This window comes from Ptiloglossa arizonensis, chromosome 5 (genome assembly GCF_051014685.1).
Source record: "Ptiloglossa arizonensis isolate GNS036 chromosome 5, iyPtiAriz1_principal, whole genome shotgun sequence".
In the NCBI taxonomy this organism is placed as follows: domain Eukaryota; kingdom Metazoa; phylum Arthropoda; class Insecta; order Hymenoptera; family Colletidae; genus Ptiloglossa; species Ptiloglossa arizonensis.
The window spans coordinates 8710283-8854461 of record NC_135052.1 but is presented as its reverse complement, the minus strand read 5'-3'; the positions used below and the strand labels follow the sequence as shown (position 1 = coordinate 8854461).

Sequence of the window (144179 nt, the reverse complement as noted above, 5' to 3'; positions counted from 1 at the left end):
ACTTGTGCTAAAATTTTTATTTTATAATATCACTACTCGAGTGTTACGTTCCATCCATAAATCATTCTAATCGATACACAAACCCGAAGTCAGCCATAATCATTGTAAAACAGAGATCCATTTTTTACAAACGCGGAACAAAACGGTGACGGCTGCTGCGATAAAAAAATAATCTACAAGTGGTTTTAACCTCAACCACTGTGCTCGAGAGGTTTGCAGCATTCAGAGTACTTCATTCTCGGTCAACGTTCGCCACGAACCACCTGTCAACGTGACTTCGTGCCTCGCTTTCGCGGAATCGTAAAGTCAGCAAACGAATTTTACTCTTACGATTAGAGCGAAATACTGGACACCGTGAAAGGTGTCTTGGCTTCGTAGATACAAACGAAAGCAGATTTTCTTTTCCCTCCAGCCTCGGTACTCGAAACATTTTTCCTGCGAACATTGAAAACTAGACGATATTTTCCCTTACTTTTAATTTCGAACGCGACTCTTTTATCGAAATATTTTGTGTATCTTCACGTTTTATCGTTGTTCGTTTTAAAGTCACTCTAAATTAGGTGGCAACCGAGAAGCGTCTCTGGAGTGTAAAATGTTGAACACGTAAACGTACAGAACGCCGATCTCGCGTTATTCATCTTACGATCTTTTCTTCGCTATTATCCGATGCATTAATAATGGTAAACAGATCTCTTTAAGTCGTTTGGAAAACCTCGTGCCTAAAATTACTTTCCTGTTTCTATAACTACTTTCCTTTTGAAAAGATCCTTTCACAGTAAATGTCGGTCTAGATTCTTTTGAACGGAAGACGGATGTTTCGCCTTTGGACGGAATAATTAACAAACATTTGCATGTTCACATTCTAAGGTGCCTGCTTACCGGATTCGAACACACTTTTTCTTTTTTTTTCGCGAAGCGACAGAACGAAATACGAATAACGACAAATATTAAATTAAGAATAAAGAAATTAATTAACTCATTTTACTTATTCGAATACAAGCAATGATATTTCATTATTTCTTTAATTTTTAAAAATTTGTAATTCCCTTTTTATCGCTATAAAGCGTCGCTTTTAACATCGTGTTAAAATAAGATGAAATTAACCGACACTATTACCTTTAATCGTACAACGAAATATCGTTAACGACAGAAATTTTAGAATTTTGCGAATTATGTAAAGCGCGAACAACTTTTTTCCCCCGTAAGGTCGTCAATGCTATTCAAATAGAAATATTTGTAATTTTGTAAATAAGATCGGTAACTTTTTAAAATAAGAAATGTAACGGTTACTCGTGAATACGAATACAAAATACTGGTGTTGAGTTTCATTTCTTGAACAGCTTGCGTTACTTTAGGTCTTCAGGTGCTCAATTCCATTGTTTCCTTACGAAATAAAGTTTCACGAGCTACGGTAACGGTATCAAAGAAATGCCAGGTGGAAGAAATAGATGAAAAGAAGCGGCACTTTATCGATAACAAACTTACAGTAATACATATGTGATCTTTTGGAACATGCTCGATGTCTCATTTTTTGTCAAAGAAATATACAAGACCAATTCGAAGGAAACGAACTCGCACAGAACTAATGAAATCGTTTTAAGAAGAAGGGATAACGATACGATTACGTAAAGCGGAAGTGTTACGATGCTTGAATTAATTAAATTATATATAAAGGTAGAAATTGATACGTGAAAATATTGAATAAATTCGAGGAAAACAGTTGGCAATGAATTGCTATATTCTTCGTACACCGTTTGAATTCTCGTTATTTAAAAATTTCAATCTTCGACACGCAACGTCGTATTTCTATTATTAACACATCAAGCGATCCAACCATTTCTAAAGTATAATCGATAAGAATTCATCGATCCAGAAACGTTCCACGAGGTAGACAAATAGACAGACTCGGGAGGATCGTCAACCCAGCCGCGAACCGTTTTAATAAATTCCATTAGAGAGTATTACCCTAAACGTTATAATTCGTAATACCGTCGACTCCTGGTACTTCGATACGGCAGCCACGGCTCGCGTAATCCACCGTGATAGTCGGAAGCCCCGCAACATCGTCGATGAATCTAAAGTTTCGATCTCGACGATTGTTTCGAATCATATTTATTTCGCGGGTGGTCTGTTCCCGATGTTCCGGTTAATTCTAACCAATTCCGTTAAACGCGTTAACAGCGCGAACGGTGAAAAGAACACGCGACGAGTTTCTTCGCGTACAACGACAATATCGAAAGGTTTCGCTACGAAATAAAGATCCGAGTTCAAAGCTCCGCGAAAAACTCCGACGAGCGAGCGATCCTCAACGGCGCCACCCACCGAGCAGGAAAGAGTCCTCGAGTCGGCGTCTTCGATCGAACGTGTCGAGAAATTTGGAATCGTTAGGTTGCACGTGACACGTACGATCGCGAATTCTCGTCCAGCCCTGAACGTAGTCCGATTGACGAACACCGGAATATACTACGTAGCGAAGTGGCGGCGCGGTCGAATTCTAGGTCGACTCCTCTATCCGTGACGTCACGTAGAGATTTGCACGTGTAGGTGGCACGTACACGTCTGCGTTTCGTACGTTCCAGCGTGAGCGCGCACGCTTGTAGTTACGAGCGAATTCAATGTAGAACAGTGTTTGTCAACCGGGCTACGCTTTGCACGAAAACGGGTACAGAGGAACGGGTGGTTCGCGTGACCCGAAGACACAGGGGCACCGGAGGATTATAATAATAGGTCGCGGCGCAACGCACAGAATGATGAGTAACACGACGACAACGACGAGTTCTAATAATATGCGGGGGTGTGTTGCTGGATACGCGGGTACATAAATGTAAACAGAGCGTGCACGTTATAACCGAGCCACGGCCAACCGGAAGTATCGCACTTCGGGGAATTGTACTTTGGATATTTCGCCCGAACACGTTGCCCGCATTCGGACATTTGTGTCCAATTTATGGCGCGTTGATGGTCGTCCCGTTCCAAGAATGCAGTTTTCGGCGAACGCCGCACCGACGTCGTTGGAATTATGGCCGCCGGTGGTGTTTGTTTGTTTGTTCTCGGCCCGTACAACGCGATTCGAAGAATTTCGGGAGACGAGATCCTTGCTGGTTAATGAGGTACAACCGTGTCGATCGTGGATACGTATCGTACCGAGGTATACACTGTGTATTACGAGGACAAGGACGAATACGGAACTGACGAGGATTTCGAATATTTTCGAATGTCACGGTTAGAGTTAGAAGTATCGTCGCTTCCCCTCTGTCGTCGATGCAGCCCGATGCTTTAAAAAGGTCTCATAGTATCCTACCAACGTAGAAAGGAATTCAAGATCTTATCCTTAATGGTCAGATTGGACCCACGATCTTTTAATGGTGACAATAGGGACCTATTATCCCCTGCCGATCTAACTACGTAGGCTGTAAGCTTTTAGAGGTCCGAATAGGGTGACACGATCCCCTAATGTTTCACGCGGGATTCTCGGTACAATTCTTAGAGAAAAAATCTAATCTGGAAATTTTTTACGCCGGATATCGGACTTTCCTTCCACTACACGAATTCTCAATTTTGTCTACGCAGAACGAATAGACGGATAGGAAAGTACATCGCTTTCGTTACGCTTTAACGAACAAACTAATCGAAACGAGATAATGAAATTATTCTTCGGAATGGTTGAAAGAGGGCTTCTTAATCTTTCAGAGGGCACTGGAGAGAGAAGTGAAACACTATCGGCAGAAAGAGATACCTCTGTCGTGAAAAGCACGCAACAAAAGATCGCAACAATGAATGCGCATTGAAATGCAAAAAGAAAAAAAAAAAAAAAAAGAAAAAAACACGCGCGTCTGTGTAATTAGCGCAATGAATGGGTCTAAAAGTGATAATGTATGGCCTGTGATATTCGCGTGGCATCGCGCCAAGGGTAGCAACATTATGTCGCAACGCGTAGATAAATTAACAAAAAAGGAACGCTTAGCACTGGAAAGACCGATGCGGTTACGTCTGACCGCTGAATAATTTTTCTCGCCGTAAAAATTCGTAAAAATTTTATTACACGCTAACGGGCAAGAAATTCAACGGCACGGGAATGCATGAATAATTGCCGCCCGACTCTTCTCGGCTTAAACAAAACGGAGGAGCGACACGGTGTAAATAGTAATACAAAAGGTGTAACCAAGAACGATGATTTTAACGTGCAACATTATATCGGTAGATTTTTCTTCTGGAATGGAAATGTTCCCATCTGTGTAACATTAAATCCGAAATAACGCTAACATTGCGGAGAAACACACGCAGAGAAGGATGGTAATTCAATGTCATCTATATTACGCGTTTGAGAAATTTGGTTTTTATTACAGCGTAACGTAGACAGTTTTATTAGCGAACGAATGAAATTTAAATCACAGAAAATATACAGAGTGGACGAGGACGAATTGAAAATGTAGAACAGCTCTTTTTATACGAGGTTCGGATTTCAAAAAAATTAATTTCGAAAATTCACAGGGTACGTACACGACCGGTACAATTTTGTTAACATATTTCCTCGTTACTCGTTATTTCTACTTATGTCGGTAGTTACGAACATTGTCAACGATATTACTTACTTTTCGTCGATTTTACGATCGTTTGCTCGGTTAAAACCGATCGAAACAATTAACATCACCCCGTAGTATCTACAAACGCAAACACAAGTAGAAATATCGAGTAATGGTCAGACGGATGAGTCGTACTCGATCGTACGTGTGCTCTGCGAGCAAAGTTTTCAAAATGATTTTTCTCGAAAACGATACACCGTGTGAAACAATATTATTCGACACGTTCGATTCATTTATACACAAGGAATTGCTTTATTTCCAACTGTACGAGCCATCGTCGCCCATCCAATATGTACACGACGAAATACGATCGTGGAAAATCATTTCTACGCGTGTTCGTTTCCGTGTAGCTGATCGAGTAAATGCGAGAACGAAAGACAGGAAATTGACCAAAGATGACGAGAGAAGCTCAGCAGTAATCCGGTAATTGACTTAGCCGACTAATGTATTTTTCTTGTTATTTCTATTTCGTTTCGTTCGACGTTTCGTCCTTGATAATTCGAATACTCTTGGTCACGTCCTTTTCAACATTCGAGGATTCAGCGGAGTCAGTGACGTCTGAAGGAATATTCGAATAAAGAGAGATAAGTGCACAAAAGGAGTGACCGATTTTACGCCAAGAATGAATCACTGCTACTCGAAGGACAAGCGATTATCAAAATGAAGCCATTGGACGGTAAAAAGGGGTCGGTGGATAGGAAAGCGATGTTAAAGCGAAGGACAGAGTTAATGCAGAAGGTAAGGGAATAATTTATGCAATATCGGGTACCGAATTCTTAGGATTTATAATCCGGGCACACATTTATCGTAGCGTCGGACGCAGATGTAAGATCGTATACGACTTTGACTATTGTAATTGTTCAATCGTCGGCGAAAATAAGAAAGAAGGTACGAGAGAAACGAAAGCGATTGGACAAACGAGGACGCCATCAAGGAAAGTAGACGACGTGGAACGTGATTCCGAAAATGAAAATAACCGAATTACGACGCCGACTGGAAGAATTGGGCTTGGAAAAAACCGGGACGAGAGAGCTGAGCTGGCAGACAGGTAATGAAGATATTTGAAAGACCTTGATAATGAAACGATGCTGAAAGGGATAACGAAGATTCGAACGAAGAAAGTAACGAATACGAACAAATATTCGAGTACCCTGCATCCAGAATTATCGAGCGAAAATTTAATCGAAATCGATTGAATTAAAAATGGAGCCTACTACGAAAAATTCTTATTCTATATTTTTGACCAATCTTTTCCTACTGGATTACTATTTTTCCAGCCCTATCGTTTGATACGAAACATTGTATATTTCGGTTGACACGATACTCGTTTTGTCTCTTTATAGAAAATTACTGTCATTTTCGTGGAAATTATATTCGTGAACATTAATCATTATACGTTTAATTAATACGTGTACTTATTGTTATTCGGTGGAAATGTAAATTAGGAAATTATTATAATTAATGTAAATCACATTTGCTCGGTAACTAAGTTAATAAATTTCATTCGGTATTACTTTTAATACGTTGTTGTGCTCTAGACGCATTCGTTGATGAATTTTAACGAACGTGAGAAACAATCTTGCGACAGATTTTATTTGCATCTACACCTTTCCAGACGGAATATATCGTCAAATACAATATATTTCAATAACGGTTAAACTGCCGGTACTTGGGGATTCAAAGCTCTTTGAAGCTCTTCGAGGAAAGCAATCGAGTGTACGAAAATAAGTATTTACACGTACGTATTTGTTTGTCAACGCCAACGAGTACCGAGATGAAAGTAAGCAAGGAAATCCTTTGAGAACACCAATTATATTAATTTCATCCATTCCTTTTATAAGTGGAAAGTAACGTCTACTCTATTAGAACTATATTAATTATGAAAGTGCCTGCTTTCATACAAAATTCCTGCCCTACTTAAAAGGGACAACTTAAAATTACTTCAAAAGGTTCAACGTTAATATCAGAATAATTATATATCGCATATTAACAAATTGTTCAAAATTAATCTCTTCACTGCTCAAACCAATTTGGTTAATCGAGAACGGAAACATACACGAAACGTGTTCTTTAAATTGTTATTCGAGTAAATCGGGTCTATTTTTTCAAGCGAAATCTTTGCACGAATTTACAGAACGTTTCTCGAATTACGAAACTATTGTAAAGATTTAAGAATGTTCTGTAGAACATTACGGAACATTCCTATTGTAAACTTTTAATCTCGTTCGGTCCATTTTTCGTTCAATGATAAAAGCATCGACAAAATCGATATAAATTATTGGATCGTTCGGAAAGTCATTTCGTTTTTTCTTTTGGTGAAAATGAAACACGATTTTTTCAGAGTATATAAACATTTTATTAAATTATATATTCTCCATTTCGAAAAACGAAACGACTTTCCGAACGACCCAATAATTTTCTTTTCGATACAGGAATTCGTCACGCAACGTACCGTTGTAATTTAGTATATTTTTGTACATTGTTGGAATTTCGATCACCGTTTCAATATTAAATTTCCCAAATGTTCTTTTAATTATAATGGAACTATAATTAAATGCTTGTACACCGAGTACATCGTAACACGTGGGACACTTCAGCGTTGGGAACGCAAACACAATAGGAAATATAATAGACGTGTAATCGTGTGTCCTACCTGACCTTGTTCCCGAGTTATAGCCGTTTTCGTATTCGGCTAATGTACAGCGGCATACGTTTATAGAAAGTGCTCGAATGGCCATCTTCGACCAGAATGCGAGCTTACATTCGTCGTTGAGTTTCTCGATCTTTCGAATATATTCGTCCAATTTGCGTAATTGTCGTTTCGACGCTGAGAACGCGCGCCGAAGAAACAATGTTTACTCGAACGCATCCGGTAATAAAAATCGAGAAGCTTTGAAATTCGAAAAACGAGAAAGGATCGGAGAACAGATCCTGCGCGAGCTTAATATTAATTAGGAAATCGTTTGTCGAAGAACTGTCGGCTACTCGATTAAAATACGACGCTGTGTCGTCGTGAATAAACTACACGCGACGCACAGCATCCAGCGGGACGTCTTCCCATAAATTACTCGAGAAATTGAAATAACCTTTCTCGGTTAATTGATCGACCCGTTAACCTTTCACCGGGTGAAAAACAAAAATGTATCGCGCGTTCCTTACGAAACAATTGTCATAGAATCGGTTAACCCGAACTATACCGTAACCGGTAAACAAAGTCGAACAGGATTCACGTTTACACGAATTTCTATCATTGTTCCAGTATTCCCCGTGTCGAGTGGATACCAACCGCGATCCACCGTCCATAAAAGAAAACCAACGTCGTTTCTTCGTTCGAATCGATCCCATTCACCTCTGCAAGGTTTCGTATTGTTATTGTAAACACGATCGTTGCAACATCGTTCGCGTCGCGACACCTCTTCCCCGTGTTCGCGAAACTTTTACGAGTCCTTGTTACGCGATCGTTTCTCGTCGAATTGAACTCGGTTCGAATTAGTAATCGAGAGCGCCGGTTCGAACGTTAATAACCGCGTTTCTCTCTTTCTCTCGAACGCGAGGGTTCCGCGGTGGTAAAATTACTCGATTCCGGCCGTTAAATTCGCGAAGTTTGGAAAGTACCGGGCCGCGCTCACGGCCGACGAGAAAACCCGAAAGCGTCGAAACTGCCTAACATCGATTATCAAAATCACGACGTACTCGCGAAATCGTGTTGCTCGTGCCAACCGTTCCTTCGAGCGATCCCCTCTCACCCCTCTCGGTTCGGTGAAAGCAACTTCCTTGGCCCCGGCAACCCGAGGGGAAGGTTGACATCATTCGAGAAGGTTGTTGACCACCATGACAGTGTGCGCGTATGCGAAGACAGGGCGCGTGTTATCGCGAGCCTCAAGGAGCAACGGTTCTAGCAAACTCGCGCGAGTTGGTTTACAAGTAAGCCTGAGCGGCGGCAGTAGCAGTCGACCCCTTGTCGCGGGAATCGATAGTCTGTGTGCACGAAACCTCGATAAGCAGTCGGTACGCCCAGCGACATTCCGACCGTGATTCCGTCTCCGCGCGAAAGGCGAGGACGAGGAGGGAAAGAGGAGAAAGAAACGAGAGAAGAACAAGAAGAAGAAGAAGAATAAAAAAAAAAAAAAGAAGAACCCGAAGAAACGAAGGATCGAGCGAAGCGAACCGATAGGAGGAAGCGTAGGCGAGACCGGACTCGTCGAAGCGGCAACGAAATCGAACCAACAAGCCTCGCGGGAGGCGGGTCGTCGAGCACGGGAGCAGGGGAGGCGACGGCAATTGAGCGAGAAAGCGAGAAACCGGTGAATCCGATAAATCAATGAACGAAAATACTTTACGCGAACGACGGAAGTAAAGAAGAGGGTACGTACGGTCGACGTTGAGGAAAAACGAGCGTGGAAGCCGTGACGACCCTCGCCGCGTCGCACCGTACCGCACCGCACCGCACCGCACCGCACCGCACCGTACCGCACCGCACCGCACCGCACCGCAACCGACCGAACCAGGTGCATCGAACCGATACTTCGCGCGTAAGATTGATAGGGGTGCGGGCCAATGATCGACTCCGCGTCATTCGGTTATTTCCGTGGTGTCTCGAAGCCGTTCCGCGGCTAAGTATCCGTTAGACGGGACGGGAAAGTAATGGCGAAGTGGTGGATATTTAAAAATAGTTCATCCGTCCCTTACCCCCTTGGCAAGAGACTTCCGGATTGGCGTGCAGGGAAGCGAAGTTCCGAAGTGGCAACGATCCACGAGGAACCGAGACGGAACACGAGACGAGCGGTAGTCGTGGAAAATCGGCGCGCGACCAGGAATCGGTAAACCGCACCGTTAAACCGAGAACTACACCGTGACGATGGTGCGCGTAATCAACGCGTAATCGCGGATCGGGTGAACGCTAACGGAGAACGCAAAACTTCCCCACCCCTTCGACCGATTCGCACGGAAACCCTTCGAAAGATCGTTTGCGAAGCAATTACTCGAAAACACTGGGAAAACAGGGAAATGGGAACTCTGGCTCGCGAAGGAGAACACCGTACGAAGGGGCCGAGGATTCCCTCGGGGACAGTGGATCCACTCGGAACGACCGTAGCGATACCGTAAGAAGGGACGGTAAAATCTACTTACCCTCGGTCGCGCTCTCTTCATGTCTCGGGACTCCTTCGCGGCATCTCAACGACACTATTCCGCTTCCCCATCCTCCATGTCGATGCTGGCGGTGACGATGGCGCTGGTCGAAGTGCACCGCTGACTGGCACAATGGACACTAGTTTCCGCTTCGACGATGTCCTCGACGATGCCGGCTACGGTCTACACCGTACGGATCACCGAACCGTGCCGCCCACAAGACCGTGTTTGCGTTCGTTATCTCCGATACCGTGGAAACTCGGTTACCGGTCGACTCTGATCATCGTGCCATCAACCGACACGAGCATAAGGTCATCGTTGCCCGTTCGTGTCGCGACTCCGATGTCGTCCCGTGATCTCAGGACGAAGGCTCGGGCTGTCTCGACTCGTGCGCGGACTGAACTGACCTCGAACGAAGTCGCCGTTTTTGTCGGAAGACGGTGACTGCGAAGGGGTGGTGTGTGGGGGGTGGGGGTGGTGGGGGGTGGGGTGGGGGAAACACCGCGAGGGTGGGGAGAAGTGGCGCGCGCAGAGCCTCGAGTGCGTATGCGTAAGGGCAGTCTCTACGACGACAACGGTGTTGCACGCCGCCGGGGCCTCGAAAGGGGACGTGGTTTTTCGGGTTACGCGAGAGAGCACCGATTTTTTTTTCCGAGCTTCCTTTACCGATTATCTCTTTATTTCTGTTTCTTCGGCGGTGGATACGAGCCGCGCGAGACGTAACCGCGCCGCGCCAAGCCGAGCCGAGCCGAGCCGAGCCGCAAGGCATCCGTTTCGCCTTTTTTTTCTTCTTTCGCCGCGAAGCTTCCTCGGGATTTCTGGGAACGAGAAACGGCCGCGACGAACTTGGGCGTCTTGCTTCCGTAGCGCTAACCGTAGTTGTTTTGCTCGTACCGTGGGAATTACGAAGGATGAGGGTTTTTGCGACGTTGGTAGACCTTTGCGAAGGTCCGTCGGATACGCGAACATTTTTCTCTCGACGCGAGCAGTGGATTTTCGTCTTCCGCTGAATAACCACGACGGAGAACGTAACATTGATTTTTCGCGACACATCGTTTTCGCGTTGATCGTCGCGTTAATTCGAAAGTTAAACGAATCGAACGGTTCCACTTCGGGTAAGAATTAAAAGTAAATTATGAATCGACGATTTTACAAACGTAACGTAGTCGTGTATCGCGATATCGTTCGGATTCGGGTCATGGATTATGATAAATAATATTTTCAACGACAACAATTATAACGGGACACTCCAACGAAAGTTATTATGCTATTGTAAATTGAATATTGTCACGTTCCTAATAGGAACTGGTTTTTCCTTAAACCGTGGACCCGAGAATACATAAACGGTTTATAAACAAGTTTGTTCGATTCATTTACAAGACAAAGGGTTCCAGCATCTTAATTGCGCCTTTTGTGCCGTTATCATGGCATCTGTCTACCTCAGAAAGCAGATAATGGCATTACCGTCTGAAATTAAAAACAACCATAAAAAAGGAAGCGAATCGAGTTATTTGCTTGAAATCCTTCGGGACTTTCAAATGCTTCGAACTTACGGCTTTTGTTTTAAAACATGGAATTTTTAATCGTTTACGGAGCAACAATGACAAGAATGGTCCTTCCGAAAGAATCTCTTAATATCTACACCGTCATCTTCGCATATTCGGAATACCGAATATTAAAAAACATTTCGACTATGCTTAGTGAAAATTTCATTTCCTCGAATTCTAGACAATTTTCAATCGTCAGCGATTGTATTTATTCCCGGAAACATTTCTCGTCTACCAATTCTCTGATTCTTTACGAAATCAAATTCTCGGTACAGTTATCGTTCGAACGAATATTTTTTTACCAGCACGTGAACAAGATACCAATTAATACACATATTACAAATATTACAACCGGAACTCGTAATTTCGTATTAACGTCTTTCGAAATGTTTTCCGAACGAACTCTCAAGTATTCGCTGCGCGATCTACTGTAATATTTCGATCGAAGATGAACGTACGGGCAAATGGCACCGAAGCAAGTGGTCAATTAATCGTACATTCTTGTTGGTAGTTTCTGGTTGGATATCGCATCGTTTTTCGTTTTCTGAAATAAAATGATGCCGGGGACGGAACACGGTGGTAGAATAATATCTTGTTTACACGGAGTAGGGGCGGTTGAAATAAAGGATATCGCAAATGACCCCGGTTATTTACAATCAACTCTACAAAGAGAATTGTGGATAAGTAAATTAGACGGCGGGCTACCGTACCGTGAACAGTAATCTTCTGATGTTGATTACGCGAGGGACTAGTTATATTCGCTCGGATGCACGCTGAATTTGGGGTTACAATTTTAAAATTAAATAATATATATATTTGAGACGAATTCGGCGAGAGATTGCTTGTAAAATACATACGTGGTAGGTGAAATGGATTGTACCTCTTCAGTTGTAGCTTATGGGGTCTGACACGCTCGAGGGGGTAGGATTCTGTTGATTTGAGAGGCGTGTACGATGGCGCTTGCTATATCTTACAATTGCATCCTTGACTGCGGGCACCCTTCCGTGACATCGTTCGTAACTCAATGCAAATGAGTCTCGGAGATCTGAATCAAAATTGTTGTAGCATTTCGGTACTTGAATCGTTACAGTCGAACCATCGCTTACGTCCGTATTGGTCGTTCAATAGTTTAATATATCCGTAGAAACGGTTTGCGTTTTCCAAGAAGCCATATTGGTTACGGAGTAATTGTATACAAAAACAGTTTTCGTTCTCCAAGAAACCGATATCGGAGCCCTATTAGTATAGCTCAATTTCTAAAGGAAGCTTTACGGTTTTTTTTTTTTTATAGTTTAATTCGTTTTTGACACGCTAAATTATTAAATAGTGTGTTTCGAGCAATTCGTTCTTTTCGATATAAACGTTCCATATTTTTCGTATCCATCGGGACGTAGTAGACCCAATTCCGTGATTCTTTAACGGATTATAAACATTTGTATATTTCGTTCGGGTATAATGTTTGCCAACTCGTCGAATCGTTTATTACATTGGGCGTGTTTATGCGCATAAATTGTTCGACGATCGTTTCATTTACATAGCATCTCGTCCAATAATAACTCGGTAATTACCGAATGAATAATTATCGAAGGTCGCTTAAATTAATGTCTTTCTCGTTTATCTTCCTAAGGAAAAAATCTGACAGTGTTGAAGTTTCTTAGATGTTGAAGGTAACATGTGTACTGTCATCCCTTTTCTCCTGTTATTTGAGTCGTTATTTCACCTCTTTTCGACCTTTCTCACCTCCTCGATCTCTCTCCCTCTTTGTTTTCTCTCTTTCGACGAGGCGCCAACGTCTTAAAGGGGAGTGCTGCGAATAAGGCTTGCTCGATGACGAGAGCGACAACGATCGATTCTCCAGGCTTTCTTCGTATCAGGTCCAGAAAGACGGGAATCACGCTTGCGAAATAAAGCTTCCGTACTTATTCTTCGTCACCTTTCTACCATTTAGGGGGTTTTCCATCTCCTTTTTGGAAGGGAGAGAGGACGATTGAAATAATGGAATCCCACGGCTGCATTCGATTGGTCCTTTTGTTATCCGATTCCAGTGATTGCCAGACGCTTGTATTTTGTGCTTCGACTTTCTATTTGAATTTCATATTTTTCACGTTCGATGCTTAACGCTGTCTCGTACGCTTCGGAGATTTGCGTAACGTGATCTTAAAATTCCCTCCGATTCGTTTATTCGGCCTTTGAAGAAGTTTTACGGGAATATTTATTTTATTAAATTGAAAGTGTACAGTAACGATGATTACATTTTCCTTCGGTGTTTAATTAAAGTTCGTTAAGTTTCGTGTCGAATTGAAGAAAAGTTTCTGCTCGTCGAAAAGAAGTAATTTCGTGTACCGTACGAAGACTTTTTTCGATAAAAATGTAACTGGAGTGTTATAAGAACACGTACGAACAATTTGCAGTCTGTAAAACTTATTAACCCGAAAAAAGAAATAATTCTCCACGTTCAAAGTTAAAAGTAAATAAATCGATGAAACTAAACGATACTTTGCGAGAACAAGTAGTGCCTATTCGTGTTGAACTAAAAGGTGTAACACCGCTGATGAAGAAGCAGAATCCTCTATACTAAATAGAAACAGTTCCGAACAAGTTGCAAATGAGTTGTTGGCAAATTGAGCGGCATTATAAAATCGCGAAGTCATCCTCGTGGCGGATATTAAAGTGTCGTAAATTTCACTTGTACTTCGTTATAGTTTGTTTCGCGGTGCCGGCTTCTGAAATGTTAGTTTCCGTGAATTTAAGTCGGTACGAATTGCGGATAAATTAAAAGTCGATTCACGGTGTTTTGCGATTACCCCGCTTTCATAAATCACGGATAATTATCGATCGATCGAGAAGTCCTCGGTATCTTCGCAAAGTTCTACGTAAATGTCCTTGTTACGATATCGGTACTCCGTTAGGTAGAATTAGGAAACAATTTCTTATCGATGGGGTTTCGAAATGACGAAAATATGTCCGCTCGTTTGAAAATTACCCGCATCGTTAGGTTCCATTGCAACGACGATCCCTGATGCGATATCGACACGACGGTTGTCAGGCTCACAACCCTCGCAACGTATGCAACGTATTAATGTTCTCCAATCGTTGGGTCGAACACGGTGCAAACATTACGTGGTTGACTCGTTTAACTGATTTATTATCGCTGCATTGCGCTCAGCGAGGAACTTTCAAATCAAGAATGTAGAGCTTCGTAATGTTAATTGGAGAACTATCGTGTCGTAGAATCATTCGTGTCTAAGTAAAAGCGTATTTGTGCAAATAGTCGGCACGATAGACGTTTAAACGTCTATAATGATAAAAAAAATCGATTTGTTTACTGTTTTGTGTCCTCACTTGCTTCAATGTCCGCTGCAACGCCACGTGATTAAAGATACACGATATTGCGCGCGAATATGTTAGTTACCTTTAAACGACCTTGAAAGTGACATTGAAGACCATTTCTTTCGCTATCTTTACATTCGCGCTTTTGAGCCCTGTAATATCGCCCTGGTCATTTTTCATGTCGTTAATAGCAGCAAAGATATTGAAGGTGCTCGTGATAAATGGGACATCCTGTATATTAAGAAAGTGACGCGGGTAAATTCGATAAAATTTATTGTGTTCTTTAGAATCGATCGGTGATAAAATAGGCATCCTGTGTCTTATGGCCCGAGGCCAGTAAGGGTTTGGAGCCCAAGGAGCTTCAAATTGAATTTGGGGCATTCGAAAAGTGATTTTGTGTAAGGCTCGGGGCGGATTCCTAATTTGAGTAAGTTAATAATATTCTCTACTGTAAAAATCCAATGAGAATAATATAAATCGGTTCAGCGGTTAAAAATCGCGCAATTGTTAAGTGTCTGATCACTGTAGCTATTTTAGACAGAAAGACAGCATCGTTGAAACGAACTTTCTTTAATGCTATCGTGAATATTCGATACGAATTAAATTACGTTGAACTGTAAACTGTTTTTTCACTCTTATACTCTAAACTGTAATTAAAATTCTACCGTTCGTATTCTTCGCTATGACTCCAACTCCAATTCCAATCGCGACTCCAACTTCAATTGTGATTCACCTTTTAATTTTAACCCTTTGTCCAACTCCAACTTTAACTCTCTAACTTTAACTTTTTAACTCTAATTCTCTAACTCTTTTGCTTCGACTCTTCAACTGCAACTCTAAGTATAAACTTGACTGTAACTATAGCTCCAGAACTTTAACCCAAACTCAGTTTTTACTTCGGCTTTCTACAAACTTGTACTCTGGATTTAATTCATAATCAATCTCTTTATAAATTGTTTCTCTGGCTCTAAATCTTACTCTATTTTTCTCTAAACTGTCTGGTCCTGACTCTGTACTCTTGATCGGACAGAGTCTAATCGACTGCCTCAACGATAAATGTTCAAAACAACCGATTATCCGCTTCTCATTAAATACTGGCTTCTGTGGAATTAAAATCATATTGGGTTCAATAACGAGTTAAGTAACATTTCTTTCGTACGCGCAACGTGTAATTTAAAATGTTCCGAAATAGTGGAGCAAATAGTCAGCCGATTGACCAGTTTGTGTACAAAGACTAGATGTGTAAGGTTCTTCGCAGCTCGAGCGATAAACGTTGGGTTTAACAACCCCATAACTCAAGGGTTAACAACCCGAGGTGAAAGTATTGACTCGTATTCATGGCACTCGGTAGACATCGTATGGGTATATCGGTGTGCTAAGAGACTCGTCTAAGAAATTTCTGTTCCATTCTCTCAATCAAGGCTACGAGTGTTGTAAGATCAAATAATTGTCCCATATTCTAACCGTAATCGTACCAAAGACCGATAGTCAGTACAATATAGAAATGACGACTTCCTTCAAATTCAAAATCACGTGCAACTTTATTTCAGACTTGTTTTGTACACAATTAGGTCAAACGGTGAAAACATTTTTCAATTATCACTACGAATAAAAAATGTCGTGTTTCTTTCTCGTAACTCATCGTCTCAACGCAGCTTTTATTGTAGATGAAATTATACTATTCTGAGCAGAAAAAGAGGATTGACAAGGTTTAATTAATCGTACGTTACGACTACATATTGTTATGAAGTTTGTGAAATATTTAACCGTAAAATACACGAGACCGTAACAGCTGCAGCGTGAGCTTTGGTGATGTTCGTAAAAGAAAAATTGTACTTTAACATTGTGGTTTTGAATAAATCTGTCGGGTTGTAATTATGTTCATATTTTAGATCTCCCTGTGTCGACCTGGTATTGTTAAATTATTGGTAACATTTATTTAAATTAGTTATATAATAATTATTATATACTGTATACTATGTGTACTGTAAAGTAGTTCTTATAATAATTATTATACACTTGACGAATGTTTCGTGCTTTCTTGTATTAAAATGTCTTTTGATGTCTCCTGTCGTTTCTTAAGGTTACCGGAACAATTTAGTTTGATCGTATATTGTTGAACATGAAAGCCGAGCGTAGCTTTTGACACAAAATGCGATTTAGTCTGCCGTCTTATCACACCTATGTCGTGTTACTTTCCTTAATTTGATGCTGCAGTTCGAATTCTGAGAGGTATGTTTCTGGTACTATTAAATCATTTCAAATTGGAATGCTTTCGCGGAAATGCAAGAGCTACGGTTTATCTATGCTTCGTAAACTCTTTGACAATTGCACATTTCACGTCAATTAGTTTATTGCTTCGCGTTAAATTGAAATGTAAAATATTTACGCTATTGTATTGACAGTGTAATTACAGGTAACTTTAATCGTTAATTTAAAAGGGGAAGTGGTTAATAGTTTGTATCGATTTTGAACGAGAAATATTTACCGATTTTCAGAAACTCATTACGAAGAGTGAAATGAAAAATCAATCACGAAAGATCAGTTTGTTTGGAAATTTTAAAACATTGAAGGATGTAGCAATCGGACCAGGAATGATTTTAATTGGCCCATTAGCGAGCTAGTTGTCTTTCTAATGTCGACGAAGCGGTAATTTTCGTGATCTCTGATCACCAACCGTGCGTTAAAATTCAGTCGACTCGCGTTTCTTGTCCAGTCATCTTCCCATTTTGCGTAAATTAACATACACAGTTTTTCTGTCGAGACAGAGGTTTGTAATTAATCTTGCTGCATTGTCCCCGAGTGGTCAATTTTACTTAAACCACGCAATCGAGGCTTTAATTTAATGCAACCTTTATCGCGACCATAAATATTTAAAAGAAGTAGTTCTTCTTCGCGCTAACGTGAATTTCGTTTTTATGTCACCGTGAGAATAGTGTGTTCGAAGTTAAAATTCACAGCTGACGAACTCTCAACTTATAAACGTAATCTGCGTACACTTTGCGTCGGACCTATTACAGGTATATTCCACTTATAACGATCGACATACTAACATTATTGCTTTCGTTCAAACACCGATTTACATTTATTACACATTTTCTACGACATTTGTCACGTAAGCTGATCGTAAGGTTTGCATTCGATAGAATGCAAATTTAATTTTGACCGATAGCTAAACATCACAACTGTAGAACAAATTTTGGCCGTCTTGTTAGCGTAGAAACACCATTTTTGGTTTCAGATATGGCGCCAACTTGTACTATTATTTCGAAGGAATATGTATGTACGTCTGACAAGCAATATGGCTCCGTTCTATTTCTACGACAATATTGTACGTGCCCGATTTGCTTTCGTTAGATAACATCAGTTGCGATGAACAATTATACTCGGAGCAACATACGTGTTTACGTAACGTTGCTGCAAGGAAAACTCAGTCAATTATATTTCGTTAATTGATATTTGAATCTCGTTTGCCGAATCGTTCCTATAAGAATCACGCGTTATTCGTTTTCGCGATTAATTTCGCAAGAAAATTAAAAGGATATCTAAATACAATGTTCGGTTACGTAACATCTTGCAACGAACTCAATGCTTATTTCAATTTCCTTAATTAAATTATGCAATTTCTTGCTCCCTCTTTATCACTATAGATCGCTGAAGTACAAACGAAAATGTCTGAATTAAACATAATACGGTATTTGCAATCAACGGAAAATGTGAAATATTTAAACCTTTATAAATTATCTATTTTCACACAGTCGCGCATCAAGCACTCGAACACAAAACAAGCTCCGTAGTATAATCATATTTTTGTAATGTAATACGTACGCGCACGCACATATATATATATATATTATTTCGTTTATTTATTCGGGTCGTTACAACTCGCTTGCAGCATATTATTATAACACGCCGGTACACCTAATTCTGTTGCAACCGTATTTGGAAGAAATTAAATATTAACTGCTCGTACTTTCGTAACGTAACAATCGCGTTTACCTGTTCTTGTTTCGCCGGGTTGTTACAATTCACGGTACGGTATATTATTGTAACACGGCAGCGCGCCTGATTCGGTTTCAACTTGGAATCGGAAGAAACTAAATTGGTCGCTCGAGGCCAATTCCTCGACCGTGAATCGCCTCGGCAACGAATCCTTTTACGCCATGTTAGATTTCCTCTTCGAAAGACAGAGATCGTGTGTCAGCAGGTTTGCGCGAAGAAACGTGAGGCTGATTGGTGGGGATATCCCCACAGTGGCCATCAACGGCCAATTGATTTCGTCCGACTGTCTACGCAAACGACTCAACCTGGGTGCACTATTTTTCGATACTCTTCCTATCGCTACGTGGAATGTTTCCCTGATATCGGTGCCAAACGATTGGCGCGATTCTCTTTTTAACGGACAAACCGCCAAATCTCATTACACTCTTCGAAATATAATAAAGTTTACATCGAAGTAAACCGAAAATAGTGTTTTAATTAAAGTTTTACAGGTCGAGTCACTATTCCTTCCGATTTACGAAATCGTTATTATCAACGAAGTATCATTATTAATAGATGCATTAGAATCAGCTCAGATGGATCTGGCAAATTTCCATTTCATTCTTCCAGTTTTCGTCTTGGTCCACGAAGATTGCAAACAATAAGATATTGGCAATAATTCATTCCTACGACAGGAAGGAGCGAACCGAACAGTTCAACCGACCTTCGGGTTGTTTTAGTTCGTAGAAAGTATCTTTTGATGAAGCTACGTTTAATCGAATAAACTTACATTTATTGGACAAATGGAACGAAATCGAGAAAATTGTTAGACCGTAATACGTAAGTTGGATTACTTTTTCTCAACATCGTGTGTTAGTTCTAACTTAACAGCTTGTAATTTACTTCGAAGAGGTCGTCTTTGGACCATTACGTGGTCGTATTTAGAAAATTATTTTTATAAAAAAAAACCAGCCCGTATTTTCTCAACTTTTCAATCGTTCGAAACACCGAGCGAAGCTTGATCGCTTTTACGAAGAATTCTATTCGAGATATAAAAATAATACGTCGAGCAATAATAAATACGTCGAGCGCAAATTATTTCTCGCGTGTTACGTATTCTTGGCTATCAAATAAGTGTTGTAATCGTAAGTTGTCATCTTGAAACGGATATTAAATGTCGCTTTCAACGCAGGTATAGGCTGCTATCACAGGATCGGTCTCATTATATTAATAAGTCACGTAGTCTTCAACTTTCCTCGACTAATGTACTTCCACCACCGAACAGTCTCCGTGCGTTTCATCGAGTAAAATTTGTTTAATGTTTAATAAAAATATCACTCGACTTAACGATCCGGCTCGATACTCCGTTTAATGTATTGTAATCCTATTCAATCCTATTGCATGATTCAACGTACTATTTAATTCGGTGCGAAAGCGGTGTTCGTTCGAGGCAACGTTCGAACCTAAAAAGTTCAATTCCTTGTTGTTCCTCTCTTGATCATCGGGAACAACATCGACTTCGGGCATAATAAATTTCTTCTTCGCTTAAACTGTTGCATTATAAGTGACACCGGATTCGCAACACCTGCGGCTGGTCGATGCATTAGCGATTCATGCAAACTCGCCCGGGATGTCTATGGAAATCGCCTGAACTCGTCGATAAGTCAACCGGCGGATCTGTGCCGCAGTTATAGACGGAACGGATGCCGTTTACGAGTAGCAGTCTATGCTACGGCTTACTATGTGACAGCTTACGACACGGAACGCTGCGTTTAATCGATTACAACTCGACACGAAACGTTAGTTAACTCTCGTTTCTCGTTCGGCGAAAAATTTCGCGAAACACGCTGAAATACAATCCACAGCAATTGCGAAACGAACTCAAGGTGTCCGCAACTGGTCGTCGATAGATTTATCGGAAATACTCGATTCGATTTGTCATCGGTTACACCCGATTGTGTAATCGTTGTCGTAAATCTCTGATCATTGTTACAACGTAAAAACCATTCGTAAAGTATCGATTGTTTCAACAATGGCAACTGTGTACCGTTACTCAACATCGAGACGCGTTGAACATCGTTCGTCTCGATGAAGAACAGAGTTACGGTACACTATCGTTTGCGATTCGATATATCAATTGTTCCACTTGTAAAAACTTGCATACCGGCTCCAAATCATCTACACCATATTTGAAATATTCGTAAGGTACACGTCGTTGAGCGAGGCAACTTACGTAATCTTGTCCGATACGTTGCGTTATCATTATACAGAACTTTGGACAGGGTATTTTACATTTTCCATATCGATGGACCGGATTCAATATCTTCTTCCTTCCAAGATTTTCCCTTCGTAAATGGCGATCGAAATTTTACCATTTCGTCAAACAGGGAACCCTTCCCTTTACATGCTCCATCTATTTACACAGGAATCATCTCAAATGTTTGCTCGAGTCAGACGGTGCGCCGTTCATCCTTCTTCCTTAAGCATTTTACCGCGCGCAAGGTGTCACTGACAGCGCGGAGAAAATGGATTGTCGTTTGTTCGAGGCTGCATAATCGACACAAGGAACCTTGTTCGCGATAGAAAGAACCCTCCGTCTTAAGTGCTCAAACTTTCGGTGCTGCTTCCTTGTCCGCGTATAATTAATAACGCCTTCGACTTTTTCCATAAGTATACGTTGAAACGGCCTCGTGAAGCACCGTTCGCGGCAAATATAGGACAAATATGTTCGCGGGAAGTTACATTCAAACTACCCTACTAGGGTAGAGTACCACTGTCAGAGACACGTAAATATTGACGGAATACAATATTCCTTGAACGAACACCTTGACTTTTTTCGTCTCCACGAATACGTTTACTTGAATTTTTTACGTCTTCCTCGCGTAATTCGGTCTCTGCACCACGCACGATTCTAAGAGACTTGTTCTCGAGTTGCTCTATCGTTTGTAGATCATTGACGCACACTTTAGGTTCAAGAGGAAGAAAGGTTACTTTTACCAGAGGAAGAAATTTTAGGTTCGGTACGAATGTTTGAAAATACATACTTTGCACGGTATTTCCGCGAAAGTTTGTAAAAAATGTTAATAAAGAATCTATAAAAAATATACGTGGTGTTGATTTCTCACGAACGGTCGGGGTCGAATAAAATTAGAACGTTTAAAAAGCAAACGAACGTCGTTATTGTTTCACGCGAGGAGTAAACTTTCAAAAGGGCGGAAAAGCTAGCTCGAATCGAAGCGAATTTATAATTCGAACAATCTCGTGTTCTCGAGTGCGTGTTTAACGAATCGTTGAACGATTCGCCGAATGTTCGTGAGATTTCAAGGAACGTTCAACAGTTTGCGAACCGCGAGCTGTTCGAAGATCGGTCGCGACACCGTTTACCACGAAAACTCGTCCAACGTACGCCCGACGAAGTTTAAGTTCGATAGTCTCGGATGACCCCGCGAGTCGAACTCCGTGGACGTCGTTTATAAAGGAGCACGGTGATCAAGGTCGAGAAGCGGCGGGTCTTTGCAGACGACGCGTCGACCGTCTTGGAAAGGTTAAAGATCGTGAAAGCGAGCTCCGACTGGGAAGACAGAAGAAGAACTGAAAAGGTGGTCGCGTGACTGGCGGACTCGTCAAAGAAAATCGAAGAAAGAGCCCCGGCCGTTGGCCGTTGGCCGTTGGTTGGGTCGTCCATGTCCGTGATTCATCCGAACGCGGCGACAGACGCAACGACAAGATAAACCCCAGCCTTAGAAAAGACCGGACGCGGACGGAGGTCTGGGTTAGGGTTGGCCGCAAAAGGAAGAAAATAACCGAGACAGAAGGAGTCTGGAAGCGATATGCGTGCGCGGGAAAGCTGCGTTTACTCGCGCATCATGTTAAAAGAGGTTCAAAAGGTACGGCCCGAGGGCCCCTGGCGGTGTCTAAAGGGCGAAGAGAGAGGTTGGGGCTCGCGCCACTCTGCCCCTGAGCAAACTGCCCCTACCGGTCGATGGCTCACGCTTGCGCCATGACGCCCCCTCGCATCAACCTTTGGTTTCGGTCTACGCGGCTCTGAATCTCCTCGCGTTTGAATCGGTGATTAAAGTTTCACCCCGCTTCCTTTATTTTCTTCTGTTTTCCTTTGCGGTTGCCCGGACAGAACGGCGAAGGGTACCAGCGGACGTTGAACAGGAAAACCTCTGTGATTGGCGACGGTGGTCCATTATCACCGTGCGCGATGTTTATACTCGGGACATTTTCTCGAAACGACTACGGAATTCCCGATCCGGTGGATTAAATTGGCTACTCGGGTACATCGATTTTCGTTGTTGCACCATAAGCGTAACTCGATGCAATTTCGGTCGCGGTGGGAACCGGCGACGACGGTGTTTCCTCGGTGCATCGTAGTTATTTCGGTTGTTAACGAACGTCACGTTTTTGTATTTTCTTCTTCTTCTTCTTCTTTTTTTTTTCATTTCTACGGCCACGTTCGAACAAAAGTATTAATACCGCGAACGTTTTCGACCTTTAAAGGTCATTCCTGAACACCTGTTTTTCATTTTATATATAATTAATCTAAAACGATTGCGCGAGAATAATATCACCCAGCGAACCGAATAACGCGGTCTGTCATATGGGTTCGTTTAAACGTTGAAGAATACAGTACTGGTGAAGTTCGTTCTTCCGGCAGAGGGAACGGTGGACATTTATTTCAGTCACGTGCAAAATAATATTACATTTTCATCAAAGAAAGAGCAGAACGTTATAACTCGTGCAAGAATTATTCGTCTTTGTAATTGTTGTTGACGAACGTATTTTTAATTCGTAAGACGATACTCGAACGTTTTACGATCTTATTTGTATTTTAAAATCGAATTTCGCGCGGGAATATATTTTTTTAGGTTGTGTCTCTCGTAGAAAAAAGGGGACTCGTAATTTTTGATAAATTCGAAAGAACGAAGAATCCATCGAGGTGACGTTTCAGAGGGAGCGAGTCCAGAAAGGGGCGAAACAAGTTTTATACGCCTTCCATTGTAATCTCGGTAAAATACGAGCTCCGCTATTGAATCGAACATTATTGTGGACAACTTTTATTTCGAAGGAAGGATAATTCCAAGGGAAATAGATCAATGCTTCTACCGTCCTCGAGTGACGTATAAACAATGTACGCGGTTTTCCGCGTCGATTTGAAAGACGTAACGCGAATAATTCCAAGTCGATCGACATCTACGACGTGTCGTTATGCCACGTTTCACCCACTTTCATTTTTATTCCAACACGATTGATTACTCACCGTTCGATACAGAGATACGGGCAACTGTGGTCATCTTGCGTTCTCGAATCCGTTATTTCAATTAAATTGGTTCAATTTCGACGGGCTCGCTCGAAGAAACCGAGCTACGCGTTATTCGAGACAATTAAATTGATCGAATCGATCGCGTTAATGCGACGAAACTAATTAGGAGAGATTGATACACAGAGTGGACGACTATGAGCTACGATCTGAACGAGTTACGATACAGTTACATACGCGAAATAAACGTTGCGTTTTTATTTCGTTAATATCTTTTAACGAGAAAACGAAACGAGTATAAACAACGAGATAATATTTGTTTATTACTTACCGTTAAAATAAAGCCAGTTGAGTTTGTCGATCGTCCGATTCCGTACGACCTCTGGGATACGCGTCGTTATTGCTACATTTTTACGAATACAATGTCGGTGTAAATGTTTCAAAAATTCGGTGCAATTTTTTGTCAAAGATAAAAATATGGAATGAAATACACGTAGAGAGGTATACCTGACGGTAGTATACAAAGTGTCCACCGATGTGTATACTTCAACTGGACGGTGAATTTTTTTCCACGGGACGAGAGCGGTGTTGCTGAAAAATAAAGCGTGCTTTGTTTTCGGAATTTTACATTTTAATTCTTTTCGTTTTCAATGTACTACCTGATCTGCATGCATACACCGTTACGTTCATATTTCCCTACCGGTTGAAGCTACGGTGCAGCTGAACTTGCGTCGACGCTGCTGGCAGGGCCGTCGTTTTCTGTTCCACTGCCTCGACGGATTCGCGATGTGTCCCCTTGAGCAAAGATTTCACTTTGAGGAACAGGCGAATTTCGCAGGGAGTTAAATTCTGGCGGGGTGGGGCAGCCACTGTTGCACCGTTGTGTGTTCGTCAGCCAAGAACTATTTCACCGTGAACGCAGTGCAAACTGGCGCATTGTCTTTAAGCAGACCGAACCCATTCTCCAACAATTTCGACCTCCTTCTTCTAAACGAGCCAATCTTTTGCCATTTTTCTGATATGCCTCGGTTAACGCGCGAAACGATCCGACCGCACTTCTTTTTTCATCCGACGAGAAATTTCAAACTATCGCGTTGCGGTTCAATTTTGACACTCGGTATAGTTTAGAGAATATCGTTTTATAATTTTTTATCGTTAGAAGTGACGTCAACGTTACACTCAATTGTCACGTGGAACAGTGTTATTGTCGAGTCATTGTTATTAACGCGTCGTGACGTGTACGCGTTGTTGCGTACGTTCACGATTATTGTAACAAAAATTAAATTTACTTAAAGCTACATCAATGATACTGAACGATAACCTTAATTAAGAAAACGAGGAAACTTTCTTTTAGAGAGTAACAAAGATTTATTTGTCACATAGGATGCGTTGCTTTTAGGTCACTTTTGGAGTCAGATGATATCTCTACTTTTATAAACGAAACGTTATACGATTACTTCTCGATAGTTTTTTAGAATGTAAATAACTTTCGTTTCGTTGAAAGAACTTTAAACGTCGTCAAATGGTGCGAAGTGACAACGTTTTCACCAAAATTACTTCGAACGTGTATCGTTGTAGTCAACTTTAGAGGCATAAGCGAGACGAGTTCTCTTTTGCTTGTCGTCGTTTATTGCGTACATATCTCTTTAATTATGCGAAAGATGAAACGACATTTCGTATGAAAGCTGCTTGCTCTGAAAAGAATAATCTAACGATACAAGAATATACAAAAGGTGGTAGTCATCCTTGTCCCTTTTAAGGAAACGGGGAATAAAGTATTACGCATTTTCTTCGCGAGGAGTAATTAACATTTGAAATGTTTTGAATTTCAAGCAGTTCTGTTCAAAAAACCCAGATGACTCGTTTTGTGCAAGTTACTATACATGTATTTAAAAAAAGGTCTCTTCGTCGTAGCATTTCTCTCTGGTATTTCATAAAACTTATTACAACCTTGACAAATTGCTTACTTATCTAATTTTAAGTGTCAGTTGTTGATTCGTGTCATTTTTCACTAGACAAATTCCAGATCCATGATTTACATACAAACACTGTATTGTTTCGACGAAGATAAAAATTAGCTTCAAAATCAAACTTCAATTTTTTAATTCATGTTTCTTTTTTTTTTTTTTACAGGGGCAAAAGTTTCATTACAAATGTCAATGTTGCGTCGACTTCGAATTTTCCGACACGATGATGTAAGCGGGAGAAAAGTCTTTACAAGTTCCCACGAACGAATTTCCGTTTTTGTTCACGCCATCTTCGAACGTGTCATCGGCGATCCCATCAACTGCTTTGCCATTTTTGACGGGATTGTTGCTGGCAAGACGCACGGAGTTCATTTTGTCGGAATTTATGGTTTCCTTCACGGCTGACTCTCGTGGTAAATTTATAACAATATTAGGCTGTTTCAAAAAGATCAAAAAAATTGTGAACGGGTGATTTAGGGGCATTCGATTAGTGCGTATGTCGAAAAAATACGAGATCGTTGAATAAAAAAGATCTATCGCGATCTATAACATTTTTCTACGCGCGTATTCGGATTTATATATCAGGATAAGTAAGCAACACGAGTCGGAGCTGTAAATCGCGCGAAAATGTTACAAATCAAGTAATTTTATATCGATTGACTATTTGCAGTGTTAATCTCGTGACAATCTATTATAAATAATTTCATAATACATATAAATCTGCCAGAAAAATGATTTACAAAAGTATGATAGCTTCAATTTACATTAGAAGGTAGCTTCAATTTACATCAACTATATTTCGTTTACTCTCGTTTTAATTAGTTCTTACGTCCTTACAGATTGCACAATAAGCTTGAGTTCGAAAGATGGTTTCAAGACTTCAAATCAGTAGTACCTTTTGCTTGTCGATATTTCAAATTAACTCAAAGGTATCGCATTTTTTACGAATTTTAATATTGTCCATCTTATAAATCGTTTTTTTATTATTAATTGCTTTTTGTATAGACGATTAAAATTTATTACATCCGGAAATGTCCGTTTAGGTCGAAAACGTTTGTGTAATTAATAACGAATGGTTGTCGTGACGTCAGAGGATATTAAAATTGTGTTTCCAAGACGAAGCAAGTTGTGTGCTTGCCCTTTGAGTTAGTTTCAGGTAATCAAAATGGTATTGCAATTGTACCTGTAAGTGTAGAACATTCTCAAACCCTATGGTCGCTGGCCTCGGTGTCAACGGTCTGGCCGAGTCATTAGGAACAAGTTGATGTTGCATATCACTTTGAATCTGATAAATCGAAGATCTCGATCGTCTTGGCATTTCTGCCGGAAGTACTCTACGTCTTCGTTTCGGTAACTTGCTACGAGCCTGCGAACAATATTTTCCAATGATCTATTTTTATAATTTTTCTTGTTTCTTACGTAACGCAACGTCTCGGAACTATAGTCATAATTTTAACCAGACAACCAGTCCTTATTATTATTATTATAAATATTTCGTAATATCGAAAGATTGTTTCTATTCCGTAACAGCAATAATTTGAAACGAATCTATCGAATTGTAAATTTGAACGCGCGATTCAATAATAACGATGAGTGCTCGACGTTGCAAATTCACAGAACGTAGTCGCTCGTTTGATAAATTAGACGTTTATTAAACGTACGTTTATCGTTTCGTATCCTTTCCGTACATTATATTTTAGCAAACCGTGGAAAAGAAATATCGAACTCTCTGTTTAAAAAAAAAGTGTGCCCACAAGAATGTACGAGAACGCAATAAAATTTGGAAATATATCCGTGACAGAAAGCGAGTGAATTTTCTCATTGATTATTATTTTGCGTCTCGTTTGGTTTTATTAATACTTTATTTACTCGTTTACCCGCGTGGCTTCATTATCCTCTTTGAAGGCACTTACGGATGCAATTTCAAAAAATCAAGGGAGAATATATGCGCAGCATACAAATTGCAGTCTTTAATTTTCACAGTATTTTCCGAAGAACTTTCGAAGTGCTTCCTCTCATACGAGAACTTCCGAAGTGCCTTAAGCTTACGAGTACCGAATTCCGCCCTAAGGGTTTCTTGGCTAAGGTTTCGGCCCACGTCGATGATCCGCAGATACCGTAAAATATTCTACTACCGATTAATTGGATACGAACGCGAGTCTATTATAGTTTCAAATATACACCCGAGCAGTTCGGACTTCGTATGGAAAATTGACACGAACGAAACTTCTTCTCGGGGAAAGTTTCAAATTGGCTACTGAAGAGACCAAAGTTTACATGTCGCGCCGGAATGAACTTCCGCTTCCGTGTCCTCGGTGGACACATATTCATTGTATACAATCTCGCGAAGTCTTAGCAACTTGATCCGATGAAAAAGAAAATCTTCACGTCGTTGCGAACTTTTTAACGTAATAAAACTTTAACGGCTATCATATATCGCGCAGTACGCTATTTATTGAATATTAAAAGTAGGTCATGAAAAAATTACCACTCGATCTGTGCGTTAAACGTTCGCAAAGATATCAAATGAAATGAAGCGCTGTGAAAGTCACGTTTATCGAAATCGAAGATTTATGTGTCTGCACTTGTTAAATTATTTTTAACTTCGCTAATACCTAGATAATAACAGAACAATATTACAATAGAAATATTATTACAGAAGTTCGGGCTACCAAAATTGTGCTTTAGAAGCATCTGACAAAGTTCATCAGCGTGTTTAGCAGATCATACATACAGGGTGTAAATTAATTTTGGATACGATTTTCGTAAATTGTTAGATTCCATCGAAAGAAACATGAAAGTTTAATTAAACATACACGATACGGTGTAAAAATATTCTCCAACATTAACAGTTAGACGAAGTCCCTCTATATTCTGCGGTTGATAATTCGTTCTGCATCAGAATCATAAAACGTAGATCTGTAACACAAATAAAAGGGATACACAGAGCTCCGTATGGTCATTCTACATCGGTAGAATTATGTTGTGCAGTCTCGACGTATATTGTGAGTCCGTTAGATATATTTGTGCCATGGTATCGCATTGTGAAGTCGCGAGATTGGAAATGATGACCCAGATTTGCTACGGAACTGAACTCTGTGTAGATTTCGTTCTTCGTAAAAAGTTTCGGTATTTTATGGATACACTTAACTTTATTAAAATACTCGCGGCACAAATGTGGAATACGTTGTATGTACGACACTCGTAGATAAGCCAGCCCACGGCAATGACGCGCATCAATGGTAGCAGACAGCTCGGTCTTCTTACAATGTGGGAGAGTGGATACAAAGTTATCGTGTTTGTTTATTTCTATTTGATCGAACGACTCTTCGGGTCATTTTATTTGCGAGTGTTCAACGTACCTGGTCTCTGCGTGAGGGCTTTACAAACACTCCGGCGAGTCTATGTTTGGGATCCAGCCAATCAGCGTGTCTACACAGAGCACTACCAGTATGATATCGAATTGTAAACCACGTGCATTCACACTGGTCGAAACCTTTCCAAACCTTTTCCGAGCAGAACGTTACGCGAGTTGATTAACTCACGACCGATGAGAATCTACCTTCCGATATAGGACTACCAATTGCAGCCTTAACAGTCGTATCTCAACGACCGGTAAATTAGTAAGAGACTCTATTAATTCTAGGACTCGGAGGCACAAAGAACGAATCAACAGTGTCCATATTTTTGCGCGATCTGATAAAATCATGTTGGGCACAATGTCATTCTTCTACACCCAATACTCAAGATGGTACACGAGTTTATTAACCATAACTCACACACACCGAGAAGTCGAGGGTTCCACCGCGTAATATGGAACTGCCAATTGCCACCATCACGGTCTTCAACGATTAGGAGATAGGAGACCCTCTCAAGACCCAGACGCTCAAATACCCTATAAATCCTGAGACTTGGGAGGGATCGGAGACGAATTAACAATGTTGATCTCTTTGTTTGGTCTGGTGTTAATACCAGTTTGGGCATAGTGAATAATTTATGATTTAACTTTCGATGTCGTTATCGGTCCAATTATCTTGTAATTCGATGAACCATTTTTAGGTCTACGAAGACCCAGTGATCGCAGCACGCATTTGCCTTGCGAATAATTCTTCGGGTCATGGTGGCTCCAGAGATACGGTTTCCATGATTCTGGGAACGAAATACACCCAATCAGCGTGTCCGTGTTAGGGTATGTAGGAACTATCGATACTGTACAGGGTTGCATGAATCCACACTCGTTGGAAGCCTTTTCGAACCCCTTTCATCTCTGCGGCACTGTGTACCATTTGATTAACCGTGAGTCACATGACAAGTCGAAATTCTACTCCCTGACACAGTAGTATAGTAGTTAACCTGAGAGAGTCTGGGGAATACTCAACCCTGTCATCCTCTTCGGTTGGGGTCCCGTGGTACCATTTAATCCATAATCAAATCCTCGTGTCACCCGATAGTCATTGTTTCCAATCGAGTTACCTCACAGTTCTTACGAGAATATCCGTGAAATATCTTCTCTGAATTTTCACGAAACTTTGTAGGGTCATGGAAAAGCTACAAGTAAGGGGTATGCAATTTGTTTAACCGCAGTAATTGAAGTTAATGGATTTGAATCCATCATAGGTAATGTGCATATGCGACTGTAAGAGAAAATGTTCAAGTCTGCAAATGTTTGGGGATTATTCTGATCAAAAATACATTGCGACGAAATCGATAAAGTTTAGAATATTGTTTCAAATGAAAAATGTTATACACACTAAATGTCGATTCGTCTTCGTTTATCGAGATGTATTCACAGTGTTCAGAATGATCACCAATTTCAGCAAGATCGTTGTCACCATTGCTAGCAGCAGTTTCAACGATATTATCAACCGTTCGCGTATATCAGATTTTTCATTTAAATGCACCCTCGATTTCATGTATCCCCATGAAGAGATAGCTTGAGGGATCGGGTCGTGCGACCGTGGGGTCGACTAAAGCGATAACTAAACGTATCTTTTCATATTTTGACAACGGCACTGAATCGACCCACTGCTTATGCGATATTTTTTTATTCGAAATCACCTCCCAAATATGCTCGGCGAAGTTGGTCGTTTTCGTCGCGGAACACCCTATATAAATACGACGCTTCTACTTTCGAATGACCTGCTAAACATGCTGGAAAATCCCTCTGGGATGCCATATTTTACGTTTTCAAGAAAGAAGGGAGAAATACTTTCTTGGAGATAAAATACAAACCTGAGTGTGAGAATAAAACATAGAGAAGTTACTGACAATGACGGGGACCGGAAGAGCGATGGCCAGAACCCCTGTAAGAGCGCACAGCCCTCCGATGAACATTCCCGGGAAAGTTTTCGGTGTCATATCTCCGTAGCCAACTGTCGTCATGGTAACCAAAGCCCACCAGAGACCATGTGGTATACTGTCGAAGTCATTATGCGGGTTATCCTACAGCCAAAGACAACATAACATTGTGTGGTGTGTGAAAAAAAACTGAACGGTATGGATGAATAAAGTTTTCACGCGCGTTCACCGTGAACGATATACGTTCGGGACAATATGGAAGGGATGATTGTTTGGGTTTGCGGTTAAATTACGAGCGAAGTATATATTCTGTAAGATTTCTGTACGAGTGTCACTTTTTGCAACGCTTTGCGCTTTCGTGAAATAACGGAGCAGAGTGCCAAACTCGGGGAAAAGATAAGAGTGGAAATGTAACCGATCAAATTTAAGCAGGATAGGTGACTGACCCCTATCCTGTATCAGAGTTCACTTCCCTCGTCCATAAACTGAGCTAATGCTCCGTCTCTATATTCCTAGGTCAACGACTAGGACCTAAATCCTGTACAATGTACACTTGCAACGAATTGAATAATCATTGGACAATAATTCAGGACGTCCAGGTCAATATTATTAATTTAGTCGTTGTTTTATATTTATTACACACGTTCCATTGGTATTGATATCTGAGGCTCATTCGTGTGCACAATATTCACGGATTCGCTCTTTCGTCATTACTATATTTAAATAAGAACGTGTGAACGAAGGAAACGATTATCGGTGCTGTTAAAATAGTCGTAGGAAATGTACGCTTGCTGCTTTTCGATAAGATATACAATGACCTATATTTTTCAGGAACAAATTTATTTAAAAGCATCCATAAATATATCAACGATATTCACAACAGTAAAGGGGAGCTCGAAACTCAATCTACGTCGAAATCTAATTTAATATACAGCGTGACCCATTTCAATCTATAAATGGACTTTTCCGAATAAGTATGTTAAACTAAGAAAATCGAAGGTGTGCGATTTATAGAATTTCAAGGGAGAGATTAAAATTTTCAAACGAAAAATTTGTAGATCTAACCATCATGGACACTTCAAGGTCAACGACTTTGTTTAACGGTGTCTTATTGTTAACCCAGACGGGAAGAGTACAGTGAGATAAATTTAACCGCACGAGGTATTCTATTATCTCATTGTATAACTTATAAATAAAACATAATTGAAGATCAAATAATATTTTTCATCCGCGATTAAATTTAATTTAAATCGTAGGAAATTTACGTTGATTCGTATAAGTAAATTTTGAACCATTACGGACTTTGAAAGAATTTATTCGAAAGCGTTTCACGTAATGTGGCAAAACGGATTAAATTTGTAATAATAGAAATCACTGGTATAGGTCTATAGTAACCTGTGGTTGCCTCGTTACTATTTGGTATGAAACTACGGATCGTAAAGGACCAAGTACTACAAAGTGGTACATGCAACACAATGAGCTTAAATTAGTTTAAATTGCAATTACATTTAATGGTAACGCGAATAGAGTACCTTAAGTCCCGATAGCTGTAAGAAAAACACAACGGGTCACGAAGACATAAATCGAAAACGTGAACGAACATTTGTTCCTAGAAGACTTCGTTTTCGAGTAGGTTGCAAATATTTGTCGAGTGCACGCCTACTTGACACGATGGAATGTTTTTCGATTTTTAAGCACAAAGACATATTGTGTCGGTTGTTTGTACGGAAATCTCCAGAAGCGTTGGACAAAATGGAGCAAAGAAAGCATTTTAACAGTTGAAAAATAAAAACGCGGAAACAGAGATGGATCGTGTGAACTTAACGCGAGAAGACAGTTTCGCGTACGATCGAGCGAACGATATTTGCAAGAACTAACCAAAAAGAGATCAAGTTTGTCGAAATATTGACTTTTCTTAAACGAAAGAACGAATATTTAAACGCACCGACACTGATCGTTAATAAATGACCGTATACTTATATACGATGAATTTTTAAGAGCGAAATTTTCGGTGCAAAACAATGCCTAAAGTAGAAAAAGATTTTCACGTGGCATTTTCAATTTCTTTCGACATGGAAAATCAGAGTTATCGCGTTTCTATCTAAAATTACATGTCACGTTATACACAGCGTTCGTAAATTCGTCGAGTGCTACGGTGACAGGGATTCAACTAGAAAATGGACGACGATATGTCAAAACTGTAAAATAAATTCTTTTGCATAAATTTTTCCTTGATAAAAATTCGATTCCGGTGTAACTGAATTCGTACAGAACGTAATTTTACTAATATCCACTAATATTTGTATATTGAGATATTTTAAATATTACGTACTTGCGATTGTACGACGATCATTTCATATTCGTCTTGTAATATTTACAAATTTGTCATACGTAACGTATCGCGTAAATTCATATACGGATCAATATTTGTTTCGAATAAAATGATCGAAATAGTCATTTTTCTGTATCTCTCGCATTGGAGTTAATCTTTTTCATTTGGCTACAACTACGACCGAATGCACCGGTAAACCCAAATTGAAGCAAAAAATATTGCCTGCGTTGCTTTAGTTTCATATTTATCTCTAATGAATGAATGACACTCGTCGAAATGTATACACACCTCTGGAAACTGATTAAAAACACGCATTTTAACTACTACGAAACTCTTAAAATAAGCGAATACAGCGTAGAGCAGTGGTTTTCAAACTTTGTCAAAGCTACCCCTCCCTAACAAAACAAAAAAAAAAAAAAAATAAAAAATTTCTACACCTGAAATATATATGCAAAAAATGTACGTTAGGTTCGTTTCAATTAATTCGAAATTAAATATCGTATCGCGGAGTTAACAACTACGTTCGTGAGAGTATATTTATATTTAAATTTCCCAATGGTACGACACGGCAACAAGATTAATAGACGTGAATCAATATTCATGTAGAAGTTTAGTTCATTTTGTACTTACGAACCAATTCGTACACAAAACGGTGAAAACGAAACGAGAAAAGTTATTTATATACAAGAAAAAGTATTATTTCCATCATTAGTTATTAACTATATATATAGCGCTACGAGAAAAGAACCAATGGACAAAGTTATACCGAAACGTGTTACTTCTGTAAATAAGAAAGGAAAGTAATTGCATCTTTCGTAAAACGGTTTCTCGAATAAAACACAGTTTATTACTATTCGACCTCTATTCTAGATCCTCTTTGAGCTGTTTCTCTAAATAACTATACAAAGTGTATTCAAATTTAAATTAAAAAAATTCTCAAATACGCGCATTTCCTTATCCACGAAACACGTGTACGATATTACGAGTAAAACAAAGTGTAATTACATAGTTTTGAGTTTCTTTGAGTTAGTTCCGAGTTTACTTTTCGATTTTAGAACTGACCGAAACGCTTCGTAAATTAATTCGAAAAAGTAACGAAACGTCTATGAACCGGTAGCGTAAATCTATCGTACGGTTTCTATTCGTTTCCAAAAGAAACTTACTTGAAGACGTTCCGCGTAGAAGATCAGACTGGCGAAGACAACGATCCCCAAAACGAGAAAGAAGACCAGCAACGCCAGTTCCTTGGCCGACGCCTTGAAGGTATGAATCAGGATCCTAAGCCCCGGAGAATGCCTCGTCAGCTTGAAGAGCCGCAGGACTCGGGCTATCGACAGGACCTCCAGATACAGGCTAGACTCTGTCAGGAACTCGGTGTAGAAGCTCAACGTTGCTGCCAGGTCGATCGCGTTCACCGGCGACACGGCGAATCGCTTCAAACTCGGACTCACCTGTAATCGAATCCGTCAGCGAACTTGGTTCGAGCACTGGGTCTCGATAGCAACTGACTTTCAAAACGAGAAGTTACCCGAAAAGAACCGTCCTGAGCGTCGAACGTCACTCGACGTGATTACGAATTTTTTATAAGCGCGTTTTTCGACGCGAATATATATATACATTTTTTTTTCCGCTTTGAACAACCGTCGATGCGAAAAGGGCACCTTTTCGGGTCAACGTTTTCTCTTTGTTCCACGAAAATTCGCGCTAGCTCGCGTTTTGAATCATCCGTTACGCTGCATTCGTAAGTAACTGTTATCTGGGGTGTATTATAAAACAATTCGCGCGTGAATTAAACAGCGATGAGCAAGAAATTCGACAGCTGGTCAATTCGATCGGAAACCTTTCGCCGTTAAACAGTGATTACGTTTAGCGTCGTTGGTAATTAATAGAATCCGTGGAAACGTACGGTATAGTAAATAACGCGCGGTCTCTTTAACTCTGTACAATTTGATTCTGTTTTACGGATCGATGTACACGATTCTACAATTGTTTCGTCGATATCGAACACGTACTCGTTTACTCGATCTGTTTTTCCACGTGTCTTAAAATAACGAAAGAGTCTTTGGTTAAATTCGCTAAAAATATATGCCATTGGTGACAGTTGAGAATGATCGACCAAGGGATCTCGGTACGTTTGTTTGGAATATATTCTCGTTTCACAGGGTCTGTAAAAATGTTATTGTTCGTATAACTTGCTACGTTTAGATTTGTAAATAACCTGTGACAGAAGTAGATAAAGTTTTTTATACTTCATCGGCGCTGTTCGAATTTTTCGTACCCACGCACGTTGAAAAATCAATACATAAAATCGGTACAATTCCTAAACTGTACGCTAAATATAAATTTCACGAACAGTCTAGGAAAAATCGTCAAATTGTTATTACGTGGTCGATCAAGCGAAACCACGAAGTGACGCCATTTTGAATCAACGTGGTATTAAAGCTAGTATTCTCACAGATAAATGTTTCTATAATACAATTTTTTAACGCGATTTAGTCCTTACGAAAAAAGGTATTATTATGGTGCTAATGCAATTAACAGCATTGTAGCTTGATCCGGGTGTCAGATAACACACCGATAGTGTTGTGTGTTTTATAATTATCATTTATTTAAAGTACCGATGGGAGCTGACGAGGACTGTCCCGGAGGTACCATGAGTTTAAAGAGAACGCGTCTGAATTTCATCTGTAGACTGCGATTCTTTATGCTCGGCTCGGTAGTTATGCGTAAGTTAGAATCCGCAAAATGAACATCAGCCAGTATATGACACTCCTTGTAGACCTAATTTACTGATTGTTATCCATATGAATTACAAAAGAGGTTCAAGATCACTCTAATTCCAAATAAATTTTCTTCGTGTCGCGAAAGTTTTACATTTATCTTCGGGTAAATCCTTTCAGATACAAAGATAACGCACACACCATGATATTTTTAAGTCAATAATTTGTTAACACATAATACACGTATTCACGCTTACTGTTTCATGTGTATGGTTATTGATACAGTGACCTTTCGCAATATATTTCACACCACACAGTTACAATTTCTTCAAACTTTCAGAAATCTGAATTCCAAGTCTGATAGGTTTAAATTTAACTTCACGGAACGTATAAATATCCTGTGTTCTTTCATTATTGCTAACAGAACCTCTATCTTGTACGAATTGTATATCTCGAAGAATGAATAAAATCGGGCAAGTATGGTAAAAATAGGTACAGTCGAAACTTGTACAGGGAGTTCTTGTAGAAAATCAAGTAAAAAAAGAATTTGATATTCTTCAACCGGGATGCATTTTCTTCTTGGTTGTATTGCAGTGTGCGTTCAATGTATATCCAGCATGTATCTTCCGTGAATGTTAAAAAAAGAATACTAAGAACTTTCGAGTAAAAGTTTGTACGATGTACTGGGGTATTCGTTTAAGTTTCTTTACATGTTTCTGTACGTAATTTGACAGAGTAATTCCTTCGTCTAAAAGTTTCATGTTCGCAGTCCTAATTTGTCACTTGCGGCAGCCCGCATTTAAATCGGCCTACCGGGAAATTGCCTGGCCGCAAGGTGTACCAATTCACCTTTGTTAATAACTTGGGTCAAAATGAGTTAGGTAGTTCGCTAACTTCCTACATGCACAAAAATGTGTTTTATCCAAACGCTATGGTAGTGGTTTCCAAAGCTTTTTGAAGCCCTCCCTTCTCCCCCCTCTCCCTAAAGAAAAGAGAGAATTTCTATGCCTGGAATTTAGACGGAAAGAATTTTTATTGTGTTCGGTTGAATCGAAATTAACTTATTTTCATCGCGTTTCGTCCATTCAGTGTTTGAACGTGAAAAATTATTTAAAGATAGCCTCTAGCCGAATTAAATGCTCGAGAAACGCCCCTGCTGAATATAATATTATATTTACTACGCTGTATGTTACAAATAACGTGATACGAAATAAAAGATCACGAAGATTGTGCAAACATTTATAATCGAATTTCTGAATAATACAACCGAGCAATATCGTCGTAAAAGTGGTAGACGACACATGGATCGACATCGATTAGAATTTTACTTCGTTCGAAAGAAACGAAAATGTTATCGATACGAATAACGAGTTACGTTATCTACATTTTTCCACACTGTGAGTTTTCTTTCTTTTCCCTTTGGATTATAAGACGCTGTCCCTACGGGTCGAATCCCCTACTTTATGAAATACTCGGCTACGATATTACGTTCGGAGAGGTTGATTTTCACATTTATGGTACTTGTTGTTTCGCTATATAACCATGCGAAATACTAAAATTGTTTCCTCGTTGTAAAATTTTGGGTCGAAGAATATAATTCGGTCGATTTGGAATCGTTTGTTTCCTTCGATCGATTATGAGCAACTCCTATGAATAACAATACTCGATGAGAAATTTTCGATGTCGGCTATAGACGCTTGGGGTTGCCGCTTCCAGGATGGGACCCTTACAAGGCCGGATGAAACACCCATCAAAGTGGAACTCACTGTCAGATCAGGTAGACTGGTCTGCGGGTATTGGTGCGTAGTAAGCGAAGATAACTGGAATCGGAGATCTGACAACTTTGGCCTTAGCTAATCGAACCTAAATCCTAACCGTCTGTCTTCTTTTCCGAGGGTAGGGGTCCGATACTGTACGGATCGTGAACTCACTTTGTCACGACGAGGCACTTATAATCCTCTCTGTTCTTAACCTAAACCTTATCCACTGTACAAATTAGTGTAAAATCCGCTCGACGAGCAGAATCTTTACGGATTCGAAGACATCGTAACCTGGTATGAGACCTAGATTTGCAATAGACACCTGCACGGCTGAGATCTAACTTTTGGAACAGTCGAACGCAGGAAGTAGAGTAAACAGAGGTATTGACTAGTAGTTTATAATCGATCGCGAGTAGTTAATGATCGATGAAGGTTGTAGTGTGGTAGTCGAGTACCGAGAGGTACCGATGTATCTCTAGAAGGTGTTTATATCGTCTTCTCGGGCTTTATGTAGCTGAAAAATTAGGTAACACGGTACTCGTTGGAAAACTTCAACCAGCAGGATTTTCACGATCAAGTTGGCCACCCTCTGTAAAAAGGCAACCAGATGTTCGAAAAGAGGGAGTCGTACTATTAATCACGAGACTAATTGTAAGACGTGATGCGACACCATTGGTGTATTTACGTTTAATATCAAACCGCCTCAAGTAATGCCTTCCAACGATTTAAGACTTTTCGAGATACAAGACTTTTACTTCTTCGCAGAAGTTCACGAAGAGAGGCTGTTAAGAATCCACAGAGATAAAATGTCCAATTCTGAACACAATCGTAATATTTGTCTCGCATTACGCTCAAGTGTCTAATTAATACGTCATGGTGATATTTTCGGGGAAACTTTTCCGTATGTATTAGAAATGTCGTATCATTGTACAGGTTAACAATTTATTATGCTTTACTAACGTTGCACCGAGTAGGCAAATAAAATTGAGACGGACAATTGTTGCCTCTGATGCAACCAACGAGCTGTTTCGAACGTCAAAGAGCTGCGATGTTTCGTTCTTTGTTCGTTAACTTATACATTGATACGATATATTTTAGTTATATCGCTTAGAATATATTTTAATCAGCGAAACGTGGTGGAAACTTTCGAGCGACGGTGTACGCGTCAGTAATCATTCGGCGTTAGTTATTAAACAGTCCCGGTGTGCACGAGCTGTCAAAGCACGGGTGTGGGAGTGTCGTTGCAACAATAATGAAACGCTTTAATACGTACCAAGCAACGAAGAGTAATCTCCAGAGTGAACCATGCATTGCACGCGTGTTCGAGATAAAAGAGTACGGGATAGGAGTCGACGTCATCTTCGTTCCAATTCGATTCCGATCGCAATAATTCCCCATATTGTTGATTGTTGCCCGACCGTTCCAGTGTCCTGTGACTCTTCAGGCAAAAACAAAGTACCGACAGACAAATGAAAAGTATCGAGACACAGGCTATGCATTTCGCCGTGACGGAGGAGTACGGTTCGTCGAAGAGTGCCCAGATCCTTGGTCGGAGTTTCTGCCATTTTGACAGGGTACCTCTGTTGTACTCCTCTTCGAAGCCGTAGAGTCGCGCGATTTCCTCCTCGCTCAGTTTCTCTCGTTCTACGTCCAGCTTGTCGAGAATCGCGAGCGTGGCCTGTGTGTCCCTATGAATACTGTAAGTGCTCCAACAGCATGGCTCTACCTGCAATGTTGACGTTCGTTGTACATACACGTACGGTGTCAAAGATCTTTTTCTAGGTCCAAGTTGCGCAACGATAACAAAAATTCTAGATCTGCGCGCGAGATGTGCTTTTATCGGTGGAAAGGACGATATTCTTTCGTCCAACATCTGTTACGTTGTCACTCGAGTAAAGTTTATCTAACGTATACTTTCGTAGAGGCGATTAATCGGTCGAGTAGTTTTCCAGCTGTAGAGAACTTGGATCAAACTTAGCGCCGAGAACAAGAGTTTCATAGTTTAATTAGCTTCGAACGAAATTTCAACGATCTTAAATTTTTGCCATTAGGTGGTTACTTTTAGAATCTTTCGCTCGGGGGTAAGTTTGATCCAAGTTCTCTATAAGTAGGAGAGTGTATTATATTTCATGTGATAAAGACGGCTACGATAACACTTTCATTTCGATAAGTATTAGGTTGTTCGGAAAGTTATTTCGTTTTCCAAAATGGAGAATATATAATTTAATGAAACGTTTATACACTCTAAAAAAATTGTGTTTCATTTTCACCATAAAAAAAAGACGAAATAACTTTCCGAACAACCCAATAATTAGTATTCTGTAGCAAATAAACGAACACGCACGACTCACTGTTGCTACAATATTTATTTAATTGCACACGCGCAATCTCTTTTCATTTTAATCTCTTTAACTTGCATTTTCCTTAACGTTGTATTAATCATAATTTAATCTCTCGAGGGTTTAGCAAAGATTAAGAAGAATAATATTTTGTCAGTTTGCGTTATCCTTGTAAGGAAAATTCATGTTATACGGAGTTCTCTTCCTAAAATATTGGAAGGTCTTGTATAATGAATCAAATTCGCATCGGATGAATCCGTGAATTTATCATCCACGCTGTTTTATTATAAAAATTTTCTCAAGGGATCTCATTATTTTTGTCAACGTCGATACCTACCTAAAAGAAGATGTTTGTTAAATCGTGATTAATTCCCAGTAATCGTTAAGATAAATTGCTCGCTGATGCAATTCCTTCAACAGTTATTAGCGAACAATTACCAAATTGTAACGTTGCCATAAGTGGAACACGCAAAAGCTTTCGTGAATCGCGCAAAAAACGAAGAAAAGATAAAGTAGAAAAGGCTAATTGGTATTGATTAAGATTAATTAGTTGCGGAAATGGTCAAATGGAAGAAACGAGATTCAATATACTTACGTGTCCCTGCGCTAATTAATAATTTCTAATGAAAAATAGCGTGCACGTTGTAATATTCACATTTATGAAATATCCAAACATCGGTAACAATCACGATTTAGAATAAAAGTTCTATTTATTTTTGCTACTTTTTCGTTCCTTTTCGAATTTTTATAGTCTTTTGGCTAAGTATTAGGTCCAGCGAAAGAAAATGATTTAGAAAAAGATATTTTATTTAATTTAGTCCCTAATTTCAATATCTAGAGAATTATACGTCCAATAGAGATCTTGTATGAAAATTAACGAACAATTCGAGGAAAGATTGGAATATCTGTTCTGCAAATGGCACGAGTAGCAGCATAAAGTCCATCCGAATTCGAAATCAAAGGTAACAATATGACTTTGTGTAATTGAACCTGTCGTCAAACAAACATTTCTAACCTGTTGACTGAGTAGCGGTTACATGGTTTGTGCATTTGGAATGAGACATTTTCTACAGTATCAAAGCACAAGCGTATTCGCGACTCAAGCCAGAAAATTGATAGACAAACAACATTAATTACGCGGTCGTTATTACGTTACGAAATAATTTATCAATGTTTTAAATCGATGAAAAAATGATGTTTCACGTAACTAAATTACGATCGATAAAGCGCTAAAAGCTTTAAAACTTCCACTTCTGTAACACTACTATCTACCTTCCAATTTGTTACCACCTTCTAAAATGATTCAGAGCATTCTTAGAACTATTTTTACAAAAACTGTTAAATTGTTAAGTTGCTTTTATAAAATCGTACGAATAAGATAAAACAATTCTAAGTATATTCGAACGAATAAAAGCTATTCAAGAATAATAATAATTTCGATTGAGAATTAAACCCTCACTAGTATTACACAACTACCGAAATATCATTTTTTTTTTTTTTATCGACTTACAGTTGTATCTCCAAAATTATTTACCCTTCGCACCAAGAGTTAAATTTTGCTTCTCATTCGAAGTCTTCTAATTAAATATTATCTAATGTAAATGTAATTATGACACTTGATAGAAACCTGATTAGAGTCCAAGCCCCAAAATTCTAGCTCCTCCTCGAAAAGCGGTCCGCACACATCTGTTGGGTAATGAAGTTTCCCCGTACGGTAGTAATTCAACACCTGGGCAAAAACACCTGGATGACGGTCGTAAAAGTATTCGTTTAAAACAGGGTCGTAATTGACTAGAGCTTCTGTCAAACGCGAGAGTCTCGTGGCCGGTATTTTCTTCAAAGTCGACTTGTACGTTTCGTGTCGTACACCGCCAACATTTAGGATCACTCTGTCGTTCCATCTGCCATCATCCAGTTTCCTCATTCTCCTGGATTCTTTTGGATTGCATGGTAGAAGGAAATGCTCCAGCGCAATGAAACTTCTCGGGCGATTTTTTATGTCACGCGCCGGGACGATAAGAACTGTGAAATGAAAATTAATGGCTTGGATGGAGACGACAATGGATCAGTTACTAATCTTACGTCTCCAATATGGAATTCTGGATACGCTATGAAATACGTGCAAAATTTTTAGCCCGACGAAAGCGAAGAAGAAGTGAATTTTATAAACATTTTACGACTATCTACGTTACGGGTCAGTTGTGACGTGGTAACGCAGCGCTGATAATTTTTTCGTTCAAAGAGTGATACGAATAAATCATTCGCGGAGAAACTAATCCAGAAATCTCGTATGAATATATGTCGCATAAAATTGAGTAAAGAGCAAAGCGAATGGAAATAAAATAGAGCGATCAGTGATTGGATTTATGGTTAATCGAATTCTTTCTTTGCAACTTGTATAAAAATGTACTAATTAAGTTAATTCGAAATGTCTCGAATACATTTACAAACAAGCCCGATAAATAAATGAAGCTGACGAAGAATGGCTCTTAAAAAGTTGCGAACTTTGGTCTTAATATAATTAATCTTTAATAAGCGTTCTTAAATATATGTTCGCTATATCTACTTGTCCCCATTCTAGATTCGTTATCTCGCCATTGTTTTTTGTTTCTTTTATGTAGTACGTTTTACGTAAGACATCAAGATCCGAGGAGGGTCCAGATCCTATTGAGATAATAAAGGTCGAAACGTTATCACGTTTACTCTTTGTGTATCACATTGCCGATAAAAAGAAGAGAAGCCGCTAGTGGAAATCTTGTGTTTGATGTTTATGTATATTCATCGTTAATGCATCGTTTCATCGATGCAATAAAATTAACCGGTCCATTAAATTTACGTAATAGAAATAGAATTTCTCACATAGACGAGTAGAATAAAAGAAAAAAACAAAAAATTTATCCGACGATATTATTAGACGTAAACCTATATACATATGTATTTACAATTTTACATTTTAGTCGGGATATACGGGTCCCTTGAGATTATTCATATTTTGATGATGTAGCCATCAAGGGTTGATTGTTATTTTCTTTCTTTGCTCATGAAGTGGCTCTCGGTAACAAGACAACGTGACTCGACAACAATGTTGAAGGAGCTCTCAGTAGCAGAACATTACTTTCACAACACCCTGCCTAGCTTTACACCTCTTCTCATAATCTGGGTCATTTTCTACCGCCCATAATTTACGTAATTGCTCTAATACTTTTACCGAGGATGTCTGCAGCGAGTTCTCTTTCTAAATTACCTTCATAGGCTATAAATTTACTCTCGATGCTTTGTTCCGTCAATTCTGGACCATCACGATTCTTAAATACACTTGTCATGGAATTGCAACAGTTCCTCGACCTCTTCGTCGTTAATATCCTTCGACTCGCTTAAACATCATTGTTCATCGATACTATATCGTTACATATTTCGGATCAAGTGCTTTGCTTTCTTCAGTCACTTCGTTCTACATTGTTTTCACGTTATCCGTGGCACTCACAATATTACAGTCTTCTTCAAATTACTCGATGGATTGTACGTTACGGTAAACCGAGAAGTGCCAGGGAATATACTTGTCCCGTTCAAGCACATTTTTGTTTTATCGAGGTGCACTGAAACGTAACTATAGCCAAACAGCGTTGAATAGGGTAGCGTTAAGTGGGGTCTTGCTGCATTTCCATTATCGGAAAATTCGCTTAAACGAACATTCGCGCCATCGTTTAGAATCATTTGTCCGCTTCAGCTGTATTTCTTTTTTCACATAGGTGAGAATCTTTCGGAAAAAGTTATGACCGATAGCGAATTGCAATTTTGCAATGTTTCGTGATCGTTTGTCAGGGATATTTATTACCAATGACGATAACGTACAAGGTGCCCCGTGATGACGTATTACTATCGAAGAGTCGGTGAACGATTGTCCAAAAATAAATGGAAGATAAAAAGTTGAATTGCTTCGATTCAGCTTCGTTTTTTCGAAAAATACACGGATAACTCGTGCAACTGATCGCAAGTTACGAGTGAACGGATTTACGAACTTGTGCAACATCAGAAAATATTACAAGTTCTCTTCATACATTTATTTACAATACTTTAATTTACGTACCTATTAACTCTGCTGAAACGTCCTTGTTTACGACACGTACAAAGCTTTAAAATACACTTGAATAAAATTATTGTATAGCTGTCGTATCAATGGCATAATTAAAAATTTCAAGTACTCAATCAAAACCCATTTTTACGGAACGAAATGTTTCCAATATTTCTAAAGTCAAAATTCTTCAGTTTATAGACTACCGAGTACAATCGTAAGAAGTCGATAACAATACTTGATGTTGATGTACATTTAAACGTGTCGGTAATGTTCACTGTCTAAATATCTTTGAAATATCTACGGAGTTCTGTGATCAAAGATGATCGAACAAACGATCCAACCTTTTAGTTACTCAAAGGCTTGCGCGATTTCTTTTTTTAACGGTAACAAATGTCTAGAATCCTGGATGTAAACTATTCTCTCAATGAGTCTCTATAAATGACGAAAATAGACGTCTATATCAAGATTCGTTTATTCGACACTGAAGGTGACTTGTGTACCATCGCGTTTTGATAGACATAATCGTGCATCATTATGTAAAACTGATTCACGCACTGAATTATTGAGAAAAAGAGAATACACAGTTTCAAACAATATTCCATCTATTTCAAACATTTCCATCTAGAGAATTTTCATAAATATTTTCGTAAATGAATATTTTCACAAATAATTCGGAACACACTTCGGTCTTTATATTAAACGAACACTTTTTCATACGTGCATAAATGTTTTGCTCGAATTTCAGATGAAAATTATAATTGTATTTAGATTTCGACACGTTACCGCTCTTATCGATTCTTAGCGATCTCTCTGCGCGAATTTCTTCGAGGAAGCGAAATTTGTTAATACAAACTGTTGCTTAAAAACGCAACGCTCTCGTTTATTCCCAAAACAATATCAAACTAAAAACATCTAGATAATTAATAACCAGAATTATTTTTCTAAAGAATATTTACTATCCGTAATTTTCATTTTATATTTTATCCAAGTAATGACTTTTTAACACGAGAAAGGTAAATTTTCAGTTAAAGAACCATGCGCGTAGAAGAAACTTTGGTTCAGAAAGATGAACGGTTGACTTTGAACTTTTGAACCACAGTCTACACGTCGGATAATATAACATTAGAGATATTTGATCAGATATTTGAATCGTTCTGATAAATCAAACTTCGTTTCGCACGTGTTAAAAATATTAAGAAACGAACAAATGTTCTCAAAGGACGATGTAACTTACTGGCTGTACGTCGTCAACAATGTCCTCGTGCTTCGATCAATTTTACGATCTTCCTGAACGTGTAATTTGCACCAAGACTCTTCCTGGCGGGGCAAAGACGATCCAGAAGAACGTTCACTTCGCGCTTGGAGTCCACGAGGCGATTCACTATCGAAGAGAGTAGAAATGAGTCTTCGTGGTTGGTCGAAGGCGATAGGTGCCTCGAAGGGGAATAAGCTGCGCCGAGTACGTGGTTTCCAGTTCTATAAATTCAACGGTGTTTATTTACGTGGCGCGCCGCGAACGTTCAAGTTAACAGGGGGTCACGAAAAAACGTGCGCAATCGCTTCGTCTGGGAAACGTGAAAGTCGTTCACCTATTCGTCTGTGTTTAAAATTAGTCGAAACTTAATGAAACGATCGGACACCTCACTCGCGATACGTTTTCATTGATACGATTCATTACGTAGCATTAGTGTCGCGTCCTAAGAAACGATGGTATAAAAGAGTCGGGCAAAAACATCCGTACGTTTTTTAAAAAGCAATGATTCAGCGAAACGAAACCTGGGAAAAATTTGATGTTTCTCGAATCTTGGCGAATCTCCTTGTTTCCGAGAACGAAGAACATAACTTTCGCTCTGTTGAAAAGAACGTATTCCATTCGAACTCCGACCAACGTTATTGATTCTTCACGGATTGAATCAGAATTTTTGAAATTCCAAATTTAGTAAGATACGAAATAATTACTTCGATGTAGCAACGTTTCTCTATTTCGAGAACACGAACGTAAAGTATTTTTATTCTTAATTGTATTTCTTCGAGATGTACGAGTATTTTGTATTATAGAAAATTCTACGAAAGGACAAGTAATCGAATATTTATGAATAAATGGTACGATTCATTCAGGAAGTCGGCAAAGAATCTGTGAGAAAACGTTTCATCTTTTCTTGCAGGACCGTTTGAATAATGGCGGTAAAAATATCTGTCTGCCCTCGGTGTCGTACTCGGAAAGTTCGTGAATCTAAAAAGCACGTCGATAACGAAAACTCGCGAGGTCGGTACAACAGAAACGCGTCGAAGCCGTAGAGCAGCTGACCTCTGTGAAAGAAATGTTCTACTACGGAGGTTATCGGTCGAAATCGGAGACCGGATGATCATAGCAGTCGTGATGATACGCGAATCGTTTGTAGAAAAAGAAAAATCGATTTTTCGATTCTCGAAGGGAATTGTACGAATTCGAAAAAATGTTATCCAAGCTACACGTGCGAAGAAAATTTCGCATAATTGAAAAATGAAGTATGGATGTATTTGATGCTTCGTTCGGTAAACGTTAGATCAGGCTATCCGTACTATAGGTAATGTAATTTCGAGAAATGAACGGACGAAGGAAATTTAATTCCGCTGCGTAAAAATGATGGTCCTCGGGAATATCTAGATACGAAAGAGACTTTGTTAAGAGGGAATGTAATATATTCGTCGATTGTATCTTACGGTGCGACAATCGGGGTGGTTTCTGGTGGCGTCTGGTTCAGATCGCTAGCTATATCATGCGACGTTTTTCCTCTGTAGGCGTGCACGTCTGCTTCTCGTGTAGGCGTCGATGCTTTAACAGCCACCGCTGGTTGATGACGCAGAACACGGTCTTTTCTATCCTACCGTGGTATCCTGTGACCATTACTCCCTTTTTAGATCGTCGGACCGCCAGCTCGTCTGTAGGCAGCGTGTAATGTTTTCTGTACCTTTTGTTAAGCACGATGACGTTCATTGATTGCTGGTAGTGCAAACGTCTTTCTTTCTCGAAGGTCGGATCAATTACGATCTAAGCCGTAAAATTCTTGTTGCAGTTCTTTTCTCCTCGTTATCGTTGAAAATCGAGATCACGAAGTCGAAGAAATTCTTACCGAATATCGTAACTAAAATTTGTTCTTTAAAGCGAAATTCGATATCGGGAATGTCTTTCCGTTTTAATTCTGCTGAAATATATTCTCGAATTTACCATTTCTGGTGGGTTCTTATCTTTCGAATAACGTACCGAATGCATTTTTTACAATTCGTATTTTTATCTCGAGTTACGTATTTCTCGCTTCACGAGCGGAGAATATTATTCGATATCGTATCGATTAACGATAGACTTCGATTTGTAGAAATTTAAGAACTTTCGTTACTAATTATATCGTTACAACCTGAGCGAAATCAATTGACCTCTCGAGGTCATTCGGGGCTTACTCTCACCGCACCGTTTGGTTATCCCACCACTCTACGTAAAAGTAGAAGTTGTGCCTGGCTTGATTCGCTGTGGTTACAGGAGGGGAGGGAGGTCTTGAGTGGCCATTCAATTCCGTCCGGAGTATAATTAGTATAAATTTTTGAAATCAATTTAGCCTCGAATCAAGCTCTATTAACGCTTTCGGTCCGAGTATCGACAAATCGAATTTGATTTCTCGTCCCATCGAATTTTACCGTAAAAAGTTGGATATTCAATTCAAGAAAAAAACCGAACTTCATTTTCGTACGTCTTGTATACCTCCGACCAAAAATAAAACGGTTTCCGTAATATTGTTTCTTCGTTGAAACCAAAAGGTACTTGAAAGCTACATTTCGCGAAGTACGAAATTGTGAAAATATTACAAACTCTTCTTGTCTCGTTCAAAAAATGATAGCAAGAGAGTACAACTTGTTATTACAACATCATAAGCGTACGCTTGTGCGATAACCTGACGTTCCAACATTCAATCTTGGCGATCTAATATCCGAATCACTCGAAATATATTCCTCTCCTTCGCGCGTGTTACGAACATTCGGTAATAACGAACATTTCGAAATAAACGAACCCCGAGAAAAATTACTTCACAAATTACTACTTCTCGAGGAACCAACGACTCTTACCAGCCAAGTATCGAGCTCGCGAGCAATATCCGAGTTCTCGTTAACCCGAACTTCACGAGCAATCATTTTCGTCGATAATTCTAGAATAATTCTATCGATAATTATTATACGTTGGTAAATAGCTGACGTATCGGTGTAAAGTTCCGAAATCGTGTTCCGGTAGCGAGTGCCACGTCCGTCGAGGTTTGCATTCCTCCTCCGCCCTCTCTTGGCTTGGTCGTCGATGAAGCGTAAATACTTTTAGACTGCGGAGCAAATTCCCTTGGACAATGGCTGCTACCTAAAGACTACCGAAATATTGGCAGCGCGAACGATCCAGGGCGCGTAAGCACGAAAGGAACGCAAACAGGGAGTCGCGAACCCCTTTTGTCTTCCACCCCTCGTGATTCGGCCGGCTCTAACGGCTACTGCGATCGCTTGTCTCAATTTCTTCCACGCATCCACCATCACCACCATCAATTCATCCCTTCCCTAATCCGAAAGTCTCTCCTACGGACAGTGTTCACCCTCGTTGCAGCGATCAGCCTTCGAGCACCTACGTCCCCTTTTTCCACCCTACGACCTTCGACGAGAACACTCGGAACAGTGAGTCTCGTTGTCATAGGGGTTGGAACGATACACATTGAAATTTTTCTTTCGCGAGTCCGTCGGTACGGTTGAACACTGTATCCGGTATTTGGTAACGAAACACTCTTGTCGAGGGTGGTTATTTGTTCATTTCGTACAGTTGTGTATTTTACTTCGGCAAAATACAGATCGATCGAAAAGTTTGTTCGAGTCGTTCGTTCGTTCTGAATGTCCGTTGTTTCGTTGGTAAGCGTTACGCGAACAGGTAATTCGAAGTAGTTAAAAAATTGTCGCGATATTGTTAGTCGAATGGTTGATTCTAGAATGGAGCAAATCCAGAGATTTTTTGGGGTATTCTTTATTTAATTTTTCACAGCTGTGGTTCGAACGGGAGCGAATTTTTCGAAGAGATTATCGAAGATTATATCGAAACGAATAATTGTTCCATATATTTCGAAACATCGTTCCTTCGGGTTCGCACAGGGTGGTGTACTATATTTGTCGTTGCGCGAAATTATTCTATAAGTTGATTTCGCGTTGAGAGAGAAACGGAGGCGATTCGAGCGCTACGGATTCTCGGTTTGCACGGTCCTCGAAGATATCGCGTGCAAAATATAATATTTACGTAATTCTTTGTCGCGAGAAAAATATTGGTAATGCGGCGACATTTGGAGGTAATTACGGTCAAAGGTAAACTCGAGAGATGAAAATTGCTTTGAATGTCCTCTCCGTTTCGGGATCGCGGGGACCGTGGGCGTGCTATTTAGAAACGAGTTTCGGAATAAACGAAACAAGTTGTCGACGTCGCGTTTCTTTTCATGCCTTTGCGAGTACTCGGACCCGACGTTTCTTCTCCGGCGTTAAATATATCAACGTCGATACTCAAAGAGAACGTCGAAGCGAAATTTTCGATCACTCGATTACCCGAACGACACGGAACGACAATGCGGGATCGCGAAGGTAAGCAAACACCGTTACGTTGATAAACAGTAAACAATATATACAACGAAAACAACGGCAAATCGCGATTATCCGGACGCCGTTCCATTGTCCACCGCGCGTTTCGATCGTTGAAAATTTCTTACGAAACTCGATTCGTTCGTCTCTCGTTCGTTAACCGAATACGTGCATGCCCCTCGTTGGAACAACGTTCGGTGAAATCGATAAAAGAAATCTCTGAAAGAAAAATTTCCCCCAAAGAGCACTCCCACGAATCGAGGAACGTCGCGATCCAAAATCCGTTCCGAGTAAACTCCCGTTACGAGGCGATCCGTGAGCAAAGTTAACGAATAAAACCCGACGAAAGAAGAAGGAAAGGGTTGGCGCGATGGTGTTTATTAAATCCCCCAACCCCCTCTCTCTCTCTCTCGCGCGCGCGCGCGACGAGCGAAATTACTCGCGTAAACGGAACGTTACGCACCCCCTGGCGTGCAGGGTGGGATTAATGAAAACATTCACGCATCGTTCATTAGCGGAATGAAATTGTCCCCGGTCGTGCAGCCACCCCCGTGTGATCGCGCGACTTTGGCCGAAGTTCTGTACGGTGAGACCTCTCTCGTCGGGAGAGAATCTCTCGGGGGTTCGGGGTTGATCCGTTGGCGCTGGTGTCTGCGCGCAGAGGTTCGGCGGGGAGGGTGGTGGTGGTGTACGGAAGGAGGGGTAGGTCGACGGAACGAGACGATGTACGTACGAGGGAGGGAACGGAGCGTGGTGATAGTCGACGAGGACGCAGGGTGGTGAGTGCCACCTTTTCGGGTCCTCGTAGGTCCTACCGTCAGGACCAAGGACCGTTTGTTTCCTCCGTTCTCGCGTTCCTCGAGGGAAACAAGAGAAGGACAGATCGATAGAACCGGCGGGCGGCCAGTGTGCTACCTCGGTCGGCTGCGTGCGGTGCGTGAACGTGCGTGTCTACTCGCGTGCATCAGGACCACCGGGGAAAACCAGAGATCGCACGGGGTGCGGCCGAGGATGGTGAAGGCCCCCAGTATGGGACCCTCAGCGGCCAGCCAGGGGAACAGGAAGATCCACCCGGGGCCCGAGATCGCGATGAATCCGCGGAATCTGCCGACGGCGAACGCTGCTACACCCCCGGGCATCCGAACAGATGGCAATTCCTTCGGCAAGCCCGCCACGCTCTTCAATCCCCAGGTAATACGGGATATGGAAGAAGCAGCGTGCTTATTTACTTGCACGAGATATATCTACGCGACGCTCTCGAACTCTTTTAACGCGCGTTTTCCTCGAATTTATTCGGGTCCGTTGAACCTTTTGTCCACGGGGTTTGTTTTGGTGGTTCGATGTTTTCTTTTTCTTTTTTTTTTTTTTTGTTCTTCTTTTTTTCCTCCGCATCGTTTTTCCTCTCCATCCCCCCGCCGTTATTTTGCAAACGACGACGAGGCGCACACGGATCGCCGTCAATTACTTAGACACCGTCGGGAAGTTTTCGCAGCGAATTCCGCTGGCAACGTTGAAAAAAAAAGAAATCTTCATCAACCGGGGTCTCCCGTTGTTTATACCGCGGCAATTCGCTCGCCAGGTACCCTGTTTCCCCCCCGAGCTCGTAACACTGGCTGCGCGACTTCGTTAGCGAAAAATTGTCGATAGCTGGATCGGTTGTTCACGGGTAAATTAACTTTCAGCGAGTGGTCATTGACGCGGAGCGATCTTTGTTTTGCTCCGTTACGTCGTTTGTTCTACTTTGTTCGTGTATGTGTGTGTGTGTGTGTGCGCGTTTTTTTTTCCTTCTTTCTTTTTTAATCGCGCGGTCGAATCGAAATCTTATCGTCGCTCTTTCAGCCTGTCGTTCGTTCAGTTTCGATTCTCGGGAAGATATCAACGGATCGCGGGTATTTTATCGTTACGGTTTATCGTTGCTTCTTTTCAGATTCTTTTTTTCAACGCCGCGATGTTTCTACTCTCGATTCGAAATTTCGAATTACTTCATCGTTATTATCGCGCGTTACGAACGAATTACAAACGATGTTTGCGCTTGATCCGCAATCTGAAAACGACTGGTCGACATTCGACCGTTCTCGTTACTTTTTCACCTTTCAAATTTCGTTTTAGCGTTTCCTCGTTATCGCTAATTAACGAACCTGTTCCCGATCGAACATTTCCCATAACTGCACAATTATCGGGGCGAGTTCGAAACTGTAGCAATCACCGTATCGAAATTTCTCGTTTTCTTTTCCTTTCCATTTCTTTTTCTTTCTTTTTTTTTTTGTAATTTTGCAACGATTCTATCGTTTCCGTTGGATTCCTCGCGAAAGATTGTCCGTTAAATTGGAGACAAAACTGGAAAGTCGCTCGCCGTAAGTTTCCAATTCCCGATGCTCATCGGTCGTTTGGGTTTTTAGCATTTCTTCCGATATCTCGTTTGCCGACGATCGCTCTTCGTGGTTTCAACATTATCCGATCTCACTTCCTCGAGATCCTTCCTTATATCTTCAGACTGCGCTTTGATCATCGCGCGACAGTCTCTACTCGTTGCTCTTCGTTCCGTCCTTGTCACCATACGTTTGCAATTCAATGATTACGGGGAGCTTTCACTGTCGCAAATAAATTATCGATAAATTCAGCAAGGAAGTAGCAGGCCTGGCCAGCCAGTGGTTTGAAAAACGTGGGAGGGAATTCATGAATGAATGGATGGCGCGATCCTTTCTAAGAAACTCGTAATCTTTTAAATCCATTGATTTATTCCAGTTCCTTTTCTTTTCCCGAGTAACTGAATATTATTGCAAAAGGTTGCCGCACAAACGCGCTAATCTATATTCCTAATCGTACGACATCGCTTCGCGATCGGTTCGTCAGAAACGACCGATTCGATTAAAATTCCCTACTTTTCCATCTACGCGTTGCCAAAGGTGGCTGCAAACTTTTACAAAAGCGCGGAGTAAGCTCGAAGAAAGTATTGCAATAAGAAAGAAGTAAATCGCTTCTTTAAGTGCCACCGTTACACGAAAGAAGCGAAAAACAGCACTCGAAGTTGAAACGCTGAGTAATCTACAACGTTATTCCTTTGCAGCGATGGTTACGAAATTTTTATTTTAAATTTTCGAAACTATTTGAAATTACGTTCGAAATACGTGAAATTATTGGTACGATTGTTTGAGTCGTGCGTTCGGTTGCTTCGATGGAATTCTGACTCTTTCGATTGAATTATACGGTACGTTTTTTTGGAAAATTCGAAACTGGATTTCTAACGATTTTTTCGAACCGAATGCCAAAACCTATCGAAATGGAAAAAGGTGTGATTGTAAACGCGGTTCCGAAAACTGTCCGTTAATAACAATGCGTTTATTTGTCGGAAAAGATGCTCGACCTGTAGTACGACTGACGAACGATCAGATGTATTTTTAACAAAGATGAAAGAATAATACAAGAATACGAACAGAAACAATAATAAATGACAAAATGATAACCAATAACGTGGACAAGAGATTTATAGTTTGAAAACGATTACTCTTCGGTTTTCATTTGTCCGTTTATTTCGACGAGTACTGTCCTTCGAGTTGTCGCGGTCCCTGTTCTTTAAACTATCGTACAGTTGTCTCCACCACCGTTTCTTACTCTCAACATTGACCTTCCATGCCAGAAATTTAATTTGGTAAACTATTTTTGATACAGACAGGAAACGCGTTCATTCGAGACCACTTTAAAATGGTGTCTATGTTTACCAGTGAATTTTCTGCGATTCGATGATTTTTATGATTTAAAAACTCAGTGCCGTCTCTCTGCTTTAATGCTGCAAACGCATCATATTTTCGAAACCCTCAATTTTATCGCAATCTCTCCAATTGAACGTCTTTCACCACCAGGCGTGATAACTTCAATGCGTTTCTAAGAGAAATGTCACTGAATTTGAACATTTTTCATATACATTGTCTTATTCGATATATTTGAAAAATTTCGAAAATCCCAAGTTGAAACTCATTCAGTTAATTAGCAAATTATATTTGTCCGCGAAGTTTCATAGTTCCTGCTTGAAAAATGGAAGTAATCTTGTTTTAGTTTTACGGCAACCGTCTCTCAATTTTATAAGGTTTTTAATTGTAATAGTGGTATGTTTTATTCGTTTTGAGGCTCAAAGTAAAACGCTGCAAAATTGTATTCGTAGTGATATCACGGATGTGCTTTTATTAAAACGGATTTGCATGCGACAAATAGGAGCGGATTTCGTTTAACAAAAACTACGATTGTTTTTGAAAGTTCATTTATATAATATATGAAAGTACGAAAACGTTGCTTTTATTAATACGGATTACCGTGTTTCTAAAATCCTCGACATATTTCCATTTTTAAAAGAAGAACGAAGTAACAATTACTTTCACGAATAATATTAATGAATTTATTTAATATTTGACATTAGTGCACTCGTAGAATTCATTTTCTTTGATCGTAAATTGCTCCCATAATTCATTAATAAAACGATAGAATTTTTCTGCAACTTATTGACTCGGAAGACTATGGAAGAAGACAAAATAAAAAATTTAGGTATCAGAGGGACAATCGAGTTTATTTGGTTGCACGAGATTCGGTTTAACATTCATTGTTATACAAATTCAGTGATCTTTTGTGCAGAAATAAGTGTAAAATGTACAAAAAATGTTGCCACGTATACCTTGACATTTTAGAAAATCGATTTTGCAAATTTTCAAGGCACGCGTACGATTAACTGCGACGTGACTAACGTGTCTATTTATATTATTTGTTTTCCATCAATTTTGCCGCCTTTTACCTAGTTATAACCAATTAAAACAGATAAAACCGTATCACTGTCCACGTTTACGAACACAAATACAAGTAGAAATAACGAGATACGATCGAACACGTTCGACAAGTTTCACTTAATGGCACACGTAACCGATGAATTTTCAAAATTGTTTTTCCCAAGCACGAAGTCTTGTACGATATAATTTTATTCCATATTTTCGATTTACTTTTGCACGAGAAACGACACTGTACCCGGATCTGGCCACCCATCTCTGCCCACCCTGTTTAACAACGAGGAAGTTAAGAAGGATTTTAAAATTCGAACTATTCACGGTGAAATACAATATTTTGCGGAAATCACGGAACAAAGACTATAGAATCGACCGAACCAACTGGAAAATACAATAAATTGTACAAAACATTCGTTCCGGGAACTCTACAGAGAGAACGCCCGCATGATTCGATGAAAACCACATGGCAACTTCCACCGAATAATAGCCGGAGGGTGAATAAGATGCAAATGGATGAGAAAATATCTAAATGTTAATTTGTAACCAACACGATGCAAACAATTTACCAAGCGAATTTATGGATATTATAAATGATAACCGGGAGAGAGAAGAAAATAATTGATTTCGGTTGAAAAACCCCGCGACTCGTTTCCGATTTATCCATGAATTATTATTTTTCTTATTCATCGAATGCCAAGAACATCTAAAATTTCGATTCACCGGATTCACGACGTCGGATCAAGACCGAAGGGGGAATTGTTCGTTAATAAGGCCTGTGCGCCAAGATCGATAATTATTGCGGGAAATTCGATAAACAATGATACCCGTAATTCCCAAGAAATCCACTGAAAGGCAGCCTTAAGGCGAACCGACCATTGAAAGTGTCATAAAGGGCCTGGAAACCGAAAGAACTCGAGTTAGTTTAAAGCCTTTAATTAATCGTGATTACTGCTCGAGGAGTTCTCGTTTCTTCTTTTACCCCCGCTTCTTTTTTTTTCTGAATAGGAGTGCACGACCTGGAATCGAAGCTCGTAACTCAGCGTGTCATCCTCTCGTCTTTCGAATAAGTGCTCGGTGCGCCTCAATAATGCACTCGAAGACTCGTTTCCCGCGATTGAATGTGGGTCAGTTTTATCGAGAGAAGCCTGTTCCATTTTCCCGTCGAGGAGTCCTTTTTGTTGATCTTTTCACGCTTGAATTCCAATAAATGGAATTACGCGGGCAAGGAATTTCAGCATCTTTCGCCGAGTAGAAAATTTTTCACGGTGAGATTATACGTCGGGGGACACCTATCGTTGATATTTTTAGCGGCCGAATTCCAATAAAATGGCATTGCTAGAAAAGAATTTTCATCGTCTCGGATGACATTTCCCGGGGAACCTTCACGCCTCGCCGTTCATTTTTCATTATAGGATATTTTACGGAGGAGGTATTATCAAGATGAAACTTTCAATGTCTTCTGTGGCAATTTTGTTGCTAAGAACGCGGAGACGTCGCGATCGAACGTTACTTCGATCAAATGTAGATCGGATCGGTCGGTTATAGTTTTACAATTTTCTAAATATTTATGATTTCTATTTCAGTCTACTTCTCGTAATCTATGAAAAAGGATTCACTACTCGCGACGCTCTACCATTTCTTCATTGTTTCGTGTTTACGTATACAATATCCAATCGATTTTTACTATTACAAACGTTTGCCCCGTTAACTGTCACAGTTCTGCCTCGTTAGCTGCCACGTAGCTATCCCCATCAGTTAATCTCATTCGCTCTTACTGTTTCGCATCCTCCTTTACTATTTCCCACCTACCTCCCGGATGTATTCATTGTCAGAGGTGATCGAGCGGCAGATAGATAATAGCGCTGAATTCCTGGAACACCTATCTCCCTCGTTAACTGTAGTACAATAGGATCCCGATTATTTGAACAAATTGAGGCAAATGGTGTTCGGATAATCGTATAAATTGAATTTTCACTCGAAGCTAGGCCGTTTATTACGGAACGTAGAATTATCGGAGAAATTTGCATTTTTTATATATTTTAATTCTTGGATCGATAAATTATTTGAAACTTCACGTACCGCGGAGTTATCGAAGAGGTATTGTTCGTAGCGATACGTACGATTCCTCGCACATGGTTAAGTTACGTTTAGGTTAGATGTTTCGGAAGGTTAGAGTCGTTTCATCGTGAGGTTGGAGGTAGAATGATTCTGCGCACCTGTGCCGCGCAGCCGTCAAGTGCTTGGCGCGCGAGATCGAGATGTGTGCCTGGAAGGAGAGGGGGTAGCATGAACTAAGCCATTTGCCCCTCTCTTGGCAAGAATCCATGCCACAAAATCTACTCTGTTTTCTGTCCATACTGTCGCAGATGCATGTAAGGCGTGAAGCGTGTTCCGACTACCGATTGGGTAGAATGAACGCCACTCGTCTCGTTTCACCAATCAGAAGCTTTGCACCTTCTATGTACAGAGTGGGTTTCAACCGAACGTAGAATGGAATGTACAATTTACTATTTAGCGAAACGACCACGTACAATTCGAACGGAATTCTAACGATCGGGTTCAATTCGTACAGTTTTTCATTGTCAAGGTTTAAGGGTTAAAACGAGTCGCTTTCAAAAAATTACCCAACGAATATTCAACAATATATAGCGCTGTTGTTAGATAAAATTTGTGTGGATTTTTCACGTTTTCTTCACAAGTAATTGACAATGAAATTCTTTCGATCCTTTCGGTTGACTAGAGATAATTAAAAATTTTGTTGTAAAAATCTGAAAGTAAATAATTATAAATTATTATTATTATATTAAGGATCGTACCGTAGGTAAAGTACTCGATGAAAATAACTGTGACTCGTGTCTAAAATAATGCTATAATTCCTTTTTGCTAAGCGTCACTTGACCCCTAGTGGGAATCAATTGTAATGGTTGCCACTTATCAGTTATAGCTTCTTATAACGCGAAAGGACAATAACAGTAAAAATATATTGCCACCAAATTGAAGAAATACATTAAAAGTTAGCAAAGACACTGTCAGAGTATAATAAAATTTATGTTTAACACAATATAAAGGTTCCGCCCGATCTTGTTCATACTCCTGATCTTTTATTAATAGTTTTGGGATAAAATAATAAATCACGCGAAGAATGTTTCGATTAAATCGAGGAAAACGACGTTTCATATGTGTCGATCTACTAAACGAAGCTAGTTGCAACAATAATGGTACCGAAGTGACCGAAGCTTGTCGAGTAGAAAAATGATCGAAGATACCTAGGTTTGTTTTATAAAGAGTATAGTAATTCGTTAATTCAAAGAAATGGAACTAACGGTCCACGTTTCGTTATTTTATTTCTATTTGAGAATGGACGTTTGTAATATTTGTTTTCGTAAAATTATTTTTATCGAATGTTTTACCATGTCATGGTAGGATTGTCTTGTCGTACGTAAGAACTTCACATCGCATTATTGATCTTCGTTACGGAACATTTTTGTTCACCTTTTTACAATTTTGCAACAGAGAGAATTATTGGAGTAGAAGCGTAGCGACAGCTTCCGATGAAAAAAATTTTGAAAGAGAATAATAAGTCTGTTCTCTGTTTCCAACAAATGGAAACGTCGGAAGTGATTTTACCATTTCGCTCAAATCAGAATCCTGTTCTTCTTCCATAAAAATATTTTTCGTAAATAGCTGCTTACACCATTTATCGGTGGCAATGATTAAAAAATTATTGGTCAATATGTTCGTTACGTTTTGAGAAATTTTGACAACCATTTAAAGAAACACGATTTCGAGGTAAACCGCGTTCAAACTTGTCGGGGTTACTTTTTCCAATTTCAAAATAAAACTTCAGAAATAAGCTCTTAAATGATTAAACTTTTACGAGAGGTGAAAAGAAATTTTCGGTATTTTAGACACGACCCCATGGTTGCTCCCCTTGAAACAATACTATAGCTCAGCTCCTAGAATCACAGGAAGTTAAGTACGCAGCATCCCTTTTATGCCCGATATTTGGGTCGCTTTGCTCGAATAATCCTCAAACTTCTTTGAATAGTGTATTATTTCTATATTTCAAAAAGAATAGTCATTTTTATTTTATACTTGATGTAAACTATTAAATTATACTTGTTCTTCGTTTAAACATTTTAAAATTATCAAGCGTTTTAATTGCAAAAAATACCAATATAATTCACTTTAATTTAACCGATTATCGTTTAATATTTCGTAGTAACCGCGTTCAGACTCCATCCGCAGGCATTATCAGCGAATATCGACAGATCTATTAATATTTCATAAATTTTAAAGAGACTTCAACCTGAGCCGTTTCGTTTCTACAAAAGTGTCTCGAATCGTTATCGCCTGGCCGTTTGACCGGAATATAGTGTCATTATTTCATTCGATATCACGCCCATAATGTTCAATTTTTGGAAACGTAACGAGTGACATCGGTGTAATTGCAACAAACCTAACGAATCTCTGGCGGTATCTAGTAAGGCAGACATTCTTAATTAATCCCTAACAATCAATTATTGTTTCTGGAGTGTCATTTGCGAAATGGAAATATCAGGAATGTACATACGTACCATCACGCACGTTACTGAATTTATATTTGATATTGTTGTTTAAGGAATGAAAGGACGCGTAAAAAAATGATTTACATATAATTATTTATACATATTCGGTGTAAATAATTATTTGGTATGTAAACGTGTCGAGAATTTGTTTTATAAATTCAATCGTCATTTCGGTACAGATGTTTCCTATAATTACGTTTCCTGTTTTTATTTCAAAATTTGTACAGGACTCGTTGTTGATACCAGTTGTCTTATTTTGCAGTTTCTAGGTTTCCATATGCTCGACCTCTTTTATAATATTTCACTTCAACCCTCTCTTAAAATTTTCTAACGCAATGCGTGAATATTTGATACACGTAATCTTTTCCCAGATTCAATGTCATAAAGGTTCCACTATTGCCGATTGATGGGAATTCGATATACATACATCCGTGCGTATATGCATGGACGTGTACACGTAAGCATGTAAATGTAACCAACTTCCATCCATTTCACAATGGAACCTTTATGATATTTGAACAAAGAGACTTTCGAGACAGTCGTACCAGGGTGAATTTTCTTCGATCGTTCACAAGCGGATATCGACAACGATGGAGAAAATTCGTTTTATCGGCGACTAAAACCTTCTCTGTGGTGCACGAACTGCGCCATTTTTCATTTGGCGATTTCGTCTCGGACAATTTATAGGAGAGTCTCTGTAAATCGAGATTAATTATAAACCACGGTGAAACAATGTAAATTAATTTGTTTAATTACGGGTTTGCAATTCATTGTTGCAAAATTGATTCGTAACTCCAAACTTCGAATTTAACAAATATCGTATACCTCGTAATTATTTTCGTAATAATAATGAATTACTTTCAAAGACGAAAATACATGGACGTGTCGTTTATTCAAAGATACGTAATTGTTTACACGGAGTAAATATTTTCCCGCACCTCCTGTTCCAGGAACCGACATAACCTAGATTCCTCGAAACACTTTCCCACTCGACAAATTTGGTCACTTCGGTACCATTAGTCTCACAAATTGGTTTCATTTAGAGGGTTGTTGCACACGAAATGTTGTTTCTTTCGAGGAACTACCAACGATGGGCAAATGTTTTAAAAGTCCGTGTAATTAATCGATGTAATAGAAAAAAACGTAAAACAAATTTGGAAAAGTCGTTTCGGACGAATTTAGAAACAGCAAACAAGCTACATCCAGGAATAAAACTACAGTAAATAAAACGATACATAAATAAGCTTTTACAAGACCTCTCTACGTACACCGATGTTTTCCAGTGTGGGAAACACACGACCCCTAAGAAGGATGTTCTATCATTTAAACGGGAAGAGAAGTTTCTAACCCCAAAAAATAAATAAATATCTTATTGTATCGATGCATCGTTCATCGTTAAAATTGAACAATTGGAAACGTATATTATTTGTATCGTTCTTAAAGGACCCCTTTTAAAAAATGTAGAAACCACCGACCTACGGACACCATACATTCCCTCGAAACTTACACACGCCAACTCACTTTTCTTCGCTCCATAGCTATTACGTTTTCGGAATCTACCCCTAAAATGATTCACGAGCCTCGATCCATTAGACTTTCCGAAAATAAGAAGCAACCTTTCGAGAAATACATAAGCGGATAATAGGAAAAGCTTCCTTCCAAGGTACCGCAGAAGTCGCGAGGAGAGAAATCGAAGGAAGAAAAAAAGAAGAAAAAAGAATTACCCAATGTCTTAGACGTTTCTGTGCCCAACTACTTGTAAGGCAGAGTCTTGGTTGCCTTACCGACGAGTTCGCTAAATAAAAAGTCGAGAACGGAACGCACCCCTTTCCCTTTTCGTATCGCCTTCTCCCGTCTCTCATCGATTTTGGCATCCTTCGCGTATACTTTCGGTACTTTCGAGACATTCGAAAACGTTTACGTGGACATCCAGCTTCGAACATTACTCGAAACGATTCGAGATTTACACCACGTGCCCGCTCGAGAGTTTAATTCCGTAGAGTCGCTGTCGGGAGCAGAACTCACGTGGACACCGTGAATTACGTCCTATATTCGAAATAATTCTCCGTGTCCCGGAGCCAATCGCTCGTAATTCAGTTGTATCATCACGAACTGCGCTACGACATCGAGCCGAAGGTAGCTGCACTCTGTTATCCAACAACGCAACTGCACGGACAAAAATAGTCTATCCCTTGCTTCGAATAATTGTTCCATTTTGAACACTGATACCATCAAAGTCGATTAACTTTCTCGTAACACATCGATTTCATAAGTCGATTAACCGGACGGATATATATATATATATATAGAGAGAGAGAGAGAGAGAGTAGTCTCCGAATCGGTTTCCTAATAATCTAAATATTCACCTCGTGACAGTCCCGGTACGAGGGGATTGACGCATCGAACGATCGATGCATCGATTGTACGAAACGTGCGCATGGTCTTTTTATGTTGCACGCCGTGTATCAATAGTTCGACTGACGCTAATAGCGTTGCAATTTCCGTTCGACACGTCGTATCGATCTATTTGGACGATCGATGGCTCGTTTCAGTAACCCGAACCGGAACGAACGTTAATAGAAGATGAAAGAATGTTTGCCTCTTTTTTTCGAGCAATTAGAAATTGACAGGTATTAACAGATGAATCGTTACACGACCAGGTTTGCGCGAGCAGGAGCCACCGATGTTATAAATTACATCGGAGCCGCGGAATATAAATTTCCGTGGACAAAAATCCGGCGATTCGTTCGGTAGCGATCGGTGTACACGGTGCCAAGCAATCTGCCGTACTTTTACCGCAAAAATTTCGTTCTCCGCGTAGAAAAAATATCGTAATGCGTAGCTGGGTTGAGTGGCCCACTCTTGACACAGTAATGTGTTTCGTACGTGCGATTTGTGGCGATGTCGAGTGGCGCGAAAGGTACTCATAAATTTTAACTCGCGATATTTCACGTGCGTCGCAACAATGTTCATATTGTCGTTTGTTAATTAATCTCAATTTTAACGATAGGTATTTTTCAACGAATAAAGTAATAGGCAGTTTCCAGTTACTGTTTCGCCACGAAATATCGTTCCGATGAAACTCGTTCGTCGAAACGGAAAGTTACGTAATCAACGATTTTTCCCTTTCTCCGTTCGATCCGAAAGTTTCGAACAATTACCAAATTAGCGATCGTCTGAATAATAGCTTTTCAATGTTTTTTTGTTTGTTTTCTAATATGGTAAAGCGTCACGAAATTTATACCTAAACAACTCCGAAAAGCCATTTAGTTAAAAACACAATTTTATCGTTCGAGTACCATCGTGCGATTAAAATTACCGAAAAAAAGTCTCTCGTTGATACATCCGTTCCGAAAAGAGCGATCGCTTTTCACGATCCCCGTCGTGCAAGTTGAATCATCCGCAACGATACGAAAATTTCTTCACTCTCGGTCGAGTCGTCGATCCAACGAGATCGAATCGAAATATATTCTCGATTCTTTTTCGAACAATACGTACAGACGTTGAACGAACGGGTGTTCGTTCATCCCTGAAAGTTCCATTCCGGCCGTGGTCCCGAAGCACGACCTGCTAATTATTCCAATCTGTGCATATTTGAAACTGGGAAAACTTGGACGGCTATGTCCACTAGGCGAGTTGCTCAAGAACTCGAAGGGAGCGGCTGGTCCACTACGAAATTAGTTTTACGCTCGCCGCGATGCTATCAATCAAACCAGCGACGCGTTCTCCATCGATTTTCCACTAATTAGGCTAAACCTTGTGTGCATGACAGGTGGACGTCTCAACCCAGGTGGATCTGCATGGCGGTTTCGGTGCATCCGGTGGTAACATTAGCGGCGACTGGGATCGGCGAGCGACCCCGCTCTACTCCCGGGAGGACATCAAAGAGCAGTATTGCATAACCAGCCGGCAATTGGACGCTGTCGAGAAATCCGAGGGTGGTTTCTTCGGTTGCCTGTCGACGAGAGGACCCTCGCCCTGTAGCGCCGCGCGAACCTCGATCCTTTCCGCTTGCGTAAGAAGCGTACCCAGCGACGAAAACCTCTGCGACGCACCCTATCCGAGACGGCCCCTACAGATTATGTATCGTCAACCTCACCCAACCTATCCGAGGGGTCTGTATCGTTACGAAATCGAGGACGAAGCCGACTGGATCGAGAGTTCCTACTTCCGGCGCCGACCCACATCCTTCTGCACCGTGTCCGACCCGAAGAGGTAAGCTTTAATTTCAGGACGCCGCGTTTCGCCGGAAACGGCTCGATTCGTACAGTTATCGATGAACGAAGACCGATCGAACCGTGAAACCGGCGTCAGGGTTGTTTAGACTTTACAAACAGCCCAGTTTCGCGATACGGGCGTAACTCGTTCGATCGCGTAGTCGCTAACGAATATCATTGAACGGGATATCGGCTCGAGAGTAAATGTTTGTTTCGGTCACGAGAGCGGCACACTTTTCGAGAAATATTAATTTTCACCACTTTCGGAGGATAGAGATTGAAAATCGTAAGACAATTAAGTGTTCATTTAATCTTTGTTCGATAAGATCGACAATCAGTATTGTACAGTACGGTACAATGGAAATAGTTGTTGGAAACGTGTACGTTGCAGGTGAGCGTATTTATTTGTATCTTGTTTTTTATCGTGTGCGGCGAAATTAACCGAGGTACATCGTTTTTGTACAGTTTCGTTACCAAATTTGTGAATTAATTACTATACGTCGATATTTCCCATTCTCCAGGGTCGTCGACAATGACGCATGGCTGATTATGAGAACATTTCGATCTGTCTAATTTTGGCACTTGGCCTCTGGTATTCCCATCCCGCGATTACTACGATGGTTAAATTCTGTCTATTTATGAACAGGAGAAGCTCCAATCACCGACTGTAATTTGTAGGGTCCTTTTGTTTCTCAATAACGATTGACGTATCACGAACTCGCGAAAACGCCAAACTTCTCAATGGAGAGTATCGATCCACGGTCTCCCGAATTGAATGTGCACGCAACGATCTCTGCATTACGTACTTAAATATTCCGTATACACATCAGGAACGTGAGACTTTCTTTTCCTTTTTTTTTTTTTAATTACGATTACGTTGAAATGTTCAGTAGTACTCTTCGCGTACAAAAACGTGCGAGATCTCCGAAATCATCGAATTCCAAGGTCTTAAAATTCAAACTATCGAAGGCGACTATCGTTTATGTAACATTAATTGTATCAACGTATCTTTGTGCATCTGACAATGTTAGTTTTAATACTGGCGAAACGTTGAATTCGTTTTCGAAAAGGCCACGGTTTACATCCACAAATCTCTAACAATTTTAAACAAATGTAAATATTTGTAGGAGGCAGAGATACGGACTGACGTTACCGATGCCCCCGTTTCTATGCAATGTTATTTTAGTCGTAGTTATTTAGCAAGTTTGTATCAATTAAGCTTTCCACGATGAACAAAAATGGTAAAAAGGAGAGGCAACAGAAATTAATTGCCATCATAAAATGATACAAACGCCTCGTTAAAGAGTCTTTAAACGTTATTCGTTAATTCTTCCGACGGTTGTCAAATGTTTGATTTAAAACAGCGCGTTCACTCGGGGTAGAAAAAGGGGCTGAGAAACAGAACACCCGATAATTGCCGCAATTATTTCTTTCTCGGAATTTACATTATGAAAGACACGCTTCGCGATAGACATAAATAGCATCCAATTAAAAATTATGCAAAGAAACGTAGAGAAAATGCCACATTAATTGTTGTTCGAACACAGTGATATTTATACAGTCCGATATCCAGAATCTTATGTTCAAAGATGGAAATATCTGTGGAAAAAATGTTACACTGTTTCAAGAAACGATTTTGTGCACACTTTTTCCATCAAAGTTGATTTCTTCTCGTTTCTCTTAAAGAAAGCTACGTAGTTTTTTCAATCTCTTCTACGTTGTAGTTGACACAAGGGGATGCAATCGTTCAAGTATCGTAACATGACCTTCAAATGACCTTTAACTCGAAAAATCCTTTGACCATCGCATTGTGAGATATTTATCGATAAACTCGAATATTATCTTAAAGGACTAATAAACCGTACAATGTTTCTAACGATCGGTACACGAGTAACTATTTCAAATAGTGTGTCGTTAAACGTACACTCTACATCTCGAAAACATTTTTTCCTCGTATAAGAATACTTTTAATTTCAGGATCGCGTTAACTTGTGCCTTCGATGAAAATGAATTCATAGTTACTTTCGGGCTTTATGTACCATGCATCAGCGAATTTAAGAGGGACATTTGAATGCGTCGCAGATATTACTTTTACTAATTTTACGTTTCCCGATTTCAATAGGGTTTCCGTACTTGTGCTAAAAAAGGAGCGGTCGGTCGGTTATTCCGAAATCAACTTTTATAACGAGATTGAATATAACTTCGTAGCGATTCTAATTTTTCCTCGGTAAATTTGCATTCGAACGTGGACCGTAACAGATATCGCGCATTCGAAAGAAATCATCGTAAATCGAATTCGTTAAAATTGTCGACGATCGATCGTGGCGATCCCTTCGAAAGAGAGTATTCGCGTATATTGATCTTGTCGCGTGAACATATAAAAAAGGTATTAGCCGCTCCGTGATGCGTTAATCACCAGTCGTACAGCGTATTTACTACCGGGTTCGCTTTAACGGTGACAACATTCATGGAGCGTAAAGAGATTTACTACCCTCGAAGAAAATATCTCGTCTTTCACGGTGCTGTGATTCGACGACATAAATATTCCGAAGTGGCAGAAAGGAAAATTAACCGCTTAGCGAGAGACATAAAATGCGGAGCCCCGATAAAATCTCAAGATTGGTCTTAGGTGGTCCGTAATGTATTTGTTATACGCGGGCTTGTTTAAGGGTTCCCGTGGAAAGGTTGTTACTATGTAGCAGTTGTAGCGAAACGAGTAGCGGAAGATTACGGCGCGTCGAGTGGTTCGGTTTATTTCTGATTGGCACAAGTGGTGCACAGAAGCTTCGATAATGACGTTGTCTCAAGGTTACGCGTAAACGATCGATGAAAAATTATGTTCTCGGGGTAAATTGATGTATTTATACGTTATCGGCGCATCGATGCGAAAACTGCAGGTGTAAATGCGGCACGCGGCGAGTCGATTTTACATAAGGTGCATCGAGAAATATAGCTGTGCACCGAGAGGATGTAAAACGAATATCAATGGTCGTCGAGAACCGTGGTGCCGTGGTTTGCCGGCTAAAATACCAGACTTCGAAAACAATAAACAGCCGATTGCACGAAACAACGGAACGCGCAAAAATAAATATATCTTGCTTCATATTCGTCACGATGTTTCCGTTGTCTGTTTACAAAATTCTTCGTTCGTCGAAGGGAACGAACGGTAGCTTTGGTTGCAAATGGAAAATGGTTGTAACGAGTTACCAGAAGTCTGTGTAACACGCCGCCAGGGATGTAGAAAAGTGGGAGGAGGATTTATTTGATCGAAATTAAAAGAGAATACCGGTAGCGAAAACGGAACAATAACGCATCCTCGAAGACGAGCTGATATCTAAATGCAATTTATTTAGGTCGTTGTTTTAGCGTCACAGAAGCAACGCGCCGTGCCGTCACCCACTTTTCTCAAGATAATACCTGTCACACGTGAAATCGGCTTCTGGTCGACACAATGGGAATGAGAATGTAGCCATCGTGTGTGGCAATCTCTCTCTCTCTCTCTCTCTCTCTCCCTCCCTCCCTCCCGTTCCCGCCACGTGTTAATAAAAAGCGAGTGTCGTCGAGAAAAAATAAATGTCTATCGACTAACCGGCTAATTAAGTCGTATCTGCGCGCAAGAATCCCTGGCCAACAGCATATTTTTATTCCAATATCACCGAGTACGATAAATAACGGGGCTTTCTTTAGATCGTTAACGTCAATTCTTTTCCTCGAAGCTGCGAAACGTTCTTCTAACAGACCTTCTGTATTATCGTTAAGAGGAAGGATTCATCTATGTGCACTTGTTAGGATATCGCGTTCGTGTGTTCCGATCAGGATTATGCCGATGGACCGAGGTAACGGTTTAAGTATGGAGAAATAAAATTTAATCGCAAATATGGGGAAAAGTTTAATAACGAAAAGGATACGAGACGACATTTAATAAGGAAATGATTGAATCGCTTAAAGAAATTAGAGAATTTGAACTCTGAAACATAAAACCTGTGTAACGATAAGAATAATATATGTCGTCATTGAACCAGAGTTTTATGCAGTATAAAATGTAACATTAAGGAACGCACGATACGTAGAAGAAAAGATAAATACACTTTTACGATGCAAAGACGAGGCACAGTTACATACATGTTATTATTAATGTACCTTCGAACGATTATTAACGTAACTTCGATATATTAGCTTTCGGAAAATAAACCGAGTAAGAGAAATCAAAAGAATACTGTATGTTTAACGATGCAAGACGTTTCAGGAATTATTGCGTTGTACTGTACAAGCTTCCAAGATATTGTTGGAAGAAAGATTACCCCCTTTGGGAATGTGGTATCAATCGGTAAGTAGAAAGTGGACACTGTCGAACAATTTTTGCTTAGTCACGGGCTTTGCGAAGACAAACTAAACCGTTCGATCCGGTAAGAGAACAATTCCTTCCAAGACTGATCCAACTTCTTCCAACACCGATCAAACTCCTTCAAACATCGGTCCATTCTCGTTATTCCAAGCAAAATATATCGATATTCGTTGAAGTACGAAGTATCCAGTTGGTAATTCATTTGTGTATAGAATGTCGCGTAAATTAGCCGAATAATTAACAACTTCCTTGTACGAACGAAACACTCGAGTGTTGAAAAGCAAGAAATTTCGAAAGAAGCTCGATGGAATGAGTGGCCAGCTCGCGATACTTAAATCACTCCTGTTTCGCATACTCGCAGTTCATGATTCAATTGACCCGAAATAGAAAGAGTTTTCCAAAGTTTTTTCCATTGAAGGTACACTTGGCTTCCCGAGGATGAGGAATCGACGAAATTGGAAGGTCCCCGGCCGGTACTGCCCCCTGCACCCCCACCGCCGTCGTCTCAAGCCCCGAAAACGAAGCACGTCAGCTTCGCGAGGTCGCACACTCTTACATCCTTTGATGTTTCAAGGAGCAGAAGTCCTCCGAGACCGCAAAACCAGGAACGGCTTATAGATTCGCAGCCAACAATGCAGAACACAATGCTTCCTTCGACCTTACCCCTGATGCACCCTTACGCCGCCAGCGAGCCCCGCGTTCTTGTCCTCGGTGAGTTTCTTTTCCCATGTAGTGAGTTCAGCTGCAACTAACACGTGCACGGTCAATTTTTTCCGCGTTATGCGACGTGCAGGGCACGGGGAATTCTAAGAAATAGCGAGCTTCGGAGACCAATCGAAAATGTCGACGAAAATTATACATCGAATGTCGCTACTATGGTAATTACCCCTTTCGAGTGATTTTTTTTTGGTTAGAACAAACTTGAACGACGCAATCATCCTCTCTACTGTTTACGTTTATTCCGATCGGTCGATTTTGTCCCGAACGAAAACGATCAAATATACTAAGAAAGGGAGGGGGTTGAATTTGATCTATTAACGAAAATTAAAATTTGTATATTTATCGTCGTATCTTCGTGAGAGTATTATCGGTGAATTGGCGAGGCGATACCGATGAAAATGTATCGATATACTTTGATCTTATTTGGAATATTTCTAATTCTACGTAGTTGAAAGTTTTTTCAAGAACGATTCGGGTATAGTTAAAAATAATCCGAACGATGTGTTTGGATTCGTTTTCATCGAGAAAATCTCACCGATCCATCGACGATACTTCGATGAAGACGTTGCTTCGAAATTTCGGCCACCGAGCTCGTGTAACGGGAGACTCGATCACTGTTACTCTGTCTCGCTTACTCATCGTGAATCTTCGTTTATTTTTCTCGTTCGACGGTGAACACGAGGATGGGCCTCGTCTCGAGACAAACATGGCTACCTAGAGCACTTTCGAGCGAACTGGTTCGACTTTGCCACTCGAAGCAGAAATTATGGTACTCGATGTTCAGCTTGTAAATAACGAACGTAACGAAAATAAAAGAAACGAGAAAGTTGTGGCACAGAGTCGCAATCGGATGCGTTGATGATCAACCTCGGGGCGTACTGCTCCTCTTGTCGTAAATTATGTCGTAAGGCCTAGTTTGGAGGTTTGATGGCACGAAGATGGAGGTGAATAAGATGTGGTGGTAGACCAACAAGAGATCCATAACCCGTTAGTGGTCCAACTAGGGGCTCATAACCTCCTTGTGGTCCAATTAGAGACCCATACATCCTAGAGGTCCGACTATGGATCTCGGATCCATTGGTGGCAAACTAGTTACGTAGACACGGAGTTACAACAGCAACTTCGTACACATTTACAACACAAAAACGTATTATGCGGGAAAGTTGAATAATGTTCTCCTCGTGAAACATGAATTTGTATCGACACGAGCATTTTTTTGTCGGTATTGATTCTTATCGGACGAAGGTGGTTATGCTTGAATTTTTCACGGGTTTGCGAGTGCAATAAACTCATTTGCGAGTGCAATAAACAATTTTTTGGAAAGAAATTGTTCTTGATTTTCTCTTTTGACAAATATTGTTCCAGGTTTCGAATAGGAAGTCACCTTAGACCGTTGAAAACGTTTCTTGGCTAGAGTAGTATCGGAAGAACCGACGTTAAAGCGTTGCACGATTTCACTTGAAAAGCTGATGTAATTGCACTCTGCATCTAAATTAGCATGGGTACACTTCCAGGAAAGACACTCTCATAGGAAGTTACGCCATTTAAATTATTCCTCTACCAATTTCTTTTGTCTTTGACCAGGGAAGAAATATAAAGAAATTAATTGTGTTTAAAATAGCACTTCAGCTGCATCTCGTTTTCACGAATTTATACATATACCCTTTGTTTGTATGTATTCGTTAAATCGTGTATTCATGTATTCACGTTTTTTTTTTCGTAAAATAGACGTTATATAAATGAATAAAAGAGACAAAACTTGTGACCCCTGTTTTCCATAGTTGGATTATGCTACACGAGAAGAATAAGAATAGAAAACCTTTTTTTTTTTCTTTTTTTATTTCGCGAATCTCTCGGCTGCACTTTACGGGTCAATTTTTACGTATTCACACTCTTTCAGAGCTGACTCTCGACTGACTTTTTCACGAAACGCGTAGCCCCACTCGTTCCTCAAAAGCACATACACACTTTCCTGTGTAACCAAATAGATCCTCACTGGACTAAGGACACTCTTTAAAAAAGTGTTTCTATAGAATGGCACACTTAAAAGTCTTTCCCCTTAAAGTTACGCTTTCGATCCTGAAGCGAAAACTTTTATAAGATTTACGCGCTGAACGTTTTCAGCCTCCCGCGACCAATATTTGAATAATTATTACAGTATTGCCGCAACAGTGGAAACTTTAGAATTTCTAAATGGAAATGAATTAGTTTCGTTCATTTGATCGCGCGCTCGTGAAAATTAAACTCGACTATTGATAAGGAAATACATTACACTCGTAATTCGATTTACGCAAGTTATTTGTCGTAGGTTTTAACAATTCAGCTTCTAGCAAAGCGATTGTACATGATATTAAAACGATACGGTTAGCACTGTTACAACCGAACCTCTCGGAAACCAAACCAATCGACTCGATGAGATTAAAAGTAGAGAAAATTGATATTATAATTATTGTTTCTGCATTATATTTAAAAATTTTGCTACAGTTAAGAAATTTATAGAAAAGCGCGAGGGTTGATGACCAGTTTGACCAGTTTCAGTTGTAGAAATATCAAGAATGAATATGTGAAAATTGGCCAGTTTGCGATTCAAATAATTAAAGTTGTAGCGTGTCACGCTGAAAGGAACTACAATGCATCTCGTGTCCATTTCTACTGCACCAGCAGTCTGCAGATTATCAAGCCTACTCGAGCATTAATTCCTCGCCCAGCGACCGGCTGTTAACTCAATATTAGCCATCAAATTGCCAATATACGTGGCCCAATGGGACTTGATATTGAATTCGCGTAGGAAATGATAACGATTTCGAGTAGTTTCGCAACATTGATAGTAGACTCGATTCGCAAGTGGTGCCAAGCTGAGTCGGCTGGTGCATTAATTTTGCTTCCTCGATTAATTCCAAACGAACGTCGAATTACAAGCGGCGGGATAAATTATGTTACCGGGTTAATTTCTATGCCGATGAAAATCCGTTTCCAATTGGACCCTTATGTAGAACGTTATCGCAGACTCGCGAACCTCGGTTATGGATGACGTTTAGATTATTCGATTTACCTGCGATTATCGTTCCGTTCGATTAGACGCGCACAGTAGACCCTGAATATTCGAGTTAACGCCGGAGTAGGTTTTTCAAAGACGTGCACGGTTTCTGGATCCTGTGATCAACGTGACGTATCGTCGGTACAATTGCGACAAACTCGATCGAAAATTCGCAGCCAACCGTTCCGTACGAGACTGCATCCGTGTTCGAGACACAGAGACCGCGTGTCCAAAGTTTTACGCGAAGATACGAAAGATAGAGCAGGATGTAACTAAACGCTACGATGGGGATGACTTCTAAACGGTCTCGCGCGGCCAATTGATTTTTATTCGACCACCGATAGAGAGCCTAATTTGCCCGCAAACTGTGCACGTGAAGGTTGTAACCCGAATGATCGTTCCGGTCGTCTCCTATAAAAGGTGTCGACTTCATCGCTTCGTATACACGAGACGATCTCTGTGTTCGTAGCAGGCTTGCGATATCTTTTCATCGCACTGTGTCACGTACCTGGTCGGCTCCACCGTAGCTAAACTCTTCTTTTTGGTTCGATCCCGCGTCCGATCGGCCACGAAACGTGTTCGCGTCGCGTTTTCCGTTATCCAACGATTTTAGCCGGTTTAGCGCGAATTTTGTTTCAGAAAAGCAACCGAAACGCGGCGCGATGAAGACTCAGGCGACCCAGACGGAACTCCCGGCTGTGTTTCGGGGTCGAATCCCCGTCAGTTTGAGCCCCAGGACGATACACCGCGTGAAAATGGTCTCCCAGGGTGCCCAGACAAACGGTATGCTCAACGGAAGGAAATTGACGAAAAGTTACTCGGAGGCCGGTCAATTGGGCACTCCGCTCGGTAGCGCGCAAGTTGGTGTGTCGGGTAAAGATGAAACCGAACACGAACCCCTGCACAGAACGCAGAGCGAGGAACCACCCAGGTCACCCTTCCTCATCGACACACCACCTCCTCACATTTCCACCGGAACTCTCGAAGAAGTTCTGACCAATGGGGACATCTTGGAGCACATGGCGAGCGTCGTAAGTTCTACGCTGAATTGCAATCATTTTTTACCAATAACTTCACGCATGGCAAACTCGGCACAAATGTTCCGTAAAGACTGTGAAAATGTTTAACACTCTACAGACACGCGGTAGTTTGACGTCCCGCTTCAACGCACCGAGTATTTTGAGATCACTCGACTTTTCGAAAGGTTCACGTTCTTTCGAGAGATTGACCTTACGTATGTGCGACACAATAGTGCGTGCGTTGAATAAAATTTCTTAATTAAACGACAGCAGCGTACAAGTTAAGTCGATTCGATGCTACACAGTGGTAAATTTTTCATATATTTCTTTCGAATTTACAAAGATCATTTTATCCGGATAAATGATTTTTTACCTACTTCGGTTTCGTGATTTTTGGTTTTCGAGTCTGAAACATTCTTAGAGAGCTCGGTAACGAAAAGTCTTCGAAGACTCAATGTGCTTGGAAGGTTAATTGGAGTTACGTAGTTTTATAGAGATTGTTCCGCAAGGCATCCGAGAATTTCTGTAGCATCTTTAGCGGGTCGTACTAAAACAGCAACGTCGTCACATTATGGGTTAAATCCACTTCAGTATCGTGTTGTGCCAAAAATGAGATAGTGCATATATTCCACACGAGGGTGCACGAGGAATACATATGTAGGTCACAATGAAGTAACAAGCTGTTATGAATTGAATTTGTACCAGATTTATGACTTTATTGACATTCCACATTCGTGGCAAGGACCCAGCTCTTTCGAAGTTCTTTATGGACTTGAAAACGTGAAGTGACAGGGCAATGCGATTTGGATCGTCTTGACAGATGCCAATAACTTCTCCCTTTGTACCAACTGAACGAAAGTACTTTGAAAACATATTCTACGCTTGGTGTTAGTCCGATCGTACAACGAACGAGTATGATCTGAGCGATCTCACAGAGCTGTTATCATCTCCGAGCGAGTTGGCTACCTTGTTGCACCGCCTCTCGTCTTTTCGCATAAACTTAGACGCACATTATTATTCACGTCTCGAACAAAGAGCAACTTGGCGTAACATTTGTATGTTTCGAGACTGTCGATAATTGACACGTATCTTTGGTCGTAGGAGTAATATAAAATATAACTTTGTTTAATTAGACACTATATTCAACGTGTCAACTACACAAGGTCCTTTTAATTGGTACGTGCATATATAATATAAATACACGACGTTAGATAATGAAGAAATATTGTTTTTCCCGAGGACATATTTGATCGAAACATTGAATACAATAGTTTCTGAAATAAAGTTTTATTTAATATTACACTTTTGACTAATATTTAAAGAAGAAATTGCGTGTTTGATTTTTACAAGGATAGAAGTTATACATGACGCGATTCATAGTTGGGGAAGTGATTAATTGGATTTGCTCCGGTTTAGATGTAGAAATATATCGAGTATCATGAACAGCCTGCTTCAGCCGTATCTCACCTATACTTTTGAAACAAGATTACTTTGACAATGAAGGAGAGTAGACCCATATTGTACACGAAGCTTATAGATCTGAATTTTACAATGACCCTATAAACCTGCTAAAGAAGTTTGTTGGATAATACGCGGCATGTGCTCTACACAGAATTCTGCTACTAATTAATCGATCTTTAAAGCACGACCCCCCCTCTGTTTCTACAGCTTCGTAAAATAAAAACATTTCCTTATTACAATAATTGTTCCACAGGTGAATCTGAAAGTTTTCGAAATTATGCAATAAATTTTAGAAACTGTTCTTGTTAAGAAATATTCTATTCGACTAAAATCAAATATATCGATCGCAATGATATTATTCTATGAAATGGATACACACCTAATTTATCACGTTAATTGCCGTTTTGCGAGTCGTAATTGAAACAATTGGTACGATTTATGGCTTTTGGTAGGGTTTCTATTTTCTTTCTCGAAGATTTGGTTTTAGCCAGAGTTGTCAATAGCTGCCACAAAATTCCTTAAATGTTGTAAACCAATGTGTCAAATCTGGGTTAAATTTAATACGTATAAGTTCTATAATATCGTTCATGGTATAAGATACATATTTATAACACAGTTTAACTGGTGTTGCTTGAATTGCAATTACCGAATAATTCACGCGAAACAGTCGGATTTCTAATTGAATTAATTAGTAAGTAAACCGTTATTTATTTATCATCATACACGGTATCGTGAATGTTGCAATCGTCGAAGAATTGGTCTATAGTACTTCTACCAGTACCTTCTTTTCTTAACCAAATAGTAAAAGTCATTCTTTTTTTTTATCCAACGATTGCCATTGGCTACATTGATCTGCTTAATTTGGTAAATCATCGAGAGATTTCATTGTTCGTGAATTTACAATAACGATCGAACCGAGCAGTGCGATAACAGGAAAAATGTGGGCGTTACTCCGATATGTATCTCGCGTCATCGAGAAGAAAGACGATGAAGTAGAAAATTATTCATCAGAAAATAAATTTGAAACTCATTCCTTCTATTCAAGAATGTTGAAAGTTTCATCCGTTGCATTCAATGCATTTCAATAACTGATAAATATAAATGTAAATGAGTTCTCCAACAATATTGCACGCCTTGCGGAATACATATCTGTTATTCTTCGTGGCACATCTCCCGATGTCATCGGTGTGTTTCCGTGGACGTTCTTCTTCAAAATGCTCCGCGAAACGATCCCAGAATCTTTCTCCGTTACCGTGATTTCGGTTTACAAAACCGCGAGCAGAACGTTCGATTGTCCCATCGATTGATCGGTGTTTGGCAAAGTTTTCAACGGGGACTTAACTCGACGGTAAAATTGTAGAGGAACTGCTTGCTAAATCCACGTAAATTATTGCTCCACCCGGGATATTTGAGTTTGAATCACATTGATTCTGTTACTTCGAGTGCAACGTCGCTTGAAATGGTTTCTAGCGTTGCAGAAATCCCTGTACTTGATATCTCTTTTGATCGAGAGAAGTATATTACAGATTTCAATTTCGTCGCCGGTGAAGGATCAATCTAAAATATCCTGAATTATTAGATTGTCTACTCCGCATTGGATGAAACGTTCTTGCCGCTTCCATTCGGTTCAATTTTACATTTGAAATGTCAGCATTGTCATGGTGGCTGAATCGATTGGGTGTTCAACCGATTAAACTTTTCGGTTGAATTTCCACGCAGCCAACATTCGTACGATATAACGAGCAACTAATTCCGGTTTCACCGTACCTTTCTAATTATTCGTGTCGAAATTGAGACGCTACGAACGCGTGCGGTTATTTCAGGTAGAGTTGATCTCTACCTATTGAAAAGAAAGTTCACCGCAAGACTGGAAATGCATGTATCTACATGTGTCAGAGGTGTGAAAGTTTTTCGAGAAGGGACTTTCTATTACTTTCAATTATAAGTAAATATCGATTAATTGCCGCATTTTATTGTACTTGGGTACAATAGATTCTTAGTGTACTAATTGACGAATGGGACGAACATTTACAAACCTTGTTCTTTGATCGAGAAATGAACCTGATTTTGTTAAATCGCAACTTTGTGTAAAACAGTTCGTTTTGGATCTTGGAAATGGATTTCTGGAAAATATTGTCTTCTTCGTCGAACAATTCAATTACGGATGTCGTGTAGGACTTGACGAAGTAAGAATGACATTTTTGTTGTTTGGAGGTTACTTCAAGATTAACCCAATTCTCTTAAATAGAATACTACTATGTACGTGCATGCTTTCTGTAGATAAAAGCATTCAAATTCAACGATGTATGACACAATAACAATCAAGGTCACACGGAGTCAAGAATGAAGTGCCCAATTCTGTGCTACGAAGTAGATTAATTCTAAAGTGTTCTCGAAACAATAGCATTCGTTCGTAACAAAAGTTACTCCTTGCAAGAGGTACAAATTTCTCAGGGAAAGCATTCCAACAATTTTGTTACCACAATCTTTAAGTAACAATTGTGTAACATTCTCGCATTCGATGCAGCTATACATATTTTTAAAATAAATGTCTCGATTTGTACAACTCCAAAAGACTTGACAAATTTTCACATTTAAAAAGTGTCGAATTACAAAAGAGCGATGTATTATACTAGAAAGACAAAATATAGTATTATCGTTATCGATAATTATGCATTTCACTGTACAAAGTTATTGCGAAGATATCGGAAACTTTTATTTGGAGCAAACTCGGACAAAATGTTTAGAATTACGTCAAATTTATTCGTAATGTTGCTGTCAACGCGTTGCATCAAATTGAACGAGATTAATTAATTTATTTTGGAGGCGCGTTCTACATAAATCAATGAAGCTCGTTCCCGTAGACAGTCGATTTCAGTCTATTAACAGGAAGGTCGAACAAGAATCAAATTTCGAAGCCATTTATAGCAGATTCTAATGGTAGCATGATCGAATTACTATCTGGTAACAAAATAGACGTGGTGGAGAGCAAAAGCTTGTTAGTGTACTGTAATTAAAGGACACACGTCGTTGCGGATATTAACATATTGATCGATGTTTCCCATTTCGCGATATTTTGCGTCTTTGCCTGGTTTACGAATGTTGACAAACACGATTCACTTTTGTGTTGCGTCATTTCGCGTTTTTGTCCGGTTTACCAATGTTCCCGAACACGATTCACTTATCCGTTGTGCCACTTTGCGTCTTTGTTCAGGTCACAGACGTTGACAAACGTAATTTACTTACGTGTTGTGACATTTCGCGAACAATTTTAATCGAACAAATCGAAGCGCGTAATTGTATGTTCTGTAAAATTTTGTCGACGTTCGCATTAGAATTTATAGAAGAAATGTATCGCGGTCGACTAAATATTTTCACACAACTATTGAAATTTGAAAATTGGAAGATACAATTTTGTAAAAAGAAATATTTTACGATTAAAATTTCATTCAGAATTCACAAATGGAGTATTTCTAGTGAAAGCAAAAACCTTTGTGTGTTCGCGGTACTCGATTGCTTTTTTATTTACCGAAACCAACCACCGATACTTTGAGCGTCCCTCGTAACGATAAATATTTGTTTTCATACGGATTACTTTCAAATAAAATCACACCGAGTCGATTACGATAAAGATTTATCGTTCGAAATGTGTAATTCCGATGACCTTGTTAAAAATTTGATTTCCGAACGAACCACGGATGTCATTTTTACACAATTAAAAATGAAACAAGGACTGCCCGGTTATTATTATATATAGTATCACAATGAAACGAAAAGTACGTTTCTTGACCTTTCCTTCTCCCCTTCTCATTATATCGTAACCTTATGTCATTTAAAATTCGCTTTACCTCCTTTCTGGCGAAGTAGAGCACGGAAGGTAATTGTTCAGAAACTTTTGCCCGCCACTCTACTTTTTTCGCTTCTCTTGTCCAGCCTGAAGATCAACGAAGGTCCGTCGACTTGGAGGACCAAGAAATCCTCATAGACTTTAAGCCAGCGCCCGTTTCGCCGGATGCTCGTGCCCTTCTCAACCGGATGTCTCAGTCGACGCGAAGGTTTCTGCCGTTGCAGAAGACCCTTTCCGACGGGGAAATCCGCGTCGAGAGACGCGAGCTCGTCGGTGAAGCCGGTGAACCGAGTTACCCTCACACCTGCAGAAGAAATCATCAAGACACCTGGGGCAGGACCGTCAGAGCAACCGTCCAATTCTCCTCGACGCCAGAGGACCTGTCCTTGCTCAGGGTCGCTTCGCCCCATGACGATCCGCCCGAAGAGGCAAGTAATCTGAATTCGTCACTGACAAGTCATTTACGGACAAAATTTTCAATCAAAATTTTTAATATTCCAATTCCGTAAAACACAAATAACGCTTTTGTACTTTTTCCGTGATTTTCACAAAATGTAGAAATATTCGTAGACAGTTAAATTTCCATCGAATGGGAGTACAATTAAAAAATTCAACGTATCGACAACTCTCGTTATCTATATATGTATCATTGGTTCGTACTATTCGATTTTGAAACGGTACACGACATTATACAGCGTAAAGAAACACCTGACGGTCAGCTTTCTGGTGTTGCCCTTGATTGTCAGGGCCATGTACAAATTTACCAGTCAGGTATACCCGTATATGTCACGTGTACGTTAAGGGGTTAATGGACCCCGGTGGTGAGACAAGGGCATTCATCTCAGAAATAACTGTGCGATTTCCTCTTGGCTGACACGAATCACTAACATAGAGTGTAACGCTCGACCTCACTGGCAAGACTACTCGATAAATGTTACAATCGAAGGGATAATCTTACGAGTGGTTCGAACGAGTATGTCATACGATTAAAAATGCTATTACAAAAATGATACAATACATCGAAACATGGAAGGGAAAAAAGAGGGAAGTAAAGAAGAAAAGGGTTTTACGAACCTCCTTTCATTCGTTTAAAAATATTTATTTCAACCTGGAGGTCTCCGTTTTTTCACGTAAATAATTGTATCAATTGTCAATAGCACACTTTTTCGTTCGGTATAAATTTTGAACATTACAAATTTTGTTAATTGTACGCAATTTAAAATTTTTCAAAAATGATTCGTATAACGCGAAGTAAGAAAAAGAATTCAAATTTGGTAGTGTTTCACCGAGAAAATCTTGCCAATCTATCGACCATATTCTCACGAAGATCCAATGAGAAATATAACATTTTTTAGTTTACTAGCTATCACGTCGATAGACGGGAGGCATCGCTTTGAAGCTGGATGGCCGAGGGCCTGGAATACGAGGCTCGTTCGCTGTTGCGCCTACTTTTCGTGGCTGGGTTTCCACTCGTGCTAAAAAAGATCGATTCCTGAAAACGAATTCGCGATGAAATCCCGACTGTGCGCGAATGTCCAGTTCCGATTTTTCGCATAAAGTCTAGTTACTGGTTTCACGCTCGAGGCCTAGAAATCGATAAGCGCGAAGGAAGGAACATTTTCCTTCCGTCTCGCCGAATGTGTAGAAATGAGAACGTTCGCGGCGAGAATAAGCTCGGCCGCGTTGGCTCGAAATTGTCGCCGCGACATTATTTTTCGATATCGTTGCAGGAGTTTCACGAGAACCTCATACGGCGAGGACTTTTTCGTAAGAGGAGCGTATCGCTCGAGGATGGTGTGCAAGGTTTAGCATCGGACGACTTTATACTGCCGAGATCGCTTCCTACATCTCCCACGTCGCCGACCGCAGTATCAAGTATGAAAAATGATTTGCTATCCCGGCGACACCGCGTTATTTTTCCACCACGCACACATTCTGAAATTTTTCGAAAGTTTTACGACGAAGCTCGGACGTTCGCGTCGGAACGATGTTGTTTTTGAACGGGACTTATTACGATCGTAACCCGGCAATTTCGAAGGAAAAAATGACATCGCTTTATCTTTGGTTTCGTTCTTTGTTTCGTGCTTAATGCGCCCTTGTTTACCATTTGAGCTCACGCTTGCTTTGTTGCTATTTCATATCGCGTTTCAGTCGTCAGCATCCCCGTATTAAGTGCGCGTTTAAAACGTGTTAAAAATAGAGAGTTCGATGTTTCAAAATTGTACGACTCGTTGTCGCGACATCGGTACGAAGAATGAAGCAAATTTCAATTTCTTTTATTCTTTTTCAAATGGAAAATAATTCACTTTTTTCCGCTTTGAAATCACGGTGGAGAAATTATTTAAGAAAAAAAAAACAGATTGAAATCGTAATATAAATGAAATATCCCGTTGATTTATCTTCCATATAAATTCGTCCATTATTACAAAGTATGAAATATTCATCTGTACGAGAAAAATGTCACATTCCTTCAATTTATATTGAATTATTGATCACACAAATATTGCAGCAACGCTTTTAAATTACACGTGCTTACAATCCTGCGGCTACAATTCATTGTAACCACTAAATCATTATACGAATTATATTACGGCTATCCATTTTATTGAATAATTCCATTCCATACGTTTGATATAGCCGGCGATTCTGAAAAGCTACCAGTGAATTTACACAATTCTTCGACGATGTAAAATCTTTACACACGCGCCGTATGAATCGCTTTTCACAATTTCTTTGGTATTCGGTTGAAAATAAAATTTTCCATCGTAAACGCGAACCGAAACACGGCGCAAGGACGCAGACGTCTAAATTTAAAACCGTTTAAACACCGTCTCATACACCGATTGTTCCATCGGAGTGGGTCGTTTAAATGGGAACAGTTTGCGAATCTGCTGGGTACGCGCGCACTTGACTAATTGTAAATATCGATCCAACAGATTTCGATCTAACTGCATTTGATTAGCACGGTTTCGCAAACGAGGATAAATTACCTTCTAAGATGCTCGTAAGTACATCCGACAGGCTTTCATTGTTGCTTCTTTCGATAACGGAAGGTCGTACAAGTTTCGTTTTACATTTTTCATCGATTTGTTTCTCGTACGAAAACATTCGGTTGCATCGTAATCACCGAAACGCACTGTACAATTTCTGAAAATGATAATAATACATTTAAGAATAATATATCGAGAGAATAAGAATAATAATCAAAAAATCGTCGATGTTTCTGTTCCAGCACCACGAAGGATTTTGGAGAGTCCCAGAGACTATGCATCGCCGTCACACTTATTGCGGCAACCGGGACAATTTTGTCCGATACTTTTCAGTCCTGGAACCGGCATTTCCGGTTTGATCACGTCTCCGTTCGCTTCCAGCGATTCGTTAACCAACGACGTCACGAGGGACCACAGCGATGGAATTTGGAACGAATCACAGGCAACGGTTCTCCAGGCTGACTCTTTGGCCCTTTTGACACCGTCCTCGAGGAGAAGGCATCTGCTGCTTCTCCAGCATCAACAACGCTCCTCGATGGACACCGAGGCGCTGGACGCCGAAGAAACAATGGAGTCGCGTCCATCGAGTCCGAGAATACGTCTCGAGTTGGCGACGCCCGTCCCGCCGCTGACACCGAGGTAACGTACTCGTATATTTTCCATGAATTTATCGATGTTTAAAGTTCGCTCTGCACGCATCGTTTTAGCGGTGAATCACACTTTGTTAGTATAATAAACGATCGGGTACTACCGAAGTGCTTATTGCGATATAATTTGTATCGCTCGCGCGCGAGACGTTGACGGATAACGAGCGATTAATAATAATTCTTTTTTTTTTTTTTAACGATACATTAAATCGGTTTCTCATCTTTCTATGCACGAATTGAAAGATCTTTATTTCATCATCGCTTCTCATTCGTATTGATTTCACAATTTTTAAATTATGATATCACTTCTGCGCTTGGTATTTTATGTATCGAAATATACGTTAACAAAGAAATTCGTAAATACGCTGAATCGTATATACAGGGTGGTCCACCAGAAACAAAGGACCTAAATAATTTTCCTAGGTACGGGGATACGATTTATCTTTTATGTTACGTACAATTTTTTCGAAATTTTTAAGGTCACTCACGGTGTGCCATTTCAAGAACACGTTGTTGTGCACGAACGAACTCTTCGTAACTTCACCTGTGACGTGCAGGGGTTGAAAGCGCGACCTTGACTATTTAAAAAAATAACGTTGTAAAAAAATTTATTTTTACAGCATCTGTGCCGTTCGAAACGGTTCAGATTATGTCCGTCTAAAATATATTTTTGTATATTCGATAAAAGAACAATTATTTAGGTGTCGTATTTCTAGTGAATCGCTCGGTATATATACAAAGTGTTCCACGAAGAAAAAATAGAACAGTGTCAACGAAAGAAGATCGAGTCAACGAAAGAATCGACGTAACTAATGGGACATGTTCCAAGGACAGCAAACCCCACTCGCATCGGTGTGCTAACTCTGACATAAAATAACAATTTACAAATTTTTCAACACAGCCTTACAAGAATACCGTTAATGGATCGGCATAACTTTCCCGACGAAAACGATTCCGAACGAGACCTCGTTGGAACTATTTTAAATCGCACGTTATCCGGATCATTTTTGAAAAAGTTCCAACTACCTACGTGTAATTAAAAATAGTCAGAACAAGGTCGTGTTTGGACTCATTTTAACCGGCAAAACCTCACCAATTCATTGATGTAACGATTCTCGGAATATAAACTCTCGCGAAGATGTAACGACAAATATACAAATTTTAATTTTTATTAGAAACTGAAACACTACCTACCAGCATACAATAACGCTCTCGCTCCGGATAATGCACTGCACAAATCGACCAATCACTCGCACCGAATAAACATAAACAACATTGAATGCAATCCCATCACTTACTCTCGGTGCAAAAATTGTCACACGAGAACGAGAATTGCCCCAAAGTTCGGTATCTGAACGAACTTGGAGCATTCGAGTCATCCAACCGAGCCAATAAAAAGTGAAACAGTATCTTCGTAGCGAGTGGGAGGATCGGACAGGTCGATTCTATCGTCGATTCGAGCTTCATTTCGAAAAGAGCACGAAAATATCGGCGAACACGTTACGCGAACAAATCACCGATCGAATCGTATCGTTCGATCGAGTCATTCATCGTCTGTCGGCCCGTGGTAGAGACACCCCGTGTAAAACTCGTAGCGATTTTTAAAGGCAATTACTCCTCAGCGTCGAATCGTCCGTCACGTCGAGCAACGGTAGACCGAGGAACGGATTCCGTCGTCCGAGTCCGGGTCCGCCATTGTCGCAGCCGCAGTCGCAATCGTCGAGCGAGTTCGGCTTGAGCCTCGCGCGAACAGACTCGGGCGGTCGAACGAACACCGACCTGTCCGAGACCTCGACCACCGAGGACTACGTCACTGCCAACACATCCACCGAGACTGGGACCACTACAGGCACTTCCGCAACGACCAGTTCCTGGTCGAGGCCACCGCAGACGTCGAGCGCCGCGGCGTCGGCCTCGGCGACGGCCACTGCCGCGGACGGAAGCTCTTTCGAAAGCGCGAGTTCGATCTACAGTCTAGCGCGCAGCGAGGTAAGCTCCTTATTCTTTTATACGGAGTGTCCCGATCGTCACCGGTCGATCTCAATTTCCCGCTATTTTTCAAACCTTCAATCGATTCACCTGAAACTTGTCGCGGGACAAGTTTCGTCTTCGATGTTCGTGTTCCGTAAACTAATCGCGGAAACGTACACGGTGAAAGAACGCGTGTAAATGATTCGTATTACGAAAAATCGTGATCTTTGACGCTAACTATTTAGGAACTTTGTAGTTGCGTTCCTTGTAATCGTGTGCCGGCAGAAAGCACTGTGCGATGTTTGCTCGCTAGATTTGAACTGGTTCAGTTCAAATGGGTTACCGAGAACGAGTGACGGTATATAGTTAGAAACTAGAAGGATGACTCTTGGATTAAACGGGATAAAGTTACCAAGGGGAATGCGGCGTCGTTGAATTTTTTCTTAATCACGGATCTTCGAATTGAAACGTCTGATCCAATGCGATTCGTAATCCTTTTCAGAGGTCAACTGCTCAGCTTTGCACAGTACACGAGTCGGTAGCTGGAGTATTTGATTCCGCGCTAATTAGTATTGTCGTTAATGAATATATTTTTATTTCTATATAATCGTTACATTTTGACGCATTATCAACGGATTGGCGAAGTTTATGATCATTATATACGTTGAACAGTTTTTTTTACCGATATAAATATTGATAAGAGACGTTGCGCCTCGTATATGTAAATTTATTTCACGATGTTTGTTGCGTGGTTGTAGATTGAAATTAAAATCAAAATTTATCGTTGAATCGAAGCTAAATGTACGATTACGGTATCGTTGCTGTGAATAATGAATTTTTATCGAAACGAAAGAGTAACGCAAGTGTGCAATTTCAAATAGAGAAGTGCAGTGTGTTGATACTCGTATACGGTACGCGATGTAAGATATTTGTAGCGTATGGATACTCAATGAATACAAACCATCCGTTGAATATAAAATCTACGTGCGTAAATAAAGAAATCTCGGAAAATCAGAACAGCTAGTGAAATTTGTCTTGATTCGTAAGCATAACATTGGCGTGACACGGTTCTATTTATCATATCGCTTTTTACGATCAATAAGTACGATGTTCCCCGTGCATCCAGCGTGGTAAGAAATCTGCAGAAAAAGGAACTTAGATAGTTCCATCGTTTAGGAGAGAGCGTTTAAAATTTGTCCATTGTGTTCCATCAACGGAATTTAAATTCTTTTCAACGTATCACGAATCGAGTAAATTCAGTAGTTTAACGTATACATTCGTAAACAAAGTAAACCATCGTCCCTATTGGGATTTTATTTCCGATTTGAACAGCAGTTCTATCGCGTTTCAACGTTTCTTCGAATATCCTCGAATTTGGATTTGAGAAATAAAAAACGTGTTCAAATTTGTTCGATAGAATCAAATGACCAGGTTGAAATAAGTTACATCGATCCATCGTTCTTCTATCGAAAATATTTCTTTAAACTCAGCATCGGGATCACGTATGCGTATCGAGAAGAAGATTTAGCAGGTTCGACGCACAGATAAAAATCAGTGATATTCCTATATAGGCTGTTGTTGAAGACCCGTGCAGCCCACCACCGATACTGGAGGAAACGGAAATTCCATTCGGATTGGAGGTTCCACCGTCACCGGCGAGGTCCAGCAGCAGCAGCAGTTCAGGCAGTTACGACCTGAAAGATGCGATGACAGATCTGGGTCAGGAACTCGAGCAGACTGCACCTCTGAGCGGACACACCTCAGAAACGGAGCTGGATCGTGACGTAAGACGATAATTAAACTAATTCCAATCACCTTGCGAATCGAGTTTACTCGAATCTCGCGAATTTCATCCCTTGGAAATCAAGATCCATTTACAAGTTGCAAGAAGGTTATCAATTGCACAGGACGAAGTTTTTGAGCAGCTTCGGTGACATTTAAGCTACGGTACTCCTGGAGCACGGTTCGTAGCCTGTTTCAATTAAGGCGATCAACTCGCAGCTGTCGAGAACTAAGTTATGAAATTTCGCTGAATTTTTGAAAGCTGCACCATTGATGATCAAGTAAATCGATTTAGAGCGTGCACGAGATTAATTAGCTGTGACGGAGTTTCAACAATAACTGTCGTATAAAATTCTGATACGCGGCGTGGAAGGCGCACCGCGATATCCGCGTAAATTACACGTTTCTCGTTACTACGATATTAATTACTTGGAGTAATTTCATTTGTTCAATTTTAGCTACGTAAGACGTAACATCTTCCTCGATACTTCTATTCTGTTTGCATGTACTCGTACGTTAACCTTTGAACCTCTACCAATACCGAAGATTTAATTAAGGAAAACTGTGTTCTCTGATATTACCTCAACCGGGTTTCACCTAGAGCTCAACATTTGTATACCCTTAGCGCTACAATCTGTTGTACTCTGTACTATTAACAGAATTTCATCTGTTTCTGTACTTTCAGGAGGGTCACCGCTCCTCTTCTGGGGGCTACGCCGAATCTCCATCCGATTTGCGTACCTGGAGCGAAGAGGAGCGTCGCAGGCGACGAAGAACCTTCACTCTGGACTTTTTGGGGGGTGCTGCTGAGGTCGAACGCACAGCAGAGCTCTACACAGACAACGTTGAAGTTAGCCCGACGCCGAGTCATCGTCACAGAATAAAGAGCAAATCGACGAACGCCAGAAGCCCCCACAGGAACAACAGGAAACGCGAAACGACGCAACAGTCGATGCAACTACAACAGCAGCAACAACAACAAGTTACCAGGAGTCCCCAAAAAGAGGACTGGCGCGTCGAATCGGTCGAAGACAGTGGCCATGTTCAAACATCGGATGATTCTAGCTGTAGTCACCATTACCATATGCACCATCATCACCATCATCATCTGCATCGAGAAGGTGCCGATGGAGGAAGACACAGGAGAACCAGAGAGAGTCCACGAAAGAAGACCAGTGGTTACATTTCCGCCAGAAGAAGGAGTAACGAGGTGAGTGGATACTATTGAATATACTGTGCAACGATGAGACGACAAAATCGTTCTAAAACACTTGAAAGACTGTTCGAAAAATAGTAAAATTCAGCAAGATTCAAAAATAAGTAAAATAATCGTTCGAGCGATTTAAAGTATAATGTTATTCAATATTGTAGAGATACTTTGCGCGAATACTGAATTTTTAAAAACCACGTGATCCATATGTGACATATTACTTTCTTAGCGATACAATGCTTGGAATTAAAAATTCTAAACTCATTTTAAACACTTACTACATATAGAAACACCTTCTGTTTCGTTAACCAATCGAAAGTTTCGTTAACTCAGGTTTAGTCAAACACTTCGCATACTTCTGAAGTACGTATATGCTTGCCAGTTTTGTGACCTCGTATTGCATTTACTTTGTGTTATTAAAGTAAATAGGAAGTATTAATACGTCCAACAGTTTTCTTAATATTGCACACAGCTCGCGAAAACAACGTATTAATTAAAATTGTTTTAATTAGCGAATGAAGATCGTATCGGGGACGCAAAATATTTTGTTCGCGTTAACGGTAATTTGATTTCGACTACGCCGTGCGGGCAACATGCATTTCGCTGGAAACAAGATATCTAATTACTTCTGATGATACTTTTCACAGTAATAAGAAACAATTCAAAACGACTTTCATCTTTTCGAGAGAAATAAATGTTTTTATAATGATCATTGTTCCGAGTTTTTAGTGACTGACAAGCAATTAATTTTATCTATGACTTTTCTTACAATTAGTCAGATTAGAAAAGAATGTAGCCACGAATATAACTGAACGTTCTACACACGTTTTCTACGTATACGTTTCATTTATGCAATTTCTTCGTTGAACAAACGAGGTATAAGCACCGTATTGATACGATATGAGAACATTGTGTCTTGAATCTATTTAGGACAAGAACGCAGCAATAACAGGGAGCTTGCCACGAAGAAGATCACGCGCAGCGGACGACATAATGTGTTCGAGGTTGAGTCCAGGGCGTTATCAACGCAGTCCAGGACACAACGGACAACGAGCCATGATTGTGGAGGCGCAGAGCCCAGAAGCAAGATTAAAAGCTCTTTCAGCGGAGTCTTTGAGGTCTGTCAGTCCAGGAAGCGACAGTGTCTTTTACAGCGAGGGGGCGGACCAATGTCTCACTGTCAGCGCTCTTGAGGCCCTCCAGTGTCACCACTGTGGCAGAGAGGTAAATTATTTATTGTTTATTAAATTCTTTCTCTAAATAGAAAGAAACAAATGCTTGAAGGTATGAATGAAACAAAGCGACGGTAGAAAACAGAGCACTTGAAGTGGTACTAGTAGTAAGGCTAATTAACGTAATTACGTATCGAAGGTTTCCACGAGTCGAAAGACTCATAATGTATCGAATAATCATAGATGAAGTCTGTAGTTCCTAGTGTAGTTAGTTGTTGCTTGAGTCTTAAATTTCTTTCTTCCCTCCTATTTCTGTAATTTATCAATCTACGCCTTTCGTCCAAGCGGGAATTTTCATTATCCTTATAGTTATAAAATTTCGACAAATTTTTATCGATGATACAAAGTAATATAGAAATAGATTGTACCAAGGTGTTGGAAGAGAACAAGAAATTGTACAAGTTATTGTGCACCATTTGCAATTGATTTGTTCAAAACAGATTCAAAGAACGGACGTAAATTCAGGTACCTATTATAGATATTTTGTGCACTGGGACTCGAAGATCACAAACGCGACAAAATCGAAGATATTGGTAGCAACGGTCATGCCCACTTGCACTGAAATTCTAGATACAGTAACACCCGCTTATGAGAAACTGAATCAGGCCTTTCTGTTTCCAAACACTCAAGGAATGTACGTTTCTTTTTCAAGTACCGACCTTTTTTTACCTCGGCCTGGGGCCGAGACTCGCATACATCGGCCAACGTAGAAAATGCATGGGAATTAACAGCCGAGAGTGGTCTTTATTGCGTACAGAATGAACCATTAACTGACGAAAATTAAAATTCTCATATTTTTCTACACATGTTCGTCAAAACATTGTCAAACGATTGAAAAAGTTACTCTAATAAAAACGAGAACACGATCTCGTTCGGATTATCTTTAATTATACCGCAATCGGAAGTTTTTCAAAAGTCATTGGAACAATATATACTCACAAGTGAAGCCTCGTAAAACACACTGACAAATTTATACATAAATTTTCATTTTCACACGATGAACGCGGTCACAGCGATCGCTTCGGTTTCGTTCAGGGCTGGTAAAATTCTTTCTCGCAAGCGGGAGGCACTATCTAGATCTATACTGAAATAAAAAAAAAAAAAAAAAAAGTCCCGAAGTTTAGATCGATCTGTCTCTCTATCTATCGGTCTATCTACCTCTTTTCTCTATCGTGCGTGCCGCCATGTTGCTCCACCCCGAGGTCTCGGAAGAGATCGTTCGACCACCGGCAGGTTTCGCGGACTCCCCGGAAGGGCACAGGGCATCCTCGAAGCACGTGTCCGGGCACAGGCTCTACAAGAAGTTCGACAAGAGGTACCGATCGGAGGATCGAGGCGACAGGAGGCACAGACGCAGCAGCGCGGGTAGATCGGACGTCAGAGCGAAATCCGAGGAGAGGGCTGCCCCGAGACGCGGCAGCAGGGGATCTATCGACGAAACGGCTGCAGGCAGAAAAAGGCTTCAAGCGAGGAGCACGGACATCAGTTTGGAAATTCTTACAGGTTGGTATCGGGGAATGTAAAATCGTACGTGTCGATGAATACTTGAAACGTCTCAACACTTTGACGCCCGCTATCACGTATACGTGACTTCGCCGGCCAGCTGTTATTGGCCACTGTCACGTACACGCGATGTTCTTCCAATGGTTACGTCGTCGTACGTTCAACTTATTAAGTTCACTTAAAATTACGTCCTAGGTTATTTATTACGGTGACTACATTTATAGTTACTTGGAATAACATTTCACGCATCTCGGATGAGTATCTTGGTTTTGGTCCATGAATATCAATCGAACCAGAAAATTGTTAGCAGTGACGATGTTTTGAATTCTTATAAAATGTTAAATGATAAAATTCATCGATTTATAATTATAATTATAATCGTCAAGTCATCGATTTATAGATCGTATTAACGTAATTCGTAGGTTTTGCTAATTCGAAGTGTTCATTCTCGTCTCGAGGATTTCGCGAAGAAACTCCCCCCGTTTCTTCTGACGTGTATAAAACATTCTAATAAGAACTTGTACGCGGTGCATCATAAAAAGTACGTTTAAAAAGTTCTGATGCATAAACTTCATTAACAGCTTTCATATCTGGCAGGAAACGCGTTCCACGATGAAATGGATGTACGGAGTATTGCGGAACGAGCGTAATAAAGGTGGGCAAGTATCGCCCTTGTAAAAAGTTACGTAATGAAACGCGATTGAAAAATTGAGTGGAGCCGGCGCCGTCACGTAGAAAACTTTTACACGCTTCTATGTTACTATTTATCTTCCCTTAAGAAGATTAGTTGCTTTCGTGCTTCTTACGATGCAATAAAATACAATACAAGGAAAGGCACGGTTATTTATATTTCGACCTATTATGTTCGATACAAAAATTCACTTTCCCAAGGAATCGTGGACAACGTGTAGACAAATTCAACAAATAACGTAACGTAACTATTAAAGTTTTTATTCCACGGAAAAATGGATATATCGCCACGAACGATAAACTTATCTCGTAAGAATAATATATATTGGTAAATTTCCAAAAACTTTGATAAGACGATGCGTCTTCGAAGAGATGAGAAAATTTTAATAAAAAATCTTCGTAAACCCTCCCCTCTAAAAATTCAGTACTTCGTGATCGATAAAGCGAGAGAAAGATTTTGCATCTGACCCTTTTTGAGTTTAAAATTAACAATATTGTGCCGTAACGTTAATATGGAGGGTGGAGTTCCATGACCCATTGTTTGCGAACAATGGACACTTATACAGGGTGTATCTGAAATTACGATACGGGTATCACGACAAGGACATGATTCTTCGCGCGAGAGTAAATCGGAAATGTACGGTAACATTTTTTTTTTTTTATGCGAGGCTTTGTTTCCAAGATAAACGATTTTGATCATTCGTGAGGCACGCGCGCGGTTGAGCACGACATGGCGAATGTGTTTGTGCATCGCTCGTCATTTCTACTTGTGTCTGTGTTCGTAAACATTGATGTGATAAGCGATCTCCGATACCCTGTATATTTACACAGTGACTGTGTAATTGCAGCAACTGTAACAAGATACGCGAGATGATGTGTACAATAGTGTGTTACACTGGTGCTTTGAGAACTTGGATGTTGTGTGCAGTATGTATTTGATATGTCCAGTGTCGTATTTAAAGTCGGTCTTGCGCGTGATGTGAATTTTCGCTTAAAATTAACTCGAGGGTGTTTCTATCGGTGCTTTTTCAAAGGGTGAGAATACACGTGTCCATTGGAAATTCGTAGATAAGCATTGCTGTAAGTGTAGCTCTCAATGTTGTGCAATTTACATGTCAGGTGAATGTTTTCCGTTGTAATCTTTTACGCGTAATCTAGGAATTTCTAAAGATCAGCCAGAAATAGTTGTCAGTTAAAATTACCGCGAACGTATCTATTCGAATGCATGCGAAGAATCGTTTACGATGTGTTTACAAATATTGAACTTGTACATCGAGCTTGAAAGTCTTCGGTGGCGCTTGTCTACTTAATGTGCGACGCAACAAGTAGAAATCTTAAGGTATCGCACTACGAACCTTTCAAAGCAGGGAAATGTCGTTTTAATAGTTCACGAGGATTCCAGAGATACCAATGTAACGAAAAGAAATTGAAAATTTCGTATCGTTTGCAAGGTACGCGAAAGAAAAAGACGAATTAACGTTACAATTTGATACGAGTTCAACGGACCTGCGTTAAGAAAGAATGAATATTCGGTTTCCTATTCCGCAAGTTTTTGTCTTTGTTTTTACGAATTCCATCTACCTTCGAAATTCAGCGAAAAATTTCATCCGTACTCAGCACTTTATTTTTCCATTGAAAATGCAGGCCGAGAAGACGAGGACAGCTACGTGGAGCCATATACGAGCAGCGAATGGATTTACATCGGCGACCTCGAGGAAAGCCATGTGTGGAGAAGGCCAGATAGCAGAGACGGCGACGAAGAGGTTCCAGAAAGTATCGCCAAAGAAAGGAGAAGTTCTCAGGAATCGACGGAAAGCGAGAGAAACTTTCGTAAGAAATACCAGGCGGCGACGCACAGGATGGTGCATCGAAAAAGTAGCGGAGAGATGTATAAAAGGATACAGACTAACAGTTTCGGTAAGTTACTGGACAACACTCTCTTTTTTGTTTTATCTCGATACACCGAATGTTCTTTCGCGATGTACGAGGTAGTTTACACGAGACAAAACACCTCATTATACCACAAGAACGTATTAACCTCTTGAGTGGTGCACTTGCTTGTGCAAAGTGCACTCTCCGGTGGCGAGAGTTCTGCACCGCTTACGAACCTGTGTAAGATGGCAAGCTAAAAAGATCAGTTCTACAAGAAATTGCAAGCGGTACTGGGTCAGTTTCAGTCGACCTTTGCAAGTCATACGACTGTGTAAAAATTACACGACCTTGTTATACATTGTCCTTACTCGTGTCGATATACCCTTAGGGTTTGACCTTTTCAGTTTCCTACCTTGCAATCGATTCAAATAATATCTGTTCGTATGGTAGACGGTACTCTCAATTAATATAGTAACGTTGGTGATTGTCTATCGCATTCTACCGTAAGGAGCCGTAAAGGATGCTCTTGAGCGATATTCACGGTCTGAGAGACATCCGTTCTTTCGTTCATAAATAATGTTCTCAAGCTAGTTATGCTATTATTCATTGTGGTAGGAAGTGGTGGCTTATAGTGTACCTTTATCAACAATTTCGATTATTAAATTTAAATTACATCAAGGAGCATCCTCCTTGGTATAACAATTTGGAGTTGGAACGCGTTTCGCATCTTACGTGCATCTGGGTAGTATGGACAAGTTTTTTGGCACCCATTGTGCGCCAGGCGACATTAATTCCTGTCGTTTTAGGGAAATGTGGCACGACAAACACATTCACTTCTACTTCTCGACAAGTTTCTTCTAGGTGTCGTGCGACTGAAACGCTAGATGGCGTTCCGGTAGCGGCACAATGTGTGAAAATTTATTCTCGAAATACCATAATTTATATTTAATGAGTAATACTTGAATGTTTACGTACACGTCTTATTTTCACCATTTAACGCATGCATTTTATTTTATTCTACAAAAAAAGAAATTATTTCCTGGTTATTTATACGACCACGATTCAATTAACACTCAAACCAAACAATATTTATTCAAGCTTGTAGGGCTATTTATTGGATATTTCGTGAAAAGATATATCTTGCACAAATTTCGAAAAGTTTCCTAAATAAACTTAACAGAAATTAACTTCATTGAATTTTCTATCGAATACGTTATGCAATAGAGGGTTAAACTTTAAATATTCTTGAACTACTGACAAAGTATTACCATTTCATAGGGATTCACACGACTTGTCGTAGATAGGTTAAATGTTTAGAAAGTTCGAGTTGCTCTATCATGCGCATAATGATTCTGCGCACAATCTCGCGTTAGTGCAGTCACGTCATCTAGTGTTGGAGCATAATAACTAAATAGAGCCTATTTGGAAGGAGAAAGGGTTACAATTTAGCGTGTCGTATTTCCTTTAAACGGTAAAAATTTACTCCACTCGATACATTTGTCACATTTATTAAAAGTCATATCCATTGAGAGTACAAAACCAGTAAGTCTATAGTCCAGTTGAGTCTAACTTTTTTATAATTATAAAGTTAAACACAAATTTCATCGTTACGTTATGTCCGCTAAAGACACTGTGTAATGACAATGGACATAATGGTTAAAAGAAACTTAAGGACAACTCCAAAGACAGGTAGGTGTTCCAGAAATTTAACGATATTATTTACCTTCAATCACAATATAACATACAATTAAATTAATTATATATTAATTGTATTATTTAAATATATCGAGTTTTCCCTTCCTTTCTGGTTATAGTAAACAAACTTTAATATAAAAGTTGTTTGTATCGGTAGATAAAAATATCTGGAATCAAGGTTGTTGTCAGGGGTTAGATAAATCGATTCATAATTTTCCTATATGACATATGGCTATTATCGATGAGTTATTAATTAGTACTATAAGCGTTAAAATAAACAACCTTCATAACAATTGATTAATGCGCGAATGACTTTCATAAATTTATAAATAATTTCATTTAAAAGTTTCTTATAATTTATACTTGTATAGAAACCCATAACAAAATCTGGGATAAATTGCTTCTTATATCTTTAACTGTAATTAAGGGCTAGAAAGTAAAAAATTGTATATTCTATTTGTTTTCTCTAGGATAAAAACTCGAAAATTGTGCAATATTAATACCATCTACTTTCTAAGGGAAGATAAAAAAAAAAAATAAACAAACCTGATTAGAAATGGTTTAAAAGAAACAGAAAGAATAATATTTCAAATTGCGAATCATGTGATTAAAATTAACTATTTAAATTAACATAATTTAGAAATTATGTACAAGATTACTTTACAACCCATTTATTAGGGAGGTAATGTTGGATGCTTCAGAATAATCACGAATATTATCAAAAATAACAATATTCAAGGGGCGACTACAAAAGCTTGCGCGTAAAATATACCTGACGAGATATAAATGTTACATTGATCGTTCAGGAACAAGAATCAGCGTTTTAAATACATTCCACTTAACGCACTATATTTAACAGTGACTGCTGCACTTGAAATCGAGAGTAGTTCAGATAAATTTGATTGCTCTTCCGTTCTACCAATAATTAAATATATTCAATAGCTCATTTTACAATCAAAGTTGAGTGATGGCTGTTTTACTTTGTTGTGAAAATATTTGGTTTCGCTTCACATCAACGAATACTATTGATCTGCTATTAATTTCTACTATATAGAAATATATATATAAACGTTGTAGTTTGCGTACTTTTAATATCAACATTGATAATCAAAATTAAAGATATTTTTAATTAAATTTTACCTATACGATTCTTAATTAATTAAAATTTAGCTATACGATTCTTAAAACTATTAATACCAAGAACGTTAACCATATAACGATAATAAGATATTGAAATAGTTGATGGCCAGTATACAATTTTTAGCGATACTCTTGACTTATCGTACGGAGAATATAACTCTATGTTTGCATAAATATTCGCTAAATTTGTCTTGAGATATATAACACCCTAAAGCTGCCACTAAATTTATGCTCTCAGACGCGGAGCTTCCGACGGGCATTTACAATCCTCCAAAGATGTTACATGTTACATATTATGTGTTGCATGTAGACATACCTTCCACGGTAGTTGTGACAAGAAAGAGGAATTGCGCACAATACGTCACTACTATAAATTGGAATTTTTAGTGTAAAGTGAAATTATAAGGGACACTATAATGAAACATACGAGCAATTTAATTCAGGTCTACACTTTTGTTCTTGTGATTCCAGAAATTAATGCCTTCGGTGAAAATTGCTTAAGCTACGAATAATATTAAATGCGGTGTAACGTGACGAACAAAATTATTAAAATAAAACAATAGTGCGGATAGTTTTGAATTATTATTATCATACTTTAGATTATGGTTTTTATTTAAAAAATCTTAATATACAGACATTAACTTTACAAAAGCTCAAAATAAATGGAATTAAGAAATATGTATGTTTGTCGGTAAAAAGTATTTAGTGTGCACTTCGATAGTTTTACTGGAAATTTAATAGCTAAATTTCAATTTTGTTGCTTCGAAGAAAGGAAGCAAGATACCGCTTCAAAACCTACAAATAGTCAGGGTGGTTTTTGAGTTACTAAGACTCCATACGGGAATTTAAATATCTATCTTCATACATAAAGAAAGTGGTTTCTTTATTGATAAAACGGTCACTTTATTCACAAAACATGCTTTATTTGAGTAGCATTACATCGATAATATCAGCAAGCTTTGAAATATTTGCAGAACACGAGAATTCCTTTCATGTATAGAAATTTTTGAATCATTTTTCCTATATATGAAGGCTTTTGAATACCTCTATAGAAACTTTTAAATTACTCGGTAAAAATTATTTATGACAAGCGAGTTATTGAAGGAAGCAAAGAAATCGGAATAGAAATACAAATAATCGATACACGAATTTGTTTTACAGTATATTCTATTCGTTGAATCCTCATACTCTGCACAAGATACGAAAATAAATTATTTCTAATATTCGTGTACGTATCTCGTGTATTTTACCGACATTCGATGTTAGTTACTGAAATCATAAAAATATGAGTTTCACAATATTACCGATATTGCTATTCGGTTACGTTTTTAAGCTCTTTGCGGATATTGGCACAGGTACGTGCCAATACTTGCTTTTTAGGTTATTTTGAATATCGTAGCGTGAAAGTAACAGCTAAAATTCTGAATAAATATCCGTAACTAAATTTCCCAATAATACATCGCGACAACATGAATAAATATGATCGGTTAATATCGGTTTGCACTTTTCTTCGTTCCGAACAAAGTAACGTTGTCCCTGAAGGGGTTAAGTTGCCGACGATTCTCGGAAAGAGAACTCACTGTAGACTCAGTGTCACTCTTTTGTTCGAAAACCGAGAATGCGAGGAGCGAGTAAGTGCCAGTCAGTCTCTCGCAGAAACTCGTGAGAGAAACACGCAATAAACTGTTATATTATTAACACATTCACGCCGGTCTGACCTATTAATAGGTCAGGCCCTATGGCGGCTTGATTCGTCATGGGTCAGGCTATGATTTGTTAAGTATTTGCAGGTTTGTGACAACGAATAAAGCCAGCAATAGAACAGCGCTCGTGGTCGATCGTTTATAACAATAGCAACATCTACTGTCCCAATTTACATACTCCCTGCCGCCAGATGGGGAAGTGTACGAGATCAGGCGTCGCGTCGGCGTGAACTGTTAGGTCACACTTAAAGCGGAAACACGTTATCGTTACGTCACGTGTACGCACCTCGTCCTCAGAAATGTGAACACGAGTTCGCAGTTGTCTTTAAATTACTCGAGAATCCACTCGTATCGCCAACTGCATGTTATGTGACATCACGTGATCATACGGATTAGCTCGCGTCTCCAATTTTCAGCTGAAAAATAATTTCGCGAGAGCTCGCGGAAAATGCGGACGCGCACGAAACGCTACACAATACGAAATCCCGTAATTATAGAGATCGGGATGTTCCGCAAGCGGCATGTATAGATATAAACAGAGATTTTAAAAACTAGAAGTTATGCGATATCGCGTAAAGTAACGTGACACTAATGTGCAGGTTTGAAGATTTCACGCTTTCACGTGTCGTCGCAATAATATTACCGTCTTTGTTATTCTTGATGAATCAAGATTTTTTTCAAAACTTCGCGTTCAACTTTCTCAAATTACAACCAATATTTAGAGTGATTAGGTAACCACGTTACGGAACCGTATACCAAAAGAGGTCCACTGTTTATGTAAATTGACTTAAAGGGTCATAGATCCTTGCATCCTCCTTTGAAGACGGCCTAAGAGATATTAGAATTCTGTTTGCACCACCGTGCAATATTATAGCAACGAGCGAAAATATTTAGCTTGGAGGGAATAATAATACCTGGGTGGCAAATTTCAGACCCGAGGCTCTATGAGAAACTAAATTAAGATTTATTTCTAGGTGATATCACGGCATCCTATTTAGAAATATTCGGTACTCGGTGCACCAAATCGCAAGATTCCCACCAATCGGAGATCAAATTATACATAGATCCAACCCATTCGAGATGTTCGAAATCCCCTTTTGTTACTTTCAAAATCATCGTCGCGTGGTAAAAATCTACTACGAACGAATACGTTAGGGAGATCGTCGAGAACCCCAAACGAAAAGAAGAATCGAAACGCGATATCCGAGAGAAACTCCGGAGAAAATTATTAAAAAGTTGAAAAACGAATTTAACAACCGAAAGCGTGAAATATATCTTCGGGGAAATTTCGAACCGAGATAAACCTCTACCGTTAGAATCGAGAGACAATCGTACGAATTACGATAAATTCCGTTCTAGCGTGTTAAACGATTGCTCGAAGTCGATACAAACAATGGGAACTCGATCGAATTATCTTCCCGAGATAAGAAAACCGTGGAAGAAAGTTAGGTTAGTTATCGCCGAGCGATTGGACACGGAACAGAAATAAACAGGAATTAAAAGACGCGATACTTGGCAGAAATGTATAGTAACTGCGCTACGGTTCTACAAATAGCTTCGCCAACCCAATAATTAAGGTTGAGTATTTACTGGGTAGCGTTGGTAAACTTCCTCTTCGAACTGACAATGCGCAGTGCAAGCCCCGTGGTCCTCGGGAAAGGACAATCGCATCCGGTGTATCGAGCCGCGACGCTCCGGTATCTCGTCCGGAGCAGGGGATCGAAATCGCGAGAGTGCAAAGGGTACAGCGAAGCGCAGAAATTCCATCCCCGACAGACAGGCTCTACCGTAACTAAAATTTACTCAACCGCGAGGCAACGCATCGCCAAAGAATGCCTCGAAGCCGAACAGCCCGACAAAGAAATCGTTCCCGATCGGCTGGACCCGCAACAAAAAGAGAAAGCAGAAAGGGAGCACACTCCGGTGACGGAGGAGGAAAACGCGCCGAAGGTAGAGCGGAAGAAAGACGAGTAGCGGTGACGGGGCGAGAGGAAAAAAGAGGGAGTCCGTTCTTCCCGTTTCTTTAAATAAGCACCGCGTAATACTCCGGCTAAATATAATCGAAACGGCGCAGCTGAGAGAAAGACGCCAAGCGTCGGCTGGTACCGACGCTTCCACGCCACCGGCGTCCACCAGCTACATGTGACGAATAGGTCGTCGCTTGATCGGGATAGGAGAATCGTTTCTGCGAATATGCACTCGTTTCGATAATATCGACACATCGTCGAAATCGTCCTACCACCGATACGATGATCAACGTTTCGAGCGATCGCGATTAAATTGACCGAACTTTTTCCTGTTCTACGGCGAGACGATGCGTTTGTAACGTTACCAACGCTCGGTTAATTTATTTTGTTTACGCGCACAAATTCACGGGAGGAAATCTGAAAGAATCAACGTAACGTTGGCAATAAAGGACTAAACGGACGATGGATGTTCTTTTAGGGGGAAACGCGAGAAGATTTGTATTTCGATAAGTTTGCGAAACAAGGCTAGGTAGGTTCGGCGAAACGGTCGAAAATTAATATTACTTTGGTCCTTGAAAATATGTATCCATTTATTATCTCGGGAAATATTATTAGCTTTTAAGATATTGAACCGATTATTCAAACCGACAATTTATAAAGAGGTTATCCGCGTGGCTCATAAATATTTGAATATTTAACAGTAATTTGTACGAAAACTTTTAATCGAACCGGACAAAATTAGTCTTTCGTGTGATTTCGAAAAACACTCGATGCAATCACGGAATATTAACTTGAAAATTTCCCGAACGGCACGCCTTAAGAAGTTAATAATCAATGTATGGCAACGATCCGTGTCAATTATCTACTCAATGGTTTATCCCCTGTATAAAAAGATTCCAATTATCCCATTTGCATTCCCGAGCAGCATCAGGAATACAGAATTAAATATAATGCTTCGAATAATGAATCGCTTCGATCACATTCTTGGTCCCATTCTAAAATAATTTCAGGGAAGTAACCGTATTATAAATAAGACGATATACACCCTTGAACGTAAAGTACAATGCTGCGAAGTAACATTCTTCTCTTAGAGTTTTCTGACATTCACTCTCAGAGGTACTCTAATTTTGAACACGTAGCCCGAGAGACCATAGTCTCGAGGTAAATCTATCATCGCATGAAAGAAATCTCGACAGATAAATGTACCACCGTGTTACATTTAAAAAAACATATCTTCGCGTTTGCGTAATCGCGAAAAATTCCGATTCGTCCGCATTATGTGGATGACTCTCGTTTCCTTTTTTGTTTCTTTTTTCTTGTCACTGTATCGTTTAAAGACATCGAATTAATATTAATTTTAACGATGTCCTCGTTCGAACATGTCCATACTTGGCAGCGTTCCATTACGCTGAACAATTACAATTCGATAGTTATTTCCATTCCTTATCTATTCCTCGTCCACGATTCCACATATTTTATTCCAACTGCGATTGCATTTCATTCCGATACTTTCGAAATTCTACCTTCCGTATCTTTCCTGGACAGAACGCGTGGTTCAATTTTAACACAGGTAAATCGCCAAGAGGAGCACCCTGTTTTAAATAAGCCGATTCGCTGCTCGGATCATCTTTAACACACTTCCTCAAGATTACGCTCGGATCTTAAATCACGAAACCTGTACACGTTGCTATTATTACACGATAATGATATTCTCGTAGCGATTACTTTTATTATCGTTCGATTTCTCGATAGCGCGTTTCAAACGTTCTCGATTCTTCCGATGGAAATTCTTCCGAAAAACGTATCCAAGGCGTTCTCCCACTTGCCGAGCACCGCGAAACCATCGATCCAGCATCGGTGGATACAAGGTGCAGCGTCGAAAAGTTGAATTCTATACGTGGAAACGCGATTCGCGGCCGTCCGAATATCTCGGGAGAAGTTAAGCCGAAGTGGAGTGCCGTGGCGCGTTCGAGGGCGACAGAGGGGCGATGAGGAGCGAAGGGTGGCGCGGAGGAACGGAGGGTGGCGAGTGGAAGAAGAAGCTTTTGGCTGGCAGTCAGTGGGTCAGGGCGCCGAGTCGCATTCCACGAGTCGGCCGAAGGCATCCTCTTCGGAAAATCGAGCTTCGCTCCGACTCCCACGTTCCGGGACCCTCATCGCGTACACAAGCCGCCGGTGAAACCGCCACGAAGGAATCGCGTCCTCGCGTCGATTTTATCATCGCGCGCAACGAAAACGGAAGTCGGGCCTATTTTACGCTGCAACTTCGCCTCATAGACGTACGACGAAGCCACGAGGACGCGTTAACTTCACGTCGAGATCGTCGCGTCGTACCTAGACGCGATGGTGTGCGATTGCGTGGCCACGGAGTGTTCCACGGAACTGGGAACAGATGTGTCCTTGAAGAGGGCCTTGGAGGATTTGCTAAAGTGCATGCTCAGGGTTTGGTGCAAGGAGGGCCAAGCCCTCACGAGGCTCGGCTCATTGGCGCATGGTAAATGTTATTATTTATTATCACCCGTCTGGACTTAGCCCGATAATTATAGCGCGAAAATACACCGGTTCCTAGCAGTTTATTAACGTTGATTGTGGTATAACGCAACAGCTGGAAGATTCTATTTTTCTCGTTCGGTCTCCACGGTATTGTACTTAACTCGTGCGAACAGTGAGCTCAATTTACGATGTAGTGTCCATTTTTATCCGGGAATGTTTGCCATTTTCCAGGGAATTTGCCTACCTTATTTGCGTTGCCAGTCGCGTGCTTCGTACTTTGTAACGATCGAGACCAGTGACGACTGATTGTTTTCGAAATAAAATTTTGAAACTCTTTTCGTGTCGCGATCACTGTATATACGATCGAGCGATAGTCACGTGGAAATTTTTGATATTTTTTAATTTGTTTAGTTGTTGACAAATACTTTTAAAAATTAACGGTTTTACTTTCTTTTGAAAGTTCATAGACACGATATCTTCTGTTCCGCAATTCGTACCGCGTCATTTTCTTTGGATGCAGCTCACAGACGTTGTCACTGTCGGTGTCGATGCTCCTAGTTTAATATACTCTTTTGCTATATATATCATTACACGGTAATAAACTAGCAAGCGTTTTGGCTACGGATACTTCGTAAAATTTCAAACAGGAATTACAGGATTAATACGCGACAAACCGTGAAGAGATTTAACGTTCCGATTTCGGAGAGACAATCGGTATGTGGCATTATCAAGTCCACATGTGGACCATTTACACATACACAAGTTGAAAATAGAATTGGGTTTAAATTTAACGTTATCGTGCTGTATATGGTATAACATGGTATTATATATACCCGGAACTCTGCGAAAGTCAAGCAAATTCTTGTTATAGCGTAGACTTGAAATTTTCAAAATTTTTGTTAAAAGTTTCAAGCGACGTTGAGTTTAAATATACATCGCTGTAAATATTGAACCGCTTACGAACGGCTATGAAATCACACAAGAGAGAGTTGCGTAAGTGAAAAATTAAATTACTATCGCGAATGTTTGCCAGGTCAGAAGGAAGTCCCTCGTGACATGAAAGTTTGTTGTATGAAATATATCCCAAGGTGGTTAACTTTTATACCGTTTACTTTTGAAATTTATACAAATAATGGTATTAAAAACTTTCTTGCTATTGAGCCACAATGACAAAATTAGCGTCGCGCAAATTTATTATTCAAACATTGCGCATAAGAGAAGTGTATATTTCTTCTTTTCAAAAATTTAAAATTTTCTAAAATTACTTTCCACATAATTCTGAAAATTATTCTAATATTATATTCGAGAGAATCCAGTTGTTAACATTTGGGCTTTCCATTTTAACGTTATTTCATCATAGTGGTAACATCTTGATACTCTCCAAATGGAAGTAATGTATAGTAATTATACAATGACCTGTAATTGTCGTTTTACGAGAGTATAAATATAGACGGTGTGGACGGTGTTTAGAGGTGTAAATTTACGTTATTAAATCATAGTGCATATTATTATAAAATATTTCTTCTTTAAATTGTATAAATATTAATTTCTGCATAATCGTGCATCTTTTGTTATTTATTTTAATTAGATTCGATGCAATTATTACTTAATAATCGCAAACAAGTACAAAACGTGATGTTTATAAAGTACTCGGATGAATAATGTAACCTAGAATCTATATTACTTTCGTTTTGTTTGTTCGTTCTTTGAAAATTTTAAATGTTTCCTTTAACGTAGACAGGAATAGTAACACGAAGTACATTTTGTACCATTCAATTGGAACATTTTTTTTTAATCGAGAAATTACAAAATTTATCTTTCGAATCAAATATTTCCTTCCTCGAACTTTCTTCGTATCGTCAAAGATAGCAAACTGTGTACGGAAGATTGATATTTTACCATTACAATGGTTTCGATATTTATCAAATGTAATAATACTGTGTGAATTTCACATTTCACCAGTGTCGTAAACATTGTTGACTCTTTCAACTTTTTAAAATATTGTTCGGCGAACGAAGTCATGGCCAGCACCGATAATTATTTTCTGCATAACCCTGAAGAAATTGTACGAAAATATCTTCTTTTAGAACCGAAATACGATGTCCTCTTGTAGACAATTTATTTAAATCAGTACGACATTGAACAAGACGGACACGAATGCGCCTGTTTCATCCAAATTTGTTCGTGGCGTGTACGAATTTAATACCAATAAAATTAGATTTCCTCGACCACGGTGAGTGTAGCTTACCTATAATTAATTTAGTATGCTCAATGTTTCGGATACGACTGACGTTATCGATTACCTACTGACCGAACGGGCGCTTTTTGTAATTACGTAATATTACAAATAAATTTTACGAGAATGTATAACGAAACGAGAAGAAAAAGTACAATAAATTAAATTATTGTAGCGAATATTACAGAGCAATGTACTGTACATTTTTATTTCATTCAAGGATAAAGTAATATCGACTAAACGATGCTAGTTCAAAAATACAGAAATTTACAGGGAAACGTAATTTCCGTCTAGACGATAAAATCGGAAGTGTGCCAAGTCGATCTGCGGCATAGTTTTGTTGCCATTAATTGAACAATTCGTACCAATCGAGTCTTCGTCATGATCAGGGTTACGAGGTTAAAGGCGATTATAAAAAGACTTCGTTGAAGTGAGATATAGTTACGTGGTGGGGATAACTACCCGCAGTTAACGAGGTAGAAACCGCAACCCTTACAAGGAACATCCGCGAAGTAACCTCCCGCCCTCATAGCCTCGGTTTTGATGAAACTTTGCAAATTTGTAGATCGGAAAAATAAGGGATGCGTTATGTTTCTTTTCGTCGCGTTAACTTAAATTTAAGGAATGAAATTATACTCCAAAGTTTAATTCCCCTTAATACTATCTTAAAAATGATCAAATATACAAAGAAGAATTTTCAAGAAATTCTTTATGATTCTTGACGGAAAATAATATTGGTAAAAAGAAAAATGAATAAGTTGAAGTAGTTATTAGTAGAACGTTTGATCTTATTTATTATTCGTATTTCAATACGATTCGTATCAAAAGAAAACTTTCAATGCGAATCTTTCAATTATGCTGGAAGCTGTAATTTTATATTACATCAATTGATCGATCAGTTAATAATTCGCAATAATTTAAAAAAATAAGTATTCTACGCACAAAATAATTGTAATAATTTTTGCAACATTCCGACGATAATGACGGTAAAATTATTATCAATTATAAATACGTATTCTCTCGTGTCGAATCACATTGTGCACAGATCGAATATATTGTAATAAAACTATACGGTAGGTTTCCTTATCGAGGTTCCGTTCCGATTAAATCCCGTAGTTTCAAATAATTTTCTCACGATAAAACGCGAGGACCTTGGAATGCTCGCGTCACACGTGCAAGAGTTCCCGCCACCAGGAAAAAGACGATAAAGTAATACTCGCTATTTCTGACATCGGTTGCCGAAGGGGGTTGACAGGAATGCGCGTGTCTTCTTTATCGCAGAAATAAAAGGAGACTCCTATGGGGCAACGATAATGAGTCAAAACGCTAAGCGTGTACACAGTCGATTACGTTCGAAGTCGGGTGACGCAAGGACTCGCTTATTTTTATGGCGTGATGCGTTTCTGAATAACTTCGGCTCGACCTGCTTTTATTTTGCCTGCATTTCGACCCCATTTCGATACGTTTCGATCACTTCCCCTTTCGGAACGCATTCAAGCGTCTATTTGGGTTATTTCATTTGCCTACCCTAGTGTGATTTTATATTTAATTCATTTGAAAGGGTTCCTAAAGATGGACACGCCGAATGACTTTTTCCATAAATCTGTAATATACAGTGTATATAGTGGATAAAGTGCCGCGAGCTATTTTCTAGAGAAGTATTACAGACAGTGACAAAATACTTGTTCGATAGTTTAAAGTTTACTCAGATCCTTCGTGTGATGTATGGGATACGGTTCTCAGGCGCCGCCAGGAGGCAGAGGCTTTGAAAAACAAATAACCGATACCTTTAATCGATACACTTTCTTACATGTTACATAGCAAACGAAATATTACTACAAAAAGTGTTCGTTCACATCGGTATGTTTTAAATAAAAAATTATTCGATTAAATGTTCAAAATAATATTACTACATTTGTAAGCTTTTGTCAGTACTTTTAACGATATTATATCGAACATTTGGCGACATCGTTTAATCACTCGTGCTTGAAAAGTTTCAAAGGATATCTCTGAACATGTTATCGACTGGAATAGTACATGAATTATAAAAAAAAACTGTTTGAAATATACTTTACTTGTTGCTAAAGTAACGGTAAAAAACTGTAGAAAGTTATTGTAGTGAATTTTGAAACACCAAAATAAAATTTGTGTAACGTTTTATATGACTCGTTCTATGCATTTCATACGCATATTATATAAATAGAAATTAAATTAAATGCATGGTTTAATTAAATTTTACATTTAAAAGTTATGTGAGAGATCATATTCATTTAGATTCGATATATTTCTTATTTTAAATAAACACTTAAATTTATACTTAATTTAATGATTGAAAACATCAAAAGCGTAATTTAAATTCTAGCAAATTGGATTGGCTCCTTTGTAAAACTCGCAATTGGTTCTATCGTTGGCCGTGTATTTAAAGAACAAACTTTCCTTTTGGTTCAAAGACCACGTGTTGTTTATAAATTTAAATACTAATGAATTGTCTCTAATTAAAGTGAAGTCCAAACATGATTCAAGTTTCTGAAGCTTTCATAATTTCGTTATTATCTTTGTAATTGCTAAAAGCAATTTACGATGGCCATCGAACATTCGATGATAACATTATTAACAAGGAAAGTTGTCGTACAATTCAGTAATCGATTTCACGGAAATCAATTCCCTGCTGTTTAGAAACAACTTTAATTACTGGTGAGAACAAGTAAGCTCAACTCGAAGTTAATCAATGGTAATGAGAGCACTAGAATCGTCTTGTAGAGAACAGACAAACTATAATATAACCTTCCCAATATTATTTTATGTTTTACAACTTTTTAAATAAATAGCAACACGACTTTACTAACACATTTTAAATAAATCCTGAGCTAAGGATAATACTTTTAAATTTTTGTGCGTAACAACGAAAGTCGTAAAAGCTGTTATCTTGAAACTTATCGCAGATTGTTTCAAAGTTCAACCTATCAAAAAAATATTGAAACAACAAAATTATCATTACACTTTTCTATTTATAATATTTTGCTCAAATTTCAAATTTTATATAATCCCCTTTAAAAATTTTTCGAATTTATCTTGAAGTTCCTTACACTTTTACCTATTTCAGCCCATAAAAACTCGACGGGCTTAACATCAGAGAGCTTTAGCGATGAAACTTGCGAAGTCTAAAATTGATCGTACAAAATCCATTCCTTTATCATTCTCGTGGTACGCTTTAGATCATTGACATTTTCTACATAAGAATAACGTAAAACCTCAACTTTCCTACACTTTCTTGCACATATATGTTACATATCACATAAGTATTTTTATTCATCGATGAATAAGTACGTTTCGTATGAAAATTCATTTTCATGAAATATAATATTGAAAATCAGTTGTGTGTGTATGTATGCACTCGACTGTCATATAAACGTATGTGTTTTTCTTTAATATAATTTAAGAGGTAGGGCTTGAACAATTTTCGGTTCGTATAAGATTTTTCTTTTTTCTATGCTATAGATTTAGCCTCTGAAGCAGTGTTGTGGAATTAGACATAATTTTGTGTACACTCCAGATGTTGATTTATTGGTTATGTCTGTGAAATTTATAACTTGGACCATATAAAATGTTACTCACTTCTACATCTAACTATGCTCGTTACTAAATAACCAACCCTTCTACTCGCCATAGAATGCAACGAATATTTCACTTCGATAGTTCCAGTGGCAACAGTTCCTAATTAGAAAATTTGTCTCACGTACGTCGATGAACCGACGACAAAAGAGGAGATAGAAATCTATGTGACACGGATGTTGTAAAAATGAAAGTTGTTACTTTGCAGGGGGGCAAGATGGTTTTTTGGGCGCAAACATAGTACGGAATGCAGTGACGCAAGTCATTATTTTCGTGATGCTTTACACTCGTGGGCGACGCACGGTGCTGTCTTATTTTACTATCGTACCCCGTTCGATCTGAATCGATTTGCGAACGTGTAACAAGTAGTCGTGTGTAAACAGAAACGCGTGCATTTATGTTGCAACGTGTACTACATTTCGGAGTATCTACTGATTGAAATGAAATTGTAAATCATTATTATCGTTGTACGACAACTACCTATTATACTTCTATGTAATTAACACTGCGAAGAAATAACTGTTCCTATGAATTGCTACGATTTACTAGAACATTGTTCAAAACAATTAGAAATTCACTTGTTTGGACAATGCACCTGTATATTCTGTATAAAGAATTCTTAATTAATGGCGCTTTTTCCAATGTTCATTTAAATACATAATCGTTTAATTATTTTGAGCAGTACATTTAAATAATGCATAATTTTCTTTTCATTTTCATTTTTTAATATGCAAGGTTTTAAAAAATTTCTAACACGAAGAATGTAGTAAAATTGTATCGACTTTCGCATTTTATTTTCGTTTTATCGTGTTCCATCGCTTGTTTTTTTTTTTTTTTTTTTTTTTGATTTTTCACGAAGCTTGCGTCTCTTAAATTTGTGTCTCGTTTCACAAAGTCAGGATTCAATTGCAGTCTCTTCTTGTCAAATAATTTTTCGCTATTACGTTTTACGACGTTTTTCTGATCGTCTTTCACAGATATTCTGCGTGATTCACCTTACGGTAGTTCACATTGAAAAAAGTACAAGAAATAATGAACTAGAAGTGCATTTATTTATGCAGTCACAGCAACGTGCACTGTCCCGCTTTCATTTTATTTTTACCCAGTATTCCTTTCTATTTGTGCACTTGCTTTGGGGCGTGGATAGTACTCTCTCTTCAAATCTGCACGACAAACGTTACGAATTACGAGAATTTCTTGTTTGTGTAAAACAATTGATACCACTACGATTATTTCTTTAGTATTTTCCCTAAAAATGTATCGACACTTTTGTAGTACTATTTCTACAAAGTATTTCTTTTACTAAAATACAATATTATTTTTCTAAAAATATGAAATTTAAAGAAGAATAAAATGTGTTATACGAATAAAATTCCAAATTAACGAAGTTTCCGTCTGTGCAACATATCGGACTTTTCTGTTGTTGAAACTTTAAATTATTTAAAATTCAATTTATGTATTTACTGACTTTTTCCACAAGCGCAATGTTTTTTGAAAAATTCTAGACACGTGTGGTACATGTTACACTGTACCATATCAAAGATAAATTGCATATGAATATGTGTTTGTTAGTGGAATACTAACACACCCACGATTTACACAGCTCAACGCAGTGTAAACATTTCCGACAGTAGAAGGACGATTTAGTGTAGAAGGATGTTACTAAAGTAGTAACGCAAGAAAAATATGTTTATCATGAAAAGCAAAGTTTAAATTCTTTTTTACTTCATTTACAAAACTGAAGATGCATCTAGCAATCTTCTTTTCATTAGCATTCAGTGTTTTATACTCGTCGCTATAACATCCAACAATTTTTGGCCAGCGTCCGATGAGTGCAATGATCTGAACTACAAACTTAAAAAGATATCAATCGCTTGACTAACGTCCGTAGAAATTTGTCGGAGTGAATCAGATCGTGTGATACAAGCGAGACACTGTTAAGTTACGTAATAAAACGGAACAGTGAAGAAATCACCGGAAAATCTTTAGAGTTGCCAATTTATTTTACTGCAGTAACAATATGACAGCTGTAATTACTAAATGTTTCGTTTTAAGGAGAATGAGGTATTTTACGAAAACTACTAAAACCAAAATAAATATAGGAGGTTATTTCATGAAGTGAAAAATTTTTTGTATTTATCTTTTCCTTACATCAGTTTGTAAGATATTAAATATAATTTTTGTTCTTTCCCTTTTTAACGTATAATTTACATTTTAGTTAAACGTATTTATGACCTACATTCGTATTTTAACTTGACCCTTATACATAATTCTTTGTATTAAAACTTAAACAATTTTATTCTCGACTTCGATTTTTATTTTCTCTAATAGTAAATATGTAATTTTCTTATATGGATAAGTGATATTTTTTAATTAGTACTTTCTGTACTATTTTTTCATTTTGTATTCTTTAGATAAACGTTTTTACTGAAGAGAAACTAAAACTGGTTCAAAACGTTTAAACATATAATTTTTAAATAAAGCTTGTGTTTTATAAGATATATTTTTATTTCATTATTACGCCAAGTACAAGAAAACGTATATATTTACGTAGGAAATGTATATTAATGTGTAAAGAGATGGCAAGAGCTAGAGACTACTTTTAAACCTAACCTCAATTAGAAGCAGTAACATTATGAGGCACTTAGGAAGCAAGGGAATACAACGTCCTATTTTTTGGAATGAAGTGGTATATAAATCGTTGCAGTTCTTTTGTACTTGTTTTAAAAACAAATTACGTTTATAAAATTTTTGTATATTTTTCGTACCACAGGAGATATGACAAAAAACATCGTTCACTAGTACGTTGAATTTATAGGTAACTCGTAAAATTATTTGTAACAAACATGAGTCTTAACAAACGAAAATGAATAGAACAAAACGAAAACTAGAAAAAAAACTTCTACTATCCTCAATTACGTTATCCGTTTTTAGTCGATAAATCGAGAGCACATTGATATTCGATAGAAATCAGAAATAACATATTATAATCACTTAATAATTCATTTAATCACTTACTATAAATGCAGACATAAAACACAACGGTTTGTCAGGTACTTTATCTATTAACATATCAGTTACACCTAATTATAATCGTTACGAATTACTGTGCGTAATCAGCTCAATGTGTAATGCGAATAAATATTTCTAAAGATGACTATTTAATTAAGTCGTGTAGTATTAATGGAACCTCATATTTTACAAAGCCAATAACTACCGTACTGTACTTTCGATAGATATATTGCACAACATATTCAAATATGTCAATTTGCAAACACCTCTATTATCACAAGTTTATTCAATTCAACCACATGATCACGTTTTGCTACATGACTGCAAGCCAGAAATGCGAATAAAATGTTCAGACAATGTGAGAAATGTACTAGATTTATTTGCAAAGACTCCCAAAATGGACGAATCATTGTTCCAACGATGTAGGTGTTTGTAATAAAAAATAACAAAATAATGATAATAAAGCATTTATATAATTAGGAAATATTACTCGATGGAAAAACACAATATAAATCTTTTACAATTAAAGATTGAAAACGGTTCATTTGCTTCGTTCAAAATTCTTTATAACAGGAATAATATTTCTAACAATTCTTACAATAATAAATTTCAAACTGGCTATGCTTTTAAATACATAGAGGAAGTAGAGAATCTGTTGTACTATTTTCAATAGTACTATCGACAATTTTTGCAAACAGAAATATTAGTAGAAACTGTGAGTTCCCGGAATCCGTTAATCAAAGCCCAGTCAACTGCACACCCCATTGTTGAGTTTGAACTTTCAAACTCAATTTTTACGAAAACAAAGGCCCGAAAACAAAGAATTTTTATTCTTCACTTCCAATTCATTTTTTCCACGATGGTGTCATTCTTTTTACTGTGTAAATGTTTACTGTGTATATATACGATGTATATTATATCGTGTACGTTTGATAAAATTCAAGTACGAAAATATAATTATTTACGTATATACGTAGTTGACCTTTTTCTTCTATATTGGTTTTATACACGTATTTAATAATTTATCAATTTAATTAAAATTAACGGAAAAGGAACGACTACAAATTTCACAGCTGAAAAATAAAAAAAAAAGGCGATCTTGGTTTTGCATGGAATTTAACGACCTTTTGTGCGCTACATACGCAGTACATTTGCTGTGGTTTGCGAGCCTGAAGTCTGCTTTTACGGACACATAACAACGTGATATGAAACAGAAAACAAACCCCCGCAGGTCTGAAAATAAGTTTGAGGAATTGAAACGACCCTAAACTGGGTAGAAAACTCTCCGCGCAAATTTCCCATGTGTAGGATGATTTATTGCATGACTGCACCACACAGCACATCCATGAAATTGAAGAAGAAAGTTCGACGGAATAATCTGACACTCATCTTCCGAGAAAGCGTAATTACAAATCAAAATAGCCGTGTTACAAATATACGAAACGGGGCCATAGAAATAAATCCAAGGGGCGTCATTACTCTTTCTTCGCATGCTCGATTGCTAACTTATTCGATTTGCATCGTTCGCATTGTAAATGCAAGTAATGTTATAGGTTTCGTTTATGAAAACCGTAGATAATTAACTACAACGACAATTTTTCTACAACGAAAAATATCTCGTTCTAACAAACGGAATTTTGCAACCGAAAGACTTCTAGAAATTATATGCACTCTTTCGTTTCTTATCTACACTTGCATTCCTGTGACGCGAAATATAATACACATACAATAAAATTCTTCCCTATTTCCGTTACGTGCGCACGTGTCAACAATAAAAACGACTCAATGTCGATCTTAAACGAACCGTTCACTTAGAGACGTTGCTACAACTCGATCTGAAAAGAAAATTTCATAGTCAAAAAATTGATCGGTTAATAATGCCTTCGAAAGGTACAACGCTTAGGAAAGGTATTTGATACGTGTTACGCCCCTAAAGTATCAAATCCATTACTAATTACCGTCTAGGTACAGTTTTCACGACGTTGAACATACGTATAAAAGAAATATTGAAGATCGTATTAATTATTGCAGAGAGCGACAAGAGGGTAATAGTGAAACGAGAAGCTGGCGGCGAGTTCGGTTTTCGAATTCACGGCTCGAAACCGGTGGTGGTGTCCGCCATTGAACCGGACACACCCGCGGAGAGCTCGGGTCTCGAAATCGGTGACATCGTAATGTCGGTGAACGGCAAAAGTGTCATGGACGCCACGCACTCGGAAGTCGTCAGACTCGCGCACTCTGGCACCGACGTCCTTGAACTCGAAGTCGCGAGAACCTGCAACGTATTGGCACCGAAAGTCGCCAGGCCTGGGACGAAGGAACCCCCCCAGGAGGCGCCACTCTGCTCGGGATACCTCTGGAGGAAATCGGCGACGTCCTCGAACACAGACAAGTGGGTTCGGAGATGGTTCGCTCTGCGTCGTGACAATTGCTTCTATTATTACAAGACTGACGCGGTGAGTGAAGAAATTCGTTTACGCACTTATTCGTTCACGTAGAGATACAGGTGGTACAATAGTCCTCGGTTGTACGAAAGTGACCGATCGAGTTCGTGTATACGGGGAAGGTAGTGTTTTCGTTCCACGAATGGAAGTTTCGTCTCGGATTGAAGTCTAGATTCGGAGTCGCTCGCGGTATACGAACGAGTTCCGCCGAGAGCGAACGAGACGGAGCAACAGCGAGTGTTCGAAATTTTCGATCGACGACGAGTCTTTCTCGACGAAAACGAGTCCAAAGGTCACGTCGTTCGGACCGTTTTTAATTAGTTAAAAGCGATTCGAAAGAAATCGTATTTGAATTTATTTTCGTCGGGAAAACCGATAAATCGTTCGCGTTGAAGAAACAATGGTGGGGATGATCCCGTTTCATTCGATCGAGGAAATATTATTTCATATAACCGGGAACTACTGTACATTATGTGGAGAAACCATCTGTCTACGACGTGGTTAGGTCATTTAGTTGAGTGTCGTCCAGCAAACGAAATATACGCCTTCGTATGTCAGTTCGGTAATTCGATCTCCACCCCGTCGCCCCCAACCCTAGTCTGTAACACGATGACACGTGGTTTAGTCTTTCTAGGATTAAGGACCGCGTATAGCGTTAAAGACGATGTATGAAACAGAATTTAATCAGTCTGAGTAGCTAACAAGTTTACTTTATGCTATACGTTTAATTTAATACGTAGCCGTTAAATTTATTATCATATATTTAGTATACCTGAAGATACATCGCACAATTTCGCGATTAAATTCTATATTAACATTCGCGAACGGTGTACCGTGACGTTATCTATTGCAATCGTAAATAATTTCGATAAAAGAAATCCGGACAAACTACCGGACCGTCGTTGGGCCGTTTAATTTAATATTTGAGAATTCGATATTTTCGTGCGTCGAAAAGTCAAGCAGCAGCCGTTGTTATTCAAAAGCAACTCGAGACACCTAACTTAGGTGGCACAAAAGGCCGTAACTTAAGGAGCCGATCGTTTATCAAAAGAAAAGTCGTCCGACCACGCCTCGTTGGAACGAAACCCATTTAACTTCTGTACTTGCCCACGAATTACATCCATCGAAATGACAAGTGTTTACACACGATCGTTTATTCGATAAATGGTTCACGAGGGTGCGATTCCGTCCGTAGGATTCGCAACCAGTGGGGGCGGTAATGCTGATAAAGTACGACGTAGAGCAAACGCCTGAACTGAGGTTACACAGTTTCGCGATAAAGAAACAGGGTGCACCGACGCTCCGACTCGCGGCGGACACCGAGGAAGCTGCGATCCGATGGACGACTGTCATTAAGGAGGCCATTGAGAGAAACGACCAGGTACATATTGGCGACTAACTTGAAAGTTTATCCCGCGCCTCTGTCCGGGATATGTGCAAAGAACACGCGGACTCGCGATAAATTTCACAAGCATTCTGGATGCAACGTTCGCGTCGAGCACCGTCCAAGGATTTAACGAAACGCGGGAACTTTCGGTCCTTCCGCGAGTTTAAGAAAATAAGATTTGTTTTAAATTCCCGGACTTTGGCGATATAGTTGTGCGAGTTGTTTTACCAGCCAGCATCAACCGGGAAATTGAAGCGTTCCGGGGAATTGCATTGTTCGGTCGGGAAAATTTTATAATAGGATCGATTAAACTAATTAGACTTAGTTCGTGAAATGGAACTCTCCGGTTTTAAATTTTGTTCGTTTAATTTTTCAGCGGTTTACGTTTCGGTCGAATTTCAGCGCACTCGCGTCAAAGAAGTAAAGTACATTAGCGGCTTGTTAGTGTAATTTTAATGGTCTACGTTTAACTTTCATAACTTAATGTTACCGATCGCGTAACGCGATTAAAAGGAATACAATATTTGATCGTAGATAGAATAATTGCTTACTCTTTATGTACGTGTATCGCAATGTAAGAATTAATTGCCCGGAGAAGCTTATTTGTTCCGGTTACTCTGTTTTCCATTGTAGAGTTTCTGATATTTTAGTTTGCCTAGATTTACAACCGAAGTACGCTTTAAATATATGCTTCAAGTTCGATGATAGCTTCGTACTCGACACGTTCCACGTTGTGCCAAATTTTAAATTACTTTCCGTTCGCGCGATAGACATCGATACGTCACGCTGTCAAACTCGCTTTAAATGTTCGTAATGCTTGTCGCGCAATACTTACAATGCTAGAAGTATCATTACCGTCGAGAAGAAAAACCATTGTTCAGAATGTACCAGGAAATGAAACGAATACTTTCGTTTGGACAATTTCTATTTAACGAATCATATTTCGATGCATTGTGTCAAAACATCGGGGACATCGGTGAGGTTACCGAACCTCGGAAAATTTCTAACTCTCGTAGTACAGTTTCTCCGCGACTCGGATATCAAACTCTTTGATATTTCTTGCAACGCTAGAAGATACTATTTTCCCAGTAAAGTATGAAAGAATAGACCGTTCCGTAGCTTCGAGACATTAGCGGGCAACGCCATCTTTAGTAGAAAGAGATCGTCCGCTAACTGGATATCGTTTAACGATATTACGAACGATAATCTTCTTCTCGATGGTGAAAATTGCAAGTCGACGGAGCGGAAAGTGCATCGTGGGTCACTTGCAATCTGCGCGGTGAGGAGAGTGTCGAATCGTCGCTTATCGTCTTCGGTTTGTATAAATTCCACGGTTTCATTCGACATTCCGGGCGTCTTTTACAGGTCGACACCTGGCTCGAAGCATCGTTGAGAATGCGTGAAATGGCAGCGTGCGCCATTCAGAGACCAGATTGCTTCGGATACCTGAGCAAGCAGCAAGAGCACGCCAGAAAAACCTCCTCACCGACCGGCTGGTCCAGACGATATTGCGTGTTGAAAGACGCCGCGTTATATTTCTACGACGACGGTAATGCAGAGAAGGCATTCGGTGTCGCTTGTCTTCACGGCTTCAGGGTGCACGGTAGTGCTCCGACTTCCGGTGGCAGGAAGCACGCTTTCGAGCTACAACCACCGGATCCCACGCAGAGGAGTTACATCTTCGCCACAGAATCCGAAATGGACAAGAAACGGTAGGCAATGCTTTGCGTATTAACCGGGGATTACATTTCCGAATGTGCGGTAACGCTAGACAAACACGTGTACACGGGCAACTCGTAACGTGTATTAGGGAATTAAATATCCAAGCGCTCGATATACGGGTAATTACGAGTTTCACTCTTCGCGTGGTCAGATACTGGCGTATTTACGGTTCGCTTCGTTCGTACCTGTTTGTTTGCAATGTTTGCAATCCGTTACCAAAAAAATTCGACGGTAAATTGCTCGCTGAAAATTCCAATAAGGACGAGAAATTTGTCGCGCGTTAGCAGGGTTTAAACTAGATATTTTAAAGTTTCGTCATAGTTTCGAATCCTTCGATAATTATTTATGAACATTGAATACGGCGAATTTTCTTTTCTTTTTCTCATGCGTGCAAACCGGCTTGGCTTGTGTTCGAGGATTTTAGAAAATGTTCTTTATATTTTTCCTTTATCGATTCTTACTTACTTGTACCATTTTGTGCACATTTATGTTTATATTTCTCGTACTCGATTAAATTACATTTATCGGTTGATTTGCAATTTTTTATTCAGATTTGTTTTACCAATTATTCCGATCGAAATTATTTGGGAATTTTGTTTTGTCAATATCGACTCCGAAATTTGGAAAGCTGTGTTTTTGTATCCTCGAATTAGGAGGACGTGTATTTATGCGCATGAATTGTTGCACACGCGATCATTTACACGGATAAATGTTTTCGAACATACGAATACCCGTGTACTGATAATTGCACGAAATAAACTAGGAATTAATGCACGTGTACATGTGTATTTTCAGAACACGCGAAATAGAGTCCTTTATTTTTAACAGTGTCAGAGACTTGAAACAATGAAATATTAAAAGCAAGCAGAAATATGCGCCAAAGAAAGCACTCAATATATAGGATGTACTTACAATGGGTGACACGGATTTCTTGACCCTCGTTGACCTAATATGGTTATCGATTGTTTACTTGGAACAATTGTTACAAATGACTCCCTCTACGTGAGGTGATTTCTTTAAAACCTTTTTGTTACCGCATCTGTGACAAATTTTCCGAGATACTCGGTCTGCAATACCAAAGATAAATCAAAAACTTTTGTAGTTCTTTGCGATGTCTTTAAAATGATTAAACTCGAGGATACCCCAACTGTGTTGCACTGTTATTGGATACAAATGTAAAAATATAGGTAAAAGTGAAATTTTAAATTGAAGTTAAAATTCATTTAACTATTAATTTTCAATAATCTTGGTTGGCAGGCTTATACGTGTAACACTGGTTTATTAAAACGATAAATATTTCCTGTACGAATCGGTAAATACTTGCCAATAATTTTTAGATTATTTTTTCTTCGAATGATATTCAATGCTTATTAACAGCGAGTCTGATATATGCTATCTACAGCCTGCATTTTAACAATCACTTAAAATGAGTTACATTCTCTTGAATTGAAACAATGTATGAACGTTCATTGGTTTGAATTCATGTGTCAGAACTATTAGAATTGGACACATTTACAAAAATGTTCCTTAACTTTTAACAATAGCTTCGTTTCTATTTCTTCATTTCGGTAAGCTTCAATCGTACACATTACCTGTACTCGTACATATTTTATTAACGAATTTAACGTTTCGAATTTAATACTTTCAATGGTCTATGCTACAATTTTTATCCTCGCTTTCGAGAAATGTAAATTTAATATCTTGCAATTAAAATAGATCCACAAAATGAAAACTGGCGAGGGAATAGAATTTACGAGTGGATAATGAAAATTTGATAGGAATGTAACGCAATTTCCAGCAGTTTTCTCTGGAACGAATTTCATTAAAAACTCTGTTTGTATTTCAGATGGCTCGCAGCTCTCGAATATTCGATCGATCGGTGGATAAAGATTGGTTGACAAAGGCCGATCTACCGTACGAAGAGGCAAAGAAGTCGAAGCAGCGAAGATCCATTAAGGTGTCCTTCGCCTCTTCCTGTTTCCGGTTCCTAACGAACATTGTCGCAGATCACAAACTCACCAACCATTGTCACCGTCGTCTCGATTGTCGCGCGCAAATTCATCACGTGGATCATGTCGCAACTACTCTTCAAATTCGCGATTCTTCGAAAGTCATGACACTTTTAACGTTGGCCATATTAATTTTTACAGAAAAAAAGTCTTGCGAAAATTATCAGCAGAGATGTTAATTTCCTTGTCATGCGCTCTTACAAATACGTTGCTAGAACCGCTAGCCATGTACAACTTGTACGAAAAATATTTGTTGCACGAATTTTCAAACAGACCTTCTTCAACAATTGTCGTTCGACGATTGACACAGACTTTTGACACAAAAAAACCGATCAAAATCCATCGTCACCGATAACGTCGGACTACGATTACAAATTTCGCCGAGATCTTATTCCTGAGAACAATCCAAATAATTGATTACTCGAGTTTTCTAGAGATTGTTGTCCATTATTTCTTTTTGTGGTCTCGAATTTTGTCAAATTTTCTCTTCTAGCTGTCGATATTTCTGATTCTCACGAACTTCGTCGATCTCGTTGTTGCAAATGATTCTAATCCTCCGTTCGTGCAATTTATCACACTTAATGTAGCTAACACTGTTTTACGGTAATTGCTAATTATCAATGGTGTTCTATTTATTAAATATTAAACACTGGAAACACGATTAACACTTCAAGCAACGTTTCTCAAACACAGTCCGTAATTTATTTCGAAATATTAATATTATACATTTAAGACAGATTCCATATTATATATGGAATACTGAGTTGTATAAAAAGTACTCGTGTTATTGTTATATATAATTATACAGTGCACGGAATAATTAAAGCATCATCTGCTCAAATTACTTTCTATCGTTAAGTAAAATTGCCTTTATCTTAACAAATGACAAAAGTTGGGCAATTGGTAAAAATACTTCCATACTAAACCCTCGATATACTTCCCACTCTCCTAATTTGTTTGAGCAGTGCACGACTAAGAGTATAGTAGTAAAGAAAAATAAACAAGAAATATCCAATTGACGTACGTATATAATTGTCACTCGTTAAATGTTTTGGTGTTCATTAGGTATTTATATCCAACTTGCTATCTGTCCTAATTCTGTTCTTGCAATTATTGTCATGTACGTTTTTGTTATAGTACATCGCACAGTAATGCGATAAAAATGCAGTCGATAACGATCTTCGTTAATGTAGGTACTGAGTTTGACAAATGAAAGGAAATACGTCGCTTGTCTTACGAAACAGACAAATGCCATTTACTCTGACTGGGTTGATTATGAGCCAATATTAGCTGAAAATTTTTAGACCTTTGCGCGCACTATGCAATTCTAAATTTTTTGATTTCTCTCTTCACACCAACCTACATCAAAACATTTTTACCCTGATGAATGTACGACTCTAGACTGTAAAGTCTTGTCAAACTTACTGTTACTTCTTTTTTTAGCGTATCTTTATTATACAATGAAGAGTATATTTTTAACAAGAAAATTAAAACGAATGTTACATTTCGATCCTTGATTTTGGGTTCACGTCAGAAATTTGAACTTACTCGTTATATATTCTCTTGTTGAAACTATACTCTTTAATATGTTATTCTAACATACAAACATAAATCATCAATTTACGATACTATTATTATAGTTTTGGAAAATCTTAGTTTAACATTCAAATCATTCTTATTGTTACCTTGATTCACTATTCGCGATTGTTAAATTATTTAGTAATTGCTAAATGCTAAGTGAATCCATAAAATGAACCATGACGTTCTCTTTTACATGAAATGCAACCAACAATTTTTACCTTTTACCATTTACATTATTGTCGTTGCTTCGCTAATTATTTGTTATTATTAAGTGTACCGTTTTACTAAAATTGTATCGTTATTAAATCCGCTTGACATTGCCGAGTTTTTCACTAAGAAATATAGACTTGAACTGGACAAGGACGTGACGAAGTGTTCATTCTTGTCTTAACGATCGTTAAAAATTGAGAAACGGTGCTTCAAGTAATTAGTTCCAGTATCAAGTCAGGCACAGACATCAATACTTCCCGTTGTAGTCCCGAACTCGTGCTCACCATTTAGCAACGATTGTATCTACTCGATTTTTGGATTCGGTTTTTATACATGTGTAACGACATTGCATACTTTATCGATACGCAGGAATTGAAATCTTATTCGTACTTAACGAGCGTCGAACATCAAAAGCGAGAATGAGGATTGTTTATTCACCGATTGTGTCTTGTATTAATTAGAAAGATTCCCACGTTCTCTTACGGATATAGGACTCGATTTAGCTTTTAAGAAGGTGAAAAATCGTCCACTGCGTTTTCACGAATTTCCATGTAAATGTTTACCGAAAACGAACAGCCAGCTACTATAATTGGGACAAAATCAACTGGCCACTCAACGGGACTTCTTCCACTTGTAGCTAGTGTGTCAGAGTGAACACAGGGAGTGATGGATGAGGAAGAAACAGGCTTACCATAAATAAACTCTGATACTTGTACACTTCTGAATAGCATTAATGTCATTAGGAATACTGTAAAATAGTGATGGGACTGAAGCATGTTTTGATACCATCGATATATTTACCACTGAAATTGATACTGTAATCGACCAAGGTGCGTAATTAAAGGGCGGTGGGGTTTCTTAAAATGTCTTTATTCGACTCCGGCTCGCTTCGACAAAATTCCAATAATTGATCTCTAACACGCTTCGCTTAATTTCCAACAAGTGACTTCGTTCCCTACAATTCTAATCCTTAACCTTTCTCACTCGGTGCATCTGATCACGTTCACCCAAAAATTCCTTAACCTGGCGCCATCTTAATTGCTCGTCTTTCGCACTTTCGTTTGGACACCTCACAGATCAGTTCAAACGCTCTTCTTTCACATCTCGGAAACACTTAACTCGCTCGTCTATCCCAAATAGTTCAAATTTTCTCCAGACCACGCGCAAGATTATTCGTTCCCACGTATTAGCACATAAACAATCAGAAATAGTATCTCACTCGTCGCCTAATTGGCGATTGTTCCGAAGATCATCAACAAATCGGCCAATCCTGACAATTGTGATTGTCCTCGATCACGAATCCATGCATACGGCTTTACGTTAATCTTAGAACTAACTATAATTAATATCATTTATATTAACCTAAAATTTCCTAAGCTAATATTAAAACATAAACTTGTATATATTTGTACCGTCTAGATTAAAGATGAATCCATGCATACGGCTTTACATTAATCTTAGAACTAACTGTAATGTATCATTTGTATTAGCCTAAAATTTGCTAAGCTAATATTAAACTTATATATATTTGTACTGTTTAGATTAAAGACGAATCCAAGGCTTCATCTGATCTGGTCCAACGATTTCGGAAAATGGTACTCTTGTCAATTGAAATCTCTCAATATCTTCGACGACGTACCTGTCTTTGTCTAAAACCTTTTTCACTTCATTTGGCCCTCGGAATTTCGGGATCAGCTTTTTATCAATACCGGGTGTAACCGGTGATAATGATGTCGCAATTGGTGATAATCTTAAAAAAAATACGCAACAAATAAACATGGAACCTCTTGATGGCATAAATTACTGCTAAACGTTAAACGCTTACCAAAGTAAAGTGCAGGTTTCAATTTTCCATTCGATTGTTTTTGTATCAAAACAGCACCAAAGCTCGTAGTACTGGATACAGAGTACAATTCTGTTAATAAGTGTGGTGACTGTGCCAATAATTGACTTGCCAATAATTTTTTTCAGTCTCAAAGGCATTGTTTTCTCGAAGACCGAAACGAAATTTAACATTCTTCTTTAACATATCACGCAGAGGTTTCGCTATTATCGAAAATTGTGGGACAAAGCGTCGAAAGTAGCTGGCTAAAAATACAAATCTTTGTTTTTCTTTAGTATTTCGCGGAATTGGGTAGTTTAACGCGTATTCAACATTTTCTATAGGAGGCCGTACTCTCGATTCATCAACCAAATATACCAATGACCCTTGGCGTTGCGATTAAAGCACCGTAGTTCATTTTGACTCGTCTCCCGTCTTTCCGTCCTGTATACCTGACCCCATGGCTGTTTGACGTCTCGCCTTTCTTGCTCGCGTTTATTAACCTGCAGGGTAAGCTTTGAAAAGGCTTTGAGCAAGCCTATCGGTCGTTGCAAAGCATTGCATCCTTGCCTGGTTTCTCAACTCCTGCTCGGACACGCCATCGATGAGTAGGTCGATTAATTCTTCTTGGTCGATACCGACGTCTTCAACGAGAGTCAATTTCTCATGGAAGTAATCCACAAAGAACTCTTCTCTCTTCCAAACTCGTCCTTCGAGTCGCCCTTCGTCGAGCTAATTTGTTCGGGCGATCGTCGAAGAGACGACGTAATTTTTCGAAAATTTGCTAAATCGAAAACATTGCGTTATTAGATTTCCCTCTAAACTACAACTCATTTTCTGTCCTCTGCTGGCTACGTTCAATAACTGATCTCTAACACGCTTCGCTTGATTTCCAACAAGTGACTTCGGTCGCGCTTCCCTCGCACCCTGTATTCTCGCACTCATTCATTCCCTTTCATTCTAATCCTTAACCTTTCTCACTCCGTGCATCTGGTCACGTTCACCTAAAATTCTGACACCCCACCGTTCAATTCAAACGCTCTTCTTTCACACCTCGGAAACACTTCACTGGCTCGTCTGTTCCAAACACTTCAAATTTTAGCACATTAGCACATAAACGATCAGAAATAGTATCTCACTTGTATCAAATCATTCTAAACAATGTGTTCGAACGATTTGTGACTTATTAAGATGTACCATTGTCGTATCGACACCTATCAATAATATCAAGTTTGATACCTGTTTAATTAGATTCGCAACTCATCCGGAATAAAAGAAACGATGGTAACGTCCGACTGTCTGTCCGAACGTCAAACACAATTATTAGTAACATTTTGAGGTTAGAATCTCCTGAATTTTTCATAGTTTACCGAAGAAAAATATACAACAAAACTAACAATACCAATAGTAAGTTTACCGAAACGATGTTTTATAAAGAAAAATAATATTTTGATTAGAAAATGTACTTTTATTTGTATTACATTTCGTATACAATTTTACAATAATGATCTAAAAATATTTTTTCCATTGTATTAGCAGAAATGACGTTAGCTTTAGAACATACAATTCGGACAAAATTAGGGGGTTACTTTAGAAAATAGTGAAAAGTATGCGAACGATTATGTAGATAAAAATTTATTCGAAGTAAAGTAACAAGAGGGCCAAACAATATGGTGGGGGTAGAGTCTCAGCGTCCTTGAGCGACCAATTGATTTTGTTCAGTCCGTAATCATCCTCGTTATACGATTTCCTAGATGCGATGCGTTGTTTGTACTTTATCGTTTGTAAAACCGTTGCCCTATGATGTTGATAAAACGAATACCTGAGTGTCGTTGCAATGTTTATTAATTCAATCGCGATGCACAAAGTGCCATCGCGTGCAACTGCGTCAATGAAGTCGAAGAACAACTTAGGTAAAATGTATACACAGTTGAGTGAAAGGTGTTACTATAAGAATTACGACATCGTTGAATCGGTAAAAATTTCGCGAAACAAACGTTCTGATAAATTTTTTACTCGCACAGGACGATGAGAAATTTTCGTCTGAATAGTAATTCATCGTTCGTGTGATCGAAGGTTCATTCGAAAAATTATTCTTTCATTGATCGTGATTAAGTAATCATTTGTTCGTCGCCATGAATCGTGAAAGTGAACAGTACAACGTAAATTTTGCGATTAAGATATCGTAACCTGTAGATAATTAAGTGCACGGCAAATCGTTGGAACGGAAAGTGAAAAAAAAAAGGTGCAAACATTAATTTCTCCCGATTGCTTGAGTTGTCGGTGAAACTGTTCTTGTAAATAAATAATTGTGAATAAGATTACGCTAAATGCAAATTCAACGAACTTTTACATTTTGTTGATCGTAACGATTTTGAAGAAGCTCTAATTTCGATCAATTCATTTTCGCAGTGTTTCATTTTGTAAACACCTAATCTACCAGATCTTTTAACCCTTTGAGTTTAAACATTTTTTATTTGAAATTAAGGTTGTTAATTTTTCCTAGGATAACGGAGAGAACTTTTTACAAATTTTAATTTTATTTCAAGCTTTGTAAAACTGAACGAGAATGTCCAAAGTAGACAGTTGTGTTTCACGTATTTAAAAAAAAAGAATGTACATTACGCGCGCGAACAAATTACGTTTCAGGTTATGGCGGGTGGTATTCGTTCAGGGACTATCTCCTTGTCCGAGAAAACGACTCCTCGACGAAACAGGACCTGCCTTGACTGTAAACGCAATCTTCTTACCCGCGTACTGTACATCACAGTCATTGGTATACTGTAGAATTACATCTTTCTGAATCCGATAGATCGATGCTCAAAATAATACCGATTAACGAGTTAGTCGAAAACTTTATACTCCGTTTATACGTTTATCGTATCGAAAATTTTGCAAATGGTACAAAATCTGTGACTGAAAGGGTTAACCGAGACACTACGAAAATTTATGTTCAAACTGAAACGCTCATCGAAACAAAGTACCTTTAGGAACGCGTGTTCCGTCACGATGAAACGAAATCAAACGAAGTAAACGATTATACCAACCGCGAGGACTCGAGATAGGATCGAAGGCTTAATTAATCGAGTAATCGTCGTGTACGAAAGCGTCACCGAAATGATAATCCCGCGAGAGATACTATAACACGTGCGAGGAAAAAATCCTACGAGCGAGTGAACCTTCTATCGCGTGCTTGTTGCGCGAGTTCGAAATATCCAACGCGAAACACGCATACAAACAGATACACGCATATACATACGTACACGTACACGTACATACACGCACACACACATATACATACAGGTGCGCGCGTACTCGTGTGCGCATGGAATTGCCGTAATTATATCGCTGTTCTTACCGCCACTATTTGTATCGATACCGAAGAACCGTGCTCACGTACACCGATGTACAAAAGGACGAAGGACGAGACAGCGAATGGGAGAGGAGGCCCGGCGAATTAATGCGAGTTGTCAAGTTGATTGCGACAAGAATCGATCGAGACCGCGTTCGCGAACCGACGAGAAACGAGGAGGAACAAAGGACGTAGACGGGGAAACGCGATCGAACGAACGTCCGATCCTCCACTGACGAAACGACGCGAAAACGCGCGAAATTGAACGACAGACCGCTCAAAAGCACACAGATAATAAAGTAGGAGGTTTAATACAATTGTAGATTGAATTGCGTCAATTATTTACCTGTCACCCTTCGAGCTGGTTTGAAGGATGTTGGTTTTATCGCTGTTTAGATTATGCAGTGTTTAACGATAGGTGGTTTTCTTATCGCCGAGAAAGCCGGACAGCGGTCGCTTTCCTTGACCGGATATGCATTTCTGTTCGTACCAGAGCGTTTTTTTTTTTTTTTTTGAGAGAGACGAGTTTGTAAAATGTCTCGATTTAATTTTCTTTCCTCTCTATGGGTATTCGTTAACTTTCCGATAGTTACATCAATCGAAGGAGTTGCTCCTTACTTCGAATTAGAACTGCCAGATTGGTGGTGGTTGTTCTCGAGCTCGAATGATAATAGTGTCAACAATGGCAACGTACATTTGTAATTATGTCAGATAATAATAATAATAAATATATTAATTATTATATTTTTATCAGTGAGAAATCAATGCTACGTAGTATTTTATCCTTGGGTTCGATTTATGTTACCATCGACATAGTAAGTAGAACCAGTCTTCCTTATTTTGCGACTTCATGGATATAGGTGTGCATACCTGATTTCGCTGGGCTATTGTTTAAAAGTACGTACAGTCTCGGTTGAAGTTCGATTCGAGTTAATTGTTTGCAATATTCGGTCCCTTCCGTAATAATCATTTTGTGTAAAAGCAAATTGCAATATTTTTATATTGTTCGTGAAATATGTTTCCATTATGATTTTTTAATATTAAAATAATCAAATATCTTTCGGATCCTTTCAGTTGTTATAGTGTAGCGCAATCGTATATCTCGGAATACCTAAATTTTTTACATCGAAGTTTTTAAATATTAGTATAAGTCGTAATTTTTACAAAATATTCGGAATAATGATAAAATTGCAAAATTAAATTTGCAATGTAAAATCGTTTTTATCGCAAATCTACCAAAAGGTCAAATGTAACCTTGTCCGTTTCTTTTATTACTAAAAATGAAAATAATTGCTTGAAATCATTGCTTGAAAAAATCGAGATTGTAATAAATGTGGTTAAAGAAAGTATTGTTGTCTTTTCATTGACTTTATAGTACGACTATTATTTTTGCACGCTGAAGAAATTCAAGTACAACATTTTATAGTTATTCGTAATAATAACTTTTATATCAGTAGGTGTAGTATCAAACCAATTGTTCCTATCTAAACGTTCAATGTAGTTTTATTTCTCCATTTAAAATTCCACGCCATCTTTTCATTTCCTTTTTCACACAACCGACCTAAATTTTCAGAGTGCAAGAATCGTTATCTTCGAATTATAATGTTCTTCAAGTCCTTACAATTCTTAACATCGGAAAAGAAAATGGAAGAAAAATGAATGGTTCAAAAATACTTCCGAAATTTGTATCGAAACAAATTTACGGATAAATAAATAATCTATTTCTTACAAGTACCAAATATTGAAAATATAAATAAACGTAAATGGGTAAAGAATCAAGCATCGCATTTATGTTCTGTGATAAATTGCTTCAGGCGCCATGTTGTGGCAGAACTCGTAAGCTGCGAGTACTTTTTAGTTAAACAATCGCTAATTTAAATAGACAAGAATAATTTATACGTACTATTATAAATTAACACAGATAATAGTAATAATTCAATACGTGAGAATACCTAAATGAAAGGTACGACAGGCTTGAAACCTTCTTAATTCAAATACCATGTAACAATAAGGTTACAAATTAAAATGTGCAATTTATTTCCAAGAGGATGATAAAATTAGACCAATGTATTTCATATATTCTTAAATTCGAATAGAAGTTACAACAAGCTTGTGTTTACATGTTTTCAACTTTAAGTAAATATTTTACTTGCAATTCTTCCTTTTAGTTTACGCTGAAAAATCTTCAGTTACTTTTTTCTTTCTCCTTTAACTGATTAAAGTATCATATTTTTTAGATCCACACTTGTATACCGAGAGCTCGAAACTAGAATCGAAACGATCGATAAATATATTTAAACCATGCTCGTTTCGATCATCTAGTTGAATTTCAATGGTCAAGTCATTCGGATGTTAATATTTGAAATATAAAACGAATTTTGAGTTTGCTTGGGGCCCGGTACACGGTTTATCCGAGGTTGAACCGGTGGTATCCGTTTGATAGCAGATAGCAGGCCGAACGACGCTGGTATGTTCTCATTACGCGTCGTGTAAGGTATGCGGCGGCGAGACCACGTTTCTTCTTCTTTTCCTTCTCCTCTCCTCGTTCTTTTCCTGCGGTCTTCCTTCATCTTCTTCTTCCTGACTTCTTTGTCCTTCTCTTCGAAGCTCCTTGGAACAGAATTGAAGCTCCGTTCACACTGACCGAGTATTCTTCTTCGTTCTGCGAGTCAAACCCTCCGATTTCGCGTTTTCCTTTTTACCGAACCCTTTCTTCCTTCACCAACCGCCAATTATTCTTAGGTCAGTCTGTTCGTCTTTAGTCCTTTACGGTTGTAACCGAAAACTCCCCTGGTCGATGTCATAGTATCTTCTTCGCTCGCTTTTTCGGAATTTTAATTCCCTTTTTTCGAACGAAGTTTCGTTAGAAGTAAACGAAAAAGGAAACAAGGATCCTGTTGATATCTGGGATTCGATTACTCGTGGGAATTTTAATTCCTTTATCCTGTTAATTTTTCTTTCCTCTTACTCGTCTTTCGAAATCGCTTTTAAACGATGTAACATTTCTTTTTAATCTCATTGCTTCCTTTTAGCTTCACGTGGCCCTCCGTTTCTTCTTTTCGTTCTGCGATACGTTTTTCTCTTTTTCGCGAAGCTCCATTCAGAAAAGGACACGTACTCTGTTATTTTCTTATTTGACGAAGTTTAACCGTCTACACTTCTGAGCTACACGTTCCTGGTATTTTTTCCAACATTTCTCCTTTTCGTGAGATTCCGTATAGTCTTCGTCGCGTTAAAACATCGAATAATTGGAAGTAGCAGTACACTCTCCATACTTTAATCAAGCTTCGAAGAATTCGTACTTGCCTCTTTTTTATACTCATTCTTAATTTCCACTTTGGTGGTTATATGCATAATCTTTCCCATTTCCTACCCCCTGGAATTCATTTGAAGGAAAACATAAATACGCTCCAACCAATCATTACGATGCTACTTAAATTTTACGACACTACTTCCTTAATTGCGTTTCTTATGCTCTTTCTCCGTTGTATGTTCTTAATCTTCATCTTCATCGGCCACTTCATCTTCCTCTTGGATTCTCTTGGAGGGGAATTAATAACGCATAAAACGTGGTATAAGTTTTGGGGGGGTTTCGGTCGAGAGATAATTTTTCTTTTCCCTTTGCATTTTTCTTTCTTGCTTCTTTCTTTTCGCTTCTTCTTTGCCAGCCACTCATGCTTCTTTCGTGTGTTTTTCTTCAACTTCTGTTGGATTCGAATAAAGGTTCGTTCATAATGGTACAGGAACTTATGAATGAAGCAATAACCGATGCTATGAAAACATTGGTCCTTTTGCATCCATAATAATTTTAATAAAAGAATTATATTTTCTCTTGTGCGGATATAACCGTGATACAACCAGAAAGAAACAATCTCTTCGAAAAGGAAAGAAATCGACAATAGCACAAGAAGACAAACAAATCACCGAATTGAATCTATCGTTGGTAAAGAAAAAACGAAAAGTATCGGATTAGAAATAAATGAATAAAGCTTTAGAAGACGTAAACGTTTTAGTTTCTTTTATTCGATGATTTTAATATCTAAAAAGATCGAGCAGAAATCAAAGTGGCATAAAATTAAGACGCGACGGAGAAACGCTTTGATGTTAGTTTTGCAGAAAAAAGTGAAATTTATTCCGAAGTAGCGGCTCTTAAACGGTTAATCATGGGGTTGTCATAAAACTAGGTAGTTCAGTTTATATCCTCGCAATAAAGTTTCAAGCGGTAGCTTTGTTTGAAATGTTAATGAAACTGTACCGCCAATATTCTGGCATAGATTACTTCTCCTTTTATAGATACTATTTCGTTTCGCAATTTGCTCCGGATTTACTCCGAGCCAGAGCCCTAACGAAATTGTAACAGTATACTGTTAAGTGGGCGTCGTAAACTGCCCTCCTAACACGTAATGTAATTTTAGGCAAAGTCGTATTCGTTTCGGAAGTACGCGAATTAGTTTAATAATATCGCGCAGAAGTAGTATTAATTTCCGCGTTTATTCAATTTAAATTCGTTCCATTGAAGCAATATCATCGTGTACGTTTCAATGGAAAAATCAATACCTACCGTTCGTAATTAATTAGATACTCGATATTTCTCTTCGAACGTGATTCACGTAATACGATGTAAACATTGTTGTATTTTTCGATACATTGAGAATATTGAAACTCTGTCTCCGAGTACTCGACGCTACACTCCATAGATTGGCCGTTCGAAGCCACCGAGAGCTTATCCCCACCACACCGTTTGGTCCTTTTCCCATAACCGCAGACACCCCCTCTCTCTCTAGAGCTGCCACATACGCATTTCAAACACGGACAAGTGTATAGAGTTGGTTATTCTGCGTTTAGATCGGTAAACTTCTCGTCTAACCGATCACAATTCCAACACTGTTCAAGTGTTGTGCTTCCGATCGCTCCCAAACGTTTCTGCTCGGTTAAAAAAATATTCAAATTTTGTACAATCGATAGCAGAGTTCGTCCCAAGTCAGAAAAAGTGGTGTTCCAATTCATTGACTTGGTTTCGTTAACGAGTACCGACAAGAAGGTGTCATAGAAACACGAAGTTACATCGGCCATTAAAGAACTGATTCACAGACAACGGTGTCCATTTGCTCTTTTCCCTGGAACGAAACGCGTCAGCCCAAGGCTAATAGACCGTGCACTGTGAAAGCCGCTTAACTCAAGAATTCCGTCAAGTTCATCCTCGTAGCTGGAAGCTTCGCACGGTCCGACGAAAACTTTAAATGGTGCAAAGTGGAACGCGTCGCTTCTCGATTGGTACGCCGCGTTTTCGAACGGTCGGTGGACATCTCCCGTAGAGGAATTCCCTTTAGCACGGGCTAAATTCGGTGGAATCTTCGCTGAAAGTCGGACGGTTCTCTCCGGCTGTTCGCTCTCTGTCTGTTCCTCCTTCAGTGTTCTCTCGTTCCATGTTTCTTTAGCTTCCAGCACGGTGGTGATCTTGATAACGCTGCACCGGTGGTGGTAGTGAGATGGAGTCTCGGTGGTAGTGGCAGAATGGATTGGGGAGGGAAGAGGAGAGGGAACTAGTTCAGTGAACAAAACGACACGAGAGACAGTTGCACGCTGTAGCAACGCCTCGTCGCTGTCGCTTGGCCTAAAAGCTTGTACGGACTAACTCCTCTGTGACCCCCCGAAACTGCGGATATACTATTCGTATGCGGGCGATCGACTCGTTTAGAAACGGGACCAATCCAATTACACACTTACCAATACCGAAACCCATCGGTTCCCAAGCATTGTGTCGAGTTATCAAACCGATATCAGGGTGACTTGTTATCGGTATTAGGAAAATTTGCTCGTTGACATTTCCTGTAATATCGATACAAGTCAAACATCGGTTGACATCGAAGACGTCAACAAGACCATAGCCTGGCTAATTTACTATAGGAATTGTAGAGTATTCGAATAACCTCGAATGAATCTTTATACAAGAAAATCATTCCAATAAGAATAATCTAATATTTGCCAGTTTCTAGTAAAATTTACCGTAGTAATAAATTTTCCTACCGAATTACTTTTTTATACGAATCGTTATCTCCGTGAAATTATTATTGGTATCGTTGTACGTGTTGCGTTTACTTTATTCTCTTAAGTTCGAAAGACGATTCCAACTTCAAAAAATTAATAATTACGTTTTACGTTCAGACTGATAGTCAGTCGGTTGTTACCATCGCCTCTTTCACTTCTGACGAATTGTGAATGTAGTTATACAGGTATAAAACTTGATGTAATTGATATGTATCAATTCGATAGTCGCATTACTCAATAAGTTTTAAAAGAATATCAATTGCAAAGGTAAATGTATCTATAATATTGAAACACAATTGACTCCCATCGCCAAGTTCCTTTAATTATTACGCGGTTTTGCAGTACATATATTCAATGGTACAGTAATGTAATTTTTCAATGAGCGGATGTCAGAGAGTCCACCAGTGATCATTTCAAGATGAGGGCAATTTTAGCGACAGCTGGAGTACAGGAAAAGATTCATTTACGTTTCGATCCAAGGGTGAGTGTCCTTCAATTTAGAAATACAATAATTATTCTCTAATCTTTTCAAAAGTATTTAAAACATCCGACGAACAAAATATATTTCTATAAAAGGGCCACACCCTTAGCTCGAAACATAAATAAATTATTCATTGACTATTCCGACTTCATAGAGATTTTATTGTACTTAATTCGGTAGGAGAACAGGAATTACAGTGTACCTACCCTACTGACAAAATTAAAACGTCAAAAGGAACGAGCAGAAACGTAGAGAAGAAAATGAACAGAGCGTTGAGAAAAGTTGAAACCAAAATTTACTACTTACCGAAATAGACGAAAAATTCTTAGTAGAATTTATGAAACTCCATTATTTATATTACTGAAAAGTATCACAATAACATCTATTTTCGATATGTCCCACTCGCGTTTGATGTTTATATAATTAAAAAAAAAAGAAGACAGTAATTGATTTCGTGTCAACTATAGTCGTGTACGTGAAAGTGGAAAATCTTCTGATATTTGAATGAATTATAAGAGAAATTGAGTATACAGTAAGGAATAAATTGAGAAACTCTATGTCTATAAATTTTTTAGGCAGTTCTGGCACGTTCCATACGTGATATGTCACATTATAATGTCGTCTAAATATCAAATCTAAGTTATATACCGTGTAACGTGATGTGCATGTCGAAGAAAACCTAGAAGCTGTTGGGCAAGTGCTCACATTATTCACGGCTCGTAGCTGTCATGTCCGTGATCACTCGCAACACTTTTTTTATTTCATTTGCATTCGTAGAGGAAAAGCTCGTTAATACGTTCTGTCATAATTTCGTAATTCCAACTCGTAAAGTGACAACAGCCAGAACGAAAAGAAAAAATCTCGGGACTCGACAAACGAATATCAAAGAAACATTTGTCATTATTTTCGTAACGAAGATATTTTGATTTTTTGAAGACATTGAAACACACAAAATATTGCTCAAATAATTCTATGGTTGAACCAAGGATTGAGAAAAAATACGAGTACATTAATACCCAATTTGTCAATCCAGTCGTCTGTTACTTCAAAAAATCTTGAGAGATAAGTATAACAGAAATATAACGAGAATATGTTCTACATGTTCATCATTAGTCTTCGTTTTTATACATAGGATTCTCTTGGACGTAAAATCACATACATACGACGTGGTATTTTGCATCAGAGTACTGCACGCCATTTGGTATTTAAATGTAAAATACCTGTCATCGGAGTCCCATTTTTTTCTTTCCCGTTAAAGTAACCACGTGAACCATCTTCCTGAGTATCTGGGCCTTTTAGGAAACGATTCGTCACCACGCATCGTTATGACAGCCTCCTGGAGCAATTCGTCAACGTTTCATCTCTTTGTGCCTTTTTGCGTTACATTTGCAAGAGACGAAGCGCAAAATAAATTGGTCGAATCGTTAGAAGTCTTAAAATCAAAGGAACTACTTTTGCGCACGGTAAATATACTGCTTCGAGAAAACTAAGATGAATTTAATACATTGATATAAATTGAATAAAACACCGCACGAATTTAAATTATTAGAAATCATTCTTTAAATTTAAATGGTATAAATTTAATAAAAAAATGCTGCATAATTACATTCATTGTAGCCAACAAGTAAACAAGTTGAGAATAATTTAGAAATGCGCCCAGTCGATCGAGACATTTATCGAATATTGCTAACAACTCGCCGAATTCCTAAATGCAATTAAAGAATAATTAAATTGGTAAAATATACTTTAAAGAAGGAACTACCACGTTTTTCAATCCCGCGACTTGCCTCATTAACCGGTACAGTTGCCTGTCTGCTTCCTCTGGAATTATTTTTAGTTACGATTTCATTGTAACCGGTCCGTCAAGCGAGTAAAAAGAAATACCTGAAAAAGCTTGTCTAAAGCGTTCGAGAAGCCTCTTTGGCGGCGCATTGAGCAATAAGGAGACCAGTGAAAAGAACGACTACATTATCTCTCGGAGATGGTGCATAAAAACGTTCCTCCGCAGCTGATTCGTCCGCATTGGCAGGTACCTGCAGCGTTTACACGACGCTGCACCCGACTGCGTGTCGCCGGCCCGTGAATACAAATACACCTGCAGGTAGACGTTGACCCACGAATGCACTTACGCACAAAAGACGGAAAAATCTCTGGCCATTTACGCTCAGAAACGCCCACGATCGCCCATTCGCTTCCTTAACACTTTATCAGTTATTTCTATTCAATATTGTCTTTAAGGACATATTGGTTGCTTCTGTTAAATATTTAAAACGAGACATTGATCGCTGGAACTACTCGATCGAATATACGTACGAGTTCGTATCGTTCGAAAGGGACTTTTATTTGAACAGAATTTTGATCGTTAACGACGAGTAAAACGTTATTCGTAATTGTTACGAAACTTGGAATCTGTTAAAGAATTTCAATCTGTCGTTTGTCGAGAATTTCTCGTAACGGAAATTTCTAATCTCCAATGATTTTTGATGCGTTTAAATCTAATTCGGGACGTTGAACCGATCGGAAAGTTCTCAGTCGGACGCGGATAGTGAAAGTTCGCAACAAAAAGTGATTTAGAGAATTTTAGTTAGCACGTTTGCTGAAAATAAAGACCGCCGGTCAATCATGCTCCGATTCACCAATCACGAAGTGTAGGAATATCCTTTGATGTTTGCACGGGGCAAAAGTCAGGCTGCATTTAGCTGTATACGCTTTCTCGTGGTGCAGAGCAGAAATTCACGGTGCATTAAAGTAGTTGATGAACACCGATGCAACATCAATAGAAGGTTTGTTTCATCGAAGCGTAGAAAAAATGGTTCGAGCACGCTACGAGCTCGTCGAAACCGCCCGAAGAGATCGATATACGAAGAATTTGTTTTAATATTCATGCCAGGAGGTCAACTCGATGGACGATCTATCTATCGGTCAGTACTCGGAACTCGTCTATTGACGTCTGGGAATGCCCATTCGCGAACTGGTTCCGAGGGCAATTTTTAAACCGAGTAGAAAGCAAGGTGAAAAGGAAAACCCTACGATAGTTCGAATACAAAACCTGTGCAATCCGTTGCACGAGAAATGCTAATACCGTATCGATAAAAACTTCGTTCAACGATTTTTAATTACTTCATACGATGTTCAAGAGAAACTGAAAACAACACGTTTTTAAAAATATCGGGATCGCATCCGTATATATTTGAAACGTTTGCTTAATTCGAAAAATAAATCGTACGTAGTTTCGAGGTGGCACGGTAAATAAAATGTTGAAAAATATGCGAGGCCATTAAGTGCAACAACGTTAACGAAATATATAGCATGTGTATCATTAATCTCCAAGGATTGAGTCATTTTTTCAGGGTAAGTCGATATGCGGCTCGGAACGAAATTGTATCGCATGGAAGTAAATTAGTTGCTTGTAAATTATTATGCACGTTTCGTACCGGATTACAGTATATTTTTCAAGCATGTGCCATAGTATCTACTTCGGTAAATTTATTCGAAGCAATTATGTAGATTTAATGGTAAGTTCCACTGACAAAATCAATTTTCCTTGGCGAGGCATATTTCTAAAACCGTGCAAACTTCGTTACAACTAGAACGTAATCGGCGATTTTAATGAATTTCATAAAACGAAAGCAGGTCGTCATACTGTTGATACAAGGTTCTCGAACTAAGAGCTTACTCAGCATCCATTTGTAATAACCACCGTGACATTGTCGTTCGTCGTAGAGAAACGTAGCCTCCTTAAACGCTGCAAGAAATTTTACTTAACGTTTTTCATCGTTGCTTGGATTCTCTTCGAAATCGAAATCGACGAAATTGTATAAAACCGAAAAAACGGAAATTTTAGTTTCGTTAAATTTCAAACAACGTGCACAGAATGGCGTAACAAAAATATTCAAGATAGAACGTAAAGCAATAAGATCCAGTGTCTACTAGCACTTGGAATAAAAATAATGCAATATTGCGCATCGGATAGAAAAAATGTAAAATAAGCTGTTAAACGGTTCAATGCTACGATTACAGTAAATCGAGATACTTTGTCGCAACGTGAGCGAGAGAAACCGTGTGCGTATACACATTGCATAAATTTTCTATAAATACGAATAAAAGCTGGTAATAAGATGTTTAGAAACACGAGAGACGTAGTAGAGGTTACTGTTTGAAGTATGAAAATTTGTGTACAAACGGTGTGGTAGAATTTATAACCGGAGGTGTGAAAGTATACACGGTATTGTAGAAATGAGACCGTTTCTGCTCGAGAATTATTATGCAGTCTATGACGTCTGGCGCGATATTATAAATATAACATTATACGCGCGTAATACCGTTTTCTATCGTCGTGCACGTTTCTCTCTATCGCGTACATTGCGCAGCCAACAATCGCAGTAACGTTGTCAAAGTATTACCGTCTCAGAATTATACGCATAACAAACGGACAGAATGGAAACGTAAAACTTTTCGAAGAATCGTTGATTGGTTTCTCTCTAAGTTACTACGAGCATTCGTCGACCAGGGAGTACAATTGTTTCGTAATATTTTTTATACGTCCAAACGAGTGTATCCGTTCAATGTCTACCCACTATTTCAGCTATCTGAACGTTCCAAAGTCTCGCTGAATTAGTTTCGCGAAAGAAACCTTGGTCACGAAGTTCGTAACGATTCATGAGAACGATCGATTCGCAAAATATTCTTCTCGTTGCCATTCATCCCGTAGAAACACGGTCCCCGTAGACCCTTGGCCGTGAAGTTGGTAACGATCCATGAAAACGTCGATTTGCGAAATACTCTTCCTATTACCATTCATCCCGTACAAACACGGTCCGGGTTCGTAAAAGGCTCTTTATGTTCCGGCAAACTTAAATACATGGATCCGCGTCTACCTCTAACGAACGATTTTCCGACAAAAAAGCGCGTCTCTCGGGAACCAGTCTTTCCCAAACAAACGACTCGACCGGATCGAAGGAAGAATACGCAGCGGCGGCAGTCGGCGGCGCAACTGTAACAAAATGAAGGGAAGCCAAAAACGAAACGGTGGAAGTCGTACGTGTTCCACGGACGCGTACCACCCGTTCCAGACTCGGACAACCTATTCCTGTTACGAAAGACGGTCGTCGTCTTCGTCGTCGTCGTCGTCGTCGCCTCCGCCGCCGCCGCCGCCGCCGCCGCCACCGCCGCCGCGTGGAAGCTTCATCGCCGTGGTCGGCGCGAGGAAACCGCCCCGTACGGCGGGGCGAACAATTACGCTGGTTGTTCTAGGCAAGTGGAGCGAAATCCACGATCCCAGTGGAACCCACCACCCAGCCCTCGTTCCTCCGAGACACTCGATTGAATCGATTCGCCGGTGTAAAACCGGCTGGGCGTCGGCGGCTGCTGGCCGGCAGAAAGAGACGGAAAGAAAGAAAAAGAAAACGTTGACCGTGAGAAGGAGAGGGACGTCACGGACAATGGTGAAACAGAGAGGGTGAAACACGCGAAAGTGGAAGGAGAGGAAAAGATCGAGGCTCGATCTCTCTGAGTGCCTCTGGCCGCTGGCCTCTCCCCTTCCCGCCCACCAGCGGCCGATCTCCTTCTTCAGTGCCGGCGCCGCACGAGTTCCCTGCAGGTGGACTTACAACTTGCCCTATGATTTTTTTACCTTCCCGGTCTCCCTAGACCGAAGCCCGCGTTTCGAGCGTGACGCGATCGCCTCGTTCCCGATAAATAATCGAATATCGCGGTCGGGTCGCGATCGCTTCGCGTATCCTGGGCCAAGTGGATCGTTCACGGTTCCACGCAGAAGGGGATGAAACGTTCCCGGAACGGGACCCAACGATTTCGAACGTTGTCGATCCAACGAACGGAACGACCAGGTGTGTACAAGTCGATACCGCGAGATTCCCCCGGAAAAAAAACCGACCGGGATCCTGGCCAAGGGTGAAACACCGTTCCGGGGAGGTCCGAAGGAGGACACGGATAATGCCCGTAGTTCGCGAACGGGAGAGATTCGAAGATGGTCGGTGTTTATTGATCAGAGAGGGGGGCACCGAACCTTGGTATTACGCACCTGTTCCTCATACCACGTCCCTACCTAAACCTCCTGCGTTCAACCTGCGCGGCATCGCATCGTAGGTACTGGTAGATAGAATACCCGTGGATCTCCCTCCTTCGTTCCTGGTCCCCTTTGCTCTACGTCTCTGTTAGCGATAGATTCGAACGAGGATAGAACTCGAAACGAACGTTGTACAGTGTTTACGAATTTTTTCACGATACACGGTGGTCGAGGCCGAGCTGGTACGTTCGCGGACGCTTCGATCGAAATCTCGATCGAAATCTCGTGTCGGTAACTCGACGTACGGGCATTAAAATAATAACGATCGGACGATCGGGATCTTTAGGAGTTCGGTCTACCGTCGATGTTATCTGGAATTGTAGAATATCTGCGAATCCGTCCGTGGTACACTTACGCAAACTGGTAAAATTTTATAACTACAAGTTCGGTGATATTGTTACGTTCCGCGTTAAATCATTCTCTATCTGTTCCAACATTTACCAGATAACTGAACAAATAGCGAACGGCTAGTCGAACTTATTCGAAGAAACTCGTTCAACGGGACTTGCTGAACTGTTATCTTTGATATTACCAGAAACACATAGAAGACTTATCTAATTTCATCGTATCGTGTTAAGCGTGCTTTACTTTGCCGAGTCGTAAACGCGAATCTAATATCTATACCGCTCGCTCCCTGTGTTTCCCGTTAGGCTGAGAACTTCGATCGAAACGTACATACTTTTACAATTTAGATTAGATTAGCGCGACAGTGGAAAAGTCACCGTGACAACGTTCTCGGGATTGCGTACTTCGATTCTCGATCGATCGACGTCGTTTGAATCCGATATAGGTTACATGTGGGTAAAAGATCGTTCCGTTTCTCTTTATCCCGGGGCCCGTTCGAATTGGTTCGCGTGGTAGCTACGGTTCGAAGTTCCGTAACCGAGACGACTCCGATCCCCAACAGGCATCATCCTCGCTCGTCAAACGTCTCGAGCGAACCCATCGAAACTTGTTCCATCAGGGACACCGTATGCGAGGTTGTCAGTCCCATCTCTAGAGCCTGCTCCAGGTTCTCCTGCGTCTCGGTTGGACTCCCATTGGCTGGTTCCATCGGATTCTGTCGCACCGTCGGCCAGGAGCGAGGCAGTCGGCGCACAGCATCCAGCAGCAGCGCTACTAGCGGCAGCCGAACGGAAAGACTCCCAGGCAAGTCCGTGGCCGTTTACTTGTGTGGTTGCGTGCGTGTGAACCATGCGTGTGCCTCGGCCTGCGTGGGTGTGCGCCGAGGTAGCCTACCTGGCGGCGTCCGACACGCAGTAAACCGCGCGCTCTTTCGTATCCACGATCCAGAAAGAAGGGATCGGCGCGGTGTCGCCTACCACGGTTCCCCTCGTCGTTTTGCAACGTTTCGGGCACTGTGTTTCAGCGAACCAGGAAGAAACGGTGGCACTCGAGTGTCGTACCCACCTCGAGCGTGGTTCCACTCGACGGTGATTCGTGTGTGTCCCCCCTCGAGAAGCTCAGTGCGGTTCAGTGTCGCCAGTGTGGATCCGTGTATGTGTGCTTACGTGGGTGATCGCGGTTGGTTTTCCGATAACGCGGCGACAAAACGACGAACTCGAGTGCCGTGGCCCGCGACTCGATGTAGCCGATATTGCCGCCGCGACGATTGCTACCGTCACCGAAACCTGGACAAGAATCGAAATCACGGCCGGAGATGCGACGGTGGACCATCGACGGATAATAAACGCGCGTTCGGGAAGCGTTCTCGGCCGACGTACCCTTGGTGAGCATTATCCCCTTGGTGAGCACGGACTAACCGGGGCCCGGTGGGCTCCGTTCCCTCGGGACCGTGGAAACCAATGGGCCCCACGTTCGTTGCATTCCTGTGGGCATTCGCGATTCCAACATGGCCGCTGGGACTAGCCGTGACCGCTGGGTCCGCGGAAGCCATGTTGGCAGGTGTGCTCGACTCGAGATAACCAGTTCACGTTCGTGGAACGCACGCGGCTGGCAAACGGGAACGGGTTCTACGTATTATTGGAGAATTGTCCGGGAAACCATACGCGACGGCCACACTTCGATCGTCGATCGATCGACTCGAACGAACCCCTTCGCTGCTGGCTATCCGCATTTTTATTTCGTGCGTTCGGATTTCGTCGATGCGCCGCCGTGGCTACCGAAAGCCGGATGTCGTTGAGAACAACTTGCCTTTACGGTTGCTTAAACGTTTTATTGACTAACGCCGGAGTAGGTACGAGCTACCGATTAGCTATTCAAAACACGTGGAGAAATTAACTCGACTCGCGTTAAAGAGTTTCCCGACCGTTCGGAACACGTTGCGGGAAATGTCGACCGTTTAGGAAATTACGATGGTAACTACGAGAACGTTGTAAAGAAATTGTTTCTATTTACCACGCGAAAACAATACTCGGCGACGTTTAACGGGAGACACGGACGAGTAGCAAGATGGCGGATATGTTTAACGTGGTTTACACTTAACCTTGTCACGTGGATTTTTAGTACCCGAGAGAATAATTGAACGCGAGAACGATCGCGTACGTTGCTATTCTTATTGTTCGTTGTAACGAATCGATTAGTTTTCCTTTAGTTTTACGGGACGAGAAGCGTAAAGGAACAAGAGGATTTAAAAGCACCGTAAACGATGTCGAAGTCCTTGAATCGCGTTTCCAAGGCATTTCGTAATCAAGGTACGCGTTACTATTTTGCAATGACGTGAAAGTCACTTTGAAGCTAATAATCTTGCTACTTTGAATATCTCCTCGCGTTGAATTTTTTTTTCTTCGAGCGGTTCAAATGTTTTTCTGGAAGCAGCTACTGTTCGCAACGAAATACATATTCAACTACCTATACGTATCGTGAGAATGGAGAGGAATATAAAGGCATTCTCCTTCGTCAATTGCGAGAAAAAAAAAAAAAGTATTCATTGATGAAAGCAACATTCCATGCTAACGGAGGTTAGATTTAAACACAGCCTCTGGCTGTACCTCGTCATCTTGAAAATTATTCGTTGTACGACAATATGTGTACACTGGATACACGCACACGACCAATACGTCTAATAATACGTTTCCAAAGAATACGACTTTTGATGAAAGTGTTTAGTTTCTGTATACAACGAATGCTCGATCTATACTTCGGAACGATTCAGAATTTATTCGACTAGTTTACCTTTCGGTAATTTATTCGAAAAGACAAGACTCGTGTTTACGTTTAAAATAAAAAGATCAACTTTGATCGAAAGATGTCATCGAAAGATTTTCCACGCTTTATCTCTTTATCATTGTATAGAATATTCATACAGCTGAAACGTAGTCTTTCGGATACTGAAAGTATAGTCGTATTTACGGAAAAACGTATAATTTAACCGCTTTCTTTATCGTTCAATTTTTTCAAATAGAACGTATTGTCTCGATCGAAGAACGAACTTGAGAGATTTTATTCGACTTGTTTGAAGAGGCATTAACCACGAAACAAAGCATCTGCGCAGGAAATTAGCTGCGTTTAAATTTCTCGTTAACTCTATTCAAATCAATTTTCTCGGTACCGTTCTACGTACATGCATATACTCGCTTCCTACTCGTTTGTTTTGTCTTAAAACTATTTATGCAGTTAAAGTAAAATATTCCCAAGACGATCGTATCCTCCGTCTGCGAAGCTACGCAATGTTTACTCCGAGTGGTCTTATCGTGCATCGAGACAAAGGTCGTTAATTCGCAACAAGCTCTCCTAAATACAAAATACGCGAGTTCCTGAAATCTCTGTTAAGAAATCCATCGTAACTCGCTCGGTAGTGATTCGTTGTTCGAAAGACGTACCTTGTATCGATTGTTTCTTCCTTTCTCGATTCTCCTCGCAGCATGGGTAGAGATTTCGTGCGCGTCTGGAGAAACATCTCGAAGTTTCGTGTTTTATCGTCGAGTATAAATCAACCGTACGAGTGATCCGCCATGCCGGAACTCGTTGAACGAAAATTTCGAAAGAGCGAGGCTCGTCGATGAACATCGGGGTTGGTTTCGATTGCAGGTGTCATCGGTATGCCGACGGACATCGTGGCGTCGTCGGCCTCGGCCTCGGCCACGGTCTCGGAAGAGACGAGCAGAGGTCGAGACCCGGGCCTTGGGCCGTCATCAAGGTCAGCTGGCTCTTCAGCGGGCGCATCATCCTCAGGTTCAGCGGCACAGTCGACCTCCAGAGGCTTCGACCCGTCTAGCGCCCTGGCCGCTTATCACCACCATCGACACAGCCTGGTGGCGGGTCTGGGTCATCCTCATCATCGTGAATCGTCCGCGTTCGTGCCCGTCGTGCCGTCAAGGTTGCATCTGGCACCGTATCCCGGTGAGATGCATCCCCATCTGACCGGTCCGCCGCCATCGTCGTCGACGACGTCGAATTCGGAGCACGAGGTCGGCTCGGAACCGTCCGTTGCCAGAAAATCCTCCTCCAGTTACGAAATCATGGCCATGATGGCCGATAAGAGGAAGGAGTTGGCCGCAAGGGCTCTCCTCCTTCCTCCGCCACCCCTTTTAGAACCACCCCCTGGCTATCCCGTTTTCGCCGGGCCCTTTCCCGCTGGCTCGGCCCTCTACCCACCCGGTGGTCCCTTGGCCCATCAGCACTTGGACAGAAGGCTGTTGAGAGCACCGGGCAGAGCGTCCAGACCCAAGAAACAATTCATCTGTAAGTTCTGCAATCGACAGTTCACGAAATCGTACAATCTGTTGATTCACGAGAGGACTCACACGGACGAGCGGCCGTACTCGTGCGATATTTGCGGCAAGGCTTTCAGAAGGCAGGACCACCTCCGGGATCATAGGTAATTTACATCGGTTTTAATTGCGAATGCTCGCGAAACGTAAATTACGATACATTTATTTCGTTATTCGGATGAATTTTTTTCCGAGTCGTCTCATTTTTTTTTTTTTTTTCGTTCGGAACGCGAGACATTCGACGATGCATTTTATAGAAAGCTATTTTAATGTGGATAAAAATTTGGTGATGTAATTGCAAAAATATTTTCTCGTAAGTGGGTTTATAGTGTATTAAAATCAAGTTCGCGTAGGTCAAATATTGCCCGAAACTGTTAGCTTCCTAAAAAGTTGAAGTCGGAATTTTATTACTTCCAAGAAGATTCCTTAAAAAGAGTCGTGACGATAACTGTTTATTAAAGATAGACTTACTTGTCCATAACAGGACTGGATAGTTTCTCCTAGGGATAGACTCGGATATTATCACGTGTATTCGGAAAAATATTTTTAATATTTTTAAATTAGATTGAATTCCTTGTATGAAATGTTCGATAGAAAACCCTAGCTTCGTTTACATATATGTAACGTATGTGCTTGCTCTAGAGCCATGTCGAGGATATTGCGACGAAATAAGAAACAATTATATTTCGGAGTAACCTAATAATTTAAGGAAACGAACGTTTCGATTAAATAATAGTGTCGTAATATCGCTTAATTAAATAATATTGACAATTTCAATACACATGCCAAACCATTAACTGTACTACCTTCCATTCTAATTCCAAATTTCTATTTTCTTACTATCTAAGAACAGTAAATAGTAGCAAATATAATAAAAACTAACAAGACGATCTTGATCCTGTATCGCATAACGTAAGAACCTAATAGAAACAATTCTACCAGCTCTGCAGGTGCGACCAGTTGTGCAGCTGGAGTATCGATTAATTTGTGGACGCATACGTACCTAATCGAACGACAATTCCCTTCTCGAAAGATACGAGGGAAACTATAGAACCTTCTACACAGGAAACTAATTATTCCTTCTCGAATCACCCACAAAGTTCTAAACTAGCACCGGTATCTCGACGTTCGGTAATCGATACCGAATCGTGCTCGTTCATTGTTAGACCTCGTGCAAACCAACACTGTCCTCAGCGTTCGGCCTTCTCTCTGTTCCAGGTATATCCACAGCAAAGAGAAGCCGTTCAAATGTGGCGAGTGCGGCAAGGGTTTCTGCCAAAGCCGCACCTTGGCGGTGCACAAGATCCTCCACATGGAGGAGTCCCCGCACAAGTGTCCAGTATGCGCCAGGAGCTTCAACCAACGTAGCAACCTAAAGACACACCTACTCACCCACACGGACCACAAGCCGTACGAATGCACCTCGTGCGGCAAGGTGTTCCGACGAAACTGCGACCTCAGGAGGCACGCGTTGACCCACGCGGTCGGGGACGTGCCACCGGAGGCTCTCGAGGAAGCTCTCAGAGACGACGACAGCCCGGAAGAGGACGGTCCCGAGATCGGCTCGTCGTCGTCGACATCCACGTCAACGAATTCTTCTCTGCCGGCCGGTTCGACGAACGCCTCCTATCCGCCGCAAGGATCCTCGGGCCAGCCGCAACCATCTCCCGCTACCGCCTCCTCTCTGCCGCAGAGACCTCAACTGCAAATCAGAAGAGACTTGTTGCCCGCCACGAAACCGTCCACCGTTACCAGCGGAGGAATTGGCGGTCACACGGTCGCCCAGAATCCACCACCGGCTCACCCACCCCCGCCACCGTTGATTCTAACCTCCTACAGACGAAGAATCGGGTCACCGGGACCGTCGAGGGTGCTCCTGGAGCTACAGGAACGCGAGAGGGAACGGGAACGGGAACGAGAAAGGGAACGCGACAGGGAACGAGAGGAAGAGGTGTCGCGTCCACCCAGGGCACCCACCCCACAACCACCCCCACCACCGCCGAGACCAGCTCCTGCGAGACAGGGATTCACCATCGCGGATATAATGCGCCGGTAGAAAGGCACAGGACCGGGAACATCGACGAGAAATACCAAATGGTCGTCCACTGTGAATTTCGACGGCTGGAAGGGGACTTGAAAATTACTCGTTACGGGATCGATGAAACGCCATAAACGTCGTTCGAAAGTGGTCGATTCCTTTGTACGAGTATTTTTTGTATTAAACGGAAGAGCAGTGAGAGCAGGAAGCGAACACGGTTCCAAGAGGGTAGATTCCAAGTGGCGTAGGTCCACGTGTTAAGTGTCTTTAGGGATTCTAGGCGTCACGAGCATCCACGCGATGCTCGATGAATTTTTTAAACTTAATCTACTTAACGTCGTCGATGCGTAGCTAAGTATGTACAGTAAACTTCTACGAGCTACCTGGATTTGTGAGCACTCTCGGTCGAATTGTGGACTTATGCTATTTAGATTCTTAGCCTCGCGTGTTGGATGCATTGACGACAGAAAGTGCCAAATGGTGAGAAACGTTGCACCGCCGGTAGGAATATTGTCACGAGAGTCGAACGGCACGATTTCGCAACTGATATTAGCAAATGATGTAAAGATATATTTTTTTATCGCACCGGAGGGAGGTTCGTCGAAAATGGAATTGAATTTCTCACGAAACGTGTTACTAAAC

The 144179-nt window shown here is 39.7% G+C and overlaps 4 protein-coding genes and 2 long non-coding RNA genes across 9 annotated transcripts in view; 2 read left to right on the top strand and 4 right to left on the bottom strand.

Annotated features, from left to right (window-relative positions):
- Positions 1 to 45658, bottom strand: part of LOC143147588 (potassium voltage-gated channel protein Shaw) — a 76604-nt gene extending 30946 nt beyond the window's left edge. The window contains exon 1 of the mRNA XM_076312950.1: positions 45563 to 45658. The gene's annotated coding sequence lies outside the window, so the exon portion shown is untranslated. The remainder of the gene's footprint in view (positions 1 to 45562) is intronic.
- On the bottom strand, positions 25923 to 45698 carry LOC143147587 (potassium voltage-gated channel protein Shaw). Its single transcript, XM_076312949.1, has 7 exons — positions 45563 to 45698; positions 41881 to 42275; positions 39188 to 39640; positions 34598 to 34885; positions 31037 to 31246; positions 26988 to 27170; positions 25923 to 26239 (listed from the first exon to the last, which is right to left on the bottom strand). The coding sequence occupies exons 2-7, from the start codon at positions 42175 to 42177 to the stop codon at positions 25994 to 25996; spliced, it is 1677 nt and encodes a 558-aa protein (XP_076169064.1). The 5' UTR covers positions 42178 to 42275; positions 45563 to 45698; the 3' UTR covers positions 25923 to 25993.
- A 5061-nt stretch (positions 45699 to 50759) lies between these two features.
- Positions 50760 to 124534, top strand: LOC143147586 (uncharacterized). 2 transcript variants are annotated; one of them, XM_076312948.1, is made up of 17 exons: positions 50760 to 51141; positions 63057 to 63499; positions 68265 to 68557; positions 72243 to 72634; positions 78017 to 78358; positions 79661 to 79805; positions 81163 to 81559; positions 83190 to 83556; positions 85110 to 85322; positions 86006 to 86530; positions 87461 to 87754; positions 88965 to 89265; positions 91600 to 91872; positions 111717 to 112141; positions 113325 to 113510; positions 114882 to 115228; positions 117085 to 124534. In XM_076312948.1, the coding sequence occupies exons 1-17, from the start codon at positions 50962 to 50964 to the stop codon at positions 117134 to 117136; spliced, it is 5175 nt and encodes a 1724-aa protein (XP_076169063.1). In that variant the 5' UTR covers positions 50760 to 50961; the 3' UTR covers positions 117137 to 124534. The 2 variants fall into 2 exon arrangements, with proteins under 2 accessions (XP_076169063.1, XP_076169062.1); XM_076312947.1 differs by having other exon boundaries at positions 83175 to 83556.
- LOC143147589 (uncharacterized) lies at positions 79033 to 83506 on the bottom strand. Of its 2 annotated transcripts, none has more exons than XR_012992291.1 (2): positions 80921 to 83506; positions 79033 to 80584 (listed from the first exon to the last, which is right to left on the bottom strand). It is a non-coding gene; the product is annotated as an uncharacterized LOC143147589 (long non-coding RNA). The 2 variants fall into 2 exon arrangements; XR_012992290.1 differs by having other exon boundaries at positions 79033 to 79405.
- Positions 124535 to 126446: 1912 nt separating the features above from the next.
- LOC143147280 (uncharacterized) lies at positions 126447 to 128929 on the bottom strand. Its single transcript, XR_012992222.1, has 2 exons — positions 128774 to 128929; positions 126447 to 127916 (listed from the first exon to the last, which is right to left on the bottom strand). It is a non-coding gene; the product is annotated as an uncharacterized LOC143147280 (long non-coding RNA).
- Positions 128930 to 138424: 9495 nt separating this feature from the next.
- Positions 138425 to 144179, top strand: part of LOC143146900 (uncharacterized) — a 6095-nt gene continuing 340 nt past the window's right edge. Inside the window, exons 1-3 of one of the 2 annotated variants that reach the window (XM_076311628.1) lie at positions 138425 to 138555; positions 140817 to 141606; positions 142718 to 144179. The exon at positions 142718 to 144179 is cut by the window's right edge and continues 340 nt beyond it. In XM_076311628.1, coding sequence (XP_076167743.1) covers positions 140828 to 141606; positions 142718 to 143555 — 1617 coding nt within the window. In that variant the 5' untranslated portion in view covers positions 138425 to 138555; positions 140817 to 140827 and the 3' untranslated portion in view covers positions 143556 to 144179. Of the gene's footprint in view, positions 138556 to 138834; positions 139145 to 140816; positions 141607 to 142717 lie in introns of those variants that run through there. The other variant, XM_076311629.1, reaches the window with a different exon arrangement.

What these genes read in the sequence shown, in the direction of transcription:
- LOC143147587 (XM_076312949.1), bottom strand. Translation starts at nt 42,177, where the DNA reads ATGAGGAAACTGGATGATGGCAGATGGAACGACAGAGTGATCCTAAAT. An exon ending in GGGGCTTGGACTCTAATCAG is followed by an intron (nt 39,641 to 41,880) that starts GTTTCTATCAAG and finishes TCAACATTGCAG; the next exon opens with GTAGAGCCATGCTGTTGGAG. An exon ending in TCTACGCGGAACGTCTTCAA is followed by an intron (nt 31,247 to 34,597) that starts GTAAGTTTCTTT and finishes CTTTGGCTGTAG; the next exon opens with GATAACCCGCATAATGACTT.
- LOC143147586 (XM_076312947.1), top strand. Translation starts at nt 50,962, where the DNA reads ATGGTGAAGGCCCCCAGTATGGGACCCTCAGCGGCCAGCCAGGGGAAC. An exon ending in CCAGAAGAAGGAGTAACGAG is followed by an intron (nt 86,531 to 87,460) that starts GTGAGTGGATAC and finishes GAATCTATTTAG; the next exon opens with GACAAGAACGCAGCAATAAC. An exon ending in GTCACCACTGTGGCAGAGAG is followed by an intron (nt 87,755 to 88,964) that starts GTAAATTATTTA and finishes CTCCACCCCGAG; the next exon opens with GTCTCGGAAGAGATCGTTCG.